The sequence below is a fragment of the Eschrichtius robustus genome, chromosome 20 (genome assembly GCF_028021215.1).
Source record: "Eschrichtius robustus isolate mEscRob2 chromosome 20, mEscRob2.pri, whole genome shotgun sequence".
Lineage (NCBI taxonomy): Eukaryota > Metazoa > Chordata > Mammalia > Artiodactyla > Eschrichtiidae > Eschrichtius > Eschrichtius robustus.
The window spans coordinates 45,317,227-45,461,405 of record NC_090843.1 but is presented as its reverse complement, the minus strand read 5'-3'; the positions used below and the strand labels follow the sequence as shown (position 1 = coordinate 45,461,405).

At 39.5% G+C, this 144,179-nt stretch overlaps 2 protein-coding genes and 1 pseudogene across 13 annotated transcripts; all 3 read left to right on the top strand.

Moving 5' to 3' along the window:
* Positions 1 to 19,106: 19,106 nt before the first annotated feature.
* On the top strand, positions 19,107 to 20,071 carry LOC137755495 (tumor-associated calcium signal transducer 2-like; annotated as a pseudogene).
* A 3,789-nt stretch (positions 20,072 to 23,860) lies between these two features.
* On the top strand, positions 23,861 to 46,339 carry DDX52 (DExD-box helicase 52). The gene is made up of 15 exons (XM_068530979.1): positions 23,861 to 23,967; positions 25,045 to 25,243; positions 29,312 to 29,439; positions 30,427 to 30,612; positions 32,246 to 32,389; positions 33,064 to 33,175; positions 33,995 to 34,067; positions 34,563 to 34,766; positions 36,960 to 37,050; positions 39,365 to 39,487; positions 39,621 to 39,771; positions 39,946 to 40,021; positions 42,202 to 42,273; positions 43,000 to 43,092; positions 45,795 to 46,339. The coding sequence occupies exons 1-15, from the start codon at positions 23,881 to 23,883 to the stop codon at positions 45,850 to 45,852; spliced, it is 1,797 nt and encodes a 598-aa protein (XP_068387080.1). The 5' UTR covers positions 23,861 to 23,880; the 3' UTR covers positions 45,853 to 46,339.
* A 2,441-nt stretch (positions 46,340 to 48,780) lies between these two features.
* Positions 48,781 to 141,963, top strand: SYNRG (synergin gamma). 12 transcript variants are annotated; one of them, XM_068531415.1, is made up of 24 exons: positions 48,781 to 48,894; positions 55,294 to 55,334; positions 59,432 to 59,553; positions 76,269 to 76,399; positions 77,085 to 77,190; positions 77,703 to 77,814; positions 81,356 to 81,658; positions 82,526 to 82,759; positions 83,711 to 83,788; positions 85,941 to 86,137; positions 86,765 to 87,013; positions 88,305 to 88,435; positions 100,861 to 100,979; positions 101,115 to 101,177; positions 106,610 to 107,557; positions 115,937 to 116,530; positions 117,875 to 118,038; positions 118,833 to 118,886; positions 119,382 to 119,478; positions 124,074 to 124,222; positions 139,320 to 139,403; positions 139,741 to 139,851; positions 140,218 to 140,253; positions 141,274 to 141,963. In XM_068531415.1, exons 1-24 carry the CDS (start codon positions 48,818 to 48,820, stop codon positions 141,403 to 141,405), a joined length of 4,332 nt encoding a protein of 1,443 aa, XP_068387516.1. In that variant the 5' UTR covers positions 48,781 to 48,817; the 3' UTR covers positions 141,406 to 141,963. The 12 variants fall into 12 exon arrangements, with proteins under 12 accessions (XP_068387516.1, XP_068387508.1, XP_068387507.1 ...); XM_068531407.1 differs by lacking the exon at positions 140,218 to 140,253 and having other exon boundaries at positions 59,435 to 59,553; positions 81,356 to 81,565; XM_068531406.1 differs by lacking the exon at positions 140,218 to 140,253 and having other exon boundaries at positions 81,356 to 81,565.
* The last annotated feature ends 2,216 nt before the right edge of the window (positions 141,964 to 144,179 follow it).

Here is a 144,179-nt window from a genome sequence, read left to right as displayed (position 1 = left end):
ACTTACAAAGCTAATCTTAAAATATGAGAGACAAGAGGCAAGAATAGTTAAGTCAATCTGGAAGAAGAAGGAGGAGGCATTTGCTTTACCACATGTAAAAAACTTTTAATAAAGCTATAATAACTTAAATGGTATGATTTTGACACACAGAGAGATAAATAGCTCCAATGGAATGGAATAGAGAGCTCAGAAATAGATCCATGATATGAGAATTTGCTATATTATAGAAATGGCATCACAGGTCACTGGGAAAAGGATGGACAATTCAATAAATGGTGCCAGAGCAATTGATTATCAAAATGGAAAAATAAAATAAAATTAGCTTCCTACCTCACACTATATGTAAAGAGCAACTTAAAGCCTTTGATGTAAAAAGACAAAATTTTAAAGCTTTTAGAAGAAAATATTGGAGAATAGTTTTGTGCCCTTGGGGTAGGGCAGGATTTCTTAGGTAAGACCCCCAAAGCACAATACTATAAAGGATAAATTTGACTATATTAAAATGAAGATTTAATACATTAAATAGGTTTAATGTATTAATTATATTGAAATGGAAAAAACACTACAAACAAAGAAGTCAAACCACAGAGGGGAAGAAAATCTTTACAATGAATGCTACTAACAAAGGATGAGTTCCAGATTATATAAGGAATTCTAACAAATCAATAAGAAAGAGACCAACAACCTAAGAGAAAAATGTTCAAAGAATATGAACAGGTCACAGAAATGGAAACCCAATGGGTAAAAAATATATGCAAAGGTACTAGACCTCACTAATATTTTGAGAAATGTAACTTAAAATCACAACAAGAGAGACTTTTGTCATCACTAAGATGACAGTAAAGATTCTTTTTACAAAAGGCATAAACTCACAAGGATAAAGAGAAAGGAAAAGGAGACTACAACAAATTTTGGAAATTTTGCAAGCTGGAAAACAAATAATTGAGACATAACTGACTCAGTAAACCTAAGAAAGCTGAATCCCAATCCAGAAGTGGAGAAAGCTGGGAAGTTACCCATGTTATTCTACCAAGTACTTCAACCAATGAGGATGAGTGAAGATGGAGTGAAATATATCTAGATCAGATGGAAATCTTTAAAAAGCCAATAGGTTCCCAGATTTTTTTCCCCTTGCTTCATGCAGCCAGGACTTTGAAGAGAATAAAAGAGAGAGTCTCTGGAAAAGAAAACAACAGACAAAGCTGAGGGCAGGTTATTATATGGAGAACAAGAGGATTAAGTGCATGTTCATATACCAAATGCTGATGAAGTGAAGGAAGCATTTACCCTCCAGGAAGGAGATTGGGCAATGCTTCCCTAGGGATTCTGACTAGCCCAAGAGAAAAAGCTTAACACTTCTGACATCAGGGGTTCACCCAAGGAAATGGCACAGCCAGGTAAATCTACAGTGAGCCCCATAACTGGCAAGCCCTACTCTCAAGTTCAGAGCTTTCAATCAGTTTTTAAGTTGCCCATGTTTAAATATTAGAGAGCATCCAAGAATCACCAGACTCCTAAGGAAGACCTCTAACATGTACAATAGAGACCAAAACTAACAGGAAAAAGCAACCTGGAGAAAACAGATTCTATTCAGGAAAAGGAAGCTAAAAGCAAATAAACAAACAAAATATAAACAAATGAAAAAGACTGTAATGATTATTCTTAAGAGGTAAGAGTAGATAGTACATCCATAAAACAAGAGCAGGAAACTGTAAAAGGAACATTCAGACAATTTAAAAAAACAAAAAATTAGAAATTTAAAATATATACAATAACATCAATGGAAAACTTAATGAATGAGTTGGAAAATAAAGTTGAGAAAATTCCCAGAAAGTTGACTAAAAAGACAAGAAAAAAAAACGTAGAAGAGAAAATAAAATAAGAGGACCAATCCAGGAGGTCTAATATCTGAGTAACAGGAGTTCCAGAAAGAGAGAACAGAGAAAACAAAAAAGAGGAAATTCTCAGATAAACAATCCAAGAAAAATTTCTTAGAAGTAAAACATGACTTTCCAGATGGTAAGGGCCCACCAAGTATCTAGCATATTAATGAAAACAGATCCATCCACACAGACATATTATCAAACACATAAAAACACAGAATGGATTCAAACTTCAGAAAAGTGGTTACTTCTGAAGGATGAGAGGTGAAGAATAGGAGTGGGGAGGGATGCAGAGCGGGTTGCAACCAAATCTGTAAACTTTATTCAAAAAAAAACCCTGAATATGGCAAAATGTTAACATTTATTAAATATAAGTGGTGATATATGAATATCTGTAATAATCTCTGGACTGTTCTGTATATATTTTATAATTAAAATATAAATGCAATGGGGCTCAGGAAAATATATAAGAATAATCATAAAGGCCTTATTCACAACAGCTAAAAACTGGAAAAAAAATCAAATGTCCATCACAGGAAAATGGATAAGTCATGGTATATTCATACAATGGAGTGGTATTCAATAAAAAAAAGGAATGAATTACTGATACATGAACAATGTGAATGAATCTCAAAAACATGTTTAACAAAAGGAGGCAGATACAAAAATGTGTGGCATCTGGAAACAGGCAAAATGAAACTAGGGTGATAGAAAGCACCATTGCCTAGCAAGGAGAAGAGGAAGACTGGGGGGTTGAATGGAAAGGAGCAAGAGGGAACTTTCTAGGGTGATATAACTGTTCCTTACCTAGTTTTGAGTGGAGGTTACATAAGTATATACAATTATCAAAACTCACTGAACTGAACATTAAGATCTGCATTTTATTGTCTGTAAATTATACTTCAATAATGAATCAATTAATCAATCAATCAATCAATCAATTGGAAAGAACAGGTGGCAAAAGGGAACTTCAAAATTATGTTTTGGATAGAAGCTCATATCACTCTGTGACCCCGTGGCATCCATAATGTAAATCCCCACTCTGGGGTGGGAGAGCCAATGTTCATAGATGATCTAGGTCTCTTTCGTATTTTCATCTTTTTATCTGCTCCAGAGTCCACGTGCAGTGGTACCAGAGTGATGGTCTGCTTCAGAACTCTGGGCAGAGCTAGGCAAACTGATTCTATTAAACTACACAAAAGTTAGAAAGAAAATTCACAGAATTCAGACCTCATCTTGGCCGACCTCCATCTGATCCATGAATGTCCCTCCCAACATCCCTGACAAAGGGTAAGCCAGTCTAATGCTTGACCCTCTGCAGAGACAAAGAGCTCCCTCCTTCCCAATAATAATAATAATAACAAAACTGACCTTTACTGAGTGCTAACTGCACTGCACTGTTCTAAGCCCTTTACATGTATTGACCCAAATCAGCTCCTTCCAAATTTGGCCAGCCCTTCAGAAGAAGGTTCAGACAGGACTCCAAAATGTCCCTCCGGTCCTCACAGGTCTCTTAACTAAGGGGGAATGAGAATTTTCATCTTGGAACGGGTTGCCCATGGAGATTATAAGAGAAGAAAGAGTCAGTATTCATTGTGTTATGTGTTTATCACCATAAACACAGTCTATGCTGGGCTCTGAAGAAATAGCAATAGTAATAGTTAACATTTATTGAAGCATATGCTCACTTTACATGCATTTACCTCACTTAATCCACATAACAACCCTGTTTTTCTACAGATGAGCAACTTGCTGCTTTGAAAGATTAAGTAATAATCCTAAGGTCCCAGAGCTAGTAGCCAGCGTTCTAGCTCAGGCTGTCTGACCCAGAGGCTGAGCTGTTAACCAGTCTGCACAAGTTTTCAAAGTTAATACGTTTCTGAGAAGAGTGTCATGGAAAAATCTCTGGACCAGGAGGGAGAAGACCTGAGCTCTACTCCCTCCTCTACTCCTTTCTCTGTGAGTTTGAGCAAATTGCTTTCCTCATTTCCATAAGTCTGAAACAAGATGAAGCTAGATGATCCCTAAAGCCCAGGCCTAACTCTAATCATTTATGATCCGAGCTAAAGGTGTCTATAATCCTTTCCCATCTTATGAATGTGCCCAGCAAAACATTTCCTGGGGCATCCAATTAACGTACGGAGATAGTGATGATGGAGAAGAAGAAGAAGAAGAAGAAGAAGAAGGAGGAGGAGAAGGAGAAGGAGGAGAAGGAGAAGAAAAGAAGAAGAAGGAAGAGGAGAAGAAGAAGAAGGAGAAAAGGAAGAATGAGAATGAGAAGGAAAAGAAGAATGAGAAGGTAAAGGAAGGAGAAGAAGAAGAAAAAGAAGAGGAGGAGGAGGAGGAAGGAGGAGGAGAAGGGGAAGAAGAAAAGAAGAAGAGGAGGAAGAAGAAATGCATGAATGAATGAATGAGTGAAGTGGAATCTTCAGCATTTTCCTTTGCAGAAGGCTGTCCCTGGTCAGCTATTCCTAGAAAAGGAAAGAAGGTTCTTGTCTCACTTGCTTTTCACCAGTTGGCCTCAAATCTCGGGGCATAACAAAATAAAGCCAGCTCCAACCCCAGCGCTGTCCCTCAAGGCCCAGCTGTAGGCTAGAAGCAGAAAGTGAATATGTGAAGAGTGGCCAATTAGTTCCCTGAGTGCCCTCCTGACCTCTGACCCCTGCTGGGCCACCCCATCCATTAGCTGTCCTCTTCCCCCTCCACCCTCCTCTCTCTGTTTGAATCGCTGTCCCGCCATTCTCTTTCAGCAAAGAAACATGCTCAGGCATTCAGCCAGCCGCTGCCACTTTCTGTTCTTTTGTCTCCTCCCTCTGTTGCCCTTGTTGCTAACCTGGTCACCACTACTTGACCCTACAGCTGGGCTCTCTCCCCTTCCTGGGGTGGGGAGGGGCAGTAACCGGAGGCAGGGCTTGCCGGGAAGAGGAAGGGGAGCTCTTGCTTTTCCTTTCACTTGGGTTTCATTCCACAAACTTGAATTTTAGTCCTACTCCTCAGCGCAAGAAAGTCCCTGTAATGCTTTCTCTGGGCTGATGATTTCTTTCAAAGGCAAGAATTTTGAAAAGTCCATGTGGGCGAAGGCAGTAGTATGTTCCTTTGAGATGTTGGCTATTCCTCTATGAGGCTGGAAAATGTATATATATATATATTCCATTGATGGGGAGGGGAAAGGCTAGTTCAAGATTATGGGTGTGTGAGTACATATCTGTGAAAAAATACAAACCAATCATCAAAAGAGGAAAACAAACTACTTTATTGCACTTGGAAAAAATCTGCCAAGTGTTGATTACATCCGCTAACTCTTTAGAATTCTAGCTCAGAGAGCAAAGGAGCTGGTGAGTGAGTTTATTAGAAAAGGGTAAGCACTTGGGATTCAGAGCCATTAAATCCAGGTCCTGCCACTTGCCAGTTGCACACATCATCTCATTTAATCTTCATAATAAGCGTGAAGTAGATATTATTAGCAATTATCATCTCCATTTTACAAATAGAGAAATGAAGGCTAAGAGAAATCAAATTATTTGTTCAGGATTGTATACATGATAAATGGCAGAAAAGGAATGTGAATGAGGTCTATATGACTCCAGAGTTTTTAAAAGCTGTGCCGTATTTCCTCCAAGTTATAATGTACCTAAGTTATTAAATCTTAATGAGCTTCGGTTTCCTCACCTGTAAAACAATCATCTGTAAAGCACCTAATAGTAATGACTAACAACTCCTGAATGCTTTCTATATGCCAGGCATTTTCTAAATGCCAACATACCTTATCTCACTTAATTCTCACAAAGTCCTAATGAATAGCAACTATTTTTATCCCCATTTTACAAGAGAAACTGAGGCTTAGCGGTGTGAAGAGACTAACCCAGATCACACACGGCTATTAAGTAGAGGAGCTAGGATTCTGATTTGAGCCTGTTCAGCTCCAGAGCCCACGTTCTTTCCACTTTCCACTCTGGGACAGCTGCTTCAAAAGGGCCTACTGAGAAAGATACGGTGTATACACAAGAGGGCTCCAGGAATGTAGGGAAAGCTGAGGGTGACAGGGACAGCTTTATGGAGAATGTACAGGAGATTCACTCGATGGAAATTCACTTTAATGCCAGAAAGGCTCAGAAATACACCTGTTTCGTAAAGTGAAGTACATACCTAATTATGTACCAGTGTTTATGCTGAAGAAGAGAGCAGAGTCCTTGTCATAACCATGTCCAATAAATAGTAAGGCAGGTGCTGTGTCTTACTCATCTTGGTCCTACTTCCCCCCTCCCGCCCCCTCCCACTTCAACAGCATCTAGAATGGTGCCTTGCACCTAGTAGGCACTCACTTGATAGATATTTACTAAATTAATAAGTGAATGATACCTCAGGAAGGATTTGGTTAGGGGTAAACAGCTTTCCTGGTCTGGGGCTGCTGCAGCCCTGCAGCTGGAAGACCCTATTCTCTCTCATCTTTCTCCCTGTAGCTCCCTGGCAAGCCCAAAGGCTGCATGATGCGGGGCCCACTGTACCAGAGATGATTTATGGTTCTTTGTTCTACAGACCCTTTCACATTCCTCCCCCATCTTCTTTTTGCAGTCAATTAATCATGATATTTAAATCAAACTTTGGGTAGTGAACTATGGCTCACAGTGTTGAAGACAATTGTTCAGGACACGCAGACAACAGACCTAGTATTGAGATCTATAAAAAAGACCACCTCTCCACTGGGATTACCTTAGAGTCCCCTGCTTTTCCCCAGGACCCAAGGAAATGCCTTTATTTCTACCTTAAAGAATGCCAGGTACTCAGCCTGAATAGTGAAAAGGAAGGGAGCGACAGGCAGCTAACTGGCTATGGGAGGCATTGCTTGGGAATTTCTCCATAATTAAAATAGTAGAGTCCCCAGGAAAGGTATTTCAGTCTGGGCTGCAGGATACCTTTGCAGAGATAGCTAAGGTATCTTCCTCAGTGCTCCGGGAACCCCAGCTTTGTTGAGTCAATCTGCCGTTAAAATGATGATGGCAAAGTGAAGTGAAACTTTCTTGGTTCTTCATGCTATTACTATAAGCTGAAGTTACACTAATCAAAATAAACCCTTTATCGTGGCCCTTAGAGTAAAACAGGAGTAAGCATTTCCTTCCATCTGTCATTAAGTCTATTTTCATCACATCACTCATGGGATACTCTGGCATTATCTTGACTATGTCAATATAGTCAATAGAATTGAGACTTAAATTCTTGGGCAACAATCACATACACTCTCATACAAAATCTTGTACAAATGGGCACTTTTGATTTTATTTATTGATTGTTATATATCATCACCTTATTGTGAACAGAACTATGGCCGTTAGGTACTAACATGCCATACATGATTTTTTAACATGATTTTTTACAACCCAGATGAGTAGGTGATGCCTTCTCATTTCTTACTGCATGATGCTAAATAAACTCACTGCTTCTCTCTGTGCTTCATTTTCCCTCTGTTGACAATTAGGAGATGAATATTTTGCTGCCTATCCTCCTAAAAGACAGAAAACTCAAAATGCAATGTAAACAACAGAGAGATATTTCATAAACTAATGTGTTCAAAAACAGTTTGGCATACGTTTTAATTTCAGTGAACCACATCATACTTTAGATGTACCAAGGAATCTTGAATAATACTCTTTTGTAAAATAATCAAGCCCCTTGTACACTGGTTTAAAACATTCAAGTTTTCAAGTAATACATTTGCTTAAAAGAGAGGTTCAATTAAACTTGCCAAGTTCCTTGAGTTCACTCTATGCACTTGGTGGTATAAAATATTTTTATTACATATATTATCAGCCGAAACATTTATTGTGTACTGTCCTTGCTTCCCACTCCTTAAATGCCAGCATTTACCTTTGACCTATATGATGTGAACATTTTATTGTTCATTCCAGATGATTCTGTTTCTGTTTTGTTATCTGCAAAATAGAAGTCTATGCTGTATAATCTATAAAAATATTGAATCACTATGTTGTACACCAGAAACTACTAAAATATTGTAAGTCAACTATACTTGAATAAAATTTTTAAAAAAGTAATCTATCCCAAAGCAATCCGGTAAAACAAAAGACATGCATTGAAAAGATACATGGAGAACAAGATTTTTTAATATTAACTCTTTCTACACTTTGTTAATGTTCACACTATTCTGATTTTGATTCTGCCCCGAGAATTTTGTCCCCCAGACTGAATAATAATTCTGTATTAGCTCTACAGTTCTCAAACTGTGCCCCAAGGCACCACAAGGTGCCACAGCAGCAAGCCTATGGGGGAACATAGAATATTTTTTAAAGTTTCAAGAGCAACACAGTGACACTCAACATCTGTCAGAATTCATGTGAACTTCTAGTACACAGTAGATCATGGTTTCAGCATTAGACCATCATCCTTTTGATGTTATGTCTTTGAGAAGCCGGGTTTTCTGCAGTTGTGATGAAAAGCAAGTACTGCATGAATATTGGTGTGGAACAGAAAATGAGCGTGGCCGTGTCTGATCTGAGCTCATGGTTTGAGAAGTACAGACTTCAATAGGCTCATCCATCCCATTAGCAAGGAATCGTGATTATTTAACAATAAAATAAGAATATATTTTCTCTTTCAATTCATATGTATTTTTTAATGGCTACTAAATTGTGAAATCATAAATAGATGTTAAGAGATTTGGCTCGGGGCTTCCCTGGTGGCACAGTGGTTGAGAATCTGCCTGCCAATTCAGGGGACACGGGTTCGAGCCCTGGTCTGGGAAGATCCCACATGCCGCGGAGCAACTAGGCCCGTGAGCCACAACTACTGAGCCTGCGCGTCTGGAGCCTGTGCTCCGCAACAAGAGAGGCCGCGATAGTGAGAGGCCCGCGCACCGCGATGAAGAGTGGCCCCCACTTGCCGCAACTAGAGAAAGCCCTCGCACAGAAACGAAGACCCAACACAGCCAAAAATAAATTAATTAATTAATTTAAAAAAAAAAAAAACTTAACTGTAGTAACTTTTTTAAAAAAAAGAGATTTGGCTCTAACAACTCAGTAAATTGAATTATTACGTATTTCTTTTGGCCTGAGTTGCCATGAAAAAACTGAGACACTAAGAGCACAGTTAATCAAGAAAGTTTGAGAACCTTGGTTTTTTCAATCGTAAACTGAGTCTAATAATAGCATCTACTGCCCAGGGTTGCAGTGAGATTAAATGGGTTAATATATGAACGATATTTAGAATAGTATCTGGCAAGTCATTGCAGTAGTAGTATTTGTTACCTAGGGACAATTTTCAATCTTTCTATGTGATAGAAAAAAAAAAACAGTTTTGGAGTATGTCTCTGTATCAGTAACATCAAAGATTTATAACTGCCATCTTAATCAGAAATTTCTATTAAATTTACTATCTGGGAAGAGAACAGAAATTACTCCATTTAAAAGTTTTTTAATTTCTTTGATTTTTAGGTCTCCTGGCATTTAAATTTTCATCCAATTATGTTTTTTTACCAACTAGAAACAGAATTTGTCTCTGCTACATACTAGAGAGCCTTTTATTTTATTTATTTATTCTTTTGAATGTCACATTGATTTTCATTTCAGTTAATTACCTATGTTTTAGTGTGCTTTTCTTTTTATATATAGAGTATTTTGAGTGAGTAATAGTCTTTAAATGGTTATAGAACTCTCTTGCTTAGTTTTAAGTACAGAAAAGCTTCATTTTTAATTAGCTATATATTTTGTTATTTTATTTTATTTTTATTGAAGTATAGTTGATTTCCAGTGCTGTGTTAGCTTCAGGTATACAACAAAATGATTCAGTTATACATGCATAGTTTAATTGCTATCAAAAACCTTTTTTCAACAGGTTTACATCTTTTTTTTTTTTTTTTTTGAAATTTATTTATTTATTTATTTTTGGCTGTGTTGGGTCTTCGTTTGTGTTGGGCTGCGAGGGCTTTCTCTAGTTGCGGCGAGCGGGGGCCACTCTTCATCGCGGTGCGCGGGCCTCTTACTGTCGCCGCCTCTCTTGTTGCGGAGCACAGGCTCCAGACGCGCAGGCTCAGTAGTTGTGGCTCACGGGCGTAGTTGCTCCGCGGCATGTGGGATCTTCCCAGACCAGGGCTCGAACCCGTGTCCCCTGCATTGGCAGGCAGATTCTCAACCACTGCGCCACCAGGGAAGCCCTCAACAGGTTTACATCTTTTCAAAAAGAATTTTTGAAAAAATTTTGTTCAAGGAAACATCTAATAAGGTTTTTGCCCTCCTGCCACCTCCTACTCCCCAACAATGACTTTCCATAAACCATTTTGCCAAGGAGGCCGGCAGAATTAACTTGCTGTACATTGATTACAGCCTTTGTTTTGCTATAGCCTAGCAAACTCCTCAGAAATGCTTTAATAAGCTTTTCTTTTTAACTTTTTATTTTTGTGTAATCTCAGACTTACAGAAAAGTTGTAAAAATAGTACCAAACATTCCTGTATACATCTCACCAAGATTTCCCAAATATCAATATTTTACCACATTTGCTTTATCATTTACTTTGATCATTTTGTTAACATGGCGCCTGCCAATTTCTCCACTATAAATTTACTACTTTTCTCTTTGTAATTAGTAATATCTTGTGAGAGGACTTCCCTGGTGGTCCAGTGGTTAAGACTCCACGCTCCCAATGTACGGGGCACGGGTTCGATCCCTGGCTCGGGAACTAAGATCCCACACACCGTGGAGCAACTGAGCCCGCGCGCCTCAACAAAGAGCCCGCACGCTGCTGCGAAAGATTAAGACCTGATGCAGCCATAAATAAATAAATAATTGATTAAAATAATAATAATAATAATATCTTGTGAGAACATACTTTGCAGCTATGTAAATATCCTGTTCCTCATCCAAATTTCACCTACTCATTCTACCATCCATTGATGATTCAATTATTACTATGATGGTTGCCAAATAGTGATTTTTCTAATTCCATCATTCCTCCTAAATTTATTAGCTGACATTCTACTGAGACTCACTTTCCCTTCCCCCACATTATTTACTCTTTCTTTTATTTATATGCCTATGTGTTCTTATTTTACTCAGTGGGTTGTAATACATGACTATCAGTATTTATTTTTATGTTTAATTGTCCCAGATTTGGCTGGCACTAGTCCCTTCAGTACAGCTCTTTTTGTCATTCTGACCTGTCCTACCATTCTTTGAGCATTTCCTAATTTACTAACTTAATACAATGTTCAAGGTTCATCTTGTTCTTTCCCAGCTCTAGCTCTAGAATCCGCCGATCCTCCAAGGAGGAGGATTCCATTTAGCAGCAAACAGAGTTTAGAAACCAAATTGCTCCTGGGGTGTCATTGCTTCTGGGCTTTCTCAGTGGACAGGGCTGTCATGTCCAATTCTAATCCAATACTATAGAATTCATTCTACTCTTCTCTCTTTCCATATTTGTAACTCTCTTTTCTCTCAGTGAGAAAATTGAATCTCATTGTTTATATTTATACATTTACTTCTTCACCCAATCTCAGATTACACAGAAAGTCGTTTTAGAATTGCTACCAAAACAAAATGAAACCCAACCACTGCAAAAAACCAAACCAATTTCATTTTAACATTCATTTACAGTTCAGTTTTTCTTTAGTCTGAGAGTATATAGCAAAAAATATTGTATTCTAAAGTTACTTGGTTTGAGTTAGTCTTCCCTCCCACACAAAAACATGTGCTTTTCAATGTGTTTATATTATTCATTTAAAACCATTAGGTTCACTTGTTTGTGTTCCATTTTTAGGCTTTCCCCCTATTTGTGTATGTGTGTGTGTGTGTGTGTGTTTTACTTAATATATGAATTATTAACATGGATCCAAAAGACAGAACTATATAAAAAGGAGAATTCAAGAGAAATGTCACTTTCCACCTTCTACTTACCCTTTCAACTCATCCCCAACTACCTCCTGTAAGTAACAGTAATCTCATTAATTTCTGGTTTATCCTTCCTGGTTTGCTTTTTGGTCAAAATGCAGGCACTTGTGTATTTTCTCACTTCCCTTTTTTTCTTACACAAAAGGTAGCATACTATAGACACTCTTTTGTACTTTGCTTTTTTTCACTAAACAGTATATCCTAGAAATTATTCTTTATCAGTTTGCAAACATCTTCTTCGTTCTTTTTTACAGATGTGTAGTGCTCGATTATGTGCTTGTACCATAGTTTATTCAACCTCTCTCCTCTACATGGGCATTTAGGTTGTGTCCCTTATTTTGCAAATACAAACAGTGCTGCAATAATTAACCTCGTGCATATGTACTTTCATATTGTTGGAGGTGTATATTTAGGGTAACTTCTTAGAAGTAGAATTACTGGGCCCAAAGTAGACACTTTTGAAGTTTTTTAGATGCCTAATAAGGTTTTAATATAGAGATTTAAAATAGATCTGTGATAATATTTATTACATATTTGTTTACATAGGTGTTTTGTTTTAGATTTTGAGTTACCAGACTTTCATATCTTAACAAATGTGTTCTGGTAATTATAAGCAATTGAAAAACAAAATTCTTCCTAAATAGTTTTAGATTTTGCATGTATTTATTTAATTAGATTTTAGCTCTGAGAGTAATGATGTGCAAAAATAATGGGGTGGGGGGGGAATCCCTTAGATCTGAAAAACAATACTTATATAAGGATGGATCACATTCTGCCTGTGGGAATGATCAGGGACATAATATTTTTACATCTCTAAGGAGGAGGTATTTCCTCCCAGCAGAGTTGATGATCTGAAGTCACTGGAAACATGATGAATAGTAAAAGGAGCTGGTCTGCTGGTGCTACAGGGCTGGTTAATTATACTGTAAATCATGCAAACACCGACATGTTGAACAAAAAAGCTTCTCTAGACACCTTTTCCTTCTCACTAAAAGAACAGTTCTTTAAAGAAATAGACAGATTGGTAATTCTCTTAGACTGAGGATGTACAAAAATGCTGACATTTAGCCCTAGAGAGACAGAGAAGCTATTTATGGCTTTGAAGTCTGTAAGGCATTTAAAAAATGCTTTGTAAATATGCTTTGACACTCTTGATTAAGCATTGGAGGAGTAAGGACAACTAACTCCCATCTCTGCCGTCTATGATCAGTATAATAACATTATTCTGGAGTTTTATTATTTGTGTCTTCCATTTGGGAGTCTTCCTTTATATAGAGTCCAGGATTCATCAATAATTCTCTACCCCTTAGAAAGGTAATTATTTCATTTGGAAACCTTTGTGGGATTTGGGCTTTCACAGATGGAGATCAAAGATAGAAATTAGTCCTCTGCTCCACTGCTGACCAATCCTGTCAACAGATCCTCCCTGGCCCCTTGTTTTTTCCACTGTAAAAGGAAAAGAATCTCTCTGTGGCACAGATATTGATATTTTACCACATTTGCTTTCTCATTTATACTTTATTGTATTAACATAGCATCTGCAAGATTTCTCCACTGGAAATTTGCTATTTTTCTCTTTGTAATTAATAAATACCTTGTGGGACATACTTTGTGAATATGTAAATATCCTGTTTCTTATAGGTGGTGAAGAGTTTCAGGAAGAGGCCTCAAATTCACAATAGGGGTCCTCACTAGATCTCCCTAAATACAGTATTATTTAAACCACCTCAGTCCAAGCAGCCTATACCCAAAGAAAACCACAAAGTTTCATTTGTTACTGCTTTAATTTTGGCATCAATAATATGAGGCCATGCAGCCTTGCTTAAAGACCTCAAATTTTGGAATCATACGGATTGAGTTCAAAATACAGCATGGATACTTACCACCTGGATGACTTGAGAGGCAAGTGACTTAATGTCTTTGAGCTTCAGTTTCTTCCTCAGAAAAACGAGAATAATTATCAATTGCACGGAGTTGGTATGAGAGTTCAGTGAGCTCATATAATATGAAAGGCATCCTGAACTGTATGTGGCACACGGTAGGTACCAATAAATGGTAGCTATTAATAAATAATAATGAGGATATTATTTTGGTTAGTTTTGAACCCCGGTGAAATTTCTTTTTTTGGATGGAGACCTGCTGCCATATTATACCCTATACTGTTGATCCAGCCTTAGGTCAGAGCGGATTTAAAAACAAAAAGGACATCCTTCCCTGTAAAGTCTCCCCAGGTAGTTTAATTGTGTGGTCTATGGACCCAGAGTTTATGCCAACTCTACTTCAGAGTGGACTGTCCACTTAAGAGTTTAGTAAGATGATTCCAGAGCCCTTTATTCCGACAAGACTGGAGTGCCACCCTGAGGTCAGCTTTGGTCCTGGCGATGTTTACTTGAATTCTGTCCTGATTACAAGCATATTTGAGTGGTTACATTTATATTGCATTAAACTTCCATTAAAGCCTGAAAAGAACATGTTATACTTTGGACTCTTAACATTTTGTACATTGGACTCTTGATGGCAGAACAGAAATGTACAAAAAGTGTAAGAATCTGGATTTCTTAAGTACTTGATTTGGATTTCTAAAGTACAAGAGTATGGGTAAGGCTTGAGAATTTTATATTGAAAACTTAGCCCCAGGGAAAGTGAGATTTTTGTCTGTGTGAATGGCTGCTGTGTTCGTTATCTATAGCCAATCACTCTCTCAACTTACTTTTAATTAAGACCCTGAAGCTGTGATCTAGAAGTTTCTAGCTCCTTTCGCAAAGAAATAATTCCTATTTCCAAATGACCATTAGAAACTCCACTCAGGTGTTCCACAGAAATCTCAAACTCAGACCTTCTCAAAATTAAACGTTATTATGTTGTTCTCACACTATCCTAGCCCTCCAATATTCCCCATCCCCATAAACAGAGCCCCCCTCACCCAGTCACCAAAGTTTGAGACCTGGGAGCTACCTCAGGCTTCTCTCTCTCCGTCTTCCTACATCTAATCACTAAGGGAGTGCTATCAATGTCACCACCTTAGTGTCCTTTAGATCTGCTCCTTTCTCCTCTTCCCTTTTGCTACTGCCTTCTTCCCTCACTAAACTACTACCATGATATTCTTCTGGTTTCCCTGACTCCAGGCTTGCCTCCCTTCCATGTTGCTGCTAGAGTGATCTTTTAAAATTAAAAAGCTGTTTATATCACTAACTTGGCATCCTTTAATGGCTCTCAGTGCCTACAAGATCAAGTCCAAGCTCTTTGGCGTACCCATAAGGTGTACAGGAGCTAGTCCTTACCCACCTGATTCCACCTCTTGCTGCATCATCCACTTCAGGTTTTGTTGAACCACTAGTAGATCCCCAAACACAACAGGCATTTTCTTTTTTTTTTTTTTCTTTATTTTTTGGCTGTGCTGGGTCTTCGTTGCTATGGGTGGGTTTTCTCTAGTTGTGGCGAGCGGGGACTACTCTGTGCTGCGGTGCGCGGGCTTCTCATTGCGGTGGCTTCTCTTGTTGCGGAGCACGGGCTCTAGGCATGCGGACTTCAGTAGTTGTGGCATGTGGGCTCAGTAGTTGTGGCTCGCAGGCTCTAGAGCACAGACTCAGTAGTTGTGGCACATGGGCTTAGTTGCTCCACGGCATGTGGGATCTTCCCGGAGGACCAGGGCTCAAACCCATGTCCCCTGCATTGGCTGGCAGATTCTTAACCACTGCACCACCAGGAAGTCCCACAACAGGCATTTTCATACCCTCTTATATTTGTTGCCGTTCCCTTTATTTAAAAGAGCCTTGCCTGTCTTGTCTAATTTGCCAACATCTTTTTTTAAGGGTTTGCAAGCTTTATTTCCTCTACAAACCTTTCCTAACTTCCTACAATGCCCATCCCATCCTGCCACCATTGAGCAAACACTCCCTTACCTCCTATAACTTATACAGTGCTTAGGGAATTTTCTTGCTCTGTTTGAAAACAGACTCTAACAGACTTTAGTCACTATCCTTAGCAGACTTTAAGCTACTTGAGAGCAAGGACTGTATCTATCTCTGCATCTCTAGGCCGAAGTCCATGCCGATCACACTGTGAAAACAATGCCAAAGTTTGTTGAATGAGAAACAGGGAGTGGAGGAGAAAAAGATTTTCAAAAACATACTTTTAGGGCATGAAGTGATCACTCTGTCCATAACAAGAAGATATCCCAACCAGCTCCCACTGCAGCGTTATACAATATTTGTGTTCTCACTTGCTACAGTTGAGAAACCATGTGTGTCTACCAGTCAGACCATACTGGTTTTTGGAGAAATTCCACTTATACAAAACCATGATTCAATTTCCTCACCACTTTTATTGATGATGGTTTTTAATTGTTTTGCTTTGTTTTTTTCCCAAGAGGAAATGGTCCCTTAATGAGTCAGCTGGACATTGTCAAGGTAGAAAATGATATCAGTCTGACAGTTTTATTTGACTTTATTCACTCATTCAGCCAAAATTTATTACAAAGCAGGAAGCAAAAGATATAGGTCCTTTCCTAAATCCACAAGGTTGGCAGTTTCAGGAATATTTGTCTATTTTATTTCACTTCATTAATTCAACAAGATTTATTGACCGCTTAACTATGAAACAGTATCCATGCTAGGCCAACATAATATGAAGATAAATGAGATACAGGCCCAGCCCTCAAAAAGCTTAAAGTCTGGTATGTGACAGATGTGGAAAACAAAATTAGAATGCAACAGGAAAAGAGCTATAATAGAGGCATTTACAAAGTGGCATGAAAACTCAAAGATAGAAGAGGGACTATGTCAAGGAGGGGACATTCAGGGTAAGCTTCAGAGGAGAGAACATATAAACTGAATTTTTTAAAAAATAAATTTATTTATTTATTTATTTTTGGCTGCATTGGGTCTTCGTTGCTGCATGCGGCTTTCTTTAGTTGCATCAAGCAGGGGCTGCTCTTCCTTGCGGTGCACGGGCTTCTCATTGCAGTGGCTTCTCTTGTTGCGGAGCACGGGCTCTAGGCGCGTGGGCTTCAGTAGCTGTGGCACGAGGGCTCAGTAGTTGTGGCTCGCGGGCTCTAGAGCACAGGCTCAGTAGTTGTGGCTCACGGGCTTAGTTGCTCCGCGGCATGTGGGATCTTCCCAGACCAGGGCTCGAACCCGTGTCCCCTGCATTGGCAGGCGGGTTCTCAACCACTGCGCCACCAGGGAAGCCCCTGAATTTTTTTTTTTTTATTGAGGTATAGTTGATTTACAATGTTTCAGGTGTACAGTAAAGTGATTCAGTTATACATACATATATTCTCTTTCAGATTCATTTCCATTATAAGTTATTACAAGATATCAAATATAGTTCCCTGTGCTCTACAGTAGGTCCTTGTTGTTTACCTATTTTATATATAGTACTGTGTATCTGTTAATCCAAAATTCCCAATTTATCTGCCCCCCCTTACCCTTTTGGCAACCATAAGTCATATAAACTGAATTTCAAAGAATATAAGGCATTTGCCAGAGAGGAAAAAGACAGAGGACATTCCAAGAAGAAAGAAAAACATGTACAAAGGTTCAGCGTTAGAAGAAGCAAAGGCAAAATCAGATGATAAAATTAAAGCTTACAGAGGATAAGTAATTTGCCTAAGATCACACAACTGGTAAGTAAAAGGGTTGGGGGCAGTTGAACTCAAGCTGAAGTTATTTATGGGAGCGTGTCACGTGTCCTGAGAGAGTTGAGAATCACTGCTAAGGGTCTGGCGTAAAAGTCACAGGAGCTCGGACTACACTCAGTAGTAGACAGTGGAAAATCATGAGAAATTTTTAAGCAGAGAAGCAACGTAGTCTCGTTTGGGCTTCAGAAAGATAATTCTAGCAGTGATTCTTAATCCTGAGTGCGATTAGATTCACTTGAGAAGCTTCCAAAAATTACAGGCCAGAGAGCTCCTCCAGAACAATGAAACCAGGATTTCTGGGGGTTGGACCAAGTTTTCTTTTGTTTTCTAAGATTCTCAGAGGATTCTAAAGTGCTGTTAAGGTCAAGAACTATTGCTCTAGGAGAATGGACTGCAAGAAAGAAAAGGACTAATATTTATTAAGCACCTACTGTGTTTGAGATTTTGTTCCAAAAGCTTTATACAATAACACACACATATATATAAAATACATATTTCTAATATGGATAACTGTAGATAGATAGATAGATAGATAGATAGATAGATAGATAGATAGATAGAATCCTAAGCCAATTCCCACCATTTTGATCTCTGTGTGGGGAACCAGTGTTACTCCTAGCCTTCAAGGTAGGATTATAGGATATTATAATCCTATAATCCCCATTTTTCCAGTGAGGAAATTGAGGCACAGAACAGTGAAATAACCTGCCTACGATGGTCAAATTATTAAATGATACAACTGGATTCACACATAAGTCTTTCTGACACCCAAAACCCATGCTTTTTCCATTATACACCATTGCCCTATGAGCCCAGCTTAATGCTGATAGCAGTCCTGCTGTAGGTATCATGATCCTCATTTTACAAATGAGGAAAGTAGACCAAGAGAGGTTAATCTGACCAGGTCACGGCTGACAGGTGGAGAGGCTGGGAGGAATTTAAACTCAGACTTGTTTTACTCTAACTATATGCTTATGAAAGTAAAATATAGCACATATTCAACACTCCATACAATTCTTTCCTCTGAAAGAGGGGAAGCAAGTTGGATTATTAATCTAACCCAGAGTATTATTCTGAATAAGACAGCCATTCCAAGGGATTTTCCCCCTCCTTCTTGGGTTTCAGGAGGTCAAATCTCTGTTGAACTATCAATCCCAGGGGACCTTTTTGAGGCGGGAGAGGGAACACAAGGAGTTCTGCCATAATCCTCTATCATATTTACCTGAAGATACTTTAACCCCGGCTAAATGCAGCAATACAACTTCTTCACACCCTTATCTAAGCAGCTGAATCATGCTGATTAGTCTCTTTTTTAATTCATTGTTTCCACCTCAAATGAGCATTCACTGCCCATCGGTATTATTGCTTTTTCCCAGTAAGTTCATTTTCCCACTCTTTGAGGATATTTCATATAATTTCTTCCCTCCTCAGCCCTCCAATACTCCCTGACAAAATCTCATCCCACGCCCATCCCATTATTCTCCCTTCTCTGTTACATCAACAATTTCCATCTTTTCACTGGACCATTCCTGGCAATTTACAAATATCCCCTAGCACCCATCCTTAAAAACATCAAAAACAAAAAGCAAAACCCCAGGCGCCTGGAGACCTTCTCAGACAGCGGAGCCCGAGCTCGGCGGAGTCCCCAGCGCTCGCCAACCCGCGCCCCGTCCGCACTCCTCCGCCCCACCATGGCCCGGGGTCCGGGCCTCGCTCTGCTTTCGCCGTCGCTGCTGCCGCCGCTCCTGCTACTGGCGGCGGTGATCGGCCACGCGGCCGCGCAGGACAACTGCACGTGCCCCACCAGCAAGATGACCGTGTGCGACCGGAGCGGCCCCGGTGGCCGCTGCCAGTGCCGCGTGCTCGGCTCGGGCCTGGAGGTCGACTGCTCCACGCTCACATCCAAGTGCCTGCTGCTCAAGGCGCGCGTGAGCGCCCGGAAAAGCGTCCGCGCCCCGGTGCGGCCGAGCGAGCACGCGCTCCTGGACAACGACGGCCTGTACGACCCGGAGTGCGACCAGCAGAGCCGCTTCAAGGCGCGCTAGTGCAACCAGACGTCCGTGCGTGGTGCGTGAACTCGGTGGGCACGCACCGACAAGGGCGACCTGAGCCTGCGCTGCGACGAGCTGGTGCGCACCCACCCCATCCTCATCGACCTGCGCCACCGCCCGGCCGCCCGCGCCTTCAACCCCTCGGACCTGGAGGCCGAGCTGCGGCGGCTTTTCCGGGAGCGCGAGCCGCTGCACCCCAAGTTCGTGGCGGCCGTGCACTACGAGCACCCCACCATCCAGATCGAGCTGCAGCAGAACACGTCGCAGAAGGTCGCCGGCGACGTGGACATCGCCGACGCCGCCTACTACTTCGAGAGGGACGTCAAGGGCAAGTCGCTGTTCACCGGCCACCGCGGCCTCGACGTGCGCGTGCGCGGAGAGCCCCTGCTGCTGGAGCGGACGCTCATCTATTACCTGGATGAGAAGTCCCCCCAGTTCTCCATGAAGCGCCTCACCAGCGGCCTCATCGCCGTCATCGTGGTGGTCGTGGTGGCCCTGGTCGCCGGCGTGACCGTCCTGGTGATCACCAACCGGAGGAAGTCGGGGAAGTACAAGAAGGTGGAGATAAGGAACTGGGGGAGATGAGAAAGGAACCGAGCTTGTAGATACCCGCGGGGCTGGGGTGGGGTGGGGATCACCTTTCAGCAAGGTCCCAGACCCAAGTGAGTCACGCTTCTTGATTCTTGGCCCCAAGGAGGCATTCCTCCTCCCAAATTCCTGCCTCCCCCCGCCGCCACCAAATTTAATAGATCCTGTTCTCAGGGTCACCTCTCTTTCTGACTTCTGTCCTGAAGGAAGCATTTCTAAAATTCCTCCCCTTTCGGTCCAACCAGAAACCTGACTCGAGAGTTAAGGGAAGTTTGGCATAGGGTTATGTATAAGAATCAAGTGTCTGTATGACAACCCAGCATCGTTTACAAGTGACGCAATCATTGCTGAAGGCTTAAATGCGTTTAGATGGGAAACAGCGCTTTTACTGTCTTGGGTTTAGGTTATTGGATTAGGTCCACTTGTATCGTGGCCTTCCTGATGAGGAGTTCGCTACTTGGGCCCGGTAGTATCCTCATTTACCATCGTTTGTATTGATATTACCGACCACACATGCTTGTCATCGGGAAAGAAGCCTGTTTCAGCTGCCTGAACACATTTTAGATGTCTTTGTTTGAGGGCAGACTTTGGCCCAGAAACTCAGCATCTATTCTTCAACTTGCCCTTATTACAGCTGATACTAGCAATATTTCTTTTGTAAAATGTTTGTACATAGGTTGTCTTTGATACTGCTGTTGTGATTTTTAAAAAAACAGAATGTAATAAAATATGAAAAAGGCACAAACCAAAAGATGGAGTTTGTGAAAACTTGCTCCAGGTTTATATCAAAAAAAAAAAAAAAAAAAGCAAAACCCACCTTTGAACCCACATCTGCCTCTAGTTACTACTCTACTTCTCTGCTTTCCTTCTCAGTTAAACCTTTGGAAAGAGTTGGATTCAGGGACTTCCCTGGTGGCGCAGTGGTTGAGAATCTGCCTGCCAATGCAGGGGACACAGGTTTGAGCCCTGGTCCAGGAAGATCCCACATGCCGTGGAGCAACTAAGCCCGTGCGCCACAACTACTGAGCCTGCACTCTAGAGCCCACGAGCCACAACTACTGAAGCCCGCGTGCCTAGAGCCCACGCTCTGCAACAAGAGAAGCCACCGCAATAAGAAGCACGTGCACCACAACAAAGAGCGTGCAGCAACAAAGACCCAACACAGCCAAAAATAAATAAATTTATTTAAAAAAAAAATAAGTTGGCTTCATCACAGTCTCCCTTTCTCCATCTCTACCACTCAATCATCTCCAGCCACCATGCCACTGAAACCGATATTAGGTCACTAGTGACCTCCATGTTGCCAAATTCAGTGATCTTTTTTCTTCGTGCTCAGCCTCTCAACAGCCTTTGAAACATCTGATCACTACCTTCTTTTTGAAACTTTCCTCTGGCTGCCAGGACACCACATTCCTCATCTTCCTACCTCACTGATTGCTTCTTCTCAAACTTTTGTTTTATAGTTATATCCTCCTCTACCCAATCTCTAAATGCTGGTGTACTCTAAAGGTGAGTTCTGGGTCCCCTTCTCTTCCCTAGTCACACAATGTCTCTGAGTGATCACATTTATGACCGTGCTTTTAGATATGGGTTTGTCACCACTTACATAGGGATTGGGTTCTAAAGTCAGCTCATAAAGAAAAAAAAAAAAACTCATGAAGTGTAATTACTCTTGGAAACTCCTTAAATCACCTACAAACTACAGAACTTGTGGTTTCATACATGTTGATTTTACACATGCTTGTGGCCGTATTTATGTGCCAAACTGAAGACCAACACTCCATTTCCTAAAAAACTCAGTTGATTTTTTTCCCTTGCCATGTTGAGATAAATTGTTTTTATTGAGCAATAGATGAAAAAGTACTTGGGGCTTTCATTTAGGAGCCACATTTCATGAAAAATACTTGTTTTTAAAGAGCAGACACAATTGGAACAGCAAGCTGCTCCCACAATGAGAGAATTGGGGACTGACTCCATCTGAGGGTACAGCAGACTCACATCTCTCATCTCATCCTCACTCCACACTTGCTTTACTTGAGTGTAAAGGAATCACACAATTTAAAGTACTTCTGGAGGCTTCCCTGGTGGCGCAGTGGTTGAGAATCTGCCTGCCAATGCAGGGGACACGGGTTCGAGCCCCGGTCTGGGAAGATCCCACATGCCGCGGAGCAACTAGGCCCGTGAGCCACAACTGCTGAGCCTGCGCGTCTGGAGCCTGTGCTCCGCAACAAGAGTGGCCGCGACAGTGAGAGGCCCGCGCACCGCGATGAAGAGTGGCCCCCCCACTTGCCACAACTAGAGAGAGCCCTCGCACAGAAACGAAGACCCAACTCAGCCAAAAATAAATTAATTAATTTAAAAAAAATAAAATAAAGTACTTCTCACACTCTCTGGCTGAATATGTATAACTCAATTTTACTAAGTTAAATGCTTGTTTGGTATGATTCCATTGTACCATTTATATGTTGATGACTCCTAAATTTATTTTTCTAGCCCTGACCTTTTCCCCTGAGTTTCAGATTCATGGAATCAACTACGCACCTCGACATCTCCACTTAAGGTCAACGAGGCATCTTAACATGCCCAAAACATAAAAACTGATTCCACCCCCCATGCCTCATCCTCACACACAAAAAAGCTGTTCTCCTTTCAGTCTTTCCTAGCTCAGTAAATGGCATGCCACCTACCCCAGATTTCAAACAAAAAACCTAGGAGTATTTCCTCCCTTTCCTTCACCTCCACATGAAATTCATCAGGTGAATTTAGACCTACCTCCAAAATATACCCCAAATCTATCCATTTAACTCCATCAGCACAGATACCACCCTAATCCCAGCCACTATCATCATTTCTACTTTGACTGACCTGTTTCCACTCTTACCCTTTCTATGGTCCAACCTCCAAATAGCCAGAGTAATCTTTTACAAAGCATTCACTCATTCATTCATCAAATATTTATTGAGAGCACACAGGAACTGGGGATACAGCAGTGAAGCAAATTAGATCTCTGTGCTCCTGGACTTCATTCTAGAAGGGGGAGGCAACTCATAAGTAAATAATTTTGTACAGTACAAATACAATGAAGAAAATAAATACAAAATGTAATAAACTAAGTCATGTTGCACTCTCAGTAAAAAAATTTGAATAGCTTCCTAGCATGCTTAGATTAAAATCCAAATTCCTTACCATGACCTTGTTATAACAGTCTATGAGATCTGATTTTCATTTGTCCCTTCAACCCAATCTGTACCACTCTCCCTCACTGCAACTTGGCTCCAGTCACCCTGGCCTTCTTTCTATTTTCTCAATGTTCCAAACCTTTTTCCTTCTTCAGGCCATGTTTCCTGTGTCTGGAATGCTGTTTCCCATATCTGGGAAAGGCTGCCTCCTCTTAGATCAAATATCACTTCATCAGAATGAACCTGACTAATCTACCTAAAAGTGGCTCCTCTCCCCTTTCTCTATCAATTACACTGTTTTGTTTCATAGCACTTTTCTCTTTCAGGAATTATTCTGCTTATTTATTTGTTAACATCTTCCATCCCCACTAAAATATAAGTTTCCCGAGGTGAGATTCCTGGGGTGTTGTTTACCAAACTATCCCTAAAAGTGTAGAACAGCGCCCGGCTTAAGAGGATCTTGATAAATACTTTTTTAAAGAACAAATAAAAAACAACGGACTGTACGACGATAAAAACTCCCAAACTCTCACAGCCGCCAGGCTCCGCCCCCCGGAGCCACTTCCGCTCAAGGTCCAGCCCCAGACCTTCCGGGAGGGGAGTCCTCTGCGCAGGCGCCGTGAGATCGCGGAGCTTTCTGGGAAAAGATGGATGCTCATGACCTGTTTCGCCGGCTCGGCGCGGGGGCCAAATTCGACGTGAGACGCTTCTCGGCGGACGCTGCCCGATTCAAGGTACTGTGTGCAAGGCGTCAAAAGCCCGAGTAACTGAAAAGGGGCAGGTGCCGGAGAAGGAACTGGCTGCAGGGGGAGCCGGCACTCGGAGACCCCGTGGCCTGGCTGTGGGGCATTTTCCCTCCCTTGGCGTTCAGCTTACTGCAGCTTTCTGAATGAACTCTTTTTCCCATCCTTCTGTAGACTTTGTTGGGTCTAGCAAGGAAACGTTTCCTCCCGGCCTCCTGAGTTTATTCAAAGCACAGTTAGACTCCTACTTTCAGAAGTTATCTTTTCTCCGAAACTGTTGGAGAAGAATTTGAAAAACAGAAACAACCCCAAACGGAGAGAACAGATGATTTCACTGTAGTCTTTCCAGGTTTGTCCTGGCATGCGTGTGCCTTTAGTGGGCATGTTTTTTTTTTTTTTTATTCCCGCAACTCCATGGCGTGTTAAGTAACCAATGAGAAGAGCGATTTAGAAATGGGAGATCTTACATAGGGAATTAGTGAGTGATAAATCGGGAGTAGTTAGGGCCCAATTGTGGAAAATCTTGAATATCAAAATTTCTTGATATTGGGACTAGGGACATTTGGGTGTGTGTGCAACACGTGTGTTTCTTCTTTCTTTGTCTGACGGCATAGCGTAGTTGTTAAGTGTTTGAACTCTGGAACCAGATAATTCAGGTTCAAATCCTGGGTCTGCCAGTTACTAGTTTTGAGACCTTGGTCAAGTTACTTAACCTCTTAATGCCTCGATTTTCTCATCTGTGATATTGCTATTTACCTCGTTAGGGTTGTTGAAGGAAGAAGGAATTTAATATATGTAAACATGCTTAGAAATCTGCCTGACGGCATGTAAGTGTTATGCTTATAAGTGTTAGTTGCTATTATGATTATTATTATTACTTTTATAAGGTCAGAAAAGGTATCATCTTGGATTCCATTTGCCCAAACACACACTTAGCTCAAACAAATATTTGGTGAAAGATAAAAAAGATGGGGAGTCATTGTACCCACACCCTTACTGCCAACACTGCTAGGGTGAAAACAGTGCCAGTCTGTCTATAGATTTCATTTGAAATTTTCTGGGTTTTAGATAGGAAAAAGGAAATATGACTTTGATTCTTCGGAGGTGCTACAGGGACTGGACTTTTTTGGAAACAAGAAGTCTGTCCCAGGTGAGTGTGAAGCATCAAGAACTCGTCAGGAGCTACAAGATGAAGAGAAAAATGAAGAGAGCCTAACTGAAAGGAAGAGGGAGCAGAACAAGAAAAAGAGGAAGAAGATGACTTCAGGTTAGTGCTTGATGTATGTTTTTTTCTTTTTTTTTCAATTACAAAAATTATGCAAGTTTATGATTATACCTCAGACAGTATACAGCTATTTGTCAGTTGATGGCATTCAGGTTGTTTCCAGGTATTTGTGATTACAAATATTGCTACAATAAGATACCTGTACATATATCTTTTTGTACAGGTGCTGTATTTCTGTAATTAGCATCCTAAACGTGAATTCGCTAGGTGAAAGGGCATGCACACTTCTTTCTTTGAACAGATGCAAAATGACTTCCCACAGCCATGTCAATGCGGGATACTGTTGGTCTTAACTTTTTTAGCCAATCTCATGAGTGAAACTTTTTTAATTTGTATTTTCTTTTTTTTTTTTTTTTTAATTTATTTAATTTATTTATTTTTGGCTGCACTGAATCTTTGTTGCTGAGCACAGGCTTTCTCTAGTTGCAGCGAGCAGGGGCTACTCTTCGTTGCAGTGCGTAAGCTTCTCATTGGGTAGCTTCTCTTGTTGCAGAGCACGGGCTCTAGGCTCGTGGGCTTCAGTAGTTGTGGCTCGCAGGCTCTAGAGCGCAGGCTCAGTAGTTGTGGTGCATGAGCATGAGTTGCTCCACAGCATGTGGGATCTTCCCAGACCAGGGCTCGAACTTGTGTCGCCTGCATTGGCAGGCGGATTCTTAACCACTGCGCCACCAGGGAAGCCCTGTATTTTCTTGATAACTGGTGAGGTTGAACATCTTTTCATAGGCTTTGTTGGATATTTACATTTCAAGTTCTGTGACTTGTTTGTTTTTACACTTTGCCTGTTTTTCACAAGGTTTTTTTCTGTACTCAACAGTAGGGGTATTTACCTTTTTTCTTTGTCTATTACGTCTATTAAGTTTCCTAGCCATTTTACCTTTTTAATAAACTAAATACACATGGTTTTAAAAAGTTATACAATGGTGTAAAGTAAATTTTCTTCCCACTATTTTGTCTCTAGTCTCCTATTTCTCCAGAGGCAACCACTGTTAATCAGTTTCTTAGGTATTTTCCTAGAGATATTCTATTCACATGTATTTAAAGCTCACTTAAAAAACGTGAATGATAGTGTACTCTGTATGCTGTTCTGTTCTGAACCTTCCCTACCCCTACTCCTTTTATAAAAAACAATATATCTTGGAGATTGTTTGGAATGAGTAGGAAGTGCATTGCCTTGTTCATTTTAACATAGCATAGAATCCCATTGTACATTCTGTAACTGATTTAACAAGTTCCTATGTGATGGACATTTAGTTTGTTTCCTCACTTTTGCTGTTATAGTGTTGCAATAAATGTTCTACTTTGTGTGTATGTGTGGGTATATCTGTCTGATAAATTCTTAGAAGTGGAATTTCATAGTTAACAAGTCATGTTACTTTCCTGGCTACAAGGAAGTTTAATAAAACCTTACACCGAGATGAATTGAAAAAAGACCTGACACCAGCTTAGGTTGCCCTGTTTTCCTGGGCAACCAGAAACACACAGATATATGTCCTATAACCATTTAGCAACAAGTGTGGATAGACATATATATAGTTTTAATTGGAAAATTCAAGATCTTGTGGATGAGTAATGATTCAGGTCTATTAATGCCAACTGTCTCATAAAAGGGAGCAAAATTTTATTTTTTTAAAAAGTCTTTCCAAAAAAAGAAGTCATTCCAATTGGTGATGCCCACCAGCGATGTACGAGAGTTTTCTTTTTATATTAATTTGCCTCCTCGTGTAGTATTGCACCTTTTTCCTGTTAATATTGTTCATCTGTGTCTCTTTTTAATTTGTTAGGCCTTATATATATTAAGGAAATTAGCTCTATTCTAGCATACTATGTATACAGATATGTTTTCTAGTTTGTCCCTTGTCACTTATCATCTTTATTTATTTATTGCCATTTTATGTGTTAAATTTATCTTTTCCTTTATGGTTTTTTGGTTTTGTTTTTGCATTCTAAGCATTAAGCTTATTTTTAAAAAATTCTCCCATGTTTTCTTATTTGTAGTTTCATTTTGTTATATTGAAATCTTTGACACTCTGGGATTTTATTTGATATAAGGAATGAATGAGGAACTAATTAATTTTTTTCCAGATGGCTAGCTAATTGTCCTAATATATTGATATTACATCTTCTCCCCGTTGGATTTAAATACAACTTTTATTGTAACTTATTTCCCATATATATTTGGGTCTTTCGACTCTATTCTATTTCATTGATTTCTAATTCTGTATTCCTACACCAGTACCAGCTTGTGTTAATTAATGTGGCCTTACTTTATAAATTCCAATAGAGTGGTATGGCATACTCATTTTATTGATTGGGCAACTGGATATTTTCTCCCTAAAGTGATCTATAGAGTCAGTGCAAACCCAGTTAAAACTCTAGTAGGCTTTTTTGGTAGAAATTGAAAAGGATTTTTTTTTAAAATAAACATGCAGTTACCACGTGACCCACCTATTCCACTCCTAGAATTTACCCAAGAGAAAGGAAAACGTATGTCCTCACAAAGACTTGTACACAGGTGTTCATAGTGGCTTTATATGTAATAGCCAAAAACTGGAAATGACCCAAATGTCCTTCAACAAGTGGAGGATAGACAAATTGTATATCCATACAATGGAATACTACTTGTAAATAAAAAGTTAAAATTATTGATACATGCTCCAACATGGATGAATCTCAAAATAACTATCCTGAGTGAAAGAAACCATACTAAATTTATTAAATACTATATGATTCCATTTATATAAAATTCCAGGGAAAAAAAAGCTAATTAATCAACAGTAACAGAAAACAGGGGACTTCCCTGGTGGTCCAGTGGTTAAGAGTGTGCTTCCACTGCAGGGAGCACGGGTTCAATCCCTGGTCAGGGAACTAAGATCCCACATGCTGTGCGGCACGGCCAAAAAAAAAAAAGAAAGAAAGAATACAGGTTTTTACCTAGGGTTGGACTGATGCATTATAAGGGGCCACAAGGAAATTTTGGGAAGTGATGGAAATAGTCTTAAATGTGGTGATGGTTTAACAGGTGTACACATAATGTCAAAATGCCTCAAATTGTATACTTTAAATATATGCAGTTTATTGTGTTGGTTGTACATCGGTGAAGTTGAAAAAATTTAAAAGAAATTCCAGAAGTAGTCTTTGCTCATTACTCTTCTTAGAATTTTTTAGATATTCGTACATATTTATTTTCCCATGTAAACTTTAAAGTCAGCTCCTCCAGTTACCAAAACAATCCTATCATTACTTTTCATTGAACTAGTGTTATTTATAGATTTAGTGAGAATTGCTCTCTTTATAATATTGAGTAGTCCTTAAGTATTGTGTTTATTGCTATTATAAGTGAAATCTTGCATCATATTTATTTTCTAGCTGATTGTGGATATAGAAAAGCTGGCTGCCTCATTGACATCTCTTATTGTTTAAATAGTTTTTGAATTAATCCCTTATTGTTTTCAAGTGTACGTTTAGGTACATATTACAAAGCTGAAATAACTAAAAAGAAAAAAAAGGGAAGAGAGTGAGCTTCAGAGCTCTGATTTTACCAACACACAACTTGCTTCTCCTTTCCCATTTTATTTATTTATTTATTTTTATTTTTGGCTGCCTCGGGTCTTTGTTGCTGCGCACGGGCTTTTCTCTAGTTGCGGTGAGCAGGGACTACTCTTCGTTGCGGTGCGCGGGCTTCTCATTGTGGTGGCTTCTCTTGTTGCAGAGCACAGGCTGTAGGCGCGCGGGCTTCAGTAGTTGCGGCTCACGGGCTCTAGAGCGCAGGCTCAGTAGTTGTGGCGCATGGGCTTAGTTGCTCCGCGGCATGTGGGATCTTTCCGGACCAGGGCTCGAACCCGTGTCCCCTGCCCTGGCAGGCGGATTCTTAACCACTGCACCACCAGGGAAGTCCCTCTCCTTTCCCAATTTTTATACCTCCTATTACTTTCTTTCATCCAGTTACAACTACTAGTACTTTTTCTTTTGTTTAGTGGAAGGTATGGCCTGTTTGTGCCACCTAAGAATGTTGCACTTAAAATCTTTTAATTTTTTAAAAATATATTTTAGAAATTACTTCTCAAGAAGTTTCTACTATACAGTGGATATCATCTGTGGAAGCAAAGATTGAAGATAAAAAAGTTAAAAGAGAAAATAAACTAACGTCAGGAAAGTTGGAGCAGCTCAGAAAAGAAAAGGTTAGAAAAATGTCTTCATCCAATTGTTTTTCTGGCCTAATGACTTTTTCGCTATCCTTGGGTTATTCTGTTGGTAAAAGCGAGTATGGTTTTGTTAAGACAGTAGATTACTTACATTAGATTAGATTTTACTTTAATGGAAACTTCAAGCAAAGTAGTATTTGTGCTGTGGCTGAAATTTTTAAAGTTTGAAATTCTTGAAAGTGTCTTGAAATCTTGAAACTTAGGTCAAAATTGATGATGTGTTTAGAATTAAATTTTTAAAATTTCTTATTCCCTTTTGATAAACATAAAATTGGCCCCCTTTCTCCTTTATGTTAAGCTCACACTGGTTTAGAAGGATTTCCTCTGACAGGGATTTGAGAGTTAGAATTCTTAAGAAACCTATTTTATAACTTGAGACTAGGAGGAGTAGAATTCAGAAGAAACGACAAATATGCCCTTGTCGCGTTTGCTGCGCTCCTGTCATATTGCAGATGGAGAGTATTGTTCAGCTCATTTAGTAATCCCAAATCTAGAATTTCGCTGTCTGGATCAGAGAATGGGAAAACAAAAAAAATCAACATCACTTGATTCTGCTTTTGGCACTCAGTCTTAATAAGTAGAGTTTAGGGTAGATCATTAAAAAGCATTGGCACTTGTATGCTAAGTGCCATATAAAGACAATAGATTGATTCAGTGCCTGCCTTCTAGAAGTTTATATAAGATTGTGACTGTGACAGTAGCACGTTAATATGAATAACACATTATTCATGGCATTGACACATTAATATGAGGAAAGTGTGGATAGATAGGTTTCATTGTTACGAAGGTCTTCTATGAAAGGGCACAAATTATACCTAATATCTGTATCTTGTAGGGATTGGAATTTAACCAGAAAGTTTCATATGCTACTAAAGCTTATCCCAGAAACCGTTACTGTTGCTTTACAACATCTGACAATGTATTTGACCACATTCATGGTGACTCCTTTATTTCACTTTTCAGATAAACTTCTTCCGGAATAAACATAAAATTCATGTCCAAGGAACTGATCTTCCTGACCCAATTGCTACATTTCAGCAACTTGACCAGGAATTTAAAATCAATTCTCGACTGCTTCAGAACATTCTAGATGCAGGCTTCCAGATACCTACACCAATCCAAATGCAAGCCATTCCAGTTATGCTACATGTGAGTATGAAGGCCTATAAGTGAGTATGCGTGCGTGTGTATGTGTGTGTGTGTTCATTCTCTTTCCTGTGTCTTTGAAATCTTCCTTTCTGCCTTATCTCCCCTTGTTGAAATCCTACCCTTGCTTTCAAGGTCCATCTCTAATACCTGTGCCTCCATAAGATTTGTCTTGATCACTACTGCTAGACGTGATCTTTTTCCTTTACCAACAGTTTCCCCTACCACCCAGTTCTCCATGTGTTTTCTTTTTCTTGCAACATTTGTCTTACACTTTACACTACTATGTATTTGCACTAATTATATTCATCTTTTCCATTTAACTAAGAGTGTTAGTCTTCTGAGGATAGGGACTGTGTTCTGTTTTTTCATCCGTGGTTTAGTTTATAATATTCAAGAACTATTTCAGAAATACAGAATTCTTGTACACAACCTGACTTTGTTTTTATCCCAGTACTTTTTATTATTGAAGTCTATTTAAGTGCCCAAAAAATGCATAGATTTTAAGTGCACAGTTCAGTGAGTTTCAACAGTGCATACCCTATGTAACCATCAACTCAGTGAAGATGTGTAACATTTCTGTCACTCCAGACAGTTCTCTCATACCCCTTCCATTCAGTCCTCACCTGACCCCCGCCCAGAGGTAAGCACTTTTCTGGTTTCTATTGCCATGTTTTAGTTTTGCCTCTTATAGAATCATATAAGTGGAATCATTCATTATTTACTCTTTTTGGTTTCTTTCACTCTAATACTGTTTTTGAGATTCCTCCATGTTGCATATATCAGTAGTTTGTTACTGAGTAGTATTCTGTTGTATGACTATACCATAATTTGTTTATGTGTTGTTGATAGAGGTATGAGTTAACTTAGATTCTTGGAAATTAACGTTTTTCTGAGATTTCTTTTTGTAGTGGTGAGAGCTGACTTTTTTCCCCAACATAACCAAGATGGCCTTCAGTTCTAGTAACCAGAGGATATGAGTTCCCTCTCTCCTCATCCATACTAATCCTTTTCATTTTCTTTGGGAACTGAAATAAGAATATGTTTGAATGATGTTGTTGACTGACATTATAGTAAATTTGCTTTTAGTTTTCATTTAAGGTTGTTTCTGTAGTGACCTTAACTTAAAGCTTTAAAAATCACAGTGACCAAAAAAAAAAATCACAGTGACTTTTTGAAGATTGTCACCTATAAATGACTCTGTCACTCAGGTTTTCACCACTTTTTATTTCTTACTTTTAGCCATTCTGTTACTTACTAAAACCTTCCTTAAGGATGGAGCAATGCAGATATCAGGTCAAAAAGTTGGTTTTGTAATTTTGCTTTGATAAAGAGATTTAGGGGAAAGAAAAATTGAAATAATGGAAATAAGGTTGTGATCATCTTTGGGTTTTAGTTATCTACTTTCTTCACCCAGTTCAAATGAACCTTAGTAATAATGCTCAGAAACTACTGGGGCAGTTGTAGCAGGGGTGGGTAGAAAAGCAAATATGGGAGAAGTTAGAAGAGTGATGGGAATGTGAGTGTTTGGATTTATTATGTATAATTTTGTTATTTTTATCGCTGGTAGCATTATTTGACTGGGCTCTGAAAAATTTATGTACTCTTCCTTGTACTTAATATACTCTGTTTTTAGGGTCGAGAACTTCTGGCTTCTGCTCCTACTGGATCTGGAAAGACTTTGGCTTTTAGCATTCCTGTTTTAATGCAGCTGAAACAACCCACAAACAAAGGCTTCAGAGCCCTGATTATATCACCAACACGAGAACTTGCCAGCCAGGTATGACTTGTAGTTTCTGAAGAGGTTGTGTTTGTGTTTGTCAGTCATCTTTCTTATTCGAGGGTAATAGAAAGGTCCAAAAGAGTAAGGCCTGTGTCTTTCTCATCACGTATTCTGTTCAAAGCACACTTCTCTGTATCTTACTGCATATGGGCAAGTCTTTTAAGTCTTTTCAGTTTTATAAAATATGTTGTTCTTAACATTTATACTTTGGTATATGCTCTAAGATCCTTGAAGTTGGAAGGCTACTATAATATATAGTTCCCCACTAAAACTTTTTTCCTCACCTAGAAAAATGAAACCTCATCTCAGTTTTTCAGAAAGTAAAACTATACAATGATCCACTCCACCCTCCCAATGTGCTTAATATAAAATACATGCCAAGTATGAAATAGTTTTATAACAGTACTGTATTGTACAAACATGTAACAGAATGGAAGAGTTTTGGTTTTATCTCTTGGAACTAGTTTACTAGACCGGAAGAAACTACTGCATCTTACTTGGTATTGACGTTCCAAAATGCTGAGATTCCAGGTTAATGTACAGATTACTATGGGCTTAATTTCAGATATTCATGGGTTGATACTAGATTTATTTTGTTAATAATGAAAAAGAGACTATACATCTTATCCAAGTATTTTAGCAGCTAATGTTTTTATCATTTTCTGATTTAGATTCACCGAGAGTTAGTAAAAATATCTGAGGGAACAGGATTCAGGATACACATGATCCACAAAGCAGCAGTTGCAGCCAAGAAATTTGGACCTAAATCATCTAAGAAATTTGGTAAGGGGTTCATGCTTGAGATGTAAGGGATTTGGAAATTACAAGTATCCTAATTGCTACCTAGAAGTTCTTAAAGTGTAGTTAGTTTGATTTTTAGAAAAGCTAAAAGAGATCTCCTCCTTATCCCCACCCAGTAGTTATATAAATATATACCAGTGGTTCTCAACCAGAGGTGATTCTGCCCTTCACCCCCACCTCACCCTCTACCCCAGGGATACTTGGCAATATCTGAAGACATTTTAAGTCGTCACAGCTGGGGAGAGGTGCTACTAGTATAGGGACAGAGCCAGGGATGCTGTTAAACATCCTACAACGCACAGGTCAGCCTCCTACAACAAGGAGTTGTCTGAACCAAAATGTCAGTAGTGCTGAGGTTGAGAATCCCTGCTTATTCTATTGATTTTTAATCTGCCATGGAAATATTCTGCAGATAAGATTGGTTTACATCCCTACTCTTAGATCAGCCAGAGAATCTGTTTTACTTGTCTTTTATCTTGAGCTTCTGAGTGAAATTGCATTTAAGGAAGAGTATTTTCCTGAAAAACAAACAAATGTTTGATAAGCAAACTGGTAGATTATAGTATTCTTGCCTCTTAGAAGCTGAGAAGGCAGATCAAATAAAAGGAGGGTAAGGATGTAGTAGTTTGTGCTATGATGGATTAAAAAAATATGTATATTAGCTTATTGTGTTGTTGGTGTAGTGCATATAACCACTTCTCCCCACCTGAGGTTATTAACAGAAATTCAGGAGACTTAATCCCTAATTCAAGAGGGATGAATGTTGTTTTTGCAATTTGTACCATTTATTTTTCCTTATAGATATTCTTGTGACTACTCCAAATCGACTAATCTATTTATTAAAGCAAGATCCTCCAGGAATAGACTTAACAAGGTACGTTACTTTAATAATGTCTTTTATGTGTGTTTTTCATTAAATGGGTTATATTTTGTCCTCAATTACTTGTATTATTGCTCTTTGGAGCTTGCTATGTTGGTGCTGAGGAAAATGGTTTTCATTAAACTCATAGAAAAGTAACTATCCTGGTCTGGAAGAAAGTTAACAGATTCCGATAAGCAGTTAGTACAGAATTCCCCTAGAAATTTTCACATCTTTCAGCAATGGTGATGGCGTTCATAAGGTTTATCTGAGCTGCTGTCATGGCCAATGGAACCTCATATCTTTGGGGCTAATGGAATAGGTTCATTAATTTATGTTTATCTTGTTTTTACCTTTTTCTTGCTTATTTTTCTTATACCTTTTTCTGGTATGATACGTAGATCTGAGAAGCATCATTGTGGTTTGACTTCTTCATGTGTTCCCACAGGTAGTGAAGCATCTTGGATATTTCAGTTCAATACCCACAAGTTTTTTTTTTTTATTTCTTAGTGTTGAATGGCTGGTAGTTGATGAATCAGATAAACTGTTTGAAGATGGCAAAACTGGGTTCAGAGACCAGCTGGCTTCCATTTTCTTGGCCTGCACATCCCACAAGGTCAAAAGAGCTATGTTCAGTGCAACTTTTGCCTATGATGTTGAGCAGTGGTGCAGACTCAACTTGGATAATGTCATTACTGTTTCCATTGGAGCAAGGTAATTGTTCTTCCACATTATCCCACTCATTTTTTTAAAAAAACACAAGTCATTATTTTAGACTAAAAGAGATAGGTTGTGTGGCCTAAGGTTGATAAAAAGAGTTTGACTGAAAGAAATATATTCTTTAAAGTCAAGATTGATTCAGGATTTTCTATTTTAGAATAATCCAAAGGGAGATTCTCATATTGTCATATTAGTATTCCTATCCTCATGCGTTTAGTTGGTTTTTCCAATCCACAAAGTATGACACGAGCTCTGTGGCCGCCCGAAGGATTTAATCTCGTTGATGGCTTAACAAAGTAGGGCCACAGAGAAGGAAGCTGATGTTACTGAGCCACTTGATTTATAATTGCTTTTTAAAAATATTTTGGGGAGCATTTATGCTAAATGGTAGAGAAAAGTCTTATGAAATTATGATATTGCCACTTGATATACTATAATGCAACGCGTGAAATGGTCAGAGTGAAGACTGTAGCTATATGAAAAAGTGCTTGCAATACCATGTTAAGTAAAAAAGAAGCCAAATGAAACAGTAAAGAATATCCTCTCTACTTTGAACAAAAAACTCCTGTGTATAAAAAGAAAAATAGAACAAATTAACCATAAACATAATGATAAAGGTAGATAACAGAATGGAAAAAGTATTTATACATGGTATAGAGTGTTAATAAAACCTAACGATACCTCACCCCAACTGTTTGTCAATAAGTAAACCTTTGCTAACCATTAAGAAAAAAATTTAGGCATATGTAACAACCCCCTTTAAAATGTTCTCATTTTACCCAATAATTTTACTTTTAGAAAGATTTTGTAAGTAATTAGACACATGAAAATTTATGACTAGAACACAACAAAATGTCAAAGTTTATTCTAAAATGGTAGAATTGTGGGTAATTTATTTGTTTTTGTCTTTATTTTTTTAAATTTTCTTGAGATAACATTTTTATAATCATAACAAAACATTCAAAGACCTAAATAGAAATTTCTCCAAAGACATCTAGATGGCCAATAGGCACATGAAAAGATGCTCAACGTCACTAATTATTAGAGAAATGCAAATCAAAAGTACAATGAGGTATCACCTCACACCAGTCAGAATGGCCATCATCAAAAAGTCTACAAAGAATAAATGCTAGAGAAACTAACACAACATTGTAAATCAACTATACACCAATAAAAATTTTTAAAAGAAAAAAGAATAAATGCTGGAGAGGGTGTGGAGAAAGGGAACCCTCTTACATTGTTGGTGGGAATGTAAATTGGTGCAGCCACTATGGAAAATAGTATGGAGGTTCCTTGAGAAACTAAAAACAGAATTACCATATGATCCAGCAATCTCAACTCCTGGGCATATATGCAGAGAAAACTATAATTCGAAAAGATACATGCACCCCAGTGTTCGTAGCAGCACTGTTTACAATAGCCAAGACATGGAGGCAACCTAAATGTCCATTGAGAGATGATGGGTAAAGAAGATGTGGTGTACACACACACTCAAACACACACACACACAGGAGTATTACTCAGTCATAAAAAAGAATGAAATAATGCCATTTGCAGCAACATGGATGGACCCAGAGATTATCATACTAAGTGAAGTAAGTCAGACAGAGAAAGACAAATATCATATGATATCACTTATATGTGGAATCTAAAAAATGATACAAATGAACCTATTTACAATGCAGAAACAGACTTACAGACATAGAAAACAAAGTTACGATTACCAAAGGGGAAAGGCAGAGGTGGGGATAAATTAGGAGTTTGGGATTAGCAGATACAAACTACTGTATATAAAATAGATAAACAACAAGGTCCTACTCTATAGCACATGGAACTATATTCAGTATCTTGTAATAAACTATAATGGAAAAGAATCTGAAAAATAATATACACACACACACACACATATATATACACATATAACTGAATCACTTTGCCGTACACCTGAAACTAATATAACATTGTAAATCAACTATACTTGGATTGAAAAATTTAAAAAAAGAATGAACAAAACATTTAAAAATAACAACTGTCTTTAAGTTAAAATATAAATAATTAGGTACTTATATTGACAGTGGAAAAAAGTCATTCTGTTGGAGTTGTGTGTAAATTTTTTCATTTATTTAGAATTAAAGGGGGGAAACAAAAATCAGCTCTTGCAAACTACAAGGGATGTTTTCTTCTTAGGAATTCTGCAGTAGAGACTGTAGAACAAGAGCTTCTCTTCGTTGGGTCTGAGACTGGAAAACTTCTGGCCATGAGAGAACTTGTTAAAAAGGTATATTTGGACTACATTCTTGAGTTTTGTTAATGTTCACCAAGCCTCGTATTACTAGGTGTAATATTACTAGCAATTACTTGTATTACTAGCCTTGGAAGACGGATTTATTATGAACACTTAACTTCCTGGCAGACCCTTGATTGGGGCTCTACTGGGTCTCCTGCCTCCTGCTGGCAGTTTTGGGGGTCTCTCTGTCCCAGCTTCTCCCTGCCCACATCCTAACTCCCATCCAGAACTGGCTGCAGGGCCCCCAGCTCCCCTCCCTGTCCCCAGGTAGGGTGGTCAGTGCTGTGGCCTGGGTCCCTGAGCTGTATGCTATTGAGGGGGTCCTGCCGCAGGATTTCTGGGTGGGCCCCCCTCCGTGCCCTGGCTGTTTCCATATTTCAGCTGAAATAAAAGGTTTTAGAAACTTTAAAAAAAAAATAAAAGGGAGGCTGAGCGCTATTCCTGCGTCATATTTAGTAATCCAGTGGTAAATCGGTAAGAAGCACATTGGAGCAACTCTTGTCTCGAAGGGGAGAGGCTCTCCTCTCAGAATATATTAAGATTTCTGTTCCCAGCTCTGGGTAGGCCAGGAAAAGACCTACCTGCTGCCCTGAATGCCTCCTTTTTCCACACCAGCCAGCCCACTGCTGGTTCTGTTCCAGACCACCACAGTAAAGCCAATGTCACAATAAAGTGAGTCACAGGAGTTTTCTGGTTTTCCAGTGTATAGAAAAGTTATGTTTACACTATATTGTAGTCTGTTAAGTGTGCAATAGCATTATGTCTAAAAAACAATGTACCTACCTTAACTTAAAGATACTTTATTGCTGGGGCTTCCCTGGTGGCACAGTGGTTAAGAACCTGCCTGCCAATGCAGGGGACACGGGTTCGAGCCCTGGTCCAGGAAGATGCCACATGCCGCGGAGCAAATAAGCCCGTGCGCCACAACTACTGAGCCTGCGCTCTAGAGCCTGCGAGCCACAACTACTGAAGCTCGCACGCCTAGAGCCCATGCTCTGCCACAAGAGAAGCCACCGCAATGAGAAGCCCCCACACCACAACCAAGAGTAGCCCCGCTCGCAGCAACTAGAGGAAGCCTGTACGCAGCAACGAAGACCCAATGCAGCCAAAGATAAATAAATAAAATAAATAAATCTATTAAAAAAACATAAAAGGTTACTGTTAAATGTCCTCCATTTATAAAAAAGAAAAAAATACTTTATTGCTGAAAATGCTAACCATCACCTGAGCCTTCACTGACTCATAGCAGTAACATTAAAGATCACTCACTGATCATAGATCACAACAGCAAATATAATAATAATGAAGAAGTTTGAAATATTGCGAGAATTACCAAAATGTGATACAGAGACGTGAAGTGAGCAAATGCTGTTGGAAAAATATGGTGCCGATAGACCTGCTTGAGCATTGAGTCGCCACAAACCTTCAATTCGTAAAAAACACAGTATCTGCAAAGTGCAATTAAACAAAGTATGCCTGTATATATCTGCCCCTGAATCTCCCCCCATCACTCTGCTGGTTTCTTAGAGAACTGGGGCATTAATGAATAGGACACTAGAGTGGGGTTTTTTGTTTTATTAATGAGTTAATAGAAATGTAGTACTTACAATAGTGCTTGGCACATAATAAATGCTATTATGTGCATGTTTTACTAATGTTCTTAAGGATATCATTTGGCAATAGGAAATTTAAGGTTTTCACAGATACTCAAATGGAATTACACACCAGAGATTTTTAGCCACGTATAAACTTCAGGAGTTCTGTGAACCTTCTGAAATTATATATAATTTATATGTAAATTAAATTACATACACGGAGCCCGTGCTCTACAACAGGAGAAGCCACCACAATGAGAAGACCACGCACCGCAATGAAGAGTAGCCCCCGCTCACTGCAACTAGAGAAAGCCTGCACGCAGCAACGAAGACCCAACGCAGACAAAAATAAATAAATAAAATAAATAAATTTATTTTTAAAAAAATGACAGCTATTACATTTTAAGAAGAAACAAAAATGTTCTGAAGCACAAGCAATCAGATGATTATTTCAAAGAGTGGGCATCCACTGCTGTAGAAAGATGAAGGGGAATTAATTAGACAAGATTATTGGAATTAGCAAGATGGAGAGCCTGTACTCCACAACAAGAGAAAGAACCCATTGTAGAGAATGGATGGTGAGGAAGACAAGAGGCAGACTTGGACCTCTGGTCTAAGAAATTTGTCAATTTCTAAATTAAAATGAACCAAAATCATATGAAATACTGCAGTTATATTCTTGATTATGGATTATGTATGCTTTCTTTTAGGGTTTCAATCCACCTGTTCTTGTTTTTGTTCAGTCCATTGAAAGGGCTAAAGAACTTTTTCATGAGCTCATATATGAAGGTATTAATGTGGATGTTATTCATGCAGACAGAACTCAGCAACAGGTAAAGTCAAATGCATACTTTGAAAGCAATAAAGAACAACTAAATTTTTTTTAATTGGCATTCAATTTATGAAGTACTTGTTTTCCATTCCTAGCGTGGTACTAAAACATTTAATGTATGTTCTGTTAACCAGAGAGATAACACAGTCCATAGCTTCAGAGCAGGAAAAATCTGGGTTCTTATTTGTACAGCCTTGCTAGCCAGAGGGATCGATTTTAAAGGTGTGAACTTGGTCATCAACTATGACTTTCCAACCAGCTCAGTGGAATATATCCACAGGATAGGTGAGTCGTGTGCCCCACCCCTCTCTCTACTCACCTCTCTTAGCACCACTACCAGTCCCTTCAACATGCTCAAGTTTTTAGTGCTGTGAAAATCCAGTGACTTGTATATGTGATTCTTGAATGTCCCATTCCGCCCAAAAGTAGGGTTTTTTTTAATGGTCTGATTTCTCTTAGGTCGAACTGGAAGAGCCGGGCATAAAGGAAAAGCTGTTACATTTTTCACTGAAGATGATAAACCATTATTAAGAAGGTAAATTAGGAGAAAAAACTTAGCATTAAGTTGGCAAAATTGATTCATTATTCTCATACACAGTTAACGGATAATTACAAAATGGCTGTGTCCCAAATTCTGTTATGATACTAGTCAAACAAATCTTAGCCATGAAAAAAAGAAAAATGATCAGAGGGCCTCGTTTTTGCCTTTCCATTGTTAGATTTTGGAAATATTCACAATGGAATATTCATTAAGTTTCAGACTCACGGGCTTCCCTGGTGGCACAGTGGTTATCTGTGCCAATCTGCCTGCCAATGCAGGGGACACGGGTTCGAGCCCTGGTCCAGGAAGATCCCACATGCCACGGAGCAACTAAGCCTGTGTGCCACAACTACTGAGCCTGTGCTCTAGAGCCTGCGCACCACAACTACTGAGCCCACGTGCCACAACTACTGAAGCCTGCGCACCTAGAGCCTGTACTCCACAACAAGAGAAGCCACCTTAATGAGAGGCCTGTGCACAACGAAGAGTAGCCCCCACTCGCTGCAACTAAAAAGAGCCCGCGCGCAGCAACGAAGACCCAATGCAGGCAAAAAATAATTCATTAATTAAAAAAAAAAAGTTTCAGACTCACAGAATTCTCCCAATAGCCATCACTTGATATTACTCAAAATGTAATATTAAGGTTTTTGGATTAGTGAATAGTTTAAAGTTAACCCCTGAGTCTCTTATAGCCCAGTCAAAATGATCTCTTAGCATGGGTGCATTCTTCCCATTACTCTTAGGGGCAGCTGGAGTTTTATGTTTAGTCCCAGGATCACCTGTCATAGAGGAAAAACTGTTTTAGTAACACACTCTAATATTCAGTAGTAGCCCCTTGAAGCCTGGGTAACCTATGATAGATACACTTTTAGAATCTTATCTTAATTTAGCCCATCGTCATAGATTTTAATATAGAAGCTGAGTTTCCTACATTTGGGCTGCCTACAGAAATTTTAGGCTGATGATAATTGGCAACAGTTCATATTTCTAACAAATGAAGTTGAGTTGTGGATGTAGACGGTTTGTACTTTATTCTGTTTATCAGTTTTGGTGAAGATATTGCTTCATGCCTTCTGAGCCTTGGCTCTGTCAGCCTTGATTTTGCTGTGATCAGACTTTCACGTGTGGTGTGTAGGGGAGTACATTCCAACAGCCTAGATTCACCTGAGTTCTCAGCGACTCCAAGCATGTGCATCTGATGACCCCCATATCAGTGCAACTGTGTACCTCAGTTTTCCATCTGGGAAATGGGGATAATAATAGTATTTACTACAAAGGGTTGTAAGGATTGATAAGTTACTACAGTAAGTCCCCTACATACAAACAAGTTCCGTTCTGAGAGTGTGTTCGTTAAGTCCAATTTGTTCGTAAGTCCAACAAAGTTAGCCTAGGTACCCAACTAACACAACCGGCTATATAGTACATACTGTAATAGGTTTATAATAGTTTTCACACAAATAATACATAAAAAACAAACCCCAAAATAAAGAAAACATTTTTAATCTTACAGTACAGTACCTTGAAAAGTATAGTAGTACAGTACAACAGCTGGCGCTTCTTAGCAGTACCAGCTACATCACCGCTGCTTTTATGCTTGCTTCCGGACATCCTGGGCTTGAAACAAAGATACTGTACTACTGTATACAGTACTGTACAGTAAAGTACACAAAAGCACAACCACTTGTAGAGGATGTATGCATATGACAATGTACGCCAGACGTGAACTAATTTACATGATTGGGCATGCGAACGCATGTTACATCTTTGAAAGTTCAAAACTTGAAGGTTCATGTGTAGGGGACTTACTGTATACATGAGAAGCTTGAGACCATGTCAAGCTTTATCATTTAATAAATTTAAGTGTGACTCTGACTTTAGTCAGTGTCTCATCCAAGACTGAGCTTAGTAGCTTTTTAGGGCTTGTTAAATATTCAGTAGAAACAGCTGCTATCTAAAATTTTCATCAAGACATTGATTTCAGTCCAGCAGACCGTTCTCTCAGTAATCCAATATGACTGCATCTGGTAATAATTGGTAATAATTTATCAGAACACTTTACTGGATTACTTTTTTGTTTGTGTAGTTTTAGTTCCTCTTGTGTTGTGCAGAGGGTTTATGTACATAAACATCAGTTTGACAAGATACAAATTTACGTTTATGGGTACCTTTTTCAGTGTTGCCAATGTTATCCAGCAGGCCGGATGTCCTGTCCCAGAATACATAAAAGGTTTCCAAAAACTACTAAGGTACAATCTTGAATTTACCTGGAGCTTCTCTCTCTCTCTCTTTGCATATATATTCTTGATTTCACACTCTTATACATTATAGTTCTAATAATACTACTATTTTTAGAACATTTTAAGATTAAAAATTTTCCTTTTAAATATTTGTGAATACTGTCTGTTCTTTCCCTGCCAGTTTTTCATCCTTGAAATTTTAAGTATTCAGATTTTTAAAGTATTATTCAACGTGAGTGAAATATGCTGAGATTTTGTTCTAATTCATTAAACTGGTAAAAAGCAGTTAATTGGCCAAAATCAAACCCTGTTTGATTTTGTTAGCACAAGATATAAGAGTGACACATGACATATTTTAATCATAATCAGTGCCTTTTTAAAAAGGCACTTAGTTTGTTAGCACAAGATATAAGAGTGACACACGACATATTTTAATCATAATCAGTGCCTTTTTAAAAAGGCACTGTAAGTTTGTTAGCACAAGATATGAGTGACACATGACATATTTTAATCATAATCAGTGCCTTTTAAAAAATTGGTTGAATTTATCATCCCTTTGGGTTACCTCTCTAGATGCTGTTAGGTAACCTAGTATATTAAAGTGGATACAGTGGTGTCACTGTAAACCTGTAAGTGGATGAAGGAAACGAATTTTTTGAACCGAAGAACCAAAACTAGTTTTAGCTCTTTTAAATTAAGTTGCACTTAATTCAGTTCTTTCTTTGTAACTTTCAGTAAACAAAAGAAAAAGATGATTAAGAAGCCTTTGGAAAGGGAGAGCATTAGTACAACTCCAAAATATTTCTTAGAAAAAGCTAAGGATAAACGGTAAGTATATGGTAAAAGTTACTGTTTGATTCTAGCATATTCTTATAATGTAAGCATTATTTTTCCTTAGGATAGATTTTTAGAAGTAGAATTTGATAGGTCTACAGTCCATTATAGAATGTAATAAAAGTAATATATCATAGGTTGCCTGTGATTTGGAAACTTGGATAATTCAATCTTGGAATTTTTCTTTATCTGTATATTAATGATCTGTTTTTCTCCATCTTTGAAAATATGATGTCAATTCACTATGAATTAGAATTGCACTGTCCACCATCTCCACACAGCCTGCATCTGGGCACACTACTGAGGCCAGTAGCTAGGACTGCTGACTCACATTGATGGAGTCTTCCTTCAAGCTCCATATTCTGGGCAGGATTTCAGTAGGATCTTGGGCTTATGCTGAAGCACATTGTAACGCCTCTGAACAGTATGACTTGGGTAAATTTGTAGTCATTTAGCTGAGTTTTTGAGGATTTTTTTTTTTTTTTTTTGAGGATTTTAAAGCATAGATTTTTTTTTTTTTTTAGCATACACACAGGACTACCTTTTTTGCCTATTACTGCCAGGAAACTACATGGTTTCATAGGGGTGGGCTAAAATATTCTGCACAGTACTAGTCTTTCCACTATTTAAGGAAAAATGACACCCTTCAAAGTCTATCAGTACCAATTAATATATAACATATATAAAATGCAGGCATTTACCAAGTACTTACTGTCCACCTTAAGTCTTACTACATATATAATATGTAGTAAGGTGTATGAATGGATGTAAAATGAGACCCCTTTCCTGAAGTTAGGGAAAGGAGATTAATATACATGAAAAAAATTAGAGAATAATTTTTAAATAAAACAGAAGTTCAGAGAAGGGAAAAAATCATTATGGATTGGTGTAGTTACAGAAAGTTTCAAGGAAGTAGAATTATGTTCAAGGATAGGTAAAATTTAGGCATGTAGAAGGAACAAGGTGAAGCCAGGCGAGAAAACTGGCCCGCACTTTCCTTCTGAGTGAAAGAGTCTGCCTGACATTTTGTATTGATTGTGGGAAATAATGTTCAGCCCCAGTACATAGACTGTACAGAGTGTCCCAAAGGGTTTGGTGGTTTTAAGCTTTAATAACTTGGGAAGAATAAATGTTGCAACCTTACAAAACTACCTCATTTGAAAGATTATTTTAATTTAACTTGTACTTATTCAGTTTTGTGCGTTCTTAATACTTTTTTTTTTTTTTTCTTAATACATTTTAATTTTTATTCTTTGTGGCAACAGTTCCTGGGTGACAGACCAGTGGATTGGTAGAGAAGGTTGCCCTGCTTGGTCACCTTATCTGTCTCATTAGACTTTTTCTTGTGGTGGGCTGCTGCAGAATTGTTGCGTACACATCAGAACCTCATTCTTTGGGTGATCTTAAAGCTAGGATTGGAAATGCAATCCTTTCAGGCACTGAGCAGCAGCTGATAAAAGTTTTTACAAAGGTCGAAAATTGACTAGAGCCTAAGATCATGGCTGTGTTGAACAGTAATAATAAAATCGATATTTTAAATAATGACACTTTAATTGCTGATTTTTGTAAGTTTGTAGCTTTTATGATCTGAGGTTATTAAAACTTAAAGCTGCGCTAAGACTTTGAGGACACCTGGTATAAACCTTGTCACTAGCCCTCTGCTTAAGATGCTTTGGTTCTCTCTCTATTTTCTTCACATTTAAAGGCCATACTTCTTAACATAGCATACAAACAAGACCTGATCTGAATCTAGCTTACCTTTCCACTGTAGATGTTGCTTTAATGATCCTACCCACACCTGTGGCCTCAGCTCTATGCTGATAAATCTTAAGTCCATATCTTCAAGCCCAGCTTCCCAACTGAGCTATAAACCTGAAGCCTGTTGCCTAGTGGATGTCACTTCAGGCACTGCAAACTCAAACTGGTTGTAGTAGGGCGTAGGGGAGATTGGATTTGGAGCCAGAATAACTGGCTCTAATAACACCTTTTCCCGTGTGATTTTGGACAAGTCACTTCACCTCTCTAAGCCTCTTTCCCCCTATATATAATGGAAATAGTTATATAAATAATACCAGCTCTGCCACTCAGGGTTGGTGGAGGATTAAATGAATTGATATACATCTAAGAACTTTGCATTACTATACTGTAGTATGTGAATATTGATTATTTTCTCAAAACTTTTTTTCCTTTTCCTGTGTTAACAGTTAGTTGATGGCATTCACCATTCACCAAATTCTAAAATCAGACTGTCATGTCTAAAATTTTTACCAGTGTCATGTCTAATATTTATTACCAGTGTGTGATGATCAGCAAGTTACTTAACCACTCTACCTCATTTTCCACATCTGTAAAATGAGGATAATAATAGAATCTTCTTCGTAAGTTAGGAAGACTTTCTGAATTGATACATATAAATGACTTATAAACAGTATCTGGCATTTAATCAGTGTGAACTCTTATTAATTCAGGATCAGAATCTGTCTTTTATACCATGTTGTAGTGTAGTTTACTGTGGTGTTTCTGTCTTACTTAGGTGGATGTGGTTTTCTAAAGGGCAAAGACACATCTTTGTGTTCCTAGTGCCTCGTATACTTGATTATACAGGAGGTTTCAGTAAATGTTTATTAAACTGGTAGAGTTTTGGAAAGCACATATATCTAAAATTTCTAATTTTAACTTTCCTTTCATTGTCACAGGAAAAAGGTCACTGGTCAGAACAGCAAGAAGAAAGTAACTCCTGAGGACAAAAGTTAAAAACAGACTTCTAAAAAGACTATATCACAAATGTGATTTTATGATTCCAGCATGAATGTTGTTTTCATGGAACACATTGTCTTATAATCATCTGTACCAAACATTTGAAATCAACCACAAGAACATGGGACTAGTGAAAAATGATCCTGAACTATCTGTGCATCATGTCAAGTTTCAATTCATAGGTGATTTTTTAAATGATCATATAATGGAAGAAACATTCATTGACATTCATGTGGTTTGAATCCAGAGCGATGCTTCTTACAGAAGAACAAAAGTTTATGCAACACCCAAATGTGGTGAACTGGATTTTTCCCTTCAAGTGTGAAGGAGGGTGTCACGTATGCTGTGGAGAGGCATTTGGAACCACATTGCGAAGTAAAGTCTTGAGATTGAATGCCCCTTCCCACCCACTTTTTTTTTTTTTTTTGGGTGGACAAGAAGCAGCACGGGCTGTCTACCAAGAATAAACCTCCTGCTCTCTTTATTTCACTGTTTCTTCATTTGTTGATGGCCTTTTGTGATACGAGCCACAACAAGATGCCTTTTATATGGCTGCTTATTCAAGTTCACTAGGATTTTAAATTCTTTGATCTATACATAAATATCTTTTACCTCATCCCTGTCGTAGCTCAGACCTTACCTTCATAATGTTGCAGCTGTAAGATTATGGTCAGCTTCTCCCTTTCTTACTTCATTTTCCATCATTTAACCATGTTCTTTCCTGTCTCTTTCCATTTGAGATGACTTTGCTTGAAAAGTGAAAAACATTTTATCCTGATAAGGAAGAATGTTCCTTTTACTTGATCCACCTCTGGCTTCGTTCTCTTACAGCTTTTCTTTCCTAAGGCTTTATGGCCCTTCATCCAGATAGTATGCAGGTCTCTGCCAAAGGTAAAGGATTATGATTATACAGTGATAGAGACTATTCACTCTTAGCAGATTTTCCTCAGTTGCTAGTTTTGTACAGTGGAATAAAAAATCGACTTCATACATGTAAGGTACTTGGAATGGTGCCTGACATGAATGTTAGTTATCAGTACTGTAATACTATAATATAGATAACCTTTTCTCAGCAACATTTGACTTAAACTTATTTATTTCCTGTATTCTCAGTCTTTTATTCTAGAGCCAGGATGGGTAGACTGCAACTTAAACATTTTAGATGAGACAAAAATTGTTCATCTTCAGAATTTATGTAAATGGAGACCTATTGCTACAAGGTGCAAGAAATACTTACAAGCCTGTGATTTTTTTGTTCTTGCAAACAGAGCCTTGACTCAAAATGTATTCTGGAAGTGGGTATACTGGTGCCACCCATTTGCCAGTTGTTTTAAGTTCTTTAATTTCTCAGAGGTTCAGTTTGTTTGTGAAATTGAGGGTAATACCGACTGTGTCTCAAGATTAGAAGTACCTAGCACTGTGCCTGACACGTCATAACTTCACAAAATATATTCCTTAACCAAACGTTATATATTTGGTTAGGAATACAAGTCTTGGTAACACAGTCCCTGCCCTTACAGTGTAGTGGGCACAAAGTAAAGGAACAAATAGTGCGGTAGATGCCGTGTTAGACATAAGGCCACGATGCTGAATCATCACAGGACAGCGTCTAACCTGGACTGGAAATATTGTGGAACTCTGACATCCTGAGTCATGTGGTCTATGATCTTTGAAATACTCCCTTCATTTGACTTTATTTCCTCTTTTTTTTTTAAAGTATTTTCTCCTGTGCAATCACCCATCCTTAAAAGTGGCTACATAAGCCTGTATCATCTTGATTTGTCAATGGATTAATACTGAATTTAGTTACATATCAGTTTATGTCGATTGGAACATCTGCTACACAGTTCCATCTAAAGAAGGGGAGGAATGAAGTTAGTGGACAATTATGGGGGAAAAAAGCATAATTAAATAGCTGGCTCTAGCTGAAATGAGCAAAGACTTTGAAGTCAAACACCTTGGATTTTGATCCTGGTCCTGCTGTTTTGCAGCTGTTTGTTCTGGGTAAATTACTACTTCTTTTAACCTTGATTTTCTTATCTGTGAAATGCCAATACTAGCTCTTAGGGACACTGAGGATTTGAAAAAATACAGTAAATTTCCTGACCAGTGATTGTGCCCAATAAACGATAACTATTATTACAAATTGTTTCCCAGTAAAAGCCCTAAGAGTAAAAGATAAAGCTAATTATAATCCGTTACTTGCTAGTAAGCAAACTCCACTTGAGGGCTTGAAAAAGTTTACATTCAACTTTTATATTTACCTACAGTAGTTTGATTAGGAAAAAAAAAAATCACGGTAAAAATATGCCCAGGAAGGTTCGGAGCAATGAACTTTTCCAAGCACCACTGTTTTGGCCCTGATTGTAAGTATAGGGAAAACGGGGATTACCAGGTGGCTAAACACCTTCGGCTTTTAGGGTGGGTACCAAAAGGAAGCTGCCGAGTTCCTGGGAAAAAGTAGAGCTCATCACTAATCGGCGCTGTGAAGCTATCAAAGGGGCATTCAAGATCCATCTATTCTTTGTGTAAAGAGTAACAATAAAAGAACACCCGTGCACCCACCATCCAGGTTAAAAAACAGGACTCTGTACTCTTTTCACTAAGCAAGACGATGGTTTTTCAAACGGAGGAACGATGACGCCTTGCCGCTCGGCGGCCAGCTGGGTTCTCCACAGAGCCTTGCCTGAGAATGAATCAACTCCCCTGGAGCCGGGCCCAGACCACCCCACCAGCACCTGAACTAGAATTGCACCCGGCGGGCCCTCAGCTGTGGCCGGGTCACGTGACGAGGGGCGCAGCTCCTCCCCCGGACGCGAAGGGTCACGTGGCCGCGCGGCCCCGCCCCGTCGCCCAGGCCGCGGCGAGGTGGGGTCCTGCGTTTGCCCCGGAAGTGGCTGTCGGGAGCTGACAGCTGCTGGGAAGGTGGCGGCGGCGGCGGCGGCGGCGGGCCCGGAGCAAGATGGCGCTGCGGCAGGGAACGGGAGCTAGCGGCGGCGGGGCCGCGGGACCTGGCGCGGGGGCTGCCGGGGGAGGCAGGTGGGTGTGAAGACCTGGGCTGGGACGCGCCTCGCAGACGCAGAGCAGACCCAGCACCGGCGACGGGTGGTCGGCCGTTATGGCGGTTTTCGCCCGCGCCGACCCCTTTTCCCTCGGAACTGCGCTGCGGGAGGAGGGTCGTCCTCCGGGAACCTAGGCCGAAGGGGTGGATGGAGCCCGGGCGCTCGACTCTTGTCCTGCAGGCTCGGGGGCACTGGCTGCTGAGGCTGAGCGGGGAGGAGAGGGGGAGGAGGTGAGTGTCCCATCGGTGCGGCTGCCACCCGGCTGGGTGGATAAAGGAGGAACCCCGACGCCTCTCTTCTAGCCCGACTGGATCTGAAGCGACCGGAGACTTCCTTTTCCCAGGGCTTGACCAGGGAGGGGCTCTGAAAAATCTGTTCACAGAGCTGCACAAGTGTTTCCAAGGTGTGTGTGTGTGTGTGTGTGTGTGTGTGTGTGTGCACTCTCTTTTTCAGTGTTGTGTCCTTTTAATTTTTTCCTTAACACACCAGAAACAGCAGGAAAATTTGAAGACCTTTGAATTAGTATATAGAGCTCTTGTAGAGGTAGTTTTAACACCTGTCTTCTTACTAAAAAACAATTCACTGTTAAACAGCACGTACGCAGTTATCAAAACAAAGCTTCCAGACTTTTACTTAGCCCTTAAACAAATTTGCTCTCTGTCAATTCCAGCTACTAATCGCCAGTGGCTCTCATATCTGGAACAATAAAAGAGATGAACGTTTGCAACCTGACAAGTTCATCATTTGAGGAAGTATTTGATTCTGGGAAGTTTTCATCCCACTTCTGTAATGACCTCGTCTGACTTTGTTTTGCTAGCCAACCCGAGGTTCATACACATTTGGAGATAATTTAGCTTTTTATCTTAAGCATCCTAAATTATTTTTGGAAAACAAAGTGTTAGGTTTTTTTTTTTAATGCAGTGTTTTATTTTGGAGTCATGAACGCCACAGTGTGAAGCCTTTAAAATCCTCACGTCCTGCAGGTGCTTGTATATATGCGAGGAAAAGAGAGCAGTCACTGTTTGCCTGTGTGCAGCCGCATTTTTCACTTTCTCTTTTTCACATCTTTCTCTCTAGATTTAAAACTGTTTTCTTTCTCTTTTGTTTTCTGATTTCCACTGTTTCATTAGAGTTTTTCATGAATACTTGATATAAGTCAGTTTCTGGCTAGAGAAGACAAATATGTAATAATCTCTCTTTTCTGAATGTGACAACAGTTTCTAAAATGTTCTTGAGTGGCATTAATTTGACCAAGCTTATGATGAATTATGGCACCAAGTTCTGGGGAAATATAAACTTAAAAGAATTTGGCATTCTAGGCACGGGTTTTGGGGGGTTTTGCTGTTGTTTTGGTTTGGGGTTTTTTTGTTTTTTTTCAGGTGGAGAGGAGTTTGGGTGTAGAAAGTTGAGTGGATCATTCCCCTTAGTTTGTAGTAGTTTAACATCATTGGTCCATGAACACAATTTTTTTTCTAAATATGGCCTGAATTGTAATAGAAATTAGAATGATTGACTTTAAAATTTCTTTCCTATTTAAAATTTGGCGGTAGCAACGTTACATTCTTAAGCTCTAGAGGATATGTGGGAGAGCAAGTCAGCCTTATCTTGTAAAATGTGTGGTAAATATTATATTGGAGATTTTCTGAGGCTGAGAAGCTGTAGGCTTAATAAAGAAAGAATATGGTTTTTAGAGAGCAGTGGTGAGGGCTGAGGTTGTTTTTTTTATAAGGAAGCTAACGTTATGGTTGGTACCCTAAGTATATTTTAGGGAAAAGAAAAAGAACCAGGCAACCTTTCTCAGCTTTTAATGGAGGAAATCCGTGAACTATAATTTACTGTATTTCTTGGGTACTTGTCTGTGTCCTTCCTAAGAGGCTAAGCAAAAAGCACAGGCATTTTCCAACTTTATTAATGTTAGCCTACTTTTGATTGGTATCCTGAATGGGCTACTTTAGAATAAATAGTAGAGTTGTATAAAGGGCAAAATTTACGCAAGAGATGAGAAGTATAACTTTTTTTCTTTTTTAAAGTATGGCAGGAAAAAAACAGTTGGAAGATCTTGATTAGACTGTGTCCTTCTGGGATAGTATCATTTGTGAGCTTGTCTATTTCCTGCTTTTATAAGCTCCTTAAGGGCCTCGTCATCTTTTTATCTTCCACTGCTTCTAGCACACTCTACACATAGAAAACATTCTGTAAATATTTGTAGATTCAAGCAACGTTGTAGGCAAAGAAGAGGTATTTCAATTGGGCCTCATTTCAAGGAAGAGGAGGGGGTCAAGAGATTGTCATGGAGATGGGAAGGCCCAGTGAACGTTAGGGGACAGCAAGTAGGCCAGATGGACTGTGGCCCTGAGTGGGAGAAAAGAGTTTTGTGAGATAAAACTGAAAAAGTTGTGTTCAAACTGGAGAGGGCCTTGAATATAAACTAAAAAAATTCAATTTAAGGGGGAATCATTTCATTGTTTTAATCCCAGGAGTAGCTTTATCAAATGGCCCCTTAGCTAGATGCGCCTCACCTGTGCTACGTGAGCTGCGTTAGAAGCCACAGGGTCTGCAGGTGGGGAGATCCATTAGGAAGTCTTGCTGAGTCCAGGCCTCAGAAGTGAAGGCTGATCTGGGTTAGTAGCAGAGGTAACTGAAAGGGGAGGATGCATGAGATAGGCATTTGACAAGCAGGGCTCACAGTTCTGCTTCAAATTGTTTGTCATCTTGTTGCCCATTTTTTTGCCAAACTTTTGCTGTCTTATCAATCTTACTTAGCTGTTTGTCTAACCAGTCTTTAAGCATGTTGCTGTTAGTAGTCTAAACATTTCAGAATCCTATGAATGGTACATAGGTCAGTAGGTAGTTTGGGTTGTATAATTACTGGAGTAAGTCACGTTTGTCAGTAATGTTCTTAATTTAGTTTTTGTTTATGTTTTCAAAGTAGCCTTTACACATCTGTACATTATTTGGTTGTCTTAGCTAGGACCTTGGCAAACTTGTGGTTCTGTGTCCTCGTTTGACAAAGGGCAAACAGGACAGGGTGGTGAAAGGGATTGCATAGAGCTTCACGGTTACTTTGTGGCGGAGCTGGAGAGAAGAAAATGTCACTCGAGTGTCCAGTTTTTACTTAGCCACTAAGCCCTATTGGTGATTGTAATCTTTAAGCCTGATTTGGAAAGTCTCAATAGGTTGACTACTTAAGTCTTAGTGTATGAGTAACTTTTTAAAAAATTGAGTCCTACTAAATTTCAACTTGCAGTTTAAACACTTTATCCAGTTAACACATTACTTAGCTAATACGTCTTGTGTGCAGTTCGGAAAAGCTGTTCACTGTTCAGACCTCTCTTTGGTGCGGGCTCGCTTGTCAGCAGAATTTGCGAATGGTTCAGATCCTCTACAAGGCTGTAATCAGGTAGATGTCCAACTAGAAATTTGTGAACCACCTTACAGAAAAATCTTGTTGATTAAAATATTTTAGAGCTAAAAGACTCTAAAGTTTGATTTTTAGCCCTTTTCCTGGGAAGGGGGAGCGTTGTGCAATAGAAAAATGCAAGGACACATAAATTTGGCATACCGTTCCTGATCTCACTATATCTTTAAAGACTATCCAGAAACCCACTTCAGATCCTTGACTCCCAGATTAAGGGCTTTTCCCACTCAGATTTTTTCTTCCTTAATGTGTCCCATTTCCTTTCCCTCCGGTCTCAGAGAAAGAAGTCCCTCTTCCTTTTGCTACGTTAATGCCATCCTCTCAAAAACCTTGTTTTAGCTATCACTAAGTATATTTTTGTATCCTAAATCTTTGTCTGTGAAGGTCCCTTCCTCTTCCTCTGTTGAAACCGTTCACGCAAAGATCACCATTTTCGAAAACAGCGATCTTTATTTAGTAATCCTCATTCTTCTCAGCTTCTCGACAGCGTTAGACACTTTTTCCTTAAATGCAGTCCTTCCTCAGTTATAACTCTCAGTTATAAGCAACTTCTTTGGTTCTCAGTGACCATTCCATACTCAGTTTTCACTAAGAATTCTCCAAGGTTTTCCTTTGTTGTCTTCTCACTATGTATACATCCCTTTGGCTCTTTCATCCACAACCAGACTTTAATTTTTTTCTTTTTTTACCTTTATTTAAAAGAGCCTAGGTAGATTGATGCAGACCCTTCCCTTGAGCTGGAGTTACTTTTCTGGTTGCCTATTAGATTGCTCCTCGTGGACACCCTCCTAACACCTTTCTCCCCAGACCTGCTCACACTGGCTTCCTGTCAGCAGGTAAACAGTGTCACCATCCTTACAGTTGCTCAGGCCCAAAATCTCGGCAGCATCTTCAGCCCTTTCTGCTTTTTCAGTGCTGTTCTCCATCCTGGTAGTTGCTAAGTCCTGTTGATTCTTCCTTTTAAATAGATTTCATTCATCTCTTCTTTTCGATTCCCACTACTCTGGTTATGACCCTTTTCATTTCTTATTAAGATTATTGTAGTAGTTTCTTAGCTAATTCTTGTTACTTCAAGTCTTCTCTGTCATACCCCATTACCAGAGAAACCTACAGCACATTTCTTTTTTTTTTTTATAAATCTAGATTGTTTTTAGTAAGTGTATTTCTTTTATTTATTTACTTATTTATTTGGCTGTGTTGTGTCTTCGTTGCTGCTCAGGCTTTCTCTAGTTGCGGCGAGCGGGGGCTACTCTTCGTTGCGGTGCATGGGCTTCTCACTGCGGTGGCTTCTCTAGTTGCAGAGCTTGGGCTCTAGAGCGCAGGCTCAGTAGTTGTGGTGCACGGGCTTAGTTGCTCTGCAGCATGTGGGATCTTCCTGGACCAGGGCTCAAACCCATGTCCCCTACATTGGCAGGCGGATTCTTAACTACTCCGCCACCAGGGAAGCCCTACAGCACATTTCTGATCATTTCATTAGAGAAAAATGTATGACATCAGGGAAATGTAGATCTAAATCACAATGAGATACCCCCTCATACCCATTAGGATAACTATCATTATAAACAAACAAACAAAAATTCAGAAAATAACAAGTGTTGGTGAGGATGTGGAGAAATTAGAACCCTGGTGCATTGCTAGTGGGAATGTAAAATGGTGTAGCTGCTGTTGAAAATAGTTTGGCAGTTTTTCAAAAAGTAAACATAGAAGTACTCTATGACCCAGCAATTCCACTCCTAGGTGGAGACCCAGAAGAATTGAAAGAGGGACGTAAACAAATACTTGTACACCAGGGTTCATAGCAGTATTATTCACAACACCCAACCCAGCTGTCCATCAACAGATGAATGGATAAGCAAAATATGGTACATACATACAATGGAGTATTATTCAGCCATAAAAAGGAATGAAATTCTCACGTGTGCTACAACATGATGAACCTTGAAAACGTTATGCTAAGTGAAATAAGCCAGATACAAAAGGACAAGTATTGTATGATTTCACTTAATATAAGGTAGCTATAATAGACAAGTTCATCAAGCCAGAAAGTAGAATAGTGGTTACCAGGGGTTGGGGGGGGAAAAGTAATGGGAAGTTATTTTTTAATGGGTACAGAGTTTCTGTTTGTGATGATGAAAACGTTCTGGAAATGGATCATGGTGATGGTTGTACAACATTGTAATGCCACTGAACTGTACACTTAAAAATGGTTAAAATGGTAAAATTTTATATTGTGTATATTTTACCACAGTTTTAAAAAAATCTCTGACTTTATACGATACTCAAAATAAAATCAAACATTTTAAAGGCCCTCTACATTTTGCTTCCTTTTGCAGTCCTATGTCTTATATTCAACCTTAAATCATTTCTCTGAACACACTACAGCTTCGGCCTCTGAGATTTTGCTCAAGCTATGTGGTGTGCCTCTCTTTAAGATTTAGCTCAAGAGATACCTCCAAAAAACTTCCCAAGATATAACCCATAAAATTAATCTTTTTCTTCTCATTTCTGTTAGTATTCTGGCCCTCTCACAGCCCTTAGCACATTCTGTCCTATGTTAGAGTTATTTGCCTGCATCTGTGTCTTCCGCGAGACTGAGCTCATTCAGGCCTTTCATGTAGTAGACACCCAATAAATGTTCAGTGAATTGAATCTAATCCAGCCCTCTCATTTTATGGATGGGGAGATTGGAATCCAGGGGAGTCACACAGTGACAGAACCAGGACCAGTTTCAAGGTCTTCTGTCTTCTGGCTCAAAAATTTTCACCCTACACTAACATGCTGACTGTCATGTGTCTTGTGGATGGTCAATCTGTATTGATGGTGGATAATTCAGTATTGTACTATGGAACAGATGCCAGGGCCCAGGCTATAATTTTTTTATTTATGTGAAATGTTACATGTTTTATCTGAAATCTTTGCACATAGGAAGATCCTGATATATTTTTGTTCTGTTTTCAGCTTCATGTTTCCAGTTGCAGGTGGAATAAGACCCCCTCAAGGTATGTGAAAGCTTAAGTTTTCAACTTTCATTTTTCACTATTATGTTTCTGAACTTGGGGATTAAGTGGGTAAAAAAGTCCTATTGCTGCCAAATAGAGTAAAATTTTCTTATAGTCTCAAACCTCTGTGACAGCTTACTCTTAAAATTTCTCAAAAATTTGGCGAATTTGGTTTAATTTGGCGAATAAGAAGGATCGTTCCTCATTTCTCCAAACTTATTTAAGCATTATATTGACAGGTTATTATTTAACCTCAGAGATGAAGGAGACTCTCAAGACAGAAGTATTAAAGAAACAGGTGACAAAGATGAAATGAGTTGTAGTTCTCTGAATGCCATCTTTCTCCTGTCTGTCTTCTAGATTGTTAGCTCCATGGGGCAGGGGCTATGTCTGCCTTATGCTCGTCAGTATCTCCAGCACCCAGCATGCTGATAGAAAATAATAGGGTCTTTATAGATGCTTGTTGAATGAATAAATGAACCCCTTTAGTTATTTTAGGTTTTCTCTATATGAATTTGGTCTTATTTTAATCATGTACATAAGAGATCACATATTCTGATTCCGTTTAGACTATTTTAAGTTTCAGTTTTATTCCTAGCAGTTTCTCCACTAGGTATATCCCTTCTCTCTTGGTTTCAGACAAGGGCCCACCAATACTGATTCTAGCTTTGTCTTCAAGGAAACAGTAGTGAAGGGATATAATCTTGACTCATGCTTCTGTGTCACTGGAACACAAAACTGATGAAAGAATATGTCTGCCCTTCTTTCTGCTCACTTCTCCCACTCCAGTGTGCCCCCCTCCTCTCCACAGGCCAGGCTGCTCTGAAAACTGGCCCTTCTCACAAAGCCAGTGTTAACTGGTTATGGTAGGCTTGCTAGAGAAACAGAGACTCCTAGGTCACCAGTAGAGATGAATGATAAAGAGCAGCTCAGTAGCAGGTGGTCAGTGTCTCCATTTATAATCAGTGATGGAGGTTGAGTTTCAGGTAAATTTTTCCAAGGGTCAGTTGTATTCTTTTCATTGTGCTCACATTTATGCATTATTTAAGCTATCTGTAATTAGATGTGTCCCAGATTTAGATCAAATGGTTTGAGATCTTTTGTTCTTTAGGAGGGCATTAGAGAGTTGTGTGTTCATTATTGTGGCTCGTCATTTTGCATTTTTATAAACTTTCAAGTAAAAATCTACATATGGAGCAAAGGAACAGGACAAGAAGAGAGCCCAGAAGGTTGCCTGATATTTTTTCTTCTGGAATTTGGAATTGTTTTCAAGATTTTTTTACGAAGTATGTTAGAGTGGACTTTTTGATCTTTTGAAGGCATTAAATTGTGCATGGGTTATTTCTGAAAGCATATACAAGGAACAGACAAAAAGAGTAGCTACAAGATCATTGAGTAGGTGAATAGGAGACAGGAGAGAAACAAGACTTGTTTTTCACTGTGTATACTTCTATGCCGTTGAATGTTGTACCGAATCCTTGAGTTACCTGTTCGACTTAAATACACTTATGAAAATAAATAAAACTGTAGGTCCAAAGGCATAAGAGGGAAAACATCTCACTATGCTATATTCAGTCTGTGCGTTCTTTTTTTTTTTTTTTTTTTTTTTGGTAAATTTATTTATTTATTTATTTATTTTGGCTGTGGTGGGTCTTTGTTATTGCACGTGGGCTTTCTCTGGTTGCGGCGAGCAGGGGCTCCTCTTCCTTGCGGCGTGTGGGCTTCTCATTGCCGTGGCTTCTCTTGTTACGGAGCACAGGCTCTAGGCACGTGGGCTTCAGTAGTTGTGGCACGCGGGCTCAGTAGTTGTGGCTCGCAGGCTCTAGAGCGCAGGCTCAGTAGTTGTGGCTCACGGGCCTAGTTGCTCCGCGGCATGTGGGATCTTCCCAGACCAGGGCTCGAACCCGTGTCCCCTGCATTGGCAGGCAGATTCTTAACCACTGCGCCACCAAGGAAGTTCCCAGTCTGTGCATTCTGATTCTCCATGACACCTCAAGGCCTTCGCATTTGGTGTTCCTTTGTCTAGAATACTCTAACCAAATATCCGCATGGCTCCCTCCCTTCAAGTCCTTGCTTCAGTGCCACCCTTTGGGGAAACCTTTTCTGACTGTGAAACAGCAACCACTCCTTTCCCTGGCTCTCCCTTTCCCCCATCCCCACCTGATACCCACTTATTTTTTTCTTTTTTTTATTATCTCCCCCAATTACAGTGTAAGTTCCATGAGAGCAAAGACCTGGCTTTGTTCAATGTTGTGTCCCTAGAATGGTGCCTGACATGGAGTAGGCCCTCAAATATTTGAAAAAATGATTAATATAAATGAATAGTTTGCCACTAATAAATGTTACCTACAAATGTGGTGTCCGTGCTTCTGAAATTAAACTCTGTAAGAATAACCTTGAAGGTACACAGAATCCACGAGATCAATATGGTATACTTTAGCAGACCTTTAATTTTTTTAAAATCAAAATTTGATTTCACAAAGTTCCTTATACTAGAACCAACATGGATGTAATATGTTGTACAGTGCAAAATTAGGATGAAATTTGTGTTCAGGCTATGTAGGGATTTTGTTTTATTCACTGTTGCATACCAGGTATCTAGAACTGTGCCTAAAATGTGGTAGGCATTTTGTATTTATTAAATCCCTGAAGGGATGTAATCTTTATTCTCCTGTACTCTTGGGAATACTTCATTGGAAAAGTTTGGGAGGTACTATACTATAAAACATACTTTCATGATGGTTTTCCTGCCATTGCATTATATACTTTGCATGCTGATAGCTGTTTTGTGGTGTTATATTAATTATTCATGTAAGGAAAGAGAAGAGGAATATCATTTCTTTGAGCATATTAGGTATTAAACAGTTTCACAGATGTGAAACCGAGGCACAGAAAGAAGTTAAGCAAGTTGCTTAAGGTTCCAAACCTAGCAAGTGACATTTTTTTAGTTGGCTTCCAGAGTTCATGCTCTTAACTACTTTTGTATTAAAAGTAACTTAATTAGTATTAGTATTAATTAGTATTAACTCTTAACTACTAGTAATCTGCTGCAGTATAAAAAATTACCCCAAAACTTAAAGAAAATAAACATTTTACTGTTTTACACTTTGTGTGGGTTAGGTATCTGGGAGTGGCCTCACTGGGTGATTTTGGCTTAAGGCCAAGAGATTGCCTTAAAGATGTCAACTAGGACTGTAGTCATCGGAAAGTTTGATGGGTTTGGTAGATCTGTTTCCCAGATGGCTCACTCACATAGATGGCAAATTCATGCTGCCTTTTGGCAAGAGATTTCAGTTCCTTGCCGCATGGATTCTCCATTCCCTCTAGGACTGCTTGAGTATTCTCATGATGTGGCAGTGGCTTTCCCCAACAGGTAATCCAGGAGAGCAAGAAGGAAGCTGCAGTGGTTATTAGGAACCTTGGGGGACTTTGCTGGTGGTCCAGTGGTTAAGACTCTGCGCTCCCAATGCAGGGGGCCTGGGTTCAATCCCTGGTCGGGGAACTAGATCCCACATGCCGTAACTTAAGAGCCCACACGCTGCAACGAAGATCCCGCACCCGCATGCCGCAACTGAGACCTGGCGCTGCGCAGCCAAAGAAATAAATAAATATAATAAAGAGAGGGAGGAAGGGAGTGAGAAAGAAAAGAAAAAAGAAAGGGAAAGGGAAAGGAAGAAGAACCAGCCTTGGAAGTTACACACCGTCATTTCCACAATATCCTATTGGTTATTCCGGTCCGCCCTATTCAGTATGGGAGGGAAGGACAAGGATATGAATGCCAAGAGGCAGAGATTGCTGGGGGCCATCCTGAAGGCCAGTTAAGCCATATTGTGTATTTTTTAAGTATGCACAAAAATTCTGTGGAATAGGTATTATTATCTTCATTTTACAGATGAAGTTTTGTAACTTGCCCAAGATCACATAGCTAAGTAAATGATGGAATTGGAATTCATACTCAAGTCTGTCTCACTCCAGAGCCTGTGCCTTTTCCTCTATACTGTGCCACCTCCCAAGTAGCAAGTCCTTTAGGTGCTTATGGTTTTAAGAAAATAAACTGTAAAACACATTGACCTTAGTGATATCTTTATGTTTTTCAGCAGGTCTGATGCCGATGCAGCAACAAGGATTTCCTATGGTCTCCGTCATGCAGCCTAATATGCAAGGCATGATAGGAATGAATTACAGCTCTCAGATGTCCCAGGGACCTATTGCTATGCAGGTACTTGCCTCTTTAGCCAGTGTTTACAGAGTTATCGTTTGCTGTTAATTGTCTACGTTCTAAGAGCTACATACTAGGAGCTTAATGTTATATTTAGAAATAAGTGTAGTCTGCATCTTAGGTGGCTTCCTTCAAAATAAAATGAATATATGTTTGTAAGAGTGAAAAAAAAAAAAAAGAAATCATTTAAGAAAAATCTGGTGACCTCTATATTTGACTACTGACTTAGAAGAATTATAGAATGGCATCTTGGAAAGCTTAGGGACCTGAGGCCATGAAATCACATTGTTAGAAGAACTCTACTGTTCTCATGAAAGGAGCAGTATTATCGTTTGCAAGGCTTAGATACTGCTTTGTATTGAATTGTCTCATCTAATCCCCATAACAATTTTTTAAAGAGGTGGTATCTCCATTTTTCTGATGCGGAAACGGTAGTGTTGTGAGGATGCTCACAGAGCATAGGCAGCCACGATTTGAACCTGTGTCTTCAGTAGGTCTGTACTTGACTGTTTATACATTGAATTCTCTCTTGAGAGCATCAGGGAGCCATTGACTGGTATAAAGCGTGGAATGACGCAATCAGAATTGTGTTTCAAAAAGATCATTCTGACTGCTGATTGGAGAATGATTGGAAGGAGAGGGGAGAGCGAAAGTGGATGTAAGGAGAATCATTAAGAGGCTGACATAGTGAGAGCAGGCGAGATGTTGGCTTAACTTAGGGTGGTAGCAGGCGGGTGCAGAGATGGATGTTTTTGAGAACTTCTTAGGAAATAAAATGAAGAGAACTTGATGAAGGATTGGATGTTGAAAATAAAGGAGAAGGTGGTATCACACTGATTCCCCGTTTTCTGCATGAGCCACTGACTGGTCATTTATTAATAAAAGAAACACCAGAAGAGATTGTTTGCTGGAACATAATTGTTGACTTTCAAGGACCCATGAAATATTCAAGTGGGGCTGTCCAGAGACAATTAATCAGTTGACCTGGCACTCAAGATTTTTCACTCTGGGTTGAAAATTATAGATTTGGGAATCATCCACACATAGAAGGTAATTGATGCCATAGGGGTGAACTAGAACATCCAAGAACCCTATAGATGGAGAAAATAGTCCAGGATAGAGCCTTCAGAATTTCAGTGTTTAAATCTAAGGGAGTGAGTTGCAAACAGAGGAGACTGAAGAGGAACAACCACAGAAGGTGGTGGGGTTGGGGGTTGGGGGGATTAAAGAAAAAAAACCACGGGTGTCATACAGACCTAAGTTCAAAGCCCAGCTTTGCCACTTACCTGTAAAACGGGGATTTAATAATAACTTGCCTGTACAGTTATAGAAAGAATTGAAAAAGGAATTATATAAAGCACTTGGAATTGTACCTGGCACACAGTGAGCAGGAAGTGGCAAGAAATTTTTATTTCTTATATTGTTAATATCAGGAATGATCTTTCCAGTGGCATGGCACTATTTCATGTTCTGTTTTTAATATTTGTCTATGTTTCCATGCTTTCATTGGCTCACAACCCCCATTTCTGTCTAAAACTTTCTTTCTTGAATAATGGTAATAAACAGTAATAATAATAATGACCACCATTTGTTGTTTACCTGTGCTATATTCATTGTGTGTATTATATAGTCAGTCCTCATAACAACTCTATAAGTAATATTTTTATTCCCATTTTATAGATAAGGAAACTGCAGGTCAGAGAGATTCAGTGCCCTGTTCAGTGTCGTACAGCTTGTTTCAGAACAGAGGCTGAAACCAAAGCTATCTTACATTTTGGAGCCTGAGTTCTTAATTACCAGTGTTTCCCAGCCTTTAGTCATTTGAGTATCACCTTCATGATTTTTGCCATGTATTATTTAATTAACATTTTTAATTGGTTAGGTTTGCAGCAAATTCTTAAAGGTATCTTTTCTTGTTAAGTAAATAGAAAACCTCATTTGTTATAAGCAGAGGGTAACCAAAAAATAAATATGATGAATCAAAACAATATTACCAAATTCTAGCTAGGTACTGTTACTTATTGGAGTTTATAAACCTCATGTTTACTTTCTCTTTGTTTAAAAAAAAAAAAAGTAAATTATGTCTACAGTTTACCCACAAATGGTTCAGCAAAAGAAAAAAAGAGTGTATGTATGTGTAGAAACAGAGAGCAGGGACTTCCCTGGTGGTCCAGTGGATAAGACTCCACGCTCCCTATGCAGGGGGCCTGAGTTCAATCGCTGGTCGGGGAACTAGATCCCACATCCCGCAACTAAAGATCCCGCGTGCTGCAACTAAGATCTGACGCAGCCAAATAAATAAATATTAAAACAAACAGATATTTAAAAAAAAAACAGAACAAATAGGGCAAAATGTTAACATTATACTGTTCTTCCAGGAATTCCCTGATGGTCCAGTGGTTAAGAGTCCACGTTTTCACTGCCGAGGGCGCGGGTTCAATCCCTGGTCAGGGAACTAAGATCCTGCAAGCCCCTAGGCACAGCCAAAAAATTTAAAAATAAAACAAAAAATATATATTATACTGTTCTTCCAAATTTTCTGTAAATTTTATATTTAAAAAAAGGGAGAGTTTAGGTAAAAATTAATAACACTTAAAACGAGACATAAATGGGAATCTGAATGAGAGTCGCAGGGGAATTGTAGAGAATTTTCCTGCTAGCGTGCTGAGCGTGTGTCCCTGCATAACTGGTCGTGATCGTAGATAGTGTAGATTAAAGCAAATAAGGTTGTTTTGTTTTGCTTTTGTTTTGGTTTTAGAATTGGTGAGTGAAATTGATGGTATCATGATTTAATTAGTAAGTACAGCCTAAGGAATGGGCTTTATCCACATTGGTAAATTATCTTCTTCAGCCATGATACCTATTTAAACCAAGTAAACTGAATCCAGGAGTCAGATCTTTGGCTGAATCCAAAGTGTTATATTATTGAAAAAAAAAAAAAAAGAAAGAAAAAGAAAAAAATCATTCACAAATAAACCAGAACAAAAGGATTTTGTACTATTAATATTTTAAGTGCCATATACTTCATTTTTACCTAATTATTTAATATTTTCTATTCCTGCATGTTTTATGTATATATTAGTATAATAGCACATGTATATAACTTATAAATAATATTGGGAGTTAGCAGTCAGAATTTAAGTTTAAACCATTGTCATGTCAAAGTCATTTAAGCAAATAAAGCTTCTATGTTGTATGTAAAGATTTAGGAAAACTTCCAAATCATTCTTTATTCACCTCCAGTAAGAATAAAATAGGAATAAATTGAGGTTTTGTAGGTTTTAAGTCCAAGTTACTCAGCTTTCACTAGGTTATGCTACAGAAACAAAAATCCCCAAGTCTCAGTGACTTAACAGAAACAGATTTATTTCTCATTTATGATACGTGTCCTTTATGAGTTAGCGGATTCAGCTCCATGTTCTCTTTATTGTGAGACCCTTACCAAGGACATCCCAGAGATGGCCAAACCCTGTGATGGCTTTTAAAGCTTTCTCTCAAAGACAGGATTCATCAGTCACTTCTCACAAAGTAGTATGACCCAAAAGCATCATTAGGAGAGTATACCAGGAGGAATGCACACCACGTAGGGATGTGTCATCTTATAGTAAGGGCAGCAAGTAATTGGAAACAATCTACCAAAGAATACCATGTGTTTCTAATTAAGATTTAGTAAATTTACCACTGAATCTTAACAACTGATACAATTTTTTTTTTGGCCACCCCCAGCGGCTTGTGGGATCTTAGTTCCCTGACCAGGGATTGAACCCGTGCCCTCAGCAATGAAAGCACAGAGTCCTAACCACTGGACCTCCAGGGAATGCCCACAATTTTAAAATCATTAATTTTCACACTAAACATTGTTTTATAACTTGCGTAATTATCTAAAAAAATTTTTTAAAGAGTTTGAAACAACCAAAAACAATAAGGATCTCTAACATGTAGAAAACAATAAGAAAGTGAACTACCAGATTTGATATCACCCAAATAATTTCCCTGAATATCAGGAGTTTAGGATTAATGGTTCTAAAGTAAAGAAGCCAAAATCTTTTTCTTTAACCTTTTTTCTTGCTGACAGGCATTATACTGCTTGGAAGCTGCTCACTGTTCTTAAAGGAGAAACTCATTCAGATCTTATTTTTTTCCCTCAAACTTAATGACCTTAACCAACCACAGACATGTATGAGGAATACCCATTATTCTTTAGTCACCCCTTAAATGTTTGAGGGGTGCACTTTCAGATAAAAGTCAAAGATGAAAATTAGTCTTGGTTGCCGCATAGCCCTCCACTCCCCAAAACTCATAAAAAGAACACACTTCAGAAGATTTAGAATAAATTTTAAAGTTATTATTCAAACTATTTCAAGTATATAGGGAAGAATAGACTATATGATGAACATGTGTGAGCCAATTGCACAGCTTTATCAAAACATTTTTCGTTAAACTTTTAATTTTGAGGTAAATGTCTGTACACATGTACGTAAGAAATAATACAAAGAAATCTTTCCCTGTTTCCCCCCGTGGTAACAAGTTGCAGAACTACAGTATAATATCACAGCCGGGATGTTGGCATTGATACAGTCAAGATACAGAGCATTCCCATCACCCCAGGGATCGCCTCATGTTGACATTTTACAACAAAATTCATCTCCCTCCCACTTCATACCCCCCCCCAACCCTTGTCAATCACTAATATGTTTCCCATTTCTATAATTATGTGATTTCAACAATGTTACCTAAATTGAATCACTAGCCTTTTGAGATTGGGTTTTTTTTTGTTCTGCATAATTCCCTTGAAATTCATCCAAGTTGTTGCATGTACTTCATTTTTATTGCTGAATAATATTCCATTATTGTATATACTACTGTCTGTTTAACCATTTACCCATTGAAGGACGTCTGGGCTGTTTTTAGTTTTTAGCTATGACAAATAGAGGTTTTTGTGTGAACATAAGGCTTCATTTCTCTGGGATTAACGCCCAGGAGTGTGGGGTGGCATGGTATTTGGATGTTTAGTTTTTACAGAAACTGTTTTCTGGAGTGGTTGTACCCTTTTAACATTCTCACCAGCAATATATGAGTGATCCAGTTTCTCTGCATCCTTGTTAGCATTTGGTGGTGTTATTTTTTATTTTAGCCATTCTGATAGGTGTGTTGTGATATTTCATGATTTTAATTTGCATTTCCCCAATGACTAATGTCAAAAGAAAATTCAAGGAGCGTTACTTGATATGGGTATTTTATTGGGCAAGAAACAAACTATTCCCCAACAGGGAGACCTCAAGCCGCAAGTGCTCTCAGCAGTTACAGTTAATTAGAAACATGAATGAGTACATTGTCTTCTACTGTGATGACTTTCTAGAAACTTACTTTCCTTTTCATTGCTAAGCTTACTTGTTTGTAGCTGATTAGCTAGGAAACTGTAAGGTCATACTGACATGAAGAATGCTTAGGTTTTGTTTAAAGTCAGAGTCAGCATTTGGGGGAACTCAGGACAGTGTTCCATTTTGGTTACTGTGAGCCTTTGGTCTAGGGGTATATTCAAAGTGCAGCCTCCATATTGGTTTCTCTTTAACACTAATGATGCTGGACATCTTTTCATGTGCTTATTTGCCATCATTACATTCTCTTCAGCGAAATGTCCCTTCCTGTCTTCTGTTCATTTTCTAGTTGGATTTTTTTGTTATTTTACTGTTGAGTTGCACATATTTTCTTCCAGTCTGTAGCTTGTTGTCTTAGTCTGTTCAGGCTGCTATAACAAAATGCCAGAGGTTGGGTAGCTTATAAACAACAGAAGTTTATTTTTCACAGTTCTAGAGGCTGGAAGTCCAAGATCAGAGTGCCAGTATAGTCGGGTGAGGACCCTCTTCCAGGTCACAGACTTTTAGTTGTATCCTCCCAGGGGGGAAGGGAGTAGGGAGCTCTGTGGGATCTGTTTTTGTTTTTGTTTTGTTTTTGGTTTTTTTTTGGGGGGGGGGGGATCTGTTTTTAAGAGCACTAACCCCATTCATGAGGCTTCGTCTCTCACGACCTAATCACTTCTCGAAGGCCCTACCTACTAATACCGTCACCTTTGGGGGTTAGAATTTCAGCATATGAGTTAGGGGGAGACACAAACATTCAGACCATAGCACTTGTCTTTTCATCCTCTTAACAAGGTCCTTCTCAGAGAAAAAATTTTTAATTTTGATGAAATCCAATTTATCAGTTTTTCACTTTATAAAACATGTATTGGTATAAGTCTGAGAATTCTTCACCTTGCCCTAGATCCTGAAGATTTTTCTGATTTTTTTTTATTTTTTCTAAAAGTTTTGCATTTTACATTTAAGTCCACGATCCATTCTGAGTTAGTTTTTGTACAAGGTATGAAACTTTGGTTGGGGTTTATTTTTTTCCCAATGGATGTCCAATTGCTCCAGTACCATTTGTTGAAAAGGCTGTCCTTCCTCCATCAGAGTGCTTTTGTATTTTTGTCAAAATCAGTTGGGCATGTTTATGTGAGTGTTTTTCTAGGTTCTCTGTTCTGTTCCATTGACTTATGTGTCTGCTAGTCTTGATTACAGTAGGTATGTAAGCCTGATTCCTCCCATGTTTTCTCCAACTTTATTGCAGTAAAATACACATAACATAAAGTTTACCACCTTAACCATTTTTAAGTATACAGTTCAGTGGTATTAAATACAGTCACATTGTTGTGCAGCCATTACCACCATCCATCCTCATAACTCTTTTCATCTTGTAAATCTGAAACTCTGTACCTATTGTACAGTAACTCCCCATTTTTCCCTCCTTTCAGCCCCATGCATCCACCATTATATACTTTAGGTCTTTATGTTTTTTGGGTTTTGGGGGGTTTTTTTGGCCGCACTGCACGGCACGTGGGATCCTAGTTCCCTGACCAGGGATCAAACCTGCGCCCCCTGCACTGAAAGCACTTTGTCTTAATCACTGAACTGCCAGGGAAGTCCCTAGGTCTTTATAATTTTGATTACTCTAAGTATATCATGTAAGTAGAATCATACAGTATCCGTCTTTTTGTGACTGGTTTATTTCACTTAGCATAATGTGCGCAAGGTTTATCCATGTTGTAGCATATTGCAGAATTTCCTTCCTTTTTAAGACTAACATTCCATTGTATGTATATATGACACTTTGCTTATCCATTCATTGGTCTTTGGACACGGGTTGAGTCCATGTTTTAGCTATTGTGAATAATACTGCTATGAACACGGGTGTACAAATATCTCTTTTAGACTCTGCTCTCAATTCTTTTGGGTAGATACTCAGAAATGGAATTGCTGGGTCATATGGTAATTCTATTTTAATTTTTTGAGGAACCTCCATACTGTTTTCCACAGCAACTGTACCATTTTATTCCCACCAACAATATAAAAGAGTTCCAATTTTTCCACATCCTCGCCAACACTTATTTTCTGTTTTTTTTGATAGGATCCATACTAATGGTTGTGAGATGGTATCTCATTATAGTTTTGATTTGCATTTCCCTAATGATTAGTGATGTTAAGTATCTTTTCATGTGCTTATTGGCCATTTGTATATTTTTGGAGAAATGTCTGTTCAGTTCCTTTGCCCTTTTCTTAAAAAAAATTATTTTATTTATTTATTTTTGGCTGTGTTGGGTCTTCCGTTGCTGCACGCAGGCTTTCTCTAGTTGCGGCGTGCAGGGGCTACTCTTCATTGAGGTGCACAGGCTTCTCATCGCGGCGGCTTCTCTTGTTGTGGAGCACGGGCTCTAGGCGCGCAAGCTTCAGTAGTTGTGGCACATGGGCTTAGTTGCTCTGCGGCATGTGGGATCTTCCTGGATTAGGGCTCGAACCCGTGTCCCCTGCATTGGCAGGCGGATTCTTAACCACTGCACCACGAGGGAAGCCCCTTTGCCCATTTTTGAACTGAATTTTTTGTTGTTGAGTTTTAGGCGTTTCCTGTATATTTTGGATATTAACCCCTTATCATATATGTAGTGTGTAAATATTATCTCCCATTCTGTGGGCTGCCTTTTTACTCTGTGGATTGTGCCTCTTAATATACAGATTTTTTAAATTTTCATGAAGTCCAACTTGTCTATTTTTTCTTTTGTTGCCTGTGCCTTTGGTGTCATATTCAAGAAAGCATTGCCAAATCCAGTATTATGAAGTTTCTGTTCTATGTTTTCTACTGAGAGTTTTATTGTTTTAGGTCTTACATTTAGGTTCTTGATACATTTGGAGTTAATTTTTGTATATGGTGTTGGGTAAGGGTCCAATTTTGTTGAAAACCGCCATTTGTTGAAAAGACTGTCGTTTACCCATAGAATGGTCTTGGTACTTTTGTCAAAAATCATTTTGACCCATATATGCAAGGGTTTATTTCAGGGCTTTCTATTGTTTTCCATTGGTCTATATGCCTTTATGCAAGTACCATTACTGTTTTGATTACTGTAGTTTTGTAGCAGGAAATCAGGAAGCCTGAGTCCTCCAGTTTTCTTCTTTTTCAAGATTGTTTTGGCTATTCAGGGTCCCTTGAGTATGAATTTTATTTTATTTTATTTTTTTTATTTTTTTTGAGGACTTGGTATACTGTTTTCTTTCTTTTTTTAATTTATTTTTTAAATATTTTGTTTATTTATTTTTGGCTTTATTGGGTCTTCATTGCTGCACGTGGGCTTTCTCTAGTTGTGGAGAGCAAGGACTACTCTTTGTTGCGTTACGCGGGCTTCTTATTGCGGTGGCTTCTCTTGTTGTTGAGCACGGGCTCTAGGCACACAGGCTCAGTAGTTGTGGCGTGCAGGCTCAGTAGTTGTGGTGCATGGGCTTCGTTGCTCCGCGGCATGTGGGATCGTCCCGAACCAGGGCTTGAACCCGTGTCCCCTCCATTGGCAGGTGGATTCTTAACCACTGTGCCACCAGGGAAGTCCCATTGAGTATGGATTTTAGGATGGGTTTTTCTATTTCTGCAAAAATGTCATCAGGATTTTTATAGGGATTGCTTTTGTAGTTTGCTTTGGGTAATATTGACATTTTAACAATATTAAGCCTTCCAATCCATGAAGCATGCATTGTGTTTCTATTTATTTACGACTTCTTTCATTTCTTTCAGCAGTTTTTGGTAGTTTTCATTGGATAAATCTTTCACCTCCTTGGTTAAGTTAGTTCCTAAGTTTTTGTTGCTGTTGTTGTTGTTGTTTTTTTTTTGATGCTGTTGTAAATGGAATTGTTTTTGTAATTTCCTTTTCGGATGTTCATTTTTTGTGTATAGAAATGCACATGATTTAAAAACATTATTTTAATGTCAAGTTTTTTCTAGTGGTACGTACCTCACTTTCTTAGTGCTTAGGGAGAGATACAATCTGAAAGCTTTATTTTGTTTCAATTTAATATTTGAACAATATTATTTCTCTAAGTTCTAGAACAGTCCATTTTTCATTTAATTTTGAGCATTTTATGCCTTTTCTTTTTGGTGGGAAGAGTAATTGTTTCTGCTGACATTCCTTCACCTCTTTTGGCTCCCACACCCCTATAGCGAGGCTGGCTCATGATTTTTGTGTGTTGACTTTGTATCCTGCCCCTTGCTGAATTCATTTATTAGTTCTAACAGCTGTTTTGTGGAGTCTTTATGATTTTCTACAAATAAGATCATATCATCTGCAAACAGAGATCATTTTACTTCTTCCTTTATAACATGGATGCCTTTTATTCCTTTTTTTCCCTAATTGCTCTGGTTAGAACTTCCTCTACTATTTTGAATAGAAGTGGTAAAAGTGGGCATCCCTGCCCTATTTCGTTTTTTTCCTTTTGGCCACGCTGCGCAGCATGCAGGATCTTAGTTCCCCAACCAGTGATTGAACCCGTGCCCCCTGCAGTGGAAGCATGTAGTCTTAACCACTGGACCACCAGGGAAGTCCCCCCCTGCCCTATTTCTGATCTTAGAGAAAAAGCTTTCTGTCTTTCACCTTTGAGTATGATGTTCACAGTGGGTTTTTCATATATAACCTGTATTGTGTTGAGGTGATTTTTTTCTGTTCCTAGTTAGTTGAGTGTTTTTTGTCATGAAATGCGGTTGTATTTTGTCAAGTGCTTTTTCTGCATCCATTGAAATGAATATGTGGTATTTACATGGACCATTTTTCATATATTGAACCAGCCTTGCACTACAAGAATAAATCCCAATTGGTCATGGTTTATAGTCCTTCTACTATGCTGCTGAATTCTGATTGCTGGTGTTTTGTTGAGGATTTTTGCATTAGTGTTCATAAGGGATTGTTGATCTGTAGTTTCTTTTCTTGTAGTGTCTTTGTCTGGCTTTGGTACCAGGGTTATGCTGGCCTTAGCGTAACCTCTCTCCTCTTCAATGTTTTGGAAAAGTTTGAGAAGAATTGCTATTATTTCTTCTTTAAATGTTTGGTATAATGCACCAGCAAAACCATCAGGGCAGGGCTTTTCTTTGTTGGGACATTTTCATTACTGGTTCAATCTCATTAGCTATAGAAGCCTGATTCCTCTCACGTTGTTATTATTTTCAAAATTGTTTTAACTATTCTAAGTTCCTTTGCCTTTCCATAAAATTTTAGAATAATGTTGTCTAGATCTACAAAACCTCTTGCTGGAGTTTTGGTAGGAATTATATTAAACCTTTGTATCAACTTGGGGGAAATTGACATCTTTAATATGAAGATTGTTTCAATATATGAACATGGTATGTCTCTCCATTTTTTTAGGTCTTCTTTGGTTTCTTCATCAGCATTGTATAGTTTTCAGCATACGAGTCTTGTAAATGTTTTGTTAGATTTACATCTAAGTATTTCATTCTTTTGAGTAATTGTAAATGGCATTATATTGTTAATTTCTGTGTTAATGTGTTCATTGCTAGTATATAGAAATACAAATTGATTTCTGTATATTTGTCTTGTAAACTGAAACCTTGCTGAACTCACTTATTAGTTCTAGGAATTTTTGTGTAGATTCCTTTCGATTTTCTACTCAAACAGTCATGTCATCCTTTTATCAAGTTTTAACCCGCCATATTTGCTTCACATTTTTTAAAAGACTTTAACAATATAGGTATAATTTTCTTCCTCTACTTCCCCAGAGATAGTTATCACTATCATGAATTCACTTTTTATTGTTTCCATATGTATTTTGTACTTTTTAAATGTTTGTATATTCATGAATGTTATATAATATTTTCTAGGTTTTAAAATTTTACATAAGTGTGTTCCCTTTTGCATTTGATTTCTTCATTTAACATCGTTTTTCTCCAAGATTTATCCCAGTTGTGGAATGATGCCAAATTTGTTCATATAGGTGCTAGTAGTATTCCATTGCATGAATATATATTCTTCTATTGATGGACATTTAAGTTGCTTTCAATTTTTTGCTCTTTGTTTTGGTTTTATTGATGTCTAAGTGTTCATTATATATTCTGGATTCTAACCTTCGTGGTTATTTGTGCTGTCAATATCTCCTTCTAGACTTTGGCTTGCCTTTTAATTTTGTTTATGGTGTCATGTTTTGTAGACGTTAAGTCAGATGGATAAATCATTTCTTTTATGGTTTGAGCTTTTCGTGTCTCATCTAAGACATAATCCTACCCTGAGGTAATAATGATATTCTCTTGTATTTTCTTATTAAAAATTTAAAGTTTCTTTTTATATATAGGTCCTTAACCTACCTGGAATTGTTCTTTGGTATCAGTGTGAGGCTGAAGGGTCTAATTTTATTATTTTCCATTTGAGTAGACAGTTGTCCCCCAAACCATTTATCAATAGCCCATTTTTTTTTGTGCAGCATGTGGGATCTTAGTTTCCCGACAAGGGATCGAACCCATGCCCCCTGCAGTGGAAGCGTGGAGTCCTAACCACTGGACTGTCAGGGAATTCCTCTCAGCAGCCCATTCTTTTTTTTTTTTTTAATTTATTTATTCACTGTGGTGGCTTCTCTTGTGTGGAGCACAGGCTCTAGGCATGGGCTCCAGTAGTTGTGGCTTGCGGGCTCTAGGCACGGGCTTCAGTAGTTGTGGCTCGCGGGCTCTAGAGCGCAGGCTCAGTAGTTGTGGCGCAGGGGCTTAGTTGCTCTGCGGCATGTGGGATCTTCCCGGACCAGGGCTCGAACCTGTGTTCCCTGCATTGGCAGGCGGATTCTTAACCACTGCGCCACCAGGAAAGCCCAGCAGCCTATTCTTTACCTGTTGATTTCTAAGATTACTCCTGTAATATCAAATTTCTTTATATGCTTTGGATTAGTTTTTGAGCTCTTCTATTTGTCCCATTGCTATTCCTGTCTATCTCTACATCAGTAAACATCTTACTGTCTTAATTGTTCTAGCCCAAGATAAGCCTTGATATCTGGTGGTGTGGATCCTCCTTTTTCTTTTAAAGAATTATAGCTATTCATGGTCACGTCCCCTTCAGTATAAATTTTGAGATAAGCTTGTCAAATTCCATATAAAACCTGTCGTGATTTTGATTGAAATTGGCATTTTTGGGACTTCCCTGGTGGCACAGTGGTTAAGAATCTGCCTGCCAGTGCATAGGACACGGGTTCGACCCCTGGTCCGGGAAGATCCCACATGTTGCGGAGCAACTAAGCCCGCGCACCACAACTACTGAGCCTGCGCTCTAGAGCCCGCGAGCCACAACTACTGAGCCTGAATGCCACAACTACTGAAGCCCATGCGCCTAGAGCCCATGCTCTGCAACAAGAGAAGCCACCCAATGAGAAGCCCGGGAGCCGCAACGAAGAGTAGCCCCCGCTCACCACAACTAGAGAAAAGCCTGCGCACAGAAACAAAGACCCAAGGCAGCCAAAAATAAAAATAAATAAAAATTAAAAAAAAAAAGAAATTGACATTTTGACTCTTTTAGTCTTACTGTCGTACCTCTCCACTTACTCAAATCTTCAGTAGCCTTCAGTATCCTTCAACTTGGGGTGAACTTCTTTATCTTTTAGTCTTCTTAGTAGTTTATTGGATGTATCTCAGATTTCTGAGTTATTTCTTTTGCTGTGTTATTCACTCACTGTATAGCTAAGGATTCGTGTCTCTTAACCTTTTGGTTTATCTAGATTTCAAAAGAATGTATAAAATTAGACTCTATGAAATGTATAAAGTTACTTTTCAGGAGAAGGAGAAACACAAAATGCCATTTAGCAAGTTTGAATCTTCTTGAAGAACAGAATTGTGTAAATAGAAAGGTAATATGCATAATAACACCTTCTTTCATTCTTTATTATTTTTGTGGAATGTCTCATTTTGTCTTTTAGCCTATATGATTTGGGTGGTTTCTTTTGTGTTTTGTGTGCCTTGAGTAAACTGAGTCAAAATTTTAAAAGAAATTTTAATCCCGTACCACAAAAATGAAATGGTAATTATGTGACATGGCAGAGGTGTTAGCTAATGCTATGGTGTTAATCATTTTGCAGTATATAAGTGGATCAAATCAACATGTTGCACACCTTAAACTCATACAATATTATATGTCAGTTACATCTCAATAAAACTGGAAAAAATAAGGAACTGATTAAATTATAGGTTGGGGAAAAAAAAGAAACGTAATACTAGGACTCTGGCACTAATTTTTAGCAGCAAGAGAACCACAGTGTGATTAAAAATAAGTATGCATAGCCATTACTACCCAAGATTTAGAATAGGAAGTGTTAGTAATTAAGCCATATTACTTGTAATTCCAGTTGTAAAGTACTAGAAACCATTCATAAGCCTTACAGGCTGCTGGTATTTATTGAGCAGGTATGTGTCTGAGCACATGAATAGAAACAGAAAAAAAAATTTTTTTTTAATTTTAAGTTTGAATTTTATGGTGGTTGTTGGTAGCTGGAGAGGGAGCATAGCATAATGATGGAGAACATGGATTTGGGGACCAGAAGCTGCCTGGGTCTAATCCTGGCTCTGACACTTGCCGGTAATGAGTGAAATACTTAACTATTTTCTGCTTCAATTTCCTCATCTGTAAAATGAGAATAATAGTAGCACCTACTGCATAGATTTGTTGTAAGGATTAAATTAATTAATACATGTAAAGCACTTAGAAAAGTCCCTGGAACATAGTACAGGCTTCATAAGTGTTATTACTAAGGTCTTCTTATTGATCATTATCGGAAATATCCCTAATTCTGATGATCTTACACATATATTGAGAATAATGTATGTAAATGCCTAGTTCTATAGCTGACATATGGCAGGAACACAGTAAAATGATACCTATAACTATTGTGTTCTTTTTTCTTACCTAGTTGCTTAATTCTGTATTTGCTTGAGGAATCTCATTTTGTTTCAGAAAAAAATTGAATCTTTACTGTTTTTGAAAGTGTTCTGTTCTGTCATTAGTATTGTTTCTAATGTATAAAGTATATTTCTAATGTATAAAGATAATTATTTCTGTTGTAGCTGTTATTTACTCATATGTACTGGACAGTGTTGTAGGTGCTTTACACATATTATATTACTTTTAGACCTTAAAACAATCTTCCACTGTCTCAGTAAAGGTTCAGAACAAGAAGGTATTTTGGATAAGTTCAAAAGAAATACTTTTTTTATTTGAGGGAAGCAGTAACATGATTTCTGTTAAAGGAAAATCAGACAAAATATACTTTAAGGCAAAAAGCCTTAAAAGCCTGGAGGTAAAGAGGATAGTTCATTTTGATGAGAGATTAAATTCACCAGAAAGATTAACAGTTTGTATGCACCTAATAACCTGGCCTCAAAATGTATAAGACAGAAACTGACACAAAAACAAGGTGAAATAGACAAATCCACAATCAGTAAAGATACAGGTTTAAACAACCTTCTTAACAAGCTTGACTAGTGGATAAATAGGACACTGTTCCCAACAATTGCAAAATACACTTTCTTTTTAAGCAAACATGGAATATTTATTAAAATTGAAATATGCTGGGCCATAGCAAATCTCAAGAAATGTCAAAGGGTTGAAATCTTACATAGTAGGAATCCTCATAAGACTCCTGCGTTGGGGATCCATTTGAGATCTGTAGTCAGGAATTTAAGGTGAGTCATCAAGGTTTTTTTCTCCAGCAAGGTTAAATGGTTTGGTTGTAAGGATAAGAGAAGGTGATTAGTTGACTAACCAGGAATGAGGTTTCCCAGGAGACCATACCAAGGAAGCCAGAGGTAAGGGAGCTAAGGATGTTTACAGAGGCATTTAATATTGAATCCTGGAGTCTAAGCTGAGCAAGAAGAGAAGTGAGGACGTGATGAGGATGATGGACAATGGGAAAGTGGTAAGATTAATGGATGGGAGGGAGGTATTAATGAAATAAGAGAATTGCTGGAGTACATGAGCTGGAAGGATAGAAGGTGGTGGTCAAGTGTTGGGATGTTTAAAATCAAGATTTTGGAGATGATGCAGTTACTGGGGCAGATGATCAGGGGAGATGGCCATGGAATGGGAAACTGGAATGGTATGTTGGACATGATTGTGATGGGGAGACCTGAAAGGCCACAGTGTTAGATGAGTCATCCATGTGATTATTGACGTCACCAAGAGCAGTTTAGGAGTAGAATGGACCATAGCAAGGTTCTGAAGCCTTTAGTTGAAGAGTGAGGGAGTTAAGGGTCAGTAGATGACATAAACAAGTTAGGATAGTAAATGATGAAGTCTGATGGCAAGAAATTAAAATGTGTTCAGGTTTTTGAAGGAAAAGAGGAGAAAAAGGGTTTAGAAGAAGCAAGGAGGAATATTGCCCGTCTACAGGAAATGTTGGAAGAAAAGTAGCAATCTCCAAATGAGAGGGCTTCCAGGGACAGCCAAGTTTCAAGTTAGGGAACTGAAGGGGAACTTTTCAGGGAGAAGGTTGAATAACAGAGGAATTTTCACTCAGTAAAAATTATCCATTGCCATCATTTTCATCATCATCATCATCATTATTCATATTAGATTTTCTGGTTAGCTGTTGTGTAATACCATTCTTACTTCTGGACACTTCAGTAAACTTTATACTGTTGTATTGACATGTCATTTACTATTGATTTTTTTTATTATTGATATTTTCTGTAAAAGTTTGGATAGCCAAGCCTATGATAATGAATATCAAAATAATCATTATCCTATCATACATATTGGAAAATCGTGTTTAATCTTATTTGTGGAATAACTACCATATGCCAGGCGCTTATCTATTGCTGGAAATACAGAGACATGTAAGATATGATACCTCTTCTCAAAGAGTATGGATCAGTGAACTCACCAGATATAACTTGTGAGTTGTACACACACACAGCCTTACACACACAGACTGAAAGATTTTACACACACACCCTCAGACTATTCTAGCAGTGGTGGTCCCCTCGAAGACATGAAGGAAATGGAAGGGGCAAGATATTAAGGGGAGCTTTTCATTTTTAGCCTGTGTTCTTTGAATCTTGTATTAAAATGCATTTATATAGTTCGTTAATAAATAATATTAAATATTCTATTAAAATGCCTTTATATAGTTCATTAATTAAAAATAAGAAAATTTATGGAAGTTACAGTTTTTCTTTATAGTAATTAAAAGGAGAAATTGTGGGGACTTCCCTGGTGGTCCAGTGGTTAAGACTCCGTGCTTCCACTGCAGGGGGCACGGGTTCAATCCCTGGTTGGGGAACTGATCCCGCATGCTGTGCGGCGCAGCCAAAGGGAAAAAAAAAAAAAAGGATAAAAGGCGAAATTGTGTTTTTTTAAGCTTAAGTCTTTGTCTGTTTTTTTCTAGGCAGGGATACCAATGGGACCAATACCAGCAGGAGGAATGCCTTACCTGGGACAAGCACCTTTCCTAGGAATGCGTCCTGCAGGCCCACAGTACACTCCAGACATGCAGAAGCAGTTTGCCGAGGAGCAGCAGTAAGAGACCTCAGGATGCAAGGATAAAGATACATGATAGCGGTCAATTTGAAAATTGTCAAATGATCTGTAGTGCAGATTTGAAGCTGAAACAGTCACGGTGCCTTTACGGTGCCTTTAAAACTCTTTAAAATACTCTTATTATTTAAAAGTTTAAAGCCAGAAGGGACCTTAGAGATCCTGTAATTCAATCCTCTGACTTTACATCTGGGGAAAGTGAGGTCCAAAGAAATAAGCCATGTGTCAGCCTGGGTTACACAGTTACCAGTAAGACCTGGACCCGAGTGCGGGCCTCCTGAGTCCCAGAACCACTGCTCTTTCTCATGTATGATACTGCCTCCTCAAGTAGAAGTTTCTTTTTTGTATGCAGAGCAAAGAGTGTCTTTATTTCGTCTACCTCCCTCTCTGTTTTTTGTAATTACTTCGAATGTAAAATGTTGTCTCCTCCCCTTGCAAATTAGACAGGAAATAGATTCACGTCTATAATTTAGGTAAATCACTTTTTAGACTTATTTCATATATTTGGAAATTAATATAGTGGTGAAATAGGATTGTCTTCAGAAAATTAGATATAATTATCAGTGAAGTTTTTAGTTCTAGAAATGCAAGATGACTTAGAAGAAATATGAATATAACAGTTGATAATCCCTGAAGCTGGCTCTTTACTAGATTGTTTTTCCTTCAGAAAACGATTTGAACAGCAGCAAAAGCTCTTAGAAGAAGAAAGAAAAAGACGCCAGTTTGAAGAGCAGAAGCAAAAGCTCAGACTCCTGAGTAGTGTGAAACCCAAGGTAACGTATCCCAGCACACAGCATACCCCCCCGAATGTGCCTCTTCTCAGTCATTTAGTGGATTTTGTTATGTGGGCACCAGCGCAAGCTGAGGCTGTGGTTGATTCGTTTTGGTTTTGTCTAAGTCCGAAAGCAAAGGACTTTTCTTTTTCTGTAAAGATACTTTATTGTTGAAGGGAATGGCATAGCAGCCATTATCTTCTCAACTCTTGTTTTCTACCTTTGGAATGCTTGTAATCTTTTCTTGGGAAGCATTAATACTGGATACTTAATATCTAACAGCTGTAGCCTAAAGTATTTCTAAATGGGCCTTTTAATAATCTTCTTTAGAGTGTTGTTTTATGCCTTCGCTTTATGTCGATGTTTTTCTGACTTGGAAAATTCACCATCCGAAGTATGTGGTAAAAATATTGTAAATTGACGAATATCTGCACTTTTCTTTCAACTTGTGTGGATTAGGACGTAGTGTGAGAGACAAGTGAAGAAATATATATACATTTATTGTCTCCCAGACAGGAGAGAAGAGTAGAGATGATGCTTTGGAAGCCATAAAAGGAAACTTAGATGGGTTTTCCAGAGATGCTAAGATGCACCCTACCCCAGCATCACACCCTAAGAAACCAGGTAGTTTTAATTTAAAAATTTTCTTTTGTTGGAAGGTGACTTATAGGCCCTGTGTGTTTAATTGACCATTACGTGTGTGTGCGGAGAGTGAGTGTTGAACTCCTCCTTCAAGCTAAGTACAGATTTGGATGTTTTAAAATTTACAGTGGGTTAAGAGCTCTGGTCTAGACAGTCTTGGGAGGAAGAAACCTCTTTGTCTTCTAGTAAATGTCAGTATGACAACTTTACTTGTAAATCTTCTGTATAAATGAGTATGTTAACGTTAGTAAAATCCATTCACTAAAAGCAAATGTAATAAAGGAGTTTACCATTTCATTCTCATTATTTTAAAGTAGTTTTACTTTTGATGTACTAGTTCAGATTTTATTCAATGTGATGAAACTTACAAATTTTCTAAATGACTCCTTTAAAAAGTCATGGATTTATATGTATAAAATAGATAACTAATGAGAACCTACTGTATAGCATAGGGAACTCTACTCAGTGCTCTGTGGTGACCTAAATGAGAAGGAAATCCAAAAAATAGAGGATATGTGTATACGTATAGCTGATTCACTTTGCTGTACAATATAAAATAACACAATATTGTAAAGCAACTACACTCCAATTTAAAAAATGTCATGGATTAAATAATATTTCTCGTGAAATTTTGGTTTTTAAAATGCATTCCTTTGTAGTTTTTATTTTCATTTACCATCAAATAAGCAAAAGAAAAGTACCTAATAGAGCAGGGTAAAGAGATATTTTTGGGGGGTTTTTTGCATGTGTTTTAAACATTTAGCAGTTGAAATGAGTTTTAACTTCACATAACTGTTACCATATCCTTTTTTAAAATTTGATATTTTGACATTTTATTCTCAGCTAATTTCAAGAATAACATACCATTAATAGGTGAATAGTTTTCATAAATCATTCAGCCAAGTGCTATTTTCTGCAGGCTTGTATTACATTGACGGTCTTTATAGGTACCTTTTATAGGTGATATCAGGAGGGCATAATCTAATATTGGCAGAGTAACGAGTTCTTGACTTTCTGGGACAGCTTTGCCTCTGTGCTATTAATTTCACTTGCTAGATTATATACTCAGATTATCGTTACAAAAATATGCCCCAAAGTAAAATATATACTGATATTGAAAAGGGAATGGATATTAGCAATCAGAATGAGTTCAGAAAGGAAAAACATACCTAAAAATGAAAATTACAAGCTGAATAAGCTAGTCAGTAAGGCATTTAAGTATAGTCATTGGAATGGTAAAACTGGACCCAGCATGGAATAAAGGAGAAGAAGGCAGAGAGGAATGGTCATTGTTAGGTCACATAGTGTTCTATCCATATAGAATGCCCCCTTTGGACAACGGTATGGTTTAACAACTTCATTGTAAGTAATAAATTGGTGTTTTGATGTTCAAGTAATCTCTTGAGTTCAGTCAACATGCGTGCAGTTAGCTGTTCCTAGTTAACTGCTTCATGCTTCGCTAGAAAAATATTTTTTTGAAGCAAGCCCAAGGAATTTCCAGAGCTTCTCCAGCTACGGTCTTAAACCTAGGCCTAAAGTATGTAAAAAGTTTCCAGCCTTTTTACCGCCAGAGGCATAAACGCCCGTAGACTGTTTATCTTAAAATATTGAATATACAAACTGTATCACATAATTTTTATACTTCTTATTAATCATATATATATATATATATATATAGCTACAAGAGTTTCTAAGCCAAAATATATACCACATAGAATTAACATAATTCCAGTCAAATGCAAAGAAATTTTTAGCCTAAAAAAAAGAAAGAAAAGGAAAAAAGTTGGTTTAGCCTAAACAGTCAGCTACTATATCCATAGTAGCTGTCAGTTTTGCATTGTTACTATTTTCTACCAGTACTGATCTGAGAACCCAAATTGAGAGCTTAAATACACACTCTCAGTAACCATTATTGGGAGGGTTGGGATTCATTATGACATGGCTTTTTTTAAACAAAATTCATTAAGGCAGTAATTTTGCATATTCATTTTGCATCTTTCATAGAACTTTAATGCTTCCAGCCTTTATTTCATGGATCCAAAAGAGAAGGGTCCAAAAGAGAAAAACATAGTGTCCCCATTTTTCAAATGAGAGCCTTTTTTAAAAAAGACTGCTCCTTGTGACATTAGACTTTAGTAAATGTTAAAGCAATTCAAAGAAGTTAAAAATGTGAAGAAGCAACAATAATAGTATTGTTAATGAGCCTAGTATTAAACATAATCCCTGTAGAGAAGGTTTATTACATAAGTGAATCTCATATTTAACAGTAAAAAGCCACAGTGATGTTTATATCTTTTAGAGGCAAAGATCTTTTAAACATAGCTCTTAGGGTTTACTTTCTTAAATTGGCTGTTGAGTTATTTGACTTAGCACTTTATGATGTCCTAATTTTGATGCTTTTCACAAGAAAATATCACTTTGGTAATATGTTTGATGTTCTTGTTGCCTTTGTAATTTTCATTCCCCACACAGTAAGTTTCATCCTCATGTGAAATATGAACTATGCTAAGTGTATGGATTAGGCATGATTTATCAAAAATTACAAGTGTGCGTCATGCACTGTTTTTTACTGGCATAATGAAATGTAATCATCAGTATATATCTGTCTAAAATGTATTCAGCAGCATATAGGTAGGTTCTCTTATTTATATTGGTTTGAGAAAATATTATCCAGATAAATAGATCAATTGGATTTCAAAAATAATCACCACTTTGATGTAAATTATTAGTGGTCTCAAGGAAAAAAAATAAGTGCTAACTTAATGAAAGAAGGAAAGAAATTTTGAGTTTTACATTTTTCTGTTTTTGAACAAAATGCAAAATAGCTATAAAACCTCTTTTTAAAAAAGACTAAAAATGAAATTGAGTTATTTGTAGTGAGGTGGATGGACCTAGAGTCTGTCATACAGAGTGAAGTAAGTCAGAAAAGCAAATACTGTACGCTAGCACATATACATGGAATCTAAAAAAAAAAATGGTTCTGATGAACCTAGGGTCAGGATAGGAATAAAGACGCAGATGTAGAGAGTGGACTTGAGGACACAAGGAGGGGAAAGGGTAAGCTGGGACGAACTGAGAGGGTAGCATTGACATATATACACTGCCAAATGTAAAATAGATAGCTAGTCGGAAGCAGCTGCATAGCACAGGAGATCAGCTCGGTGCTTTGTGACCACCTAGAGGGGTGGGATAGGGAGGCTCAAGAGGGAGGGGATATGGGGATGTATGTATGCATATAGCTGATTCACTGTTATACACAACAGAAACGTAACACAACATTGTAAAGCAATTACACTCCAATAAAGATGTTAAAAAAAAAAAAAAGACTAAAAAATTGTTTGTAAATAGACATCAAAGTGTTTTGCATTCATTGTATGATTTTGTTTGTTGTTACATGTTATTTCTTATTCACCTCCACTATTCATGTTTCAGTATATTCTTTTGGGGTTATACTACATCTTAATTTCTTTTCCCCTGTTGATTTTCATTTCTGTGTGTTTCATTGCCATTTTCCATTTTGCAGATTATCCCACATCATCTCATTCTGCTAAAACTGTCTCCCCATCACCAGCCTTTCTTGATGAAGAAGAATTCAGTGACTTTATGCAGGGGCCTGTTGAAGCTCCCACATGTGGTCCTTCTTCCACTTCCCAGCCTTTTCAGTCTTTCCACCCCACCGCCCCCCTTGGCCAGTTGCATGCTCAGAAGGCTGGAGCACAGTATATCCCTCCAGGTCAGAGTCCAGTGTCTGTTGCCTTACGTGGTGTCCCTGGGCAAACTCCTTATTTCTCTACTGTTTCAGCCTCATACAATGTGCAGAAAGCAGGTAACTACTAGACTATTAATGAAAGTATTTTTAAAATAATCTAGGATAATTTATTTCACTTATATAAGTAGAATAATACAGTGATGTTGGCACAGAAACATGTGCCTGAATATATGAGTACTATTGAAATTCACCAAAGTAAGAATATAGATTTTTTTAATTCTGGGGGCTTCACATTCTGGAAAAGTGATTGGAAACATCTGCTCCTAAATTAGGACCGATTTAAACCACCTTAGAACTTTAAGAACACACTGATTTCTTCAGGAGATGACCCTTGTTTGGGGGAATCACCACCATCATTTTCTTAAGAGTAATGAGCCAGGGAAAGCTGCTTTAGAAAGTGCTCTCTGTGATAAAGCACGTTGGGGTCAGAAGCCCAGGTTCTCCATTTACTGTCAGTTTGTCCCTGGACAATCTTTAAACATTTCTATACCTCAGTTTTATCACTTGTGGGGGCGGGAGGTAGTTACTGTGTCTTGAGGCACAGAACAGTGCTGAGAGGGATCCTAGCAGACATGTACTCATCTACACGTTCTCGGTTGACAGATGAAGAAATAGGCGATAGCTAGTAGAAGTGTCTGTATCTTGTATAGGTCACCAGAGTTCTAAGGTAGAACACCTTCCACTATACCATTCTACCTACTGTCTCACAGAATTCCTGAGAATCAAAGTAGATAATGATGTTTAAGTTCTCTAAAATCGCTAAAGTGTCTCAAGCCCTAGACAAATGTGTGGACTTGAATTATTTCAAAATTTATATTATATGTGGCAGGGCCTTCCCTTTAGAATTGGGGGGGTGGAGATGGATGGTTGAAAAATTAGAAGCCTGCAGTTATATACAAATAATCCTTCATGCTGTTTGTTTAGGCCCTTCCTTGGAGGAGAAGCTCCTAGTATCTTGTGATATAAGTACATCTGGGCAGGAACAAATTAAATTAAATACTTCTGAAGTTGGGCACAAAGCCATAGGCCCAGGTTCCAGTAAGAACCATCCCAGTTTAACGGCCAATAACGGGGGTGCCGTAGATGGACGTGTAAGTGGTACCACTACCGCAGAGGCAGAAAAGACTTCAGACCAAAACCTGTCCATTGAAGAGAGTGGTGAGCTCATGAAATATTCAGCAAAAAGTTCATTTAACCAAATGTTGCTCAAATGCTAACACCTTAGGCATTAATCTTAAAATGAATGCTGCTTGATTTTGCTAATCGAAATTTTGCTTAAAATATATTTAATGCATTCCTTTCTCTAATTAACCCCTAAAATTTTGCTCTGAATTCTTTCAACACACTGTTATTCCTTTTAAAAAAATTTCGATAACCAGTTTTTTTAATCGGAATCATTCCTGATTTAAAATTTCTTCGCCTTTTATTTTATAAAAAACTTTTTCCCCCTCTTAAACTTTCTGTTCTTCTATAAGGTTGAAAAGTTAAAATTTAACTGGAAAAGTCACCAATGAGAATATAGTTTTGCTTCTCTGAAATTAATTGTACACACCGCTGCCTAAATTAGATCCACATTTTTATAAACTCAACTTGCAGAGATGAATTCCAATGTGGGCAGCCCAGGAGGCAAACTTTTGGAGGCTATTTTACAGGACAAAGTGAAAAACAAAAATTTTAAACAAAAATGCTATACATCTAAGGCAGCAGTGTCATATTCAGGATTTTAAAAAATCAGACTTTGCAAAGAAGTGTTATTAAAAGCTGCAAGTGAAGCTTGGGCTTTTTTTTTTTTTTGCATATGTAATCTTTAAACCGGCATCTCTCGTGTTTTTGTCTATAATTTGTAATATATGTGACTGGCACAAGCCTCATATGATCCAGAATATTGATTTTGTACATCTTAGGGATATTTTTTTGTTTATTTTTAGTTTACACCTTAGGACATAGGTGTACAAGAGTTGCTTAGAAACCAAATTTTAGTTGTATTGGTGACTTTTGTTTTTTAGTGTCTCCAGTGCTCTTCTTATAAAAAAACCATGACACAGTGTGATTTCCCCATCTGCTACATGGACCAGTATATACATTAGATAATGTTCTTTAACTTCTTAGGTGTGGGAGTATTTCCCTCACAGGATCCTGTTCAGCCCAGAATGCCTCCTTGGATATACAATGAAAATTTGGTTCCAGGTAAAAAGAGCTTTTTTGTCCAAGATTGCTATCTGGATACTTTACTTTAAATGTTGTAAATGTAGTTATAAATATTTACTATTGTGGTTACAGAATATGCAGAAGGAATTGTAACTTTTTCTTATTTATTTTTTTCTAAAAGAGTACAGAAAATTAAATACATCTAGTGTTTAAGACTGCCTTATAGGGACTTCCCTCGTGGTCCAGTGGTTAAGACTCCGTGCTTCCAATGTAGGGGGCCAGGGTTCAATCCCTGGTCAGGGAACTAGATCCCACAAGCTGCAGCTTAAAAAAAAAAAAGATCCCACATGCAGCAACTAAGACACGGCACAGCCAAATAAATAAATAAATAAATATTTAAAAAAAAAAAAAAAAGACTGTCATGTATGAAATAACTATATAAATGAAGGAAAAGTATTTTGCTTTAATGTTTTATTGACCATCATGTACTTTTATATCTAAAAGCTTTTCTTAGATTTATTATGCTTTAAAAGACACTATCAAATATTTATTTCACAGATTATTAATAACATCAAGAATAGTACTAATATGTTTAGTATAATTTTCTGAACTCTTGGTGATTCGTTTATATATTTAAAAAATATTCTTTGACTTTGTCAATATAATACTATATGAAGTAAAACACCAAGTGGCATCTTTTCCTACTTTGGAAGGTGTTGTGTACTTTTTTCCTTATGTATGTTACTAACTGCTGAGCCAAAAAATTACTGAAGTACACATTTTGTGATGTAGTATTCAATTGGTACAAGGGAATAGTGTGTTTAAGCCATGGTTGATGTGCATAGAATAATGACTATTACAATGGCATTATGTTAATCACTCTTAGTGTATTGTAACTTGTTCAATTTGCTTTGCAAACCCCTTAAAAACTAAAGGTAACTTTGATCTTTAGCTCTCTATGTTGGTCATAGACTTGATCTAGGTTGGTTCTACACTTGATTTAAATAAAACTCATGCAAGATCCCTGTAGCTCAACTTTTTGGGGGAAGAAATTAGTAATGTCTACTTTTCCTCAGAATCACATAATCACAAATTGAAAGGCTCATTTCCCAAAACCACAGGGGACTTCAGTTGTGCATAAAGATAATTGATTTCCTCCCAACTGCCCGTTAGACAGATTACATCTTTTCTTCTTCCTCTCTGTCTACAAGCCAAACAAACAAAATCTAGATCTTCGTACATTTTGGGATTCTGTCCCTTTTCTGCCAGCTTGTTTTTGTTTCTCCTTTCTCCCTCCAAACATACACGTACACATAATTTCCTAGCCAAAATATGTGTTCTTATGGTCAGCCTACTAACCTGTAATCCATATCTAAATGCTAGATGTAAAATTTTTGCTTTAAGCATTTTTCTCCGTCTGCCTTAGCCCTACTTTCATCCCCCAAACTCCTCTAACTAGGCTTGCCAGATTTAGCAAATAAGCATACAGAGCATCCAGTTAAATCTGAATTTCAGAGAAACAGCAAATAGTTGTTTAGTATAAGTATACCCCATGCAATAATTGGCGTCCTGTATTTTATGTGGCAACCCTATCCCTAACAGCCTTTCCCACTTTGTCCTTTGGAAAGGCCATTTTATAGTGAAAAACTCCCCAACAGTCCCTTCCTTTATTCAAACACTTATTCCGCTCTCTAACTAAAACCGTGTCTTTCTCTAAAGGCTGTGTTCCCAAAGCACCTTACCCAAAGATGTTTCCTCTAATAGCCTCTAATTCACTGGGACAAGAGAAAGGTGATATTAGTATAATTCTTGCTTCCCACTGCTATTTTCAAATTAGTCCCACCATCATTACTCTACAACTTCTTTTTTAAAGTCCAAAATATCTGCTTATACCACCTCCATCTTATTGTTGTTACTATCTACTCATGAATTATAAGACTTTCTCTTACCTTTAACCCCGAATCTTTGTCTGTAGGGCCAAGCTCCAACTTCTCTGCTAAGCTCCAGACCCTAATTGTCTGCTGGATATTTGCACTTGAATATCTTTACAGCAGTTTAAACCCTTGATGTGGCTTCAGTTCTCTTAAAGCAGTTTGACTTAAGATTATTCTTGTATAAGCAGCAATGACAACAAAAAAGATGAATCACTTGTAATATGTTTACATTTGTAATCTGGTCTTTCCTTTAATAGATGCGTATAAGAAAATTTTAGAAACCACAATGACTCCGACTGGAATAGATACTGCTAAACTTTATCCCATCCTGATGTCATCCGGACTTCCCAGGGAAACTCTTGGACAGATATGGGCCTTAGCTAATCGAACCACACCTGGCAAACTTACTAAAGAAGAACTTTATACTGTTCTCGCCATGATAGCAGTAACACAGGTAGACATTGTTTCTAAGGTTAGGTCAAATGACTTTCCAATATAAACTGAAAGAATATGAATCCTTTTTTTCTACAACCTTGCAGAACTCCTTGGACATTAAAATTTAGATTATTTTCAGGATACAGTTCTTCAAAAATGTACAGTTTATATGATGTGCATACTAGCAAAATATTCCTTTGTTTAAAGACTTTAATATATTAACATTCTCTGACCTAACTGTAACCCTTCTGAACTTGAAAGTTAGTTAGTAATAGATGAAATTACTCTCTGTCCTTTGAAGCCCTTGTCTAAAATTCCTTAGATACAGATAAAGTATACTCGGTCTGGCAGCAGTTTTTCTCATATTACAAAATCACTGTAGATGATTTGATTGCAGTGAATTAACCAAACTTGTCAGAGTGAAAATGTCAGAATTGGTATGTGTTGGCCATTTCTTTGCTAAATATTAGATTCACATTAACCTCATAACTTATTTTCTTGTGTCAAATTCCTGAGTTTTGGGAGAGTCAGAGTGGAAACATACCAGGGCTGCAGATTTTACAGTTAGGTCTCTCTTTGCCAGATTTGGGTTGTATGTGGTTTGCAATTTCCTAAAATGTTTCCATTTTCCTCCTGTTCTATGTAGAGGGGTGTTCCTGCCATGAGTCCCGATGCTTTAAATCAGTTTCCAGCGGCTCCTGTTCCAACTTTAAGTGGCTTTCCTATGACTTTGCCTACTGCTGTGAGTCAGCCAACTGGGATGCCTTCAGGCCCTGCAGGCTCCATGCCCCTCACCCTCGGACAGCCAGTCATGGGCATTAATCTTGTTGGACCAGTCGGGGGAGCTGCAGCCCAGACTTCCAGTGGCTTCATGTCAACTTACCCTGCAAATCAGGTAAATGGAGAGGCTGTGCAAAATGGAGAGGCTGTGCATATTCTAAGTTATCCCTGAAAATGAATCCAGGCAACTTTTTTTTTCCAGGAATGCAGAAAAGATTGCTGGATTATGATGGACACTGGACGTGAAAATTAAGCAGTATTAAAACAATACAACATTTAATTTTTCATTATTTAAAAAAAAAATTTCTTAAGCCTTAAGATACTTGAATTTTGGCTAAAAGTTTATAGTTCTTTATCATATATGTCTTAAACACCAGGCTTAATAAAGCTAATTAAATCCTTAGGCTGTGTCTTTTGAGGAAGCTGCTAAACCTGAAATTAAGATGCTTCAGTTTATTTTTCACTTCTCAGATTAGCAAAAAAAGTTTTAAACATATATTCAGTGTCAGTAAAAATGTAGGGAAAAGGGTTTTTTTGGTACAGCCTTTTTAGAAGGCACGTTTGGCAATAGCTATCAAAATTCTAAATGTTTGTATCTTCTGACCCAGCAGTCACTCTATTAGGAGTCTCACAGAACTTAGTAACTCAAATTAGCAAAAATATACAAGGATATTTGTTGTAGCATTGTTTGTTAGAGTAAAAAATTAGGAGTAGCTGCATATCCATCAGAAGAAGAAAGGTTAAATAAATTTTGGTTTATCTCTACAGTGATAAACTATTAGATTATTAAAATGAATGCCGGTAGATGTTCATGTAAACTATTAGATTATTAAAATGAATGCCAGTAGATGTACATGTACTGCATGGAAAAGATGTCCATGTTCTGTAATTACATTTTTTTTAAAGTGCAGAACAATATAATATAAGCTCGTTTTTCTATAAAACAGATGAACTGTGAACAGTGCTCACTTCCTAAGCATGGGATTAGGAGTCCGTGTCACGGTTTCCTTTATTCATGTATGTGATGAGTTAAAACAAACTTGTATCACTTCTTTAATTTACAAACATGATTGAAATGTTTTGTAAAGATGGCAGTTTCTCAGTAATCTATTAAATGTGATTCAGCTATTTAAAAGTTATATAAATTAACTGTTTAAACCAGTCTTTTACCGTTTGTACAAGAAAGCATTTAAAAATATTAGGCAGCATTCCTGCCTTAAGCACTTGAGTTGATGTTTATGTCTAAAGGGTGTTCTTCTAAAATTAGGTGTTTGTACTTAAATGGGAAGAGTTAAAAAGTAGTCTTTGAAAAAAAAAAAGTAGTCTTTGAGGTTGACAGTTGAAGATTTGTTATTTACCTTTTTATCATAAGACGTTTTCTATTTCAACGTCCTCTGTAAACCTAGGTGGTCAAACCAGAAGAAGATGACTTCCAGGATTTTCAAGATGCTTCCAAGTCAGGATCACTTGATGACTCATTCAGTGATTTCCAAGAGTTGCCTGCTTCTTCAAAATCAAATTCTCAGCACGGAAACAGGTAGAAAAGAGTTGAATATAGTTAACACTGTATTTAGTAATTGAGAAAGAGACCATCCACAATGAGAAGCCTAAGTATAAATAAGAGAATTAGGACTCCTTACTCTCATGCTTTCTTGGTTATTCCTAGTGTATTCATACTTTCACTCTTCAAACTTCCTTCCCCTTTGTCCACCTTAAACTTCAGCTTCTACCATTTCCTCCCAGTACACACCTGCTTAACAATATTTCCTTTTGCTTGTGCTAAACCTGATTTATTACAGCTGAGTGCACCTGTGCCAGGCATGACTTCATGTTGTTATATTAGATCCAGGTCTTCAACTGCTGAAAAGCTTTTTAGGAAGGGGCACATAATTTGACATTTTGCAATATAACATACTATTGCTTTTCCACAGAAATCATCATTTAGAGATCTAAATATGATTATTTATCCATGTCGCTCTTCTGTTTGAGATCAGTGGCTTTTAGGCCTTCAGGTTTCTGTTTGTCTGTTTGCATAGACAGTTGTGTAAACATGTTTCTAATGTTTTCTAATGTTTTAACTTTTATGTACAGTAAGTGATTCAGTATGTTGTCAACACCTTTCCATTATTTTTTTTTAACATTTTTATTGGAGTATAATTGCTTTACAATGGTGTGTTAGTTTCTGCTTTATAACAAAGTGAATCAGTTATACATATACATATATCCCCACATCTCTTCCCTCTTGCATCTGCCTCCCTCCCACCCTCCCTATCCCACCCTTCTAGCTGGTCACAAAGCACCAAACTGATCTCCCTGTGCTATGCGACTGCTTCCCACTAGCTATCTATTTTACATTTGGTAGTGTATATATGTCCATGCCACTGTCTCACTTTGTCCCAGCTTACCCTTCCCCCTCCCTGTGTCCTCAAGTCCATTCTCTAGTACGTCTGCATCTTTATTCCCACCTTGCCCCTAGGTTCTTCATGACTTTTTTTTTGTTTGTTTTAGATTCCATGTGTATGCGTTAGCATACGGTATTTGTTTTTCTCTTTCTGACTTACTTCACTCTGTATGACAGACTCTAGGTCCATCCACCTCACTGCAAATAACTCAATTTTGTTTCTTTTTATAGCTGAGTAATATTCCATTGTATATATGTGCCACATCTTCTTTATCCATTCAACTGTCGATGGACACTTAGGTTGCTTCCATGTCCTGGCTATTGTAAATAGAGCTGCAACGAACATTATGGTACATGACTCTTGTTGAATTATGGTTTTCTCAGGGTATATGCCTGGTAGTGGGATTGCTGGGTCGTATGGTAGTTCTATTTTTAGTTTTTTAAGGAACCTCCATACTGTTCACCATAGTGGCTATATCAATTTACATTCCCACCAACAGTGTATGAGGGTTCACTTTTCTCCACACCCTCTCCAGCATTTATTCTTTGTAGATTTTTTGATGATGGCCATTCTGACCAATATGAGATGATATCGCATTGTAGTTTTGATTTGCATTTCTCTAATGATTAATGATGTTGATCATCCTTTCATGTGTTTGTTGGCAATCTGTATATCTTCTTTGGAGAAATGTCTGTTTAGGTCTTCTGCCCATTTTTGGATTGGGTTGTTTGTTTTTTGATATTGAGCTGCTTGTAAATTTTGGAGATTAATCCTTTGTCAGTTGCTTCATTTGCAAATATTCTCTCCCATTCTGAGGGTTGTCTTTTGGTCTTGTTTATGGTTTCCTTTGCTGTGCAAAAGATTTTAAGTTTCATTAGGTCCCATTTGTTTATTTTTGTTTTTATTTCCATTTCTCTAGGAGCTGGGTGAAAAAGGATCTTGCTGTGATTTATGTCATAGAGTGTTCTGCCTATGTTTTCCTCTGAGTTTGATAGTGTCTGGCCTTACATTTAGGTCTTTAATCCATTTTGAGTTTATTTTTGTGTATGGTGTTAGGGACTGTTCTAATTTCATTTTTTTAAATGTAGCTGTCCAGTTTTCCCAGCACCACTTATTGAAGAGGCTGTCTTTTCTCCATTGTATATTCTTGCCTCCTTTATCAAAGATAAGGTGACCATATGTGCGTGGGTTTATCTCTGGGCTTTCTATCCTGTTCCATTGATCTATATCTCTGTTTTTGTGCCAGTACCATACTGTCTTGATTACTGTAGCTTTGTAGTATAGTCTGAAGTCCAGGAGCCTGATTCCTCCAGCTCCGTTTTTCTTTCTCAAGATTGCTTTGGCTCTTCGGGGTCTTTTGTGTTTCCATACAAATTGTGAAATATTTTGTTCTAGTTCTGTGAAAAATGCCAGTGGTAGTTTGATAGGGATTGCATTGAATCTGTAGATTGCTTTGGGTAGTATAGTCATTTTCACAGTGTTGAGTCTTCCAATCCAAGAACATGGTATATCTCTCCATCTATTTGTATCATCTTTAATTTCTTTCATCAGTGTCTTATAATTTTCTGCATACAGGTCTTTTGTCTCCTTAGGTAGGTTTATTCCTAGGTATTTTATTCTTTTTGTTTCAGTGGTAAATGGGAGTGTTTTCTTAATTTCACTTTCAGATTTTTCATCATTAGTGTATAGGAATGCAAGAGATTTCTGTGCATTAATTTTGTCTCCTGCAACTTTACCAAATTCATTGATTAGCTCTAGTAGTTTTTAAATATATTTATTTATTTATTTTTGGCTGTGTTGGGTCTTCGTTTCTGTGCAAGGGCTTTCTCTAGTTGTGGCAAGCGGGGGCCACTTCATCGCGGTGTGCGGGCCTCTCACTATCGCGGCCTCTCTTGTTGCGGAGCACAGGCTCCAGACGCACAGGCTCAGTAGTTGTGGCACACAGGCCTAGTTGCTCCGCGGCATGTGGGATCTTCCCAGACCAGGGCTCGAACCCGTGTCCCCTGCACTGGCAGGCAGACTCTCAACCACTGTGCCACCAGGGAAGCCCCAGCTCTAGTAGTTTTCTTCTAGCATCTTTAGGATTCTCTATGTATAGTATCATGTCATCTGCAAACAGTGACAACTTTACTTCTTCTTTTCCTATTTGGATTCCTTCTATTTCTTTTTCTTCTCAATTGCTGTGGCTAAAACTTCCAAAACTATGTTGAATAATAGTGGTGAGAGTGGGCAACCTTGTCTTGCTCCTGATATTAGTGGAAATGCTTTCAGTTTTTCACCATTGAGGACGATGTTGGCTGTGGGTTTCTCATATATGGCCTTTGTTATGTTGAGGAAAGTTCCCTCTATGCCTACTTTCTGCAGGGCTTTTATCATAAATGGGTGTTGAATTTTGTTGAAAGCTTTCTCTGCATTGATTGAGATGATCATATGGTTTTTCTCCTTCAATTTGTTAATATGGTGTATCACATTGATTGATTTGCGTATATTGAAGAATCCTTGCATTCCTGGGATAAACCCCACTTGATCATGGTGTATGATCCTTTTAATGTGCTTTTGGATTCTGTTTGCTAGTATTTTGGTGAGGATTTTTGCATCTATGTTCACCAGTGATATTGACCTGTAGTTTTCTTTCTTTGTGACCTCTTTGTTTGGTTTTGGTATCAGGGTGGTGGTGGCCTCGTAGAATGAGTTTGGGAGTGTTCCTCCCTCTGCTATATTTTGGAAGAGTTTGAGAAGGATAGGTGTTAGCTCTTGTCTAAGTGTTTGATAAAATTCGCCTGTGAAGCCATCTGGTCCTGAGCTTTTGTTTGTTGGAAGATTTTTAATCACAGTTTCAGTTTCAGTGCTTGTGATTGGTCTGTTCATATTTTCTATTTCTTCCTGGTTCAGTCTCGGAAGGTTGTGCATTTCTAAGAATTTGTCCGTTTCTTCCAGGTTGTGCGTTTTATTGGCATATAGTTGCTTGTAGTAATCTCTCATGATCCTTTGTATTTCTGCAGTGTCAGTTGTTACTTCTCCTTTTTCATTTCTAATTCTATTGATTTGAGTCTTCTCCCTTATTTTCTTGATGAGTCTGGCTAATGGTTTATCAATTTTGTTTATCTTCTCAAAGAACCAGCTTTTAGTTTTATTGATCTTTGCTATAGTTTCCTTCATTTCTTTTTCATTTATTTCTGATCTGATCTTTATGATTTCTTTTCTTCTGCTAACTTTGGGGTTTTTTTGTTCTTCTTTCTCTAATTGCTTTAGCTGTAAGGTTAGGTTGTTTATTTGAGGTGCTTCTTGTTTCTTAAGGTAGGATTGTATTGCTATAAACTTCCCTCTTAGAAGTGCTTTTGCTACATCCCATAGGTTTTGGGTCGTCGTGTTTTCATTTTCATTTGTTTCTAGGTATTTTTTGATTTCCTCTCTGATTTCTTCAGTGATCTCTTGGTTATTAAGTAGTGTATTGTTTAGCCTCCATGTGTTTGTATTTTTTACAGATTTTTTCCTGTAATTGATATCTAGTCTCATAGCGTTGTGGTCAGAAAAGATACTTGATACGATTTCAATTTTCTTAAATTTACCAAGGCTTGATTTGTGACCCAAGATATGATCTATCCTAGAGAATGTTCCATGAGCACTTGAGAAGAAAGTGTATTCTGTTGTTTTTGGATGGAATGTCCTATAAATATCAATTAAGTCCATGTTGTTTAATGTATCATTTAAAGCTGTGTTTCCTTATTTATTTTCATTTAGGATGATCTGTCCGTTGGCGAAAGTGGCATGTTAAAGTCCCCTACTATGGTTGTGTTACTGTCAATTTCCCCTTTTATGGCTGTTAGTACTTGCCTTACGTATTGAGGTGCTCCTGTGTTGGGTGCATAAATATTTACAATTGTTCTATCTTCTTGGATTGATCCCTTGATCATTATGTAGTGTCCTTCTTTGTCTCTTGTAATAGTCTTTGTTTTAAAGTCTATTTTGTCTGATATGAGAATTGCTACTCCAACTTTCTTTTGATTTCCATTCGCATGGAGTATCTTTTTCCATCCCCTCACTTTCAGTCTGTATGTGTCCCTAGGTCTGAAGTGGATCTCTTGTAGACAGCATATATATGGGTCTTGTTTTTGTATCCATTCCGCCAGTCTGTATCTTTTGGTTGGAGCATTTAATCCATTTACATTTAAGGTAATTATCGATATGTATGTTCCTATTACCATTTTCTTAATTGTTTTGGGTTTGTTATTGTAGGTCTTTTCCTTCTCTTGTGTTTCCTGCCTAGAGAAGTTCCTTTAGCATTTGTTGTAAAGCTGGTTTGGTGATGCTGAATTCTCTTAGCTTTTGCTTGTCTGTAAAGGTTTTAATTTCTCCTTCAAATCTGAATGAGATCCTTGCTGGGTAGAGTAATCTTGGTTGTAGGTTTTTCCCTTTCATCACTTTAAATATGTCCTGCCACTCCCTTCTGGCTTGGAGAGTTTCTGCTGAAAGATCAGCTGTTAACCTTATGGGGATTCCCTTGTATGTTATTTGTTGTTTTTCCCTTGCTGCTTTTAATATTTTTTCTTTGTATTTAATTTTTGATAGTTTAATATGTGTCTTGGCGTGTTTCTCCTTGGATTTATGCTGTATGGGACTCTCTGTGCTTCCTGGACTTGATTAACTATTTCATTTCCCATATTAGGGAAGTTTTCAGGTATAATCTCTTCAAATACTTTCTCGGTCCCTTTCTTTTTCTCTTCTTCTGGGACCCCTCTAATTTGCATGTTGGTGCATTTAATATTGTCCCAGAGATCTCTGAGACTGTCCTCAATTCTTTTCATTCTTTTTTCTTTATTCTGCTCTGCAGTGGTTATTTCTACTATTTTATCTGCCAGGTCACTTATCCGTTCTTCTGCCTCAGTAATTCTGCTATTGATCCCATCTAGAGATTTTTTTTTTTTTTTAATGGTATTGTGGTATGTAGGAGAATGACTTTTTTTTTTTTTAATTATTTATTTATTTTTGGCTGTGTTGGGTCTTCATTTCTGTGCAAGGGCTTTCTCCAGTTGTGGCGAGCGGGGGCCAGTCTTCATTGCGGTGCGCGGGCCTCTTACTATTGCGGCCTCTCTTGTTGCAGAGCACAGGCTCCAGACACGCAGGCTCAGTAGTTGTGGCTCACGGGCCTAGTTGCTGCGCGGCATGTGGGATCTTCCCAGACCAGGGCTCAAACCCGTGTCCCTTGCATTGACAGGCAGATTCTCAACCACTGCGCCACCAGGGAAGCCCTAGAGTATTTTTAATTTCATTTATTGTGTTGTTCATGATTGTTTGTTTGCTCTTTAGTTCTTCTAGGTCCTTGTTAAATGTTTCTTGTATTTTCTCCATTCTATTTCCAAGATTTTGGTTCATCTTTACTATCATTCTGAATTCTTTTTCAGGTAGACTGCCTATTTCCTCTTCATTTCTTAGGTCTGGTGGGTTTTTACCTTGCTCCTTCATCTGCTGCGTGTTTCTTTGTCTTCTCATTTTGCTTAACTTACTGTGTTTGGGGTCTCCTTTTCGCAGGCTGCAGGTTCGTAGTTCGCATTGTTTTTGTTGTCTGCCCCCCAGTGGCTAAGGTTGTTTCAGTGGGTTGTGTAGGCTTCCTGGTGGAGGGGACTAGTGCCTGTGTTCTGGTGGATGAGGCTGGATCTTGTCTTTCCGGTGGGCAGGTCCACGTCTGGTGGTGTGTTTTGGGGTATCTGTGACCTTATTATGATTTTAGGCAGCCTCTCTGCCAATGGATGGGGTTGTGTTCCTGTCTTGCTAGTTGTTTGGCATAGGGTGTCCAGCACTGTAGCTTGCTGGTTGTTGAGTGGAGCTGGGTCTTGGCGTTGAGATGGAAATCTCTGGGAGATTTTCGCCGTTTGATATTACGTGGAGCTGGGAGGTCTCTTGTGGACCGATGTCCTGAACTTGGCTCTCCCACCTCAGAGGCACAGCCCTGACACCTGGCTGGAGCACCAAGAGCCTGTCATCCACATGGCTCAGAATAAAAGGGAAAAAAAAAGAAAGAAAGAAAAAGATAAAATAAAGTTATTAAAATAAAAAAAAATTATTATTAAAAATATTTTTTTAAGTAATTAAAAAAGAAAGAAAGAACAACCAAACCAAAAAACAAATCCACCAATGATAGCAAGCGCTGAAAACTATACTAAAAAAAAACCAAAAAAACCGGACAGACAGAACCCTAGGACAAATGGTAAAAGCAAAGCTATACAGACAAAATCACACACAGAACATTGACAAAAAGAGAAAAAGGGAAAAAAATATATATATCGTCGCTCCCAAAGTCCACCTCCGCAATTTGGGATGATTCCTTGTCTATTCAGGTATTCCACAGATGCAGGGTACATCAAGTTGATTGTGGAGATTTAATCCGCTGCTCCTGAGGCTGCTGGGAGATATTTCCCTTTCTCTTCTTTGTTCGCACAGCTCCTGGGGTTCAGCTTTGGATTTGGCCCCGCCTCTGCATGTAGGTCGCCTGAGGTCGTCTGTTCTTCTCTCAGACAGGACGGGTTTAAAGGAGCAGCTGATTCGGGGGCTCTGGCTCACTCAGGCCGGGGGGAGGGAGGGGCATGGAATGCAGGGTGAGCCTGTGGCAGCAGAGGCCGGCATGATGTTGCACCAGCCTGAGGCGCGCCGTGCGTTCTCCCGGAGAAGTTGTCCCTGGATCACGGGACCCTGGCAGTGGCGGGCTGCACAGGCTCCCGGGAGGGGAGGTGTGGAGAGTGACCTGTGCTCGCACACAGGCTTCTTGGTGGCGGCAGCAGCAGCCTTAGCATCTCATGCCCATCTCTAGGGTCCGCACTGATAGCCGCGGCTCGCGCCCGTCTCTGGAGCTCGTTTAGGTGGTGCTCTGAATCCCCTCTCCTTGCACACCCCAAATCAATGGTCTCTTGCCTCTTCGGCAGTTCCAGACCTTTTCCCGGACTCCCTCCCGGCTAGCTGTGGCACACTAGCCCCCTTCAGGCTGTGTTCACGCCGCCAACCCCAGTCCTCTCCCTGCGATCCGACCGAAGCCAGAGCCTCAGCTCCCAGCCCCTGCCCGCCCCAGTGGGTGAGCAGGCAAGCCTCTCAGGCTGGTGAGTGCTGCTCGGCACCGATCCTCTGTGCGGGAATCTCTCCGCTTTGCCCTCTGCACCCCTGTTGCTGCGCTCTCCTCCGTGGCTCTGAAGCTTCCCCCCTCGGCCACCCCCCTTCTCCACCAGTGAAAAGGCTTCCTAGTGTGTGGAAACCTTTCCTCCTTCACAGCTCCCTCCCACTGGTGCAGGTCCTGTCCGTATTCTTTTGTCTCTGTTTTTTCTTCTTTCTTTTGCCCTACCCAGGTACGTGGGGAGTTTCTTGCCTTTTGGGAGGTCTGAGGTCTTCTGCCAGCGTTCAGTAGGTGTTCTGTAGGGGTTGTTCCACGTGTAGATGTATTTCTGATGTATTTGTGAGGTGTGGGGAGGAAGGTGATCTCCACATCTTACTCTTCCGCCATCTTGAAGCTCCTATCTCCATCATTTTTTAAAAGTACTTAGTAGATACTTCTTCCACCGAGTAGAGCACATGAGGCTTTGAGTAAGCAATGTGAATGTCTTTGGTTGTTTTTGGAACTTGTTTTTGTCAGGGTACATATTCCATTTCTCTTATGTTCCTATTTGTGCAGTTTCATTCATCTTTTCTATTTTAACCAATTGATTATTTCTTAGTCAACACTTCCTGCAGACACTGTAAGAAAAACTAAGGGATAGGCATTATAGAGAATTAGAAATTAGGGAAAGAATTATTCTCCTGATTTTAAGAATACATCAGACACTTGTAAATGACACATAGAAGAAACGTACATGGGGTGTGACTGTAAAGTACTGGAGTTCCAAGCCCACTATACCAGCACACACACGTATTAACCTGATAGACACATAACACTTCTTTCTCAGGTCTCTTCCTCTGCACAAATTGATATGTTCTACTGCTATCTAGAACATATCTGAATGACCCAAGGCATCTCAAATTACCTCCATAAAATGATTCATTGTTTTCCTGCTCAAAGCTAAATAAAAATTTGTTAGATCACCATACCCAGTCACCTAATCAGAAACATGCTGTTTTTGTCTCCCTTCTCTCTCCTTTACTGCCATTAACTCTGTCAGCTCTGCTTGGCGTGGGAGAAGGCCGTGTGTGATCTGGCTCCTGCCAACCCTCTTGACTGTTGCCATTTCTCCACAGCTTACCTCCAGCCACACGTAAACCACCAAACTGACCATGCTCTTTCAAGCTTCTGGCCTTTTCCATTCTGTTTTCTTCAATCTGAAATTCTCTCTATAGTTAATTCTAGTTCCATGTCGAAAATCGGTTCATTATAGGAAGTATTTACTAACTCCACTCCATCAGTCCCCACCTCTAAGATGAGTTAAGGGCTTCTCCTTCTCTACTGCCATGGTAGCCTGTGAATATCTGTGTCGTAATTGCCATTACTGGTTTACCTGACTGTTCCCCTCACTAGGCTGTAAGTACCTGAAGACAGTATTTCATGTCTCTGTATGTAATACTTAGCCTGTGATATGTAATTAATAAAGGTTTGTTGGATGAATATATTGTAGTATGAAGGTTACAAACCGAATTTAACAGATTGATGGTTCATTCCTCAGGGAGAAAACTTTCAGCAGATGAAATGAAAATTTGGGCATAGAAAGCTTTAAGATGGTGGCCAGACCTGAGACATATGGGGTATTAGCAATTTTGTGTGGCATTATCTCCACACAGTAGTTTACTTTCATATACAGCCATACTTTGCAGATTTTTCTTCTTCAGTTCTGGCTTGACTACTTCCGTGCTTTCCTTGCATGAAAACATTTCGTTCATGTCTAAGAATCCATACTCATTGTTTCTTTATTCATTCAGAAACATTTACATAGCATCTCCTGTGTGCCAGACATTGGGGTAGGCACTAGAAATACAGAAGCAAAAAGCACAGTTTCTGCTCTAAAGATAGTTAGTTTTATCTGGATATTTATATTATCTAATAAAACTCTCTTAGAATTGCTCCTTCAGTGGTGTGTTTGTGTGTTCATGTATAATGAATTCCCTAGTTTATGATGATCTGTATTCCATATTGTGAGTTATTTTTAAAGGATATTTGTTAAATCATGATGTAAATAGGTAAGACCACTTTGAGCAGTATTTTTAAGCAAAAATGGACATTATTTGTTCGAGAAGATGAAAAGACAAGTCAGGTGTTAAAATAGGCTGGAGCGGAGAGTATTGTTAGTCTGAAAAAATGACACTAGTTAAGGGCAGGCACCAGTTATGGGATGCCTTATGATTTGTGACATAATCTGTAAAGCAGTTTAGAAATAAGTGGCATGGTGAAAGTGATTTTTGCTACTAGGTATGGGATAAATGCAGCTTCCATGGTAATCCTGTCGTGAGGTTATGAGAGTTACCCTGGGTTTAGAGTTACAGATACCAAAAAGTATGTATCTGAGAAATTGGTTGGACTCGGTGTTGAACTGAATGTCAAAGTCAAAGGAGGAATAGCACTTGAGCTGGCGTGAAAGGGCATCTGGAAGGGAGCAACATCATTCATTTGTCCATTCGGAAAATACCTCCCGTGTGCTGGGCACTGGGGAGCCTCGTATGATAAACAAAGCGGTCATGGGGCGCTGGCGATAGAGTAGTTCAAAAAGGATTAAGGCGTAGGAGTTTTGAGTTGGTTTATTGTCTTTGCTTTTTAAATGGGTGTATTTAGCAGGTTGAGCAACTGAGTCGAGTCACCTACCACAGCCACGTGAAGTAACTGTAAAACACAAATGATACACTAGAGAAAAAGCAAAGCACTTTTTTGTGGCCAAATTCTCTAAAGTCTCATCTTTAAACAGAATGCAGGTTCTTGAATTTTAAAACAGTATGCCTCTCTCACTGAGTACCTTTCGTTAGTACTAAACAGTAGAAATAACCATTTGCATGTTTGGAACAGATAACTACTTTATATAACTGGCATAAAAACTTTCATGGTGATTACGGTTTTTTTTAATTTAATAAAAACTTTAAGGAAAGAACTGGAATGAATTCTTCCTTTGTAATATGCATAAAATTATAGTCTGAGTCATAGCGTTTTTTGAATGGAATTTTATTTTGTTGACTTCACTCAGCAGTACTACATTACTCTGAAGATCCTCTGGTTTTTTCCCAATTCTGAAAATAATTTTTAAATTAATAACATTCAAATAAATGTCATATTTAGTAGAAGATTTTACCATGGACTTTAAAGGGCTATAGCTAACGTTGGCGATCATGAAAAAACAAATAGATCATTCAACTTTGTGGTTTTTTCCTAAGACATTAATTACCTTTATTCCTATATAACATTCTGTTCAGTGTGTTATAGTTTAATTACTTATGGAACTTTTAGAAATCCACCTATACTGTGTAAACAGTGACCTATTTGTCCAGATCAAATATGTAGCAGCTGTTTGGTATTGGTGTGAAATTATAACATTTGATAGCACTAAGTCCTCCAGGCACTGCAGACGCCCATTAGCGTGCATGTGCAAGAGCAGGGTTTTTACCTTGCTTGTAGGCCACTGATAAGGAGATTTAAATGACTGTAGAAAATTTTTGCTCCAGGGCAAAGAACTCAATGGAAATCCATTTATATAACTTGTGTGTATGGTATTGAATGACACAAACTAGTAGTGGAATGTAGTCATTCATATGTAAAGGTGGTTCTTCCAGGGAGCTGCCTGGGTCTGATAAGGGGAAAAAAAAAAAAAAAAAGGCAGTGCTTTTATAGTCTGTGTTTAAGCCGCCCAAGAATTACCCACACAGATACTACTCATTACACTATTTTTCCATCCAGCAGGGAAATGTGACCACAGGCAAAAGTATCTTTATCTAATTTTGAAGTGATTGTTGTTTTGCTGCAAAGATAGCTTCTGGAACTGCTGATGTGATCCTTGTAAAAATGCAAATTATATTAACTCTACTCCTGCTTATCAGATGTGGGAACTTCTGCCAGTAAGCAATGCAGTGTGATCAAAAGAAGGACAATTTACATCTTGGCTTGAACAGCATTTCATAAATAGATTTTTATCTTAACTATTCCACCTCTGCATTCTGAACCCATTTTAGAGAATAATTTATATTAAGGTTAACATAATTTACTTTAAAATATTGGGTGTACGTACTTGGAGCAGTTCACTTTCACAGTTTTATGGACCTAAATTTAAAATTACAGGAAGTCATCATTCTGTAATAATCTATTTCTAATGCCATTCCAGTGGTTCTTATGGCTTAAAGATGATTAGATGGTCAGCGTGGATCTGACTCCTCTTCACATAATCAAGAAAAGAATTATTGCTTGAGTGTTGTTTCAATATATTTTTTTTCAAGGAAAAGGATGTTGTTTTTTTTGTCATTTGTGGTGTACATATATAGTTTCTAACTTTTAAAGCATGGAGCCATGAGTTTTCACTAGGTATCTGTGTGCCATTTTAATTCTAAGTTCTCCCTTGATGACAGAGTAAGGAGACAATGTTCTAGTCATTAAGAAGTATTTCTTTTTCCCTTTTAGTGCCCCTTCTTTGTTGATGCCACTTCCTGGAACTAAAGGATCAGCTTCAGTGGATAAATATGCTGTGTTTAAAGGAATTGCAGCTGACAAGTCCTCTGAAAATACTGTTCCATTTGGAGGTAAAAACAGTTCATAAATTCATGAACCTATGAATGTAAATTTTTGTCTTTAGTGGTGACCTTTTATGGTGAATGTCCTTGAGCTGTGATCTTAAGGTTCCTAACCTTAATTGGGCTTCTGTCTTTTCATCATAGAGCCTGGTGATAAATATAGTGCTTTCAGAGAACTTGAACAGACAGCAGAGAGTAAATCTTTAGGTAAGTTTTTGTTTCCTTAAATGGATAAATTATTTCAATTTTTAATAAGAGATTTTTATGGTTCTTTCAGTAGCATCCCAAACATTCTTTTTTTTTTTTTTTTTTTTAATTTTTTATTTTATTTTATTTTTTTATTTATGGCTGCGTTGGGTCTTCATTTCTGTGCGAGGGCTTTCTCCAGTCGCGGCAAGTGGGGGCCACTCTTCATCGCGGTGCGCGGGCCTCTCACTATCGCGGCCCCTCCCATTGCAGAGCACAGACTCCAGACGCGCAGGCTCAGCAATTGTGGCTCACGGGCTTAGTCGCTCCGCGGCATGTGGGATCTTCCCAGACCAGGGCTCGAACCCGTGTCCCCTGCATTGGCAGGCAGATTCTCAACCACTGCGCCACCAGGGAAGCCCCCAAACATTCTTTTATTTTACTGTGTGGTTGTTTTTGTTTCGTTTTGTAGCTCTGGAAATTACAAGAAAGAAAAATGTGGTTCAGTTATTAGATAATAAAATAACTGATAATTTAGAAAAATTATTTTCTAAAATTTAGGGTAAACCCCACATCAATGCAATTTCCTTTGAAGATAGTGCATTCCCTTTCACTGGAAGCCTTCAAGCCAAGTTAGACTCCTGTGACCACTTTCGGTTATCTTAACGCTCAAAACAAGACTTGAGCTGTTGGCAGTGCAGCAATCTGTGGACTGCGCGCAAGGCAGCAACCAGTCTTCTACGTCTCAGGATTTTCAAAATTGGCTGTAATTTAATGAGAAGAAGTGAGAGGGCTTTGTGTGCCTGTGTGGTTCCTATCTCTGATAGAAGGGCTTAAATAGAGTAGAAAAGGAATGTAGAATGCTAATTTGAGAGCCATATATGTAAAGTCATATTTGTGGCTAAATCCTACTAGAAACCTGATGTGTAGGATTTAGATAATCCATAGGTCAAATGATGTCCTTCAAAGCTTAACCGCGCACGCTGTGAAATTTGTATCCTCTACTGAGGAGTTCTTCCTGGGAACAGTACCACACTCTACCTCTCTGTATTGGACAATCAAATTTGGAACATCCTTCCACAGTCATTTGTTCTAACCCTTTTCTCCGAGCAATGGGGAGGGCGTGGGGAGGTGGGGGGAAATTACAGGAAAGGTAAGGTGTATGTGTGAAAGTTAAAGTAGAAAGTGTACTGCTTAAATATCTCTAGAAATATTCAATCTTTTACAGCTCTTAGGTTCTAGAAATGTTTCCTTGTGTTTCATTCAAGCCTGTAGGATGTAATAACTTTCTTCCTCAGTACCTGTATTAGGTACTAGGAGTACAAAAATAAACCCCAGAGGAACTTCTGGTTTGTTAACTTGGCATTTACTCCTAGCAATGCTTTTATCAACTCTTGGGCCAAGGCAAGTTTGGAGTAAAGAGCATGGGTTAATATCAGGGTTCTTTATATACTCTGGTATTAGTGATCGTATGATATGTATGTTATTCCTGGGAAACACCATGGTGCCACCAAAATGTAAGCAGCACATCTTAGCCCTGCTTTTGCAGTACTTTACGAACAGAATCCCAGATGGTTGTTGCCATTGTTGTGTGCTTGCTTTCATTCCTGTCTTACCTTTACGGCTTTCCAGGGAGAGATGCCAACTTTGTTCATTTTAGGAGAATATATTTTTTTCTACTCTCATTGAAAATACAGGGCTTCCCTGGTGGCACAGTGGTTAAGAATCCGCCTGCCAATGCAGGGGACACGGGTTCGAGCCCTGGTCTGGGAAGATCCCACATGCCGCAGAGCAACTAAGCCCATGCACCACAACTACTGAGCCTGTGAGCCACAACTACTGAGGCTGCATGCCGCAACTACTGAAGCCCACACGCCTAGAGCCCATGCTCCACAACAAGAGAAGCCACCGCAGTGAGAAGCCCGCGCACCACTACGAAGAGTAGCCCCCGCTCGCCGCAACTAGAGAAAGCCTGCGCAGCAACAAAGACCCAACGCAGCCAAAAATAAATAAATAAATTAATTAATTAATTTTAAAACTTAAAAAAAAAAAAGTGGACTGAAAAGCTACCCATGAAGTCATATGCTTAATGTACCTCCTGATAAGCAAGCTTCCAGTGTCTGCAACTAATTTATTTGCCCAAAAAGCCCCTGTGTTTTTGAACATGTAAACCCACCCATTTTTATTTCTTTTTAACCCTTTCACCCAGCTTACATTTCTTTTTTTTTTTTTTTTAATGAATTAATTATTTATTTATTTATGGCTGAGTTGGGTCTTCGTTTCTGTGCGAGGGCTTTCCCTAGCTGCGGCAAGCGGGGACCACTCTTCATCGCGGTGCGCGGGCCTCTCACTATCGCGGCCTCTCTTGTTGCGGAGCACAGGCTCCAGACGCGCAGGCTCAGCAATTGTGGCTCATGGGCCCAGTTGCTCCGCGGCATGTGGGATCCTCCCAGACCAGGGCTCGAACCCGTGTCCCCTGCATTGGCAGGCAGACTCTCAACCACTGCGCCACCAGGGAAGCCCCCAGCTTACATTTCTAATGGAAACGTTTACAATTCACCAGTAAGTTTAGTTTGCTGTGGTGATTTCCTTTACAAAATAACCAAGCAAAACTTGTCAGTTTCAGACATTTTAAAGCAGCACATCAAAAATTTAGGCTGTGACAAAATTGGCTGCTTATTACCTTTTTATTTACACAAATAATACAAATATTATCAGTGATGTACTTGCCTAAAATTCTAGGGCGATTTTTAAAGTTTTACATCTGCTTCTCCTGTCAATTTGTGAAATTGACTTTAGTTTTGTTAGTGGTATGTATAAAAACATAAAATACAGAAATTCTGAATGCTGTTCTTCTCTTTCTAAAATTTCCCTAATATTAAATAGATTTCTCTGCGTTGATAAATTATGCTGATGAATTTGTTAAGTAGCTCAAATTAGGGGGGAAATAAGCTTCCATTATTTTCCATGCTCTTTTCTTTCTTTTTTTTTTTTTTGTAAATTTATTTTTAATTTTATTTATTTTTGGCTGTGTTGGGTCTTCATTGCTTCAGGCGGGCTTTCTCTAGTTCCGGCGAGCGGGAGCTACTCTTTGCCGTGCACTGACTTCTCATTGTGGTGGCTTCTCTTGTTGCAGAGCGTGGGCTCTAGGCACGCAGGCCTCAGTAGTTGTGGCACGCAGGCTCAGTAGTTGTGGTTCGCGAGCTCTGGAGTGCAGGCTCAGTAGTTGTGGTACACGGGCCCAGTTGCTCTGCGGCATCTTCCCAGACCAGGGCTCAAACCTGTGTCCCCTGCACTGCCAGGCAGATTCTTAGCCACTGTGCCACCAAGGAAGCCCCCATGCTTTTTTCTTATGATGTATCAAAGTATATATCATGTTATAAGCACAATATATTTAAAGCCTGTATTATTTTAGTGACAATTTGCAGAATTATATTTTGGTTTTACACACATTTTTATAGTTCATATGCTTCTGTATCTCATTTTTAGGGAAAAATAGAATTTTAAAAAATGGATGAAGAAATTAAAGCTTGTGTTTTAATTTATAACTCTCCAGAAATGGCATTCATATTTTTAAATAATAAGTGATGTTAGTATAGCTATATTTATATTTGGTTTATCTCTGGTTTTCATTATCTGGTATAACCTAGTGGATTTTATGGAAGACCTTCAGGCACTATTCGAAAACTGAGATCATCTGTGTCCTAACCTCATGCCTATGAGTGATAACATTATTGTGATAATAAAGAATAGAAACCCTATTAAGAACCATGGGCCCAGATTTTTATCAGTATCTTAACTGCGTCTATTTAATTATTTATGAGAAATACCTTAGTACCTATTTTCTCTAACTAAAAAAATAATTTAAAAAATGCTGCCAGTAACCCCAGCCTCAGAGTAGCACAATATAAACTAATGTTTAAATCCGACCCTCAAAATTTTTTTAAAAATTATTTATTTATTTATTTATTTTTGGCTGTGTTGGGTCTTCATTGCTGTGCGTGGGTTTTCTCTAGTTGCGGCGAGCAGGGGCTACTCTTTGTTGCGGTGCGCGGGCTTCTCATTGCGGTGGCTTCTGTTGTTGCGGAGCACGGGCTCTAGGTGCGCGGGCTTCAGTAGTTGTGGCACACGGGCTTAGTTGCTCCACGGCATGTGGGATCTTCCTGGACCAGGGCTCGAACCTGTGTCCCTGCATTAGCAGGCGGATTCTTAACCACTGCAACACCAGGGAAGTCCCCTCAAAATTTTTAATAATGGAATTGGTATTCAAATCCCTTTGAATTGTAATAAATAAGAATAAGTGCTGATTGGTACAGTGAGACTGCTGATTTCAAGAAGAGCCCAACTACTCATGGATTTTTTTTGGTAAGATTCAGCTTATTTGTTGGAAAGTGTGGAGGGAACTACTTTATAATGTACCCTTAGCAAGAATGCGTTGCAAATAAGCAGATGCCTTTTCAGAATTTTTCATCAAATCCCTTCAAATTAATGCCTCAATATACTTGAGCAAAACCACATAGTATCTAACCATAAGCTTAAGTGCCTAGTTGAGCAGAGTCTTGTACATCCTAAATATTAGATGCAGCATTTTTCATAATACTTCATTGGTACCTGTGATATTTTTTTTCTGATTGATCACCATGTAACACATTTTATCTTTAAAGGGCCACTATGTATTTTAATATGCCTCTCTTCAGGAACCTCCAGCGCCTATTTCCTTTTTTTTTTTTTAATTTATTTATTTAATTTATTTATTTTTGGCTGCGTTGGGTCTTCGTTGCTGAGCACAGGCTTTCCCTAGTTGCGGCGAGCGGGGGCTACTCTTCGTTGCGGTGCAAGTGCTTCTCATTGTGCTGGCTTCTCTTTGTTGCAGAGCACAGGCTGTAGGTGCACGGGCTTCAGTAGTTGTGGCGTGCGGGCTCCAGTAGTTGTGGCGTGCGGGCCCAGTAGTTGTGGCTCACGGGCTTAGAGCGCAGGCTCAGTAGTTGTGGCAGACGGGCTTAGTTGCTCCCCGGCATGTGGGATCTTCCCGGACCAGGGCTCGAACCCGTGTCCCCTGCACTGGCAGGCGGATGCTCAACCACTGTCCGGCGCCTATTTCTTATTCTCCTGTATGCTTGGCTGGCTAGAAAGAGTGAGAAAACATCCTTAGAGCAATGCTTTTGGACAGCTGAAGGCTCTGGCACAGACATATCATGTCACATATCATATCACACTGAAATGAGCAGATGAAAATCGTGTGATACATGTGCTCAGTTTGATTTTTATTTACTTCCCTATCACTAGCCTTCAGCATGGAAACAAAAGGGATATTTGGTAGGGATATTATTAAACTATGGTTAAATAATGTGAAGCCAGTGAGGGAAAAGTCTGTAATATGCTTGTACTTTAATATGGATCATGGGATTTTCAGCTCAGCATTCTTTTGTATTTGGTTGTGTTTTTTCTTTCAGGAGAAAACTTTGCAGAATTCAGATCTGCGGGAAATGATGATGGTTTCACCGATTTTAAAACCGCCGATAGTATCTCACCACTAGAGCCACCAGCAAAAGACAGACCTTTTCCGGCAGCCTTCCCCTCAGGAGCTATCCAACAGAAACCACAAACACAAGTGAAAAATCCTCTGAACTTAGCAGACCTAGATATGTTTTCCTCAGTTACTTGCAGCAGCGAGAAACCATTGTCCTTTTCAGCTGCATTTAGTGCATCAAAATCTGTTTCCTCACGACCCCAGCTAGCGGGATCTGCGGCACCCATGACGACATTGGCGTCAACTAAAACTTCTAGTTTGGCTGATGATTTTGGAGAATTCAACCTTTTTGGGGAATATTCTAGTCCAGCATCTGTTGGGGAGCAGGATGACTTTGCAGATTTTATGGCTTTCAGTAATAGTTCTATTTCATCTGAGCAAAAGGCAGATGACAAATATGAGGCCCTTAAAGAGGAAAGTAGTCCTGTTCCTCTAAGCAGCAGCGCGAGCAGCACGGTGAAGAACGGACAGAACTCTGCCGCTGCGTCTACCAAATACGATGTCTTCAAACAACTCTCTCTGGAAGGATCGGGACTAGGTGTTGAAGAGCTGAAAGATAACACTCCCTCAGGAAAGAGTGATGATGATTTTGCTGACTTCCACTCCAGTAAATTTTCTTCCATGAACTCGGACAGATCCCTGGGAGAGAAAGCAGCGGCTTTCAGACACACCAAAGAAGACTCTGCTTCGGTGAAGTCCTTGGATCTCCCTTCCATTGGTGGCAGCAGTGTTGGCAAGGAGGACTCTGAAGACGCACTCTCTGTTCAGTTTGACATGAAACTGGCTGATGTGGGAGGAGATCTTAAGCATGTCATGTCTGATAGCTCTTTGGATTTACCCACAGTTAGTGGCCAGCATCCTCCTGCTGCAGGTGAGGAATTGGTGAGATTGCTCTGGTGATGGTGATAGAGATTTCAAAGATGGTTCTGTGGGTGTTGATTTACAGAAGAGGAAGGCTCTGGCTCTTAACCCTTATGAATGTCTAATAATTAACCTCTTCATTGCCAGTCCCCTTAAAGCAGTGTTGAATTGGATTCTGTGGATGCTTGGATATGTGGATACCATGAATACAATGATACTTAGATTGGATAACTAAAATATTTTTGCGTTTGAAATCTAACACCAACTTGGTGTCTGAGGCACATCAAAATCCACTGCTGAATGAGCCACACATTGCCAGAAATTTTATAAGACTTCTGCAGTGTCAGTAACGTTCCTCCATTTCTGTGAGTGAAGTCAATGTTTCCTTCTCCTTTTTTCTTCTCTTGGGTATATTTGGCAGCTGCCAATAGAGTATTCTGTTTGGTTTATAGAAACCGACTCTTGTTGGGCCAAGGAAGTAAAAATGTCTAGCCAGTTGTACTGCAGTTTTGCCACATCCCTACAAGAGAAGAAGAGGGCAAGAGCTTGTATCTGGATGCCCTGTGTGCCAGGGTCTGGCAAGGAGGAGGGCAGGAGTTGTTAGTGGAATTGAGGTACGGTTTTCAGTGTTAACGCTATTACTGGAAGTAGTAAATTGTAACACAACTGTAGACGGTAGATAGGGTAACTACTAGCTTTCTCGTAAAATGTTTGAAAACATCCTAGAAGAGAGCCCTCTTTAAATTCCATATGGATTTACGTGTAGTAGTTGATTCTCTAGTCCAACTTCCTGTCAGAAAAACTAGATTCCCAAGTGTCCTAGTTTTTATTTTGTTTTGTTCTTTGATATGTATATAGAAAGATAAACCTATTTTGTGGCCTTTAATAATGAGAAATATCTCAGCATTACTGTATTATTCCAGAAAATGCATTATGCGTACGAAGGGTTCATTGTCGTTTAAGTAGAGAGAGACACATAAGACACACCCAAGTTTACAGATTCAGAAAGAAATAGTAAAGTATGGCGGCTTTTGCATATATCAATTTGGTAAGTCAGAAAACAAAATTGCATTCGTCCTTTGGCTATTGAGATGTTAGAGGTCTTCTTAAACAGGGTGCTGAATCGGGAGCAAGGTATCGCAGGAGTGACGTGTTCCACGGGCTACTTGGCAAGTACAGTGGGCTGTCTGCAGGGCTCCTTGTGCCCCTGACTGTCTACTTCTTTTTTTAATGTACCCTTCTTCAAATGTTTTCCTTGTTTTTTTTTTTTTTTGGCCGCTGTTTGTTTGCTAGAGTGATTTTGTTTCTTTTTTGTATGAGCTGCTTGAGCTACAGCAGTTGGTTGCCAAGTGCTCCATTTTCTGCACAGTAATACTGGCTTTTTATTTTAAAATCTCATAACATGCACACTAGCCTTTTGGACTCTGAAGTTATTAATTAGAAGCTATTTTTCTGAAAGTGAACCTATATTCTTTCACAGTGCCAAACTAGATTTCTTTGTGAGACAGGTCTAATCTGCGTTTGGGAGGGTGTCTTTTCTTTTTTTTTTTGTTTTGTTTTTTTTTCCCATTTGGGGAGGGGAGGAGATTGGTTTCGTGACTGAGCTTCTTCTCATTGACCTGTTAAGCTAATCTGTGCTCATGTCCTTTTATGTATGTTTGGAACATTCCCAGCTTGGAACCTGTAATGTTCAAGCCGGGTTTCTTCAGTTTGAGGATATTCTTAAGAGAGGATTGTTCCCTCCTTTTGGTCTGTAAACCTCCTGTCCGAAAGGAGCAGTATCCCTTTAGAGTGGTTGTTAAAAGGGGTTGATGTCTGACCAATGAGCTATATCGTTCTTGAGCAAAACTGCTGCGTGAATGCATTGGAGAGGGTAAATGGCAGGGACTTCTCCAGTGCAACTTGGTTTTTCTTTATCCTCATGTCGACGCACAGTATCTCTTGCTCTCTTAGTCTGAGGGTTAAAGGTACTTTTTGTTGGAGAAATAAGAAGTGGGCTGATGAAGAGAGAATAAAACGTAGTAGATTATCATCTCTGGACCTTAATCCTGTTTAGAAACCCTAACTTGACTCTGAAGGGGATACTGTCTCTTTCAACTCTTGCTGTAATTCTTTGTATGGAAGGTAGATAATACTAATAACATTGCCTGATTTTTCTGCGTATTATTACATTTAACCCTTTGAGCCCTTGCTGCATATACTTTCAACTAGGCTGCTTTTGTCCCCCCTCTAAATTGAACCTCTCAGCACTAAAGCATCTTGGTGTGCAGTCAGTAAGATCATCTGGTTTCGTTGGCAGCAAGAGCTGACCCTCATTTGTGACACTCTCAAAGGGTTAGCAAGGCTTCTGTAGCTACCGACCTACCTACCCACCTACCTGTAAAGTAGCTCTTCTTTGACATTGAAAATCTTTGTATTTTAATCAGCGCTTTATTATTATTTTTTTGGCTGCTTTTCTGATGTCTTTTTTTTCAATTTAGACATTTTCTGTGTGAATGTGCCTTTTCAAACCTGCTTTGGTATATTCCTCTGCAAATACCGATCTGCATGCTGATTCTGATGACTTTTCTCCCAGCTCTTCTGTACCACTCTCTTTTGTGATCTGTAAGTCTTAACGTTAATAAATAATTCTTTCACACATTTTGAAAGTGTGGGGATGTGTGTAATTTGTACTTTTCCAGGGTTAGACCAAAGAAATACCTGGTCAGTATCAAGTTTAAACCCTCCTGTGGTTAGAGGGCTTTTTCCCTTTTGTTTATTTTGTTTCTTCAAATACCTTTCTCCCAAGAAAGTATTGGTACATTTTAGCCTTTTCCCCTTACGATTCCACTGTTACAAATTTTTAACATGGCACTGGATTAAAATATAAGTTAAAACAGTTTAAAAGATAAGTGTAAACCTTACATTACTTTATGTAATAGAGAGAAATTTTATTCCTTACTTCTAGTGAAGATTTTATTACTTAGTAAACATCACAGAGCCTGTCTCCACTAGGACTTATACTGTGAAGAGAAGGGGAAGACCTAAGAGCTTAGTGTTGGGGAAAGGGCCATGTCTATTAATAACTAGGTATATATAAATTTAATTTAAAATAAATTATCGAATGGTATTGAGATGAACTTCTGAGCAGAGTAAATGTAAACTGAATTTAGATTGATAATCTCTGTAATGAAAAGTGTTCATTGTTAATACCAGGGAGTCTCCAGGACTGAATCTGATTTGCGTTTGAAGTCGGGCACTTCATCCACTAATTGTAGAGCATGTTATCTTTCCAGCTTCAGAATGTAGTAGGAAACCACCCTTGGTCTTTTTTAACTTAGTCCGTAAAGCAAGTTCTTAACTCTTTTCATTTTTAAGAAAACAATTTTAGAAGGACCCACAAAAGTTAGCTGCAAGAGTAGGCCAAATTTGGACATTTTTTTCCATTTTAGAGTACAATAATAATGAAAAACCTTGGGAAAAGGGAGTTGTTTCCATGGTTTAAATTTTTTTCCTTCTATTTTGATGCTTTGGTTCTTTGTTCTTTTTAAAAGTTTGAGTCAGAAAGGAAATTAAACCATTGAAGGTGAGGATTTTGAATAGGATTCCTGAGAGATTACTTACAGTATCTGAACTATGCCATTTGAGAAAAAAGAAAAGTTGCATATTGGGATTTAGATGAACACTAAGAAAAGCTGGGTCTGCCATTCAAAATACCGTGTTTTCCAGAGCATATTGCTTTAGAAAGTGAATAATACTTGGTTTGCGAAACCTTGTATAATCATACTATGTTTTAATTATGATGTGTATTAACTAATTTGGAAGAAAGAGATTTTGGTGTAGCCTCCATCTAGTGATAATATCAGTTGCCCTTCTTTTAGAATGTTCTGGTGCCAGTCTCGTGGTGGCTTTGGCTAAGGAATTCCTCTGTCAGTGGAATTGTTTAGTGCTATATAAGTTCCAACAAATCAAAAAACACCATTTTGTTTATCCCAATGCCAAGTAAAGTAAGATGTGGTTAGTGCCTGACTTCACGCATCAGTGCCTGCGAAATTATACAAATGTATTTATATTTTACAATCACTGTATTTCTCACGTTAAAATCCCTGCTGATTTTTAAAAGTAGCTAATGAACACGAAGGGGATTCTGGCAATATCAAAGAAGCTGGGCTAAATCCTAAAATAACTCAAAGAATCAAACCAATTTAATATTTAAAGAGCTGCTTCCAGCTTTGTTTTTCCATCAGTTGAATGCTTTTCATAGGTTGTTTTGGAAAATGTTGGCCCATTAGCTATATAGGGTCATATGCATAGGATGGTCTTCTGGGTGCTCCCCTCTCCCTTGCATGGTCACAAGGCCCTAGCTGTAATTGCCATCTTTTGTGCTCATTTGATTTTTTTCTGTGGGATTTTTAATGATGACCATGTCCCACTGTATGTCTTGGCACCATTCTGTGGCCTTCCAGCCTCCTCTGGACTGAAAATATCCACAAGATTGCCACTTTTCTTTATTGAACTTAAAGCACTGACCCAGAAACCTGCAGGTGCTTACTGGTAGCCTGACAACATTTAAACTATAGATTTATATGAGTAAGTACACATGAAGAATGGGAGGTTTCTATGCAGGTTAGAAAACACTGGAAGGCGATTATACAGCAACATTTTACGGCCTGTCGTTCTTACACTATGATCCCTTTCATTCCTGTTTTCTTCAGCAACACCTGTCAGGGTGTTTGATACTTAGAGGACACAGTCGGGCCAGGTTCTGTAGTTAATAGAGAATGTAAATATGACTGACTTCAGAAGTAGAATAAGGCCAGGAATGGAAAGAAGTTTAAGTTTATAAATATTTCATGATTTGCTTTGGTAAAATGGAATTTGGATTAAATCAGTATTGGAAATTAAAAGCTGTTTATTCCTTAGGCCAATGAACAATTTAATTGCTATATAAAACACTAGGGAACAGTGGAATTTGCACATGTATCTCTTTTCTTTTTCTAAACCCCTTTCTCAAAAGCCAGTAACTCTTAATCACCTGGGCACATATGCTTACAGCTTTAGAAAAGATCCGTGGGAATCGGTATGGCCTTCTGTGTCCTGTAGCAGCAGCTGACATTCTTTGTTCCAAGAAATACCTTGTTTTCATGTACAACATCCATGCACAAGGGATGTGAATAGAGGTTATGGAAGAGACTGATAGGGTTACTTGCCAGTGTAAGCAAGAAATCTATGTCTTAATTTGAGACCCATGATGGAAAGCAGATTGTATAGTTTATTCCTTTGGCCTTAGTAACAGGATATTCCTGGTTGCAAACAAATACATATATTAAGGCACACAATTTGGCACATCATCTGTGTGCAATTGCAGTTCAACTGAGCACAGCCTAAGAGTTTTCCAGTAGAATCAGAAATACAGCAGTGATTCTCTGTTCCTTTTATTGCATTCATTCTGTTTTCCTTTCCTTTTTCTCTTGCAATTTTCAGAATTCAGCTATCAAGTTGAAAACCCACCTACAGTAATTTCAGTGATTGCAAAATAAAATGTGGGTTATTCCGTATTATTTTTTCCATCACTCATGTTGTGGCTCTTATAGAACCTTTACTATTTTTAAGACCATCGTACAATAATACATATCGTTTGACTGCTTAGAAAACATAGAACTGTTAACATGGGAAATAAGGAATTTTCTTGGTTTAACCTACCCTCAGTGAACTGATTTACCACGTTTTTCTAAAAAAAAGGTTTACTTTAAAAAAAAAAAAAAAAACAGTTAACTAATATTCACCATGCTAGGAAATACAACTGTATTTTTATATTGCTTATAAATGCTGAGGTTTAGGAATACAGTGTTCTCATGTTCCTTATGTAATAGCAGTACTTCCTTATGTGTTCAAATGAATTGCACTTTAGTAAATTGTTTTTTTACACTGTGTAGCTAGTAAATAAGCAAAAGTAAAATTTAGAAAATCAGCCTTGAGGCTTGACTTTCATATATCCGGTATCATTACTCTTCATTATCTTTTAAAATATAAAATATTTCTTTTTTAGTCTTTCATTTGGTCATTTCTTTGAGTTGTTCCAAAAGGCAAAATGTTATGTTTATCATTCTTAATAAAAGTAACATTTCTTGGAGACCTATAGTGTTATAAAAAACACTTAAAAGGTCTTCAACTAAGGTATTCCCTTATTGCTTATAATGCCTTTTGCCTGATTATATTACAATCATTTCTGGTTTAAAAAAAAAAAAAAGAAAACTTGTTTCTTCTTGCTGCATAATTGCACGAAAAAGGGTCTTTTTTATTACCATAGCAACTTAGTTGTAATGTTTGAACAAGAGCTTAACTTTTTATTAAATTTATCTTTGGTCTCTAGGAAAATTGCTACCCTTTTTAGTAGATGAGATTCTGGGAGTAGTTCACAATACAGCTTCTTCAGAGAGCTTTCTGGTAGGATGTAATAATAAAAAATTCATGTTCTGACACATTCTTCTGAATGTACCCCTTGAAGACTCACTCATCTTGTGTTTAACTGCATCTGCCTCCTGATTGAATTTCACTTCATTTGAGTCAGGGCACCTTCTGATCCCTTTAAATAGTGGGGAAGATAAACACTACAGCCAGAGACTAAGAGGGTGTTCTGCCTAAAGTCTTGTTTCATTCATTCTAAACTGTACATTTTTCACCTGAATCTTTTTTTCCCTCCTGTTTAATAAGCTAAATTTGAAGGGTACCATTTGCACTAGAGAGTTTTAAAATATACTGCTGTTCTGTGGCAGTTATCTGCTTTTCACTGGTTGGCCTTTCTGTAAATCTCGGGTTTTCCATTTTTATTATTAAGTTAGTGCCCTTTTCCTAATAGGGTTGAGAGACAGAGAGCTATCTGGGGTGCACTGTTAGAGGAGCAATGTCAGGAATCCCTTCCTTCTCATAAACTATGCAACATTGCTGTGTAAGAGAGATGAAGAAGCCCAGTGTTGTTTTACCTGTTGACTGAGTTATGAAAATCTGGGTCACAGAACTTTTGAGCATTTTCCTTTAAGCCATGTTTGTGGTTGTCAGAGAGGGAGTCTTGCATTTGGCCTTCTTACCTGGTATACAGTGACCAAAATGAGACCAAACACCTCTCAGCCAGACTGAACGGACGGCACTGCTGGAAAGTTGCTTCTCCACACCAGTGTTACTCAGCGTCAGCTGGTTTTGCTTTATGAAAATGAGCAAGAAATTTTCCCTACTAAGACCACTGAAGTGATGGGTTGACTTTTCATTTTTTCTTTGAAACAATTCTATTTTAGGCCCTCAGGCAGGCAACTAAATATCACATTGAGGCTGGTGGCAACTGTGCTGTGTAGTAATTGCTGTGTTGCTCACCAGGCACTGGGCTGGGCCCTTCACACATGTTATTAATGTCATAACACAGCCCTTCCAAGTGCATGGTCTTCTCTTTTTACAGATAAGCAAACCGAGGTTAAGAGATGTTAAATAGCTTGCCTAGTGTCACACAAGTGGTAGGTGGCAGAGCTGGGAGTTGAACCCAGGTCTGTCTGAATCAAAAACCTGCATTCTTTCTGCTGTTTTGTGCCATCTCTTAAATTATTTAAAGATATATTAAGCATGTAAAATGAGTCTTCTGCCCCAGCATTTCTTTTCTTTTCCTTTTTTTTTTTTTTTTTTTTTTAAATGAGGGGGTTACACATAGTTGAAGGAGAAACAGGAGCCCAAGAGGACCCAGACCTTTGATTCTATTTTTTTAGGGATTTAAGTAGTTTAGACTGATTTTTCTTTCCTCATACTCCATCACAGCAATACGACGTCCATATTGACCAAAATAACAACTAGGTAAGTAACTGCTTAATTAAAGTCTCATATTTGGCCTTGCCTAGACAGAAACTCCTGATAACTGATTAAAAGTTAAATAACATTATTTTTACTTTAGTTTCGGGATATTGTCAATTTTGAATTAGTTTGTCATGTACATTTCACATGACCACGTTATAAAGGAACATTTTCCAACAAAGTCAGAACGAAAGAGACTTGTTTTAGGCAGGGAATATTGTAAATACATTTTAAAGTTCATAAGTGAACGGACATTTTATTAAATGACCCTATTCTTATATCAAACTGTATATACATTGGTGGATGACCCTCCTATCTTTTTTTAGGAATTGTACTATCCAAAGAAGGTGGCTCTTTGTTACTAAATATAAATGCCGACTCAAGGCTAATGTGGGTTTTTCAAGATCCGATTTTACAGCCCAGCTTCTTTAATTTTAGTGCAAGCTCTAAATTTAGTTAACTCCAGCATCGCGTAAAGCGAATCAAACGTGCGAGACATTTTGCTTCTGCAGAGCTTAGGGCATTTTGCCTAAATGGCGAGCTTGCCTCTAATTGTGGGGTCTTATTTCCCTTTCAGATATAGAGGACTTAAAATGTGCTGCTTTTGGAACCTACAGTAGCAGTTTTGCAGCGAGCACACTCACGAGCTATGACTGTTCAGACAGGGATGATGCCTCTCAGGGCAGAAAACTCTCTCCATTTGTCCTCTCAGCAGGAAGCGGAGCCTCCGCAGCTGCCTCGGCCCTTCGGAAGAAAGACACGTCATTCGGCAGTACCGAAAACCTCCCCGTGACATCTCTCTCCGAAGTCACAGCCTTCACAAGCGAGGATGCTCCTCCGGAGACGACCTTTCCAGCTTTTGCCAGTTTTAAAGATGTGATGCCACAGGCCAGCGAGCAAAAGGAGTATAAAAGCGGGGACTACAGGGATTTCACCAGACAGGACCTGCCTGCGGCTGAACGGAGCCAAGAGGCCACGTGCCCAAGCCCAGCCTCCAGCAGCGCTTCTCACGACACCCGCAAAGAATGTGCAGATGACTTTGGAGAGTTTCAAAGCGAAAAGCCCAAGATCAGCAAATTTGACTTTTTAGTGGCCAATTCACAAGGCAAAATGAAATCCAGTGAAGAGATGATCAAAAGTGAGCTGGCAACCTTTGACCTTTCCGTTCAAGGTGAGTGGCTTCCAACATAGGTTTTACGTCATGGTTTCTTCCGCTGCAGTGTTAGATGTTCTTTCTTAGAATAAGAAGTGGGTCCCTGGGATAGCAGGAAATAGATTTTCCAGTGTTTAAAATCAGAGTCTATGACAGATAGCTATAAAAGAAGGTTTCCCTGAGACTGAAATTAAACCAGTATCCCTCAGATAACTGCTTTTGGGGCTAAAAATAAGCATAGCACCCAGTCTGTTGTTCATTTGCTTGTTTGAGGTAGAGGTGTACCGTGTTAAAAGGCAGAGAAATGGTTTGATCCCCTTGTGGGCAAGTTAGTTCTGCTCTTGTTCGCTGGCTATGGGCTGTATCTTTTCATCCAGAGGCTGCAACATGGTAGCTGTGGATCTGGATCCAGCCTGCAGACCTGTTTTGATTGACCCACATGGAAGGTTTTCTAATATGTGAAGCAATTGCAGATACGTAGAAATCATGACACTTCATAACCTGGAGTTCTCGCTTTTCTTTCTTCTTTTTTTTTGTAAGCTTATTTTTTTTTTAATTAATTTATTCCTGGCTGCGCTGGGTCTTCACTGTGGCTCTCTAGTTGCCGTGCGCAGGCCCTACAGTGCGCGGGCTCAGTTGCGGCATGTGGCATCTTAGTTCCCTGACCAGGGATCGAACCCGAGCCCCCTGCATTGGGAGCGTGGAGTCTTAAGCACTGGACCACCAGGGAAGTCCCTCTAGCTTTTCTTGAAAAGTTGCAGTATCTGGCAGTGCTAGGCCTACATTCCCACCTCTTGACAGTCAGCTGGAGCTGAGTAGCAACATCCCCCTCTGACAGCTGAGGTGTGCTCTCCCCAGTGTCACAGTCCCCACTGCTTCCATCTCCAGCTGACCTTCTTCAGTCATTTACTTTGCTTGCCTGTCCTCTGAAGGCATTTAAGTTTGCCCCTTTTGCTTTAATCGCATCCTGACAGAAGGGCTCGTTGATTTCCATTAGACTGGGAGAGATGGAGGAAGTCGGTACAAATCCCTAACTGATGACTGGAGAAGCAACAGACCTCTTATGCTCTGATACTTAGAAAGACCCTTTAGCCCTCCAGACTCCAGTGATTCCGCACTTAGAATTATGGAAGAACTATGATAGATCAGAGAAGCGTAATGGAGAAAATTAAAGGCAAGGAACTCAAGCAAGAGAGAACAAATGAAAGCGTTCAACACGTAGCTTGCCAGACAGGCTGAATGAGTGGGTGTGAACACCTCCTGACACAAACGTCTAAGAGAAGAGGGTCGTGTTAGCAAGGAAGAGCCTCCGCTTGGACTAAGCTGAGTAATCAGAACCTTTGTGCCCTCCACTTCCCCCAGGATCGCACAAGAGGAGTCTGAGCCTTGGTGATAAAGAAATAAGCCGTTCTTCTCCTTCTCCGGCCCCGGAGCAGCCTTTCAGAGACCGCTCCAACACACTGAGCGAGAAGCCCGCCCTGCCCGTCATCCGCGACAAGTACAAAGACCTGACCGGAGAGGTGGAGGTGAGCGGGCTCCTCGTCCACAGGGGGCTGAGCCCCCGAGGGCCCTGAGCAAAAGTGCTTGCAGCTTTCACTCGGGGAACCAGGGGCAGAGCGTCACAAAGCACCAGACGTAAGATACGTTAATTACAGTGAGAGAATGGCGACATTAGCCCCAGATGAAAATACCTCCCAGACGTGGCATCACTGAAAGTAGTTAGTGACCCCAAAACTGGAATTATTCCTGGGACCTCACAGGCAGGCAGGTGTTTCAGGGAGTTCTTTTTGAGCACACAGCCTTTATCATCTTAGTGAATGGTAAAGCATCAAAATAGAGGAGAAAGGGCAGATGTCCTGGGTCCTCTCACTGTTCATGTTCACAGCATCTTAGTCCCATGCTGCCTTCCTCCTCCAGCCAATACTCTTAGCGCTCCTCCTCCCCCTCCCTGTCACACACGCGCACACGCACACACAGGAAGCCATGGCGCAGGAGGCCGTGGTTTGATATTGGCCCTTGTACTAGACACCTACGTGGTGAGTGCCTTTGAAGAAGCTTCCGCTGCTAGTGGAACAAATGAGGCAACATTTACAAAGGGAATCAACGAAGGAACATTTCCCTCAGATTTACAAGTCGTGTGCTTGGAAGTTACACTTATCAGGAATTAAAAATTGTCACTAGTGGGTTCAAAAGATAAGTTGCGTGTGGACTAGAGTGATTTTCATAGACAGGAAAGTCTTCAGTACTCTGAATTGACAGAAGTCACAAATAGGATTCCAGGCTTGCTGGTTTGACCCAGTTCTTTTTATAAAATTCACAGGAGAATGAGAGATATGCATATGAATGGCAGCGGTGCCTGGGGAGTGCCCTCGAGGTGAGTCTGTCACCTTTGTGATGTTCACACGTACGGAAATGCCCCTCGTGTACATATCTTGCCTTCTGGGTTCATTTGGATAGACTCGGAGAGCTCTGCCTCGATGGCCTTGCGCAAAGAGCTTTGTGGAAAGTCACACATCTTAAGCGAGGCTTCTTTCCCATCTATGATAGTAGACACAGCTCACTTAACTACTGTGCCCTCTTCTGTCACTGTGTTTAAGACATAACAAAATGATATCATTATCTCTGCCCAAGTTAAAATAATATTTAAGCTAAAGAACCTCTATTTTTCCTCTTCCAAAAAAAATGAAGGATTGGTTCTTCAGTGTCAAAATTAAATTCTCAGATTTGTTTCAGCATAGTCATCTACATACATCGATCAGTCATGTGTTTTCACACCTCCTGGCTTTCTGTTGGGTTTCCTACTGATGGTAAATTGATTTGTAATGACTTTTCCTGATTACATAAGGTATGTGATTTCATTTCTTTGTAGGTCATTAGGAAGGCCAATGATACCTTAAATGGAATCAGTAGTAGTTCTGTGTGCACAGAAGTAATTCAGTCAGCTCAAGGCATGGAATACTTATTAGGTATGTGCTTTTATATTTTACTTATCCAAAATCATGACACTTTGCAGTCTTTTCAGTTGTCCCTATGTTACGTAGCTTAATCTAGATCTCTCAAGCCACATATGACTTCACTAAGTAGCATCTGCATTTGTAGAGAAGACACTTGAGTCCCAGACAGGAACAACTATTTGACTTCGGGTCTCTTTGGCCAGGTTTCCCAGTCCTTGTTATACAAAATTACTGGTGTAAAATTACTGGTTTATCAAAGAGTCTGAACTAGATGAGGCATTAAAATTAAATGATTGGTTTAAAAAAGAAAATTAAATCACTGGGTCTCCAATCAATTCTTACCATGCTGTGTTGAATTCTTCCTTTTTCTACTCCTTACTGACGTCACAGATTCCTGAACTTCCTGGCCGCCTTCAGCTGTCAGACATGCCAGTCCAACATGAAGTCTCAATCCCTGTCCGTTTCAGTGGTCCTCTCCTCCCCAAGCTCAGGCTTGTCCCGTGGCCAGAGCCACACGCACTGGACCCTAGTCTTTTTCAGATCTTTACTCAAATGTCACCTTCTAAGTGACGTCTTCCTGGCCTGTCTTACTCAAAACCGTGTCGCCTCTCCCCACCCTGGCACTTCCCGTCTCTTTCCCTGCTTGATTTTCTCCCTAGCCCTGTCACCTTTAATATCTTAAATCCTTTACTTACTGTTCTTATTATCTGTCTCCCTCCACTAGAACGAACCTCCAAGAAGGAAAGGATTTGGGTCCGTTTTGCTCACTGCTGGGTCTTCAGCACCTAAACTAGGGCCAGGCACATAGTGGTCACTCGCAAATACTTGCTGCATGAGTGGCTACGAAGGGATGTGAGCTCTCCTTACTCCTGCCACCTTGCTCTGGTTCCGCTGTCCTGCCCAGACAGGCACAATTCTGCTGCATAAACAGATGTTCACCGGGTAATGGGGTGCCTATCTTTCCTTCTACTAGTTTTCTGGTGTGGGAGATAACCCTACAATGGTGCCCATCTCAGAAGCCCATCTGAGTGGTGCCCATCTCAGAAGCCCCCTCACTTGGCTTAGAGTGGGCAGTGATTCCTGCCCTTCCCCTGGAGGAGGAAGGACAAGCTGTGGTGCTGTACAGAGGCTGAGCATGTACCACTGAAGACCCCCTGGGATTCTTCCAGTCCTCTCTTACAGCAGCTGGTGGAGGGGTTGGGGGTACGTCTGGCAGCTGTCCTTAGAATGTGGAGACCTTGGCACCCTCATCCATGCTGGAAGAATTCAGCCATAATTCAGCGACCACAGGAAAAGAACCATTCTGTGTCCTGTTAAGTGTATAAAAGATACATGAAGCCACAGACTTTGTAGATCTTTGGGCATTCAGAGGAGTGAGATATTTCTTAATTACAGGCAGACCTCAGAGATATCGTGGGTTTGCTTCCAGACCACCGCAATAAAGCATATATCTCAAAAAGCATCTATCTCAATAAAGCAAGTCACATGAATTTTTTGGTTTCCCAGTGCATAGAAAAATTATATTTACACTGTTACTGTAATCTGTTAAGTGTGCAATAGCATCATATCTAAAAAAACAATGTACATAACCTTAATTTAAAAATACTTTATTGCTAAAAAATGCCAACCGTCATCTGAGTCTTCCGTGAGTCATAATCTTTGTGCTGGTGGGGAGGCTCTTGCCTCCATGTTGATGGCTGCTCGCTGATCAGGGTGGTCGCTGAAGGCTCGGGGGGCCGTGGCAATTTCTTAAAATAAGACGACAGGGGCTTCCCTGGTGGCGCAGTGGTTGAGAGTCTGCCTGCCGATGCAGGGGACACGGGTTCGAGCCCTGGTCCGGGAAGATCCCACATGCCGCGGAGCAACTAAGCCCGTGCGCCACAACTACTGAGCCTGCGCCTCTGGAGCTGTGCTCCGCAACGAGAGGCCGCGACAGTGAGAGGCCCGCGCACCGCGATGAAGAGTGGCCCCCGCTCGCCACAACTGGAGAAAGCCCTCACACAGAAACGAAGAACCAGCACAGCCAAAAATAAATAAATTAATTGATTAATTCATTAATTAATTTAAAAAAAAAAATAAGACGACAGTGAGGTTTGCTGCACCGATAGACTCTTCCTCTCGTGAACCATTTCCGTATACTATAAAACGCTGTTTGAAAGCATTTTACCCACCAGAGAACTTCGTTCAGAGTTGGAGTCAGTCTTCTCAAAACCTGCTGCTGCTTTATCAACTAAGTTTATGTAATATCCTAAATTCTTTGTTGTCATTTTAACAGTCTTCACCAGGAGTAGATTCCACCACAAGAAACCACTTTCTTTGTTCACGCATAAGAAGCAATACCTCGTTTGTTAAGGTTTATCATGAGATTGCAGCAATTCAGTCACATCTTCAGGCTCCACTTCTAATTCTAATTCCCTTGCTATTCCTACCACATCTGCAGTTACTTCCTCCACTGAAGTCACCCCTGAGGGTTGGAATCAACTTCTTCCTGTTAATTCCTGTTAATGTTGATGTTGTGACCTCTTCCTGTGAATCACACATGTTCTTAATGGCATCTAGAACGGTGAATCCTTTCCAGAAGGTTTTCAATCGACTTTGCCCAGATCCATCAGAGGAATTACCATCTGTGGCAGCTACAGCCTCACAAAATGTATTTCCTAAAGACTAAGACTTGAAAGTTGAAATTATTCCTTGATCCGTGGGCTGCAGAATGGATGTTCTGTGTTCAGCAGGCATGAAAACATTAATCCTGTTGTATATCTTTATCAGAGTTCTTGGGTGACCAGGTGCAATGTCACTGAGCAGTCATATTTTGAAAGGAATCCTTTTTTCTGAGCAGTAGGCCTCAACAGTGGGCTTAAAATATTCAGTAAACCGTGTTGTAAACAGATGGGTGTCATCCAGGCTTTATTGTACCATTTATAGAGAGAGCACAGGCAAAGTAGATGTAGCCTAATTCTTAACAGCCCTAGGATTTCTGGAATAGTAAATGAGCACTGGCTTCAACTTAAAGTTACCAGCTGCATCAGCTCCTAATAAGAAAGTCAGCCTGTCCTTGGAGGCTTTGAAGCCAGGCGTCGACGTCTCCTCACTAGCTATGAAAGTCCTAGATGGCATCTTCTTCCAATAGAAAGTGGTTTCATCTACACTGAAAATCTGTTGTTTAGTGTAGCCACCTTTGTTAATTATCTGAGCTAGATCTTCTGGATGACTTGCGGCAGCTTCTACATCAGCCCTTGCTGCTTCACCTTGCACTTTGATGTTATGGAGACGGCTTCTTTCCTTAACCTTCATGAACCAACCTCTGCTGGCTTCACACTTTTCTTCTGCAGGTTCCTCGCCTCTCTCAGCCTTCACAGAATTGAAGAGAGTTAGGGCCTTGCTCTGGATTAGGCTTTGGCTTAAGGGAATGTTGTGGCTGCTTTGATCTTCTATCCAGACCACTAAAACTTTCTCCATATCAGCAATAAGGCTGTTTTGCTTTCGTATCATTCTTATTTTCACTAGAGTAGCCCTTTTGATTTCTTTCAAGAACTTTTCCTTTGCATTCGAAAGTTGGCTAACCGTCTGGCACAAGAGGCCTAGCTTTTGGCCTGTCTTGGCTTTCGACATGCCTTCCTCACTAAGCTTAGTCATTTATAGTTTCTGATTTGAAGTGAGAGATGTGAGACTCTTCTTTTCATGGAACACTTAGAGGCCATTGTAGGGTTATTAATTGGCCTAATTTCAATATTGTTGTGTCTCAGGGAATAGGGAGGCCTGTGGAGGAGATGGACGGGAACAGCAGGTCAGTGAAGCAGTCAGAACACATGCTACGTGGTTCGTGGTGCCCTAAAACAACTACAATAGTAACATGAAAGATCACTGATCACAGATCATAGCAAATATGATAATAATGGAAACGTTAGAAATATTGTGAGATTACCAAAATGTGACAGAGATGCAAAGTGAGCAAATGCTGTCAGGAAAATGGTGCTTATAGACTTGCTTGATGCACAGTTGCCACAAACCTTCAATTTGTAAAAAACGTATATCTAGAAAGCATAACGAAGTGAAGTGCAATAAAGCGAGGTGTGCCTGTGTAGTGATATTGGCATTCCGATTCTTTTAAACTGTTAATATTCCTATTTTCAGTGAGTTTAATGGTATTTCCCAAATTCAAACAAATGGACTCATAAAGAAGCCAGAAAAAAAATAGCTAATACTTGGTTAATGCCTACTGTTCTCAGCCTTTTACAGTATTAACCCTTTTAATCCCTTAATTCAACCATCCTTTGAGGAGGTACTACTATTATCCCAATTTTACAGATGAGGAAACTGAAGCACAGAGAGGTTATGCAACCTGCCTGAGGTTACACAGCTAGTTAAGTGGCAGAGTTGGGACTTAAATCCAAACAGTGTAGCTCTAGAGTCTGTGCTCTTACCAGTGAGTTTATATACTGCAGCATTAAGAGTTGATTGGTCCCAAGGAATAGTAAGTTCACGTCTGTCCAGATAAGAGTCCCAGTTTCCACCTAGAATATCAGCCAGCAATAAGGCTGTCGTGTCTTGCTCAACTCTTTCTGTACGCTTCCAGCGCCTAACTCTGTCCTCTCTCACCCTGTCAGGTGTTGTTGAGGTGTACAGGGTAACCAAACGTGTGGAGCTGGGGATAAAAGCCACTGCAGTGTGCAGTGAGAAACTCCAGCAGTTGCTAAAGGACATCGATAAAGTATGGAATAACCTAATTGGCTTCATGTCACTCGCCACACTCACGGTAAGCCCACTAGACAATTTAGCAGTTGCTTTCCTTCTAGAAACCTAAGCTGTAAAGCTGAGTGTATGTTCCTATGATGGCACTTACTGGAGGATGAAGGTGCCTACTGTATCAAGTTATGTTAAAGGAAGGAGATAACATTTGTTCCATTAGTTGAATAGTACCAGGTTGGCTTCTGGGTAGCTCCCAGGACCGTTGTACCTAAATAAAATGAGAGTGTAGGAAAATGTTCTCTAGCTACATTCTTCCTAAGTCACACATGTATATGCATGTTTTGCAAAGCACTCGTTTGAGTTTCTCCCTTTGCGTTTCTAGTTATTTCTGTCCCCATTTGTGTCCTTTTAAAAAACCGTACGATGAAAACACTAATTCAGAAAGATACGTGCACCCCAGTGTTCATAGCAGCATTATTTACAATAGCGAAGACATGGAAGCAACCTGAATGTCCATCAACAGAGGAATGGATAAAGAAGATGGAATACTACTCAGCAATAAAACAGAATGAAATTTTGCCCTTTCCAACAACATGGATGGACTTCAAGGGCATTATGCTCAGTGAAATAAGTCAGACAGAGAAAGACAAATGCTGTATGATATCATTTATATGTGGAATCCAAAACATAATACAACAAACTAGTGAATATAACAGAAAAGAAGCAGACTCGGGACTTCTCTGGTGGCGCAGTGGTTAAGACTCCACACTCCCAGTGCAGGAGGCCTGGGGTTTGATCCCTGGTCAGGGAACTAGATCCCACACGCATGCTGCAACTAAGGAGCCCACCTGCCGCAACTAAGACACCCGGCACAACCAAATAAATATTTTTGAAAGAAGAAGAAGCAGACTCACAGATAGACAGCGAACAAACTAAACTAGTGGTTACCAGTGGGGTAACCAACCACTAGTGGTTAGAGGGAAGTGGGGAGGGGCGAAGTAGGGGTAGGGGAGTAAAAGGTACAGATTACTATGTATAAAATAAATAAGCTGCAAAGATATATTGTACAACACGGGTAATATAACCAATATTTTATAATAACTATAAATGGAGTATAACCTTTTGAAATTGTGAATCACAGTTACATACCTGAAACTAATATATTCTACATCAACTATACCTCAAAAAAAATTGTTTTTTAAACCTAAGTGAAACAAACAAAAGACTGTATGATACATCTTGTTGCTATCCTGTGGTTCATTTAGCCGGTTTACTTTCTTAGGGTCTTGGATTGTTTTCATTGTTTTCCTGTTATGAATAGTTTTACTCTGAATACCATTAAACAAATGACTGTTTCCCCTTTGGGGGATGTAGTTTCTCCAAGCGGACTTAAGAGGTCAGAGTGCATGGCTGCACGTGTACACGCACGCCTGCATATAGCTGCTGTTAACGTGTGTTATATGGATTTACAGGGAGCTTAGGGGCTAGCTGACAGTGCTGTCAGCAGTATATAAGTATACATTTCTTTACAGAGTATTCTAGCTTTGTCAGTTTCTTACTTTAGCAAGTGTGTAAACGATTTCATAAAAGTGTTTTTTTAATTTCTTTCATTTCCTGAGGGGCTAGCCAGTGTCTCAAATGATAATTTACTATTTTTATTTCCTTTGTGTATGAACCGATCATCTATCTCTTTTGACCATATATTCAATGAAATATTGTATTGACCATACACATTTCATGCTTGTAATAGACTTATTCACACACGTGCGTGTGCTCATAAGATTACATCAGTTATTTTTTTCCTCTTCTATTTCTTCCCCTTTTTATTTTTTTTTAATTTTTTACTATTTATTTATTTTTGACTATTTTGGATCTTCGTTGCTGTGCGTGGGCTTTCTCTAGTTGCAGCAAGCGGGGGCTACTCTTTGTTGCGGCGCGCGGGCTTCTCATTGCGGTGGCTTCTCTTGTTGCGGAGCACAGGCTCTATGCGCGCAGGCTTCAGTAGTTGTGGCTCATGGGCTTCAGTAGTTGTGGCTGGCGGGCTCTAGAGCGCAGGCTCAGTAGTTGTGGTGCACGGGCTTCGTTGCTTCGCTGCATGTGGGATCTGCCTGGACCAGGGATAGAACCCATGTCCCCTGCATTGGCAGGCAGATTCTTAACCACTGCGCCACCAGTGAAGTCCTCGTCCCCTTTTTAAAATATTTCATGGGGCAAAACTACTTCATTTTTATATATTCATACTTACTCAGTTTGTCTGTGATAATATCCTTTATTTCACAATTTATCTTCCTTCCACAGCTGGAATAAATACGCTGTTCCATTTTCTTTCTTCTTTTCCTTACGCTTTACCATGTGCCCCATCTGAAAGAGCAGCCAGTTCTCATTGCACTGCACTGATGGTCAGGAGGACTCCGACTCTCCCAGCAACCTGTCTTCAACGGCAAGCACGTCCTCTCTCCATTGTTGTGTTGCTTCTGGCTTGTACTATTAAGTTCTTAAAGCATTTGAATCATTTCCCAAATCTCTTATTTTGTTCCCTTTGGCCATTTTTCAATTATAACCTAGTTATTTTTAAAAAAATACTGTGTGGCCAATACAATAAGAAATGAAGTATAAATATTTGAAAAGAAGAGATAAAATTATGTTTATTGGGTGATAAGAAATACTTCTAGAAAACTGAATTCAAGAGGTTAAATTTAACAAGTTTGGCAAAAATTCATAGCATTCTTTTTATTTTTAAAGACTTTTTGATGTGGACTGTTTTTAAAGTCTTTATTGAATTTGTTACAATATTGCTTCTGTTCTATGTTTTGGTTTTTTTGGCCGCGAGGCATGTGGGATCTTAGTTCCCCAACCAGGGATCGAACCTGCGCCCTCTGCATTGGTAGCACAGAGTCTTAACCACTGGACTGCCAGCGAAGCCCCCTACTGGTTCATTTTTTTATCCACTATCAATTTGTTCTGCACACCACTCTCAGATGTCTCTTTCTAAAGTGCTAATCTGATTGTGTCATTTATATCCCATTTAAAATCCTGCAGTGACTCTCTGTGGTCTTCAGGGTCAAGTTTAAACTCCTTAGCTCAGTGAGTAAGGTCTTTTCCATCACTTGGGCTGCCCTGGCCTCTCTCTCTCTGTTAGACTGCTTTCCCCTCTGGACTTTGCGTCATTTGTCCCAGAATTCATTCCAAGAGGACTTCAGTCTGCATTAGGTGCCCTTCCTGTGTGTGTCCATAGCACATTCTGTCAGGGCACTTACCACGCTTCTTGATAGTTGTGTTTGCTTGTTTCTTGCCCACTAGCTTCTCAGCTCCTTAAAAGCAGGACTGTGTCCTTTATTTCTTTTTGTTTGTTTTTTTTTAATTGAAGTATAGTTGATTTACAATATTGTGTTAGTTTCAGGTGTATAGCATAGTGATCTGGTTTTTTTTGGTTTTTGCAGATTATATTCCACTATAGGTTATTACAAGATATTGAATATAGTTGTTCCCTGTGCTGTACAGTAAATCCTTGTTGCTTATCTATTTTATGTGTAGTAGTTTGTTATCTGTTAGTCTCATACTCCTAATTTGTCCCTCCCCCTTCCCCCTTCCTCTTGGTGGCCATAAGTTAGTTTTCTATGTCTGTGAGTCTGTTTTTTATATACATTCATTTGTATTTTTTAGATTCCACATGTAAGTGATATCGTATAGTGTATGTCCTTTTTTCCTTTGCGTTCTAACACAGTGTTTGGTGGGACTTTGTACGTTCTGTTTTATACTTTTTTGAACTTTCCAGTTTTTTTCAAGCAAGATAAGCATTTTTGTACCTCATTATTTTAATAACTGGTTTAAATTTTTTAAATAAATGGATAAGGAAAATAAAACAAAGGGAAAATGAAACTAGGGAAATAAGTTAAAGCCAGGTATGAAGTGTACAGAAATATGTGCTTTTTTTTTTTTTTTTTTTGGCCTTGAGGCATGCAGGATCTTAGCGCCTGATCAGGGATTGAACCCTCCCTTGGCAGTGAAAGCCCAGGGTCCTAACCACTGGACCACCAGGGAATTCCCCAAAAATGTGTGCTTTTGAAGTGCTGGCATTTGCTAGTGGTGAGCTGTACAGTTGACCCTTTCTAGGCACTGATGTAAAGAAGACGTGATCAGTTCCATGATTCACTGTGTTCATAACATAAAAATAAACCCTCTACTCAGGAAGCATAATTATTCCTGGTAGTCAGAAAGAAACTTCTTTTGTGGGTTCTCATAAAGAGGAAACTAACATAATCTACATTATCTTCAAAAATATCCTTTCAGTAAAGAAAGCAGCAGGTTTCATGGAGTAGTTTCTTAGAAAATCTCTCCGTAGAGATCGAATGGCATAGCTCCAAGTACAAATTAGTGGAAGTCCTTCCAAGTGGGAAAAAAATAGATGAAATGGTAAACGAGAAAAAACGTGTGGCAGCGCATACTGACAGTGACCGCAAGTCTTTGCTCTGTAAGGAAAACATGTAAATTAGTGAGAACTATACCAGCTTCCAGTAAAATCGGAACAAAAACATGAAGTGATTCATAGAGGAGGCACAGCTAAGCAGTAAACATTAATTCAAATTAAAACAAGATCTCAGTTTTTACCTCCTAATAAACCCAGTGTGGGGTTTGGTTTATTTATTTGAACGCTGATGGTGTTGATGTGGTAAAATTGGACTACTTCTTAGGGAATTTATTAGGAATTCATTGATTAGGAGATTGGTACCACCCTGTGGGAAAGGTGTCTGGCAACATGCTTTCCCCTCCACCTGTGAACTCGTTGAGAACAAGGACCAAGACCACATTTTGTTCATTTTCTGTCTGACCAGGCACCGTGTAAATACCCGGTAAGTGCTGAATGAATGAAAGGACTTGAAAACATTCAGAGCGGTTGACTTGGTAATTCCACTTCTCGGAAAACTGCCTAAGGCAAGAGTTCTGCATACAAACTCACAAAAAGAAGCAAGTTAAATGCACAAGTTGTTCTCTGTAAAAGTGAAAAATTGAAAATAACCTAAAAGTCCAAATCTGGAGAATTAGTTGTGTGACTCTTCATACTAGGATGTTAGGCCGCCATTTTTTAAAGAAGCACAAAGTTTGAAATAACACAGAACTATTACTACAGGGCTAGAAGGAAATATGCCAGAATAGTGATAGGGTTGTGTTTGGGTGATAAAACCCTGGTGTTTTTAAAAAATACTTCTAAACTCCAGCTGCGCATGAAGTTGGTTGGCTAGTAATGTACATGGCGTGCCTGTGAGGCTGTGGGATGGAGAGGGACGAGTTAGCAGGTGTGTCCCCTTTGCATCACTAGCATCGCAGTTCATCAGAGCCTCTCTACTCGGTCTCACAAAGGTCTCACCTTTAGGAGGAAATCTAGAGATTCTCTCACCTTTAGGAATCTAGAGATCAGTGTGGTCTGGGTCTCTCCTAATTCACCCACCTTCTGCTCCTAACCCTGTGCTGATAGGACCACATTAAGCCTAAATATCGTCATCATCGTTAGCCATCTTTTACTGAGTGATTACTGTGTGCTAGACCCTATTCATAACTCTTTACATAGATATAATTAATACAACAGTCTTGAGGGTAGATACTATTATTCTCACCCTTTCTTACAGATGAAGAAACTCAGGCACAGAGATACTGGTGAGACCTGGACTCAGTCTGAAAGTCCTAAGTCTGCTTTTTCAACCACTATATTCTGCTGCCTCCTTGAAATGGGCAAGTTGCATGGGTAAAAGCAAAAGGCAAAAGCCTTTTGGGGAAGAGTGGGTTGTTATTTAGCATCGAGGTTAATGAGATGAAACATCAGGAGTCTATCTTGGCAGCGACTTGATATAAACAGGCAAGTTCTCTTCTGTACACTTTTTCCCCTGTTTATATCCCAGGACTGTAGAGTAGCTTAAAAGAGTCCCCCTTGCCACTTAGATTTTAAGTTTCTTTGTTCTGGTGACAGGCAGTTTCTTCTTGTAATTAACATTTTGAAAACTAGACTTCTAGACAAACCCATCTTTTCTGGTGCTATTAGAAAAAGATGGCTGTGGGAATTCCCTGGCGGTCCAGTGGTTAGGACTCGGCGCTTTCACTGCCGAGGGCCCGGGTTCAGTCCCTGGTCGGGGAACTAAGGTGTCACAAGCTGTCTGGCAGGACCAGAAAAAAAAAGAAAAAAAGATGGCTGTGATTGCAAAGCATCTTTCTTTGCCGTGAACTCTTTAAAGAAAAGGTATCACAAAAGACCAAGTGTGTTAACCAGGTTCATTATGTATTAGTCCTTTTCAGTTTGGAGCAAAGGACATTTGGGGAGAATCTTGGCCTGGATTACTGCTTTAAGGGAGCTGCTGTCAGTGCGTGAGATGGAAGTCAGTTTCATCCTGGTACATCTTGCTCATGAGAAAGGCTTGCCTTCTTGACTCTGATTGCCCCTCCAGACCTTTCTTTTCTTTTTTGATTGCCCCTCCAGACCTTCCTTTTCTTTTTTCTTCTTTCTTTTTCTGTAAAATACATATACAGTAAAATGCAAAAATCTTCGTTATACCGCTCAATGGTTTTTACATATGCATACCCCATATAACCCATACCCCTATCAAGATACAGAATAGCCCATCATCCCAGAAGCTTTCCTTATGCTCCTCTGTTGTCATCACCCGACTCAGAGATAAGTCATGTTCTGGTTTTTTACACTAAGGATTAGTTTTGTGCAGACCTTTTTAAAGAAGCCATAGAATTTGGTTTTGTGATTTCAAAGGAAGCCTGTTGGGTTTGGTCACACACATAACTTAGGAGTGTTGCCCTCTCGCTTACGGTGGTTCTAAATCTGTCCACATGGCAAAATAGGAGGTAAGTGGGAAGAGTGACCAGGCAGTCTTGCCCTCTCCTTCAAACTCCCATTAGGAACATCCATTTCTAGCATCCATGTCTAGATGCTAGAGTGATTTTTACCTGACATTTTTTAGGCACCAGGGAAGGGTAGGTGTCTGCCGCTAGACAACACAGGAATGCATTGCACGTTGTACGTGACCGCCACTGAGTATTTGTTTCCCCAGTTACCCATGCTATTCCAGTTATAGTTGCTTTTTTCACCAGGTTAGCTGTGACAGAAAAATAATCATTCTTTACTCAGGTATTTTTCCTGATTATACCATGGCATTTCCTCTTGATAACTGGTAGGTCCTCGGTCTATAAAACTTACTTGAACTGCCCACTGCATGAATAGCATACATTCTGCAGAGGAAGTATAAGGTTAAACTTGTCATGAAGAAGACAAGATACTTTAAAAATAGATGCGTAAGTGTAGGTGACAAAAAAACCAACATCTGTGTAATTTAATTCAGTTGCAACGAAACTATGCAAACGCCAAGGACTCAGTATTAGAGGCTCAAAGCAGAGAAATCATCACTAGGGAGAGGCATAATTGAGGTTGTATAGGCAGCTTTTAACTTTTTACATCATTACTTCGTTTTAAGTAGAATTTAAAGTTACTTATTGAACTTAATTGCCACAGTCAGGGTCTTTGATTCCAGCAACACTGATGTAATAGTTACTGTTTCTTTTGCACCTAAAACCTGCTTGGCATTGTGCTGTATGCTTTTCATTCCTTCTCATTTAATCCTGGTAACAATCCCACAAGGTCAATAGTGCAATCCCCATTTTTACAAGGGCAGAAATTGGGGCTCAGAAAAGATGAAACTTGCCTGAAACTTACAAACCTGGGATTTGAATGCAGATCATTGTCTAAAAATCCGTTCTTCTTCCTTCTGTGTTGGTCCCAGCTTCCAAGGTATTAAAAAATGACTTGTTTCTTCCCACAAAGACTCCATGAAACTATTCCCATCAAAAGGAGGCTGCATTACTTTTCTCCAGTGAAAAAGTTCCAGGATGCAGCTTGGGCTAAGGAAAGCCGAGTACACAGTCTTAACCTCCAAATTGTGGCTCCTTAATATTTCTTTAAGCTGGAGGTGACACTAGCAAAGTTTTACATTTCCCTTTCCCTTTCATGCTCCCTTTATCCATGGACTAAAACTCCCTCTTGTGGCAAAAGCCTATCTCCTCTGGGCACAGGTTGAAGGAACTTTTTTCTCAAGAGATAAAAAGCCCCTATTTTAGTGAGATGAGCGAACTGTTATCTTGAAGTTTTATTTCATGGTTGTGGATTGAATTGAAGTTCAGTAGGTTTGTAACCAAGACTCAGTCCTGGAAGACAATACTAATCCATTTTTGCCATATAAAATCTACGAGAAGAGACAGGACTGTTATTCTCCTGACCTGTGGTCAACTGAAAGTCACCCTGGCTCTGTGATTCCACTATTACCCTCAGTATAATAAAATTCTTCTGTACTTCCTTTTGATGGAAAATAAGCAGTGAATTTCAGAGTACTTACTTCCCATTGCTGTGGCATGTCAGGAGAACAGTTTTTTTGTTTTGTTTTTTAATTAATTTATTTACTTATTTATATTTGGCCGCGTTGGGTCTTTGTTGCTGCACGCGGGCTTTCTCTAGTTGCAGCGAGCGGGGGCTACTCTTTGTTGCAGTGCACGGGCGTCTCATTGCAGTGGCTTCTCTTGTTGCGGAGCACAGGCTCTAGGCACGTGGGCTTCAGTAGTTGTGGCATGAGGGCTCAGTAGTTGTGGCTCACGGGCTCTAGAGCGCAGGCTCAGTAGTTGTGGCGCACGGGCTTAGTTGCTCCGCGGCACTTGGGATCTTCCCGGACCAGGGCTCGAACCCGTGTCCCCTGCATTGGCAGGTGGACTCTTAACCACTGCGCCACCAGGGAAGCCCCAGAACAGTTTAATTTTTTTAGTAATGATAGCATTTTTGTCATCTTGCCAGTCTGCACAGTGTTTTAGAGACAGAATCTTCATCATTTCTCTACACGGCTGTCTTCAGTTGACAGAAGGTGGATCTGGTAGACAGAATAACGCCTCCCCGCCCCCCCTAAAATGTCCACGTCCTAATCCCTAGAACCTGTGAATGTTTTACCTTATGTGGTAAAAGGGACTTTGCAGATGTGATTAAGTTAAGGGTCTTTGGATGGGAAACTTATCCTGGATTATCTGGGTGGGCCCAGAGGCATGACAAGAATCCTTGTAAGAGGATGGCAGGAGAATAAGAATGAGAAAAAACAACGTGACAGTCGAAGCAGAGAGAGAGATTGGCAGATGCTACACTATTGCTTTTGAAGATGGAACCGTGATCCACAGAGTGTGCAGGCAGTCTCTAGAAACTAGAAAAGGCGAAGAGGCAGATTCTCCCCTAGAGATGGGGTAAGGAGGAATGCAGTGTTGCCAACCCACTTTAGACTTCTGACTTCCAGAAGTGGAAGAGAATAAATTTATGTTTTAAGTCACTAAATTTATGCTAATTTGTTATAGTAGCAGTAGGAAAAATTACCAGAAAAAAAACATTGTAACCAAGAATGGTTACATTGTAACCAAAATCAAAGGTGTGGAATTGCTTGTGGAACCTGTGTCTAGATCACTCTTTGTGTCAGTCAAATTAAGTTCTGCAGCGGTAACAAACAACACCTCCCAGCCCCAGTTCTTAGCAATGTGAAACAACAGAGCTTTATTCCTAGCTCTTGTTCCAGATCCATCTCAAGTTGGAGGGTCTCTATGCCATGTCCTCCTTACTCAGGGATCTGGGTTGATAGAGCCAACACCGAGTGGAACATAGTTGGTCACCATGGGAGTATCAAGGGAACATGACAAATAGCACATTGGTCTGGCTTCCTTCCAGAAGTGACCATATTACTTATACTCACAGTCTGTTAACACCATGGCAAGTTACACGACTGTGCCTAATTTAGAGGGACAGGGAAGGCCCATCCTACATTTGTCCGGAAGGAGGAGAATAAGTCTACTGGTAAAGAACACTAAAATACTACCAAACTCTTCTTCCTTAATAATGATTTTCTTGGATGCCATTTTAGTAGTTTATTACTGGCTAAAGATTCAGGATTATATATCCCAGTCTGACTCTGGGACTTGTCAGTGTATGCAGGTCATGTCTAATATAGCTGGGTTTTTAATCTTTACTAAATGCATGACATACTTGCCAGTTAAAGTAGGTGATATGCAATTTAAGGTGCCTGTAGAGGGCATACCTCCTTATAGAATTAGGGCCATTTGATTGGTGTCACACTGTGTACTACAATAATCTCCCTGCTAATAGATGTGTATTTATAAAGGTTAATTTTATCATTTGAAAGATTAATATGACTACAGGGTAATTTATGCAGAGCCTTATGATTTTCACTGGAGATTACGATATGACCTTTTCATTGGCTTCTTTTATTCCTTTGGTAAACAGGTATTAAAAGGGCTTTTATTAACTTGGATTTGATTTCAAGATTCAGAGAGTTTCCCCGCGTTCTAATTATTTCTCAAATAGTCCTCATTCAGTAACATGATAAATGTCTATAATGTAGATTATAGACATGCTACTATGTTTTTAACCTCTTCAAAAAGCTTGTTAGATTTTGTCAAAGTGAATAATTGTGATGATCATTCAGAGGATTTTATCCTTTCCAGAGCCCTTTTTATGTATCTGTGAGAGTCCTAACACTAATTGAAGGAGGGAGGGAGGTAGGGCAAGTGAAACTGTTACTATTTTACAAAGGACAGGATTGGACAGCAGACAGATGATAATTCCGCCTGCTCCGAGGTTTGACCAAATTGGCCGTGATTACACTAAAAAACAAACAAAAAATAATTCTCTGGCTTGGCTAAGGCCATGTAGGTTCACACAGTTGAAACTTCCACCTCCCTTTTTCTTCTCTGAGAACTGTGTATCCTTCCTTCCTTAAGTGTGATCCAAATGGATTCAGCTCAGGTTTAAGAGAGGTTTATGGAACCTAGCACATGGTTTACTATTTCAAATTAGAAATGGATGGGGAGGGACTGCCCTGGTGGTCCAGTGGCTGAGGCTCCACGCTCCCAATGTAGGGGGCCCGGGTTCGATCCCTGGTGAGGGAACTAGATCCCATATGCATGCTGCAACTAAGAGTTCGCATGCCGCAACAACGATCCTGAGTGCTGCAACTAAGACCCAACGCAGCCAAATAAATAAATAAATATTTTTTAAAAAGATGCTTATTTCATATTAGAAAGAAATGATTGGGGAAATATCATATATAATCTACACATTTTTCTAGGGAGAAACCTTTTTTTTCTGGGGAAGAATAATACAGTTTTGCAAATACAAAGACAGTATAGCAACTCCTCAGTGGTTCAGCCTAAAGTAACTATAGAACATGTAGCTATTATTTTATTGTCAAATCTGCCATCATCCTGGTCACCTCAGTATTCATGAGGAAAAACCAACCAACATGCCAGGCTCCCAGATCCTTGACTCTCTGGACTACAAGCCCCTTGTCTCTGTTTCACTTAAGCCACCCACCTGCATGATCACACTGGACTGTGTTATCACATCACCCTGCAGAGCCTGGGCAATCTTAAACTCAGACATCTTTCTGAGCCCAGCTTGGTAACTCTAGAACTTTCTCACACTTGACTTGCTCTTGCTCTTGTTTTTGGCTCTCAAGACAGGACAATGGACCCTTTTACTTTGTTCCTATCGACTCCCTTCCATCTTCACTTCCTTTCCCACCTGCTTTGTCCTTAGTGTTTGGGGTTATTGATGTCTGTCATAGGACAACCAGCTGTCCCGGTTTGCTCAGAACCGAGGGGTGTCCTCAGAGCTAAAATGGCAACAGTCTGGCACAGACCAAGAAGGTGGTCACCCTAGTCCATTGTATCCATATGTGGACATACTATATGGCGGTGCTGCATGCATCTCTTCCCAACCCCATGTTCAGTGACATCACATTGGTAGCTCGAAATCGACCATAGGGGGAGCATTTATACCATGGAAATCAGCAAATGCTTCAAATCAGGGCTTGACTTGTTTTGTTGATTGTCTAGACTTAAGGTGATAGAGAAAATGTTAATAATGTAGATTAAACTTAAAAGTATGGTGTGTCTGTAGCCATTATGTTGTGAGTAGAACCAAAAGTTGAGGAAGGATTCTCCAGTATTCAAGAACTATTATCTGATTCAGCAAAGAAGTCACTCATGTATTTGACAGACAAGTGAAGTTCTGAAGTACGTCTGAGTCATTTCACTCGAGCCCTAGTCCTTCACATGAGCACATCAGCCTTCGCATCAGAACTAACACTCTTTCAGGAAAGCAGGCAAAGGTTGTTGATCTAAGAGTTGGGCAAAAATCCAAGAAAGCATTTTGTGAGAACAAGATACTATGTGGGATTTACAATAAAGGTGATGGTATATTTTATTATTTGTAAATTGTGTGCTACACATTCTTTATATCAGTAAAATTTATAATCAACTTACATACGTGTGTGGGTTTATGTGTATATATGTATTTATATGCATGCACACATACGTTTTCCTCTTTGGAAAGTCAGTTCTTAATAGTCGGGGAGGGGAGCAGTTTTGCCCCAAATTAGCCAGGGATCCTACATGCAAAGGACATGTCTTACAGGTCTTTTAAGCTCGTCTTACAAGTATCCAGCTTAAAATGTCAGTGGTGCCAAGTTTGAGAAACTCTGCTCTAGGACATACATAAGAAAAATAAATTAGTTCATGTATACCTAACTTTTACACACTAAGAATCCAAAATCTTTTCTTCCTTAATTGTTTTAATTGAAGTATAATTGATTTACAATGTTGTGTTAATTTCTGCTATACAGCAAAGTGATTCAGTTATACATAATACACATTCTTTTTTTTACATTCTTTTCCATTATGGTTTATCATAGGATGTTAATATAGTTCCCTGTGCTATACAGTAGGGCCTTGTTGTTTATCCGTTCTCTGTATAAAAGCTCACATCTGCTAACCCCAACCTCCCACTCCATCCCTCCCCCAATCCCCGCCCCCTGGGCAGCCGCCAGTCTGTTCTCTATGTCTGTGATTCTGTTTCTGTTTCATAGATAGGTTCATTTGTGCCATATTTTAGATTCCACATATAAGTGATATCATATGGTATTTGTCTTTCTCTTTCTGGCTTAATTCACTTAGTATGATAATCTCTAGTTGCATCCATGTTGCTGCAAAGGACATTATTTCGTTCTTTTTTACAGCTGAGTACTATTCCATTGTATATATGTGCCACATCTCTACCCATTCATCTGTTGATGGACATTTAGGTTGTTTCCATGTCTTGGCTATTGTAAATAGTGCTGCTGTGAACATAGGGGTGCGTGTATATCTTTTTTGAATTATAGTTTTGTCTGGATATATGCCCAGGAGTGGGATTGCTGGATCCTATGGTAATTCTATTTTCAGTTTTCTGAGGAACCTCCATAGTGTTTTCCATAGTGACTGCACCAACTTACATTCCCACCAACGGTGTAGGAGGGTTCCCTTTTCTCCACACCCCCTCCAGCATTTGTTACTTGTAGACTTTTTAATGATGGCCATTCTGACCGGCGTGAGGTGGTACCTCATTGTAGTTTTGATGTGCATTTCTCTAATAATTAGCGACGTTGAGCATCTTTTCATGTGCCTCTTGGCCATCTGTATGTCTTCTTTGAAGAAATGTCTATTTAGGTCCTCTGCCCATTTTTCGATTGGGTTGTTTTTTTTGCTGTTGAGTTATATGAGCTGTTTGTATATTTTGGAAATTAAGCCCTTGTCGGTTGCATCATTTGCAAATATTTTCTACCATTCTGGTTTTTTGCTTTGTCTTTCTGGGTTTTTTTGGCTGTTTTTGTCTTGTTTTATTATTCAAGTGTTTTTCGTAGTTGAGGAATCACGTACATACAGTGAAGTGCCCAGATCTTAAATGTGTAGTTGGACCAGTTTTGACAAATGCACACACCATGTAGTACACACCCCATCGGTATATGGAGTGTTTTCATCACCCCCTAAAGTTCCCTTCTGCCCCTTCCCAGTCAGTCCCCTGATCTGATTCCAGAAACAACCAGTGATCCATTTTCTGTAGATTTCCATCACCATAGATTTGCCTGTTCTAGAACTTAATGTAAATGAAATTATGTAGTGTATATATTCTTGTGTCAGCTTCTTTTACATAGCATTTCATAAAAATTCATCTGTGTTGTGTGTAGCAGTCTGATCCCTTTTATTACTGAGTAATATTCCACTGTATTAATATACTATGGTTTTTTCAATCCATTTTCTTGTTTAAAGATACATGCTATTTCCAGTTTTGGCTAATATGAATAGAGCTGCTATGAACACTTCTTTGTACAAGACTCTTGTTAACATGTTTTCATTTCTCTTGGGTAAAAATATCTAGGAATTGCAAGCTCATAGATGTGCATTTTAACTTTCAAGAAATTAACAGCTTTCAATCATTGGGCTTTTCATCATTGGGCAACACGCTCCCTATTTCATAGATTTTTTTGTAAGGAATAAATTAAATAATGTATGTAAAGAGCCTAGTGTACTGCTTAGCACAGGTAAAGACTTGTTAGCTGTTAATATATTTATTCTCCCTAGCCGATAACATCCAGATCGCTCGTTCTTGAGTGCTAGGCCTGTATATCCATCTGCCTGCTCGTATAGCATCAGAACTCAGCTGTCCCACAGGCAGCTTCGACTCGGCTTGTACCAAATTGAACTCTTCTCCCCAGTCTCCATCCCCAAACTGGTTCTCCTCTCACGCGCCCCGTTGGGGTGAATCCTCTCAGTTGCCCAGTCCCCTCCCCTCCTCACACATCTAACAGATCCCCCAGGCCTCTTGACTCTGCGGCCTTAATAGCTAGCTCTTCACGTGTCCATTTCTCTCCGTTCCGCACTGTTGCTCCCTCAGTTCTGACCTTCAGGACCCGTCTCCCGGCTCGCTACTGCAGCCTTGTAACAGAGGCCCAGACCCCCAGTTCAGTGCCTGCATTGCAACCAGAGGGGTCTGTCCACAGTACAAACCTGATCCTGTCACCATCTAGTTACAACCATAGGGCTTCCCAGGATAAAGTCTCAACCCCTCATATTCCTTTCAAGGCCTTCGTGCTCCAGTTTCATCTCCTCCGCTCCTTCCGTAAGCTTGGCCCCCACTCCCTAGATTTCTTCTCATACCTGATCTTTTGCTTTAGAGGCCTTTGCCCAGGCTGCTTATTCTACATAGAGTAGATACCCTTCCCTCCCCTACCTCATCCTACCCCACCCCTTTCACCTAGCAAACACCCATCAGGACTCAGCCACCGTGTTTCGAAGTTCTCAGAAGCATTCTCTGCCACCACGCTCCTTTCCCCTTGAGTCGGGTAAGTGCCCCACCCCTTCCCCCTTGTGCTCCGGCGCTCGGTCCTTACCCCTAGTGTGGGTCTCGTGGCACAGTGTGGCCTGATACCCACCTCGCCCTGACCCTAAACTGAGCTCTCAGAGGACAGGGACCACTCTGTGCTCATCCTAACGTCCCTGGCAACTAGAACACAGCAGGGCAGGTACTCGGAAAACGTCTGGGAAATGGAATAATTGTACTGGTGGTGGCAGAGAGTGGACTGAATTTGCTGCTGGACCTGTTGGGATGTGTGATCAGGGAGCAAAACCAGCAGCGTGTGGAATTGCTGGCTTCTTTACCCGTTTGTCTTGTCCTCACAGCCTGATGAAAATTCACTGGATTTTTCCTCTTGTATGCTACGGCCCGGGATTAAAAACGCTCAGGAGCTTGCTTGTGGGGTGTGCCTTTTAAACGTGGACTCCAGGAGCCGGGTAAGTCACCCGCCTTCCCCCCTCCCCTGCACGGTCTGCTTCCCTGACCGATGACCCAGGAGGCAGCCCCATCTGGCCCTTCTCGGCAAGGTCTGTGACCGGAGGCAGGGGGTTTATCAAGCCCTGAAATCTGACCACAGAAGCAGACACGTTCTTTCAAAGGGGCAGCGGGGGGGGGGGGGGGAGCTGTCGAGGGGTGGAGGCAGCTCCTGCCTTTCTAAGGAGCAGGCTTGTTGGCACGTGCCTGCCCACCCTCTGCACAGTGGGGTGGCAAGGAGAAAAGGTTAAACCTGTAAGGACTCGTTTGGAGGCCAGAGGCCCTGTTCTGGGAATTTTGTTGACCTTATGGTTTCAACGTCATTTCAGAAAGAAGAGAAGCCTGCAGAAGAACATCCTAAAAAAGTATGAACCAGTTACGCGTTATCTTAGCATCTCCATCTTAATTTTGAGTGTGGAAGGCAAATTCGATGATTCCACTGCCATCCTGAGCTGTTCCAATCATGGATCCTTTGCTGAGTCCTTTTCGTTCCCATAGTGTTTGATTCGGTCAACTAACATGTCCGTGCGGGTCCACTTCCGTCTCGTGTGCATGCTTGTGGCTCATAGTTGGCTTCTGGTGTTGCGGTTATTTTTCTCTGGGATGAACCAGGGTAACAGAAAGAGGAGCTTCTGGAAGACGAAGTGGTAGTGACACACAGAATGATATCAGAGAGCTTCAGGACTTGGCCGTTAGCAGACAAAAACAAATTGTTTGGGTTTTAGAGCTTTATTTATTTGTTTACTTGGCTGAGCTTTACAAAACACCCCAGGAAGTGATTGAGGTTAGGGCTGGCTGACTGTAACTTACCGGTAAGCAGTATTCATCTGGAAATCATCCTGCTGTGTTTAACATCTTTATTTTTTACAAATCCTATACCTGTTTGGACTTTTTAGTGATGTCAGTTTGGTTATCAGCTCCGAATGGCATTAGACCCTAAGAGTCTTTAATCTTTCATTTGCTTTCATGATAGGACTGTAATCAGCCTCAGAAACTTAAGGGATGGCGTGTTACAGCCAAAATGCCAGCCTCAGGGAAGGGCTGCTTTCTTCACAGAGAGATCAAAATGATCCCCAGCCTGTGGCTGTTTTCGTCCTGTGGCTGTCAGGACCCCTGCCGACCCCCACAGCCTCTGTCTGCCTTTTCTAGGAACGATTTGGCCTCCTTTTGCTGAAACTGGGTTTAACAGTAAAGATTTTTTTATACCTTTAATTAGCGGCGAAAAACTTTCTCGCTTGAATTCCTGTAGCCACCTGCTCAGCTTTTGTGTGTGCGCCAGTTTGGCCTCAGCCTGTGAGCTGGAGAGGGGTCCGTGCCGGCTGCTGGGCAGTGCCCAGGTGTGGAGGGAGCCTGACTGGCCCCCCATGTCTGTTTCCTCCCGGCAGGCGTTCAACTCGGACACGGACAGCTTCAAGCTGGCGTATGGGGGACACCAGTATCATGCCAGCTGTGCCAACTTCTGGATCAACTGTGTCGAACCGAAACCTCCCGGCCTCGTCCTGCCTGATTTGCTCTGAAGTCTCCTGAGAGCTCCTCTGGGAAGTACTGGCTGGGTTTGTTTGTTTTCCATCACACCCCTTGGGGTGACAGGGACCAATAAACAGAATGCGAATGCTGCAGAGCTCCCCCCGCCGCCATCAGTCTATGTGAAGAAATCCTCAGGAGGTGGCGCGGGAGGAAGAAATCCTCAGGAGGTGGCGCGGGAGGAGGTGCTGCAGAAGTTCCCAGTCTTTCCCACCGACCACCTTTGCCCCCAGGTTCCCTCGGCCAGTCTTTGGGATTCGGGGTAAAACTGCTCTACCCAAACTGCACTGGAAGTTTGCTAACTTATCTCTAGTTCTCTTAAGATGTTTTAAAACATGGACCACAATTTTCTTTATCTGAGGAATATTTGCTGCTGCAGTATTGAAACTGTGAAGAATTGACATTTGAAGAAAACTGGAGTTGGAAGGATGTTTTGAGCCAGTGTTTTGTGTGTATCTAGAACACCTACTGTTCTGTGAAGTAGAATGCATTTACCCGTATTTAGTTTGTTAATATCTGACATGAATAAAAAGGGGAAAATTGTGATTAAACTGATATTCTTTTTATAGAAAAAATGCTGCTGCTCTCCATTGGACAATGGCAGGTGGGTGAGGGCAGATTTACCAGCTTTACTGTCGCAACCGAACCAGTTCTCTACTCTTTTCGTTCATTTCTAAGACTGTCAACTTTTAAGAAAACTTTCTCAAAACATGCCTGGGAACTTTGCAGTGAGAAGAACATTCATTTTGATAGAGGCCTGAATCTCGGGTATCGGGGTGAGTACCGTTGCCCTTAGGCGCCGTCACTGAAAGCCTTGTTTTACCTCACACACAGACTGTGAACGTGATATTTTTTTCAGATGAGATCTGCAAAGCCAGCTGAATGAAATCTCTTTGCAGAGGCCTCTAGCCAAACTTCCAGAAATGACTGCACAGGGACCAATACCGCAGTATCTGTGAGAGACCGGGAAATTAATTCAGGGTTAGAAGGTGGAGCTCCTGGCCTAGCGAGGAGAAAAGTAAGGTGTGTATTTGTGGTTAGAGGCACGTGACTTAGAAGTAAAGGCAGGAAATTGTTCAAAAACAGCACTGAGTTTTAGAAGGAAAAGGCTCATGCTCTCTGGTATAGGGAATTTTCTTTGCCACTTAAACTGAATGCATAAAATCAGGGGGAAAAAAGCCAAGTGGTTAAAGACTGTGTTATTCCTGGGAAGAACCCGCCAAACTAGGACACACGTTCCTCTCAATTGTTAATTACGTGCTTTGTGAAGAGATTTTGAACCTTGTGTGTTTTCACTTTGTATGGCTTAAGCTCTCTGACCTAGACTTAGTTTTTATTTGTAAACTGGAACAGTTGGTTTCGTCTGTGTAATTGCTGCTTTACATAATTAATTAGATCATTTTCCCTCCTGAGGACAAAACTTGAGGAAATTCTGTTTTGTTCCACCTTACTACCTTTCACTTCCATCCGCTCCAAGAAAGGTAGACAACGTTTTCATTCCCGAGCTGTTGATGAGGCTTCGGCTTTACCTGGCTGCGTGCCAGAGGGCACAGAGAACTGTTGATGAGGTAAATCTGTTTTTCTCATTTGCTCCAGATGATACCATCTCCAGCTACTAATGACTGGGACTGCTGTCTCTGAACTGTTACCTTTGCCCTCCACAGAGCCAGTGGGTGTCAGTGACAACAAAAGTGGGCTGGTTTCTAGCAGGTTTTGCCTGAGGCCTCTGGGTTCCGCTCTAGCCTGTGCAGCACCTAGGGTTTCAACATGGCACCAAAATTCAAGCAGCCTTCTAATTGGTCTTATACATTCCATGATAGACCATGATAACAAAATCTACCTTTGCGACAAGAAGTGTCTCCCAGTTTGACAGAATTTACATTGCAGAGACATTTTTTGGAAATGCTGTGTGGACTGTTATTGTCACAGTGGTCCATACTGATGACATTTTAAAAAGTATGCTCACCTGTTAACTAGATTGGCTTCCATTTCTAGATATATTCCAGAATGCCTCAGATACAGTTCGTAAGTATAATTACTGCTGACCTTACCAAGTATCATAGGTTTAGTCTCTCCATGGGAGGTGCCAGGGGAAAATAAGAGCAGACATCAATAAAAAGCCTTTGCTATGAAGAGTATTCACTACTTTCAGTATCTGTTTAGTACTGGAAATGTTTTGTTAGATCCACCAATAACGATCTGGGGAGTGTGGAATACCGTTGCATTGATTTTCTTTATGCAGGTTTATTAAAATGAGTCAGCACTGCATTCAGCTTCACCTCAGCGCTTGCTAGCCAAGAGCCCAGTGTCCTTGGAAACAGTAACCAAGGTTACTTACTTCCATACAGTGCATTGTGCAAGCTGCTTCACCCCCTTCTTGAGTGGCAGTTAGTAAGCACTGTTTTGGTGTTGTATTTTGCCTTTAAATTTTTTATGGCTTAGTGTGTAATTTTTGTCTGGACATGCTTGAGGTAGAAGCAGCACAGGGTGTATTAGGATATTATCCATGCTTTATTTTTCCTGTGGGTACTAGTTAGTTCATATAGGTTGCATATTTTAAATTATTTGAATATCTTTTGTGTGCATATGCATAATTCTTTGCTAATTTACAGATGCCTTCTACTTGCCTTTTATTTAATGACCAGCGTGTTCTTAAGCTTTGAAAAGGTTATAGGGCCTTTATGTTATAGAAATCTGAAATGTTTGCTCTGCACTGGGGATCACTACAAAATATCCCGTCACACCTTGGAGGTCACGTACCTTCCTT

Excerpts from the sequence above, each read along its gene's own strand:
- DDX52 (XM_068530979.1), top strand. The coding sequence starts at position 23,881 with ATGGATGCTCATGACCTGTTTCGCCGGCTCGGCGCGGGGGCCAAATTC. Across the intron at positions 25,244-29,311 it reads GAGGAAGAAGATGACTTCAG|AAATTACTTCTCAAGAAGTT; the intron begins GTTAGTGCTTGA and ends AATATATTTTAG. Across the intron at positions 43,093-45,794 it reads GAAAAAGCTAAGGATAAACG|GAAAAAGGTCACTGGTCAGA; the intron begins GTAAGTATATGG and ends TCATTGTCACAG.
- SYNRG (XM_068531415.1), top strand. The coding sequence starts at position 48,818 with ATGGCGCTGCGGCAGGGAACGGGAGCTAGCGGCGGCGGGGCCGCGGGA. Across the intron at positions 77,815-81,355 it reads ATCACACCCTAAGAAACCAG|ATTATCCCACATCATCTCAT; the intron begins GTAGTTTTAATT and ends TCCATTTTGCAG. Across the intron at positions 118,039-118,832 it reads ACCTGACCGGAGAGGTGGAG|GAGAATGAGAGATATGCATA; the intron begins GTGAGCGGGCTC and ends TAAAATTCACAG.